The 142,775-nt window shown below is 47.5% G+C and overlaps 6 protein-coding genes, 1 long non-coding RNA gene and 2 pseudogenes across 8 annotated transcripts in view; 5 read left to right on the top strand and 4 right to left on the bottom strand.

Annotated features, from left to right (window-relative positions):
* The window catches only part of LOC149338920 (isoamyl acetate-hydrolyzing esterase 1 homolog), a 13,388-nt gene extending 4,209 nt beyond the window's left edge, over nt 1-9,179 (top strand). Inside the window, exons 3-6 of the mRNA XM_089550377.1 lie at nt 2,359-2,578; nt 5,995-6,082; nt 7,391-7,506; nt 8,881-9,179. Of these exons, the coding sequence (XP_089406503.1) occupies nt 2,359-2,578; nt 5,995-6,082; nt 7,391-7,506; nt 8,881-9,066 (610 nt within the window). The 3' untranslated portion in view covers nt 9,067-9,179. The remainder of the gene's footprint in view (nt 1-2,358; nt 2,579-5,994; nt 6,083-7,390; nt 7,507-8,880) is intronic.
* Nucleotides 9,180-28,025: 18,846 nt separating this feature from the next.
* LOC149338919 (isoamyl acetate-hydrolyzing esterase 1 homolog) lies at nt 28,026-43,317 on the bottom strand. The gene is made up of 6 exons (XM_089547815.1): nt 43,083-43,317; nt 37,724-37,779; nt 34,613-34,832; nt 31,113-31,200; nt 29,697-29,812; nt 28,026-28,324 (listed from the first exon to the last, which is right to left on the bottom strand). Exons 1-6 carry the CDS (start codon nt 43,209-43,211, stop codon nt 28,139-28,141), a joined length of 795 nt encoding a protein of 264 aa, XP_089403941.1. The 5' UTR covers nt 43,212-43,317; the 3' UTR covers nt 28,026-28,138.
* A 21,129-nt stretch (nt 43,318-64,446) lies between these two features.
* On the bottom strand, nt 64,447-65,167 carry LOC149338918 (uncharacterized). The gene is made up of 2 exons (XR_016283769.1): nt 64,966-65,167; nt 64,447-64,568 (listed from the first exon to the last, which is right to left on the bottom strand). It is a non-coding gene; the product is annotated as an uncharacterized LOC149338918 (long non-coding RNA).
* Nucleotides 65,168-72,234: 7,067 nt separating this feature from the next.
* On the top strand, nt 72,235-74,412 carry LOC149338917 (uncharacterized; annotated as a pseudogene).
* A 1,027-nt stretch (nt 74,413-75,439) lies between these two features.
* On the top strand, nt 75,440-81,537 carry LOC149338916 (uncharacterized). The gene has a single exon (XM_089547813.1). The coding sequence runs from the start codon at nt 75,772-75,774 to the stop codon at nt 77,542-77,544; it is 1,773 nt and encodes a 590-aa protein (XP_089403939.1). The 5' UTR covers nt 75,440-75,771; the 3' UTR covers nt 77,545-81,537.
* Nucleotides 81,538-86,307: 4,770 nt separating this feature from the next.
* Nucleotides 86,308-98,360, bottom strand: LOC149338915 (uncharacterized). The gene is made up of 5 exons (XM_089547812.1): nt 98,164-98,360; nt 93,164-93,243; nt 91,511-91,581; nt 90,060-90,320; nt 86,308-87,225 (listed from the first exon to the last, which is right to left on the bottom strand). Exons 1-5 carry the CDS (start codon nt 98,200-98,202, stop codon nt 87,074-87,076), a joined length of 603 nt encoding a protein of 200 aa, XP_089403938.1. The 5' UTR covers nt 98,203-98,360; the 3' UTR covers nt 86,308-87,073.
* Nucleotides 98,361-98,528: 168 nt separating this feature from the next.
* LOC149338914 (complex III assembly factor LYRM7) lies at nt 98,529-99,347 on the bottom strand. Its single transcript, XM_089547811.1, has one exon. The coding sequence runs from the start codon at nt 99,127-99,129 to the stop codon at nt 98,803-98,805; it is 327 nt and encodes a 108-aa protein (XP_089403937.1). The 5' UTR covers nt 99,130-99,347; the 3' UTR covers nt 98,529-98,802.
* Nucleotides 99,348-99,532: 185 nt separating this feature from the next.
* LOC149338912 (transmembrane protein 161B-like) lies at nt 99,533-132,352 on the top strand. 2 transcript variants are annotated; one of them, XM_089547810.1, is made up of 12 exons: nt 99,533-99,593; nt 99,723-99,807; nt 99,986-100,086; nt 100,316-100,414; nt 102,449-102,718; nt 107,900-108,054; nt 110,247-110,307; nt 113,065-113,208; nt 115,859-115,972; nt 117,143-117,317; nt 128,338-128,434; nt 131,552-132,352. In XM_089547810.1, the coding sequence occupies exons 2-12, from the start codon at nt 99,805-99,807 to the stop codon at nt 131,818-131,820; spliced, it is 1,488 nt and encodes a 495-aa protein (XP_089403936.1). In that variant the 5' UTR covers nt 99,533-99,593; nt 99,723-99,804; the 3' UTR covers nt 131,821-132,352. The 2 variants fall into 2 exon arrangements, with proteins under 2 accessions (XP_089403936.1, XP_089403935.1); XM_089547809.1 differs by having other exon boundaries at nt 99,546-99,807.
* On the top strand, nt 120,019-123,576 carry LOC149338913 (uncharacterized; annotated as a pseudogene).
* Nucleotides 132,353-142,775: the final 10,423 nt, after the last annotated feature.

Genomic DNA, 142,775 nt, shown 5'->3' with positions numbered 1-142,775 from the left:
AATGAACCAAAATATAAACACTTCGCAAACTTTCTTACAGTTAATTTTAAGCCATAAAGTGATTGCGCTGTCTCCTTAACACCACAAATTAACAAAAATACCTTCAGCTGCTTTCTTGCCTTCGATGAGTGTTGGCTTCGTTAATATGCATGGCTTAACGAGTCCCTCAATATCCTATCCTTGTCTACTGAGTACCTTAACAGAATCAGTGGTGGCTGAGTGGTTACGGCGCTCGGCTGCTGACCCGAAAGACGCGGGTTCGATTCCGGCCGAGACAGTCGCATTTATGTGGTGGCGAAATTCTAGAGGCTCGTCGTGTATTGTGCGATGTGAGTGCACGTTTAAGAGCCCTAGCTGGTCGCCCTCTAGAGCTCTCTATTATGGCGTCCCTCACACCCTGAGTTGCTTTGGGACGTTAAACTCAATAAACCAAGCCAATAAACAGCCTAACGAGGGCCTTTGTTCTGACAATCTTGACGTCATAGGTAGCATAGGAGGGTTCTCACGCAGCTGCCACCCCGTCCATTCGATCACGTTCCACATGACACAGGCAGCAATACCGAATATTCTGTTTCCGCAGTTCTGGGCGAGGATGGGGCTTCCGAGCATTCTGAAGGTACACGCAACATAAATACCCTCGAAAGTAGAAGATTGGACCAGCGCCGCTATAGCTCAGTTGGTAAAGCACTGCACACGACATATGGAGGTCGTAGGTTCAGATCGCACTGGCAGCATGTGTTTCTTTTTCTTCTACTTTGGAATTAATTATTTTCGGCCATTGTGATTACAGAAATCTTAATTGCTTTAAGGCGTGCTCGTGCTCTTAACATGCAGACCGCCCATTGTAGCACGTGTGTCTTGCGTACCAATATTTTGAGGATGCGAGAGTATAGAGAAGAGTTAAGTAAATTAATAATAAAATGCATATTCTTCACCCCTCGTTAAGTTGACAAGAAAGCGACTGAGTGAAGCCCTTCATTCATGTCGACCAACGTCCGGTTTTGCGAAGAATACAGATTCTGTCGGCTTAACAAAAGAGCTGTCGGAGTCTTTTCATATATCCAAGAATGGTATAAACGCGTCAGCCAGCACTGAGCCAGTGTTGGTAACAATCAGGTTGGGTCGTTTTAAAACTATGGCGCAACACAGGACAAGCACAGCATAGAAAAACAGGCTACACATGACAATTCTTGTGTCTATACCGTATTTCTCTGCTGTTCTTGCCTTGTGTAGAACTATATTTTTGAAATCAGGTCGCATCAGCCCAACCAGATTGCCCTATTATTTTGAGTTAGCTGCTAGCGATTGCACGCTGGTACAATTTTACTTTTTAATCGTAATCGCTTTGAGGGCTTGCTGAATTTTATTCCGATTTGTTCGCGGATGTCGCACGAGTCATGCAATCAGTTTATCCATATCCTTGTTTTATTCTGTACAGGTGCCGTCAAAGGTAAATGGAAGGCAATATTAACGAAAAATTTAATCATTGCCCGCTCAATTCATGCATCCTTGAATACATATGTGCAGACTAATTGTGATTGTAGGAATTGCACTGTGCACCAACAGATATGGTCCATTATGCTTTAGATTTAAAGAAATTAATTTTTTTTGACAATGTCGCCTTCCATTTACTTTTGACGGCGACTGTACATGTAGAAGCAATATGAATGGGAACACGCGAACACGTGGTCCCCGCGCCTCGAGAAGCGCTGTCGCTGATACCTGGCGAGATCGTACGGCACCAGGCGCATGCGCGGGAAGAGCAGCGACCGTGCTTACTGCGCATGCTCCTTGGCCGCCGATTCTCGTCGGCTATCGACGGCTGCGCTTCGCGATCTGTGGCCTCTACACGCTCATGCATTCCCTTTCACATTGTTTCCAACTGTACCAGTAACGCGCAGGCAGCACCGACGTGAAAGCGAGCAGCCAGTCTGCCCACAAGAAGGAAATGCGCTGTTACTTTTGGATCAAAGATGAAAGTGTGAGATGGACACTATTCGTTAGGAAGAAAACTATGTACTATAGGTTGCAGGGGGTTTTAGTTTTGAACTTGTGTAGCAGTTGGTTTAATGCTGATAATGTGTCCCCTTTCACAGTGGAGATGCCTGTACACCCAGCAAACAAAAACCTCTCAGAGACGTCTAGGTAGACGTCTAGCTAGACATCTCTGAGAGGTTTTTGGTTTGCTGGGCATTTGCCCGTCAGTTGCGAGATAGCACCGGTGTGTGTTTAGGGGTACGCGTTCGCTTCTTGGCCTCTTACCGGCTAATGTCCCAAGTGTAGTCCTTTTTAGCGCTGTAGGCGCTGTAGGAAGTTTCGGATTGTGAACTGCTGAGCGGGTCTTCGCTTAATGCGCAGGAAGTGCGACGTGGTGGTGCGCGGCTATGGCGGCTACAACACACGCATGTGCAAGCACGTGTTGCGCCGCGTGCTATCGCCCCGCGACGCCGAGCACGTGGCCGCCTTCGTCATCATGCTGGGCTCCAACGACGGCCTCGAGCCCGAGCACCGGGGCCGCACCCACGTGCCCCTTCTCGAGTACGAGGCCAACCTCGAGGAGATGGTGGACTACCTCAAGGTATCGCCACCATCATGGTTTACTAAACTCTTTAAGGACCCTTCAGAGGGTATTGCACAAGGAGGGATTATCACAGAAGCAACGGAACACTTGGTCAAAGATGACACAACAGGGAGCCGATTAAAGAAATGTGTCAACGATTAGAAGCCAACAATGCGAGGAATAGAATTACAGAAGAGTTGATAAAGTACTACAATAGTAGGAGTGTTACGCCAAATGTAGGGACATGGTTTCAGTGTTTAGGAGAATCCCCCAAGGTGGAGCAGATTTGTAATAAATGAGTAAGGACTTATTAGGATCCACCCAACCGCAGCCAAATTGCTACAAAGGAAAGCTATGCAGCTCCCACAGATACTTGTTGTTGAAGAAACATTCATCCTGGAACGGGATTCGAGCCTGCGGCCACCTCCTCAGCCGAGCAGTCGCTGTACGAAGTGAGCTAAGCAGGGCGGCTCACATAAGGTAAGGTGAGTGGCCGTCCTGATTAGCTCAATTGGCAGAGCGGCTGCCCCGCTGAGGCGGTGGTCCCTGGCTCGAACCCCGTGCCAGGATGAATGTTTCTTCAACAACAAGTATCTGTGCACCTCTCCGCTTTTCCTCTCATTAAAATTCCTTTCTCTGTGTCTAAGCTTCTGTGGAGGCTGTGTAGCTTTCCTTTGTAGCCATTTGGCTGCCTTAGGTGGATGCTGATGAGTCACTACTCCTTTAATGTAAATGCAGCGTAATATCCAAGGACACGCTATGAAGGCTGTGAGTTTGGCAGAACTTCAACTGAAAGCGCGCCCTGGCACGTAAAGGAACCACATCGCAGAGGAAAGTGGTTCGACTTATTATGCCTGCAATACCGTACGCTAATTTACAGTAAGTGGCAAGTGCATTTTTACCGGAGGATGCACGGAGGTGCACCCACCGAAGGTGCACCCTTTGGAGGGGGGGGGGGGGGGGGATTTTTCGCCTCTGTGGACCAGGTGTGCCTTGAGGACCACAGGATGCCAGGCATAGGTAATAGAACAGGAAACACTATTTTTACCGCTGTGCTAACTGCCGTTAACAAAAGCACACCTCATTTATCAAGTACTAACGAACTAAGTCCCCACACTCCACAAACAGTACCTGTTCGGATGTCGAGACACATCTCAAAGCCCAAACTGCCCCTCCTCACGGCTGCGGCGGCAGACACCTTATTGCACTAAAACGCTGCCCAACAGTTCCCATCTCTCCCCTGTCTCCCCTCCTCCAACCTGGCAAGGCTGGCACACCGTGAACACTGCGTCAGCACAGGACACCTCAACCACCCACATCTCATACCCCACGGTCGCCCCTAACAGTGCGATCCTTGAAATAAAGTTTCTTCCTCTCTCAGCGGTCAGTAGATTAATTATGCATTTCCAATGCATTTTTTAGAGCACAAATTTAGACAGGATGTAAGAAAGTGACATACGCAGGACAATCGCTGAACTTAAACTGATGGTTTACTGACGCCACCATTTATACCGGGTGTCCCAGCTAAATGTAACCAAACTTTTAGAAAAGGCGAAGTGTCTTAGTACAGTGAAACCAACTCAGGGTTGTTTTTAGTCGCGTGGCTTAGTCTTGAGTATTTTTTCGCTCTTCAAAGTTAATTAATTAGTTAAGTTTAATTAGCCAACTTTTTAATTGTTAACTTCAGGAAGAAAAGGTCAATGCAAAAGCTTTAGATCACCTTGAAAAACCGCTAGTAGTGCTGTTTCCGTCAAGTTACGATTTACGTAGCTTCATTTATTGGCCTTAAAAGAAAGTTGTCACGTGACCAGCCGCTCACTCACTTCTCTGCCCCAATGTGCACACGAAGTGTCATCGAGGAGAGGACTTTAGAAAAAATGGATTTTATTCTTTAAGGCGCATCTTGGCACGTTGAAGTGGCACAGTTGCCATGTGGAAGCTTTTTCTGATTATGCGGGTTATGGTTAAAGGCCGGTAAAAAAACTTCTTTACGTAAATATTACTTTGGTGCAAATGTCTCAGTAAGCTGTTTCTCAAAGCGATCTACAACTTTTCCATTGACACTTTGTTCATTAGGTCAATAATTAAAAAGTTCGTTAATTAAGCTTAACTAATTAATCAACCCTGAAGAACGAAAAAAATACTGCAGTCTAGGTCACGTGACTCTAAACAGCCCTCATTTGGTTTCAGACGGCTAGGACACACCGTGTTTTTTAAAAGCTTGGTTACATTTAGCTAGGACACCTGCTATATATACAGGGTGTTTCACCTAAGACTTTACACAGCTTTTAAAAACAGGCTTTTTGAGTTAGAAGAGTGCTGTTCTCAGCATAGCATTGTTAGCGGTGTAGTACATCAGAATACAGCAAAAACGTGCTAATTAGCAGGTTAGTTAACTAATAAGCAATAGCTAACTTTTTAACTATGACTGTTAGACTTACTAATTATTTAGAGGCGTGTAGCACGCCATACGTAATATCGATATCAGTTTTCATAATTTCGAAAACGCGGTTACCCTCGGTGCTGTGGCCCACTAAATTTTGGCTATTTCAACGAGTTACGTGCGCTGGAGAGGTTGCTTGTCCTGAAAGCTTCTCGAAAGCGCATTTATTTTGGTGTGATGTAGGCAAAATTTTTTGGGCCACAGCACCGAGTGTAACCGCGTTTTCGAAGTTCTAAATATTGATATGGATATTACTTGCGGTGGGCTACACGCCTCTGAATAAATGAAGAAGCTTATCAGTAGTAGTTAAAAAGTTAACTGTTCAGTTTTAGTAAACCAGCCTGCTAGTTAGCACCTCTTAGCTCTGTACTGATGTACAGCCCCGCTGACAGTATTATGTCGAAAAAAGCGCTCTTCTAACTCAAAAATGTTATATTAAGAAATTGTGTAAAGTCTTATTTGAAATGCCTCGTATTACGGTTGCAAGGAAGGCACTGTGAAAAAGGAGTTATTTATTTATAAATTAGACTGACACATGCTTAAAAACAACAAGGGTTTACTGACGCTTCGAGTGGGGAGGAAGGTTGGCTCCCAGTCGGAACGTCAGTAAACCATGTAATGTCTTTAAGCATGTGTCAGTGTACTTTATATATATAAATTAGGCTGACACATATAAACAAGACATCTGCCCATAACTTCGCTCACGATAATAATAACAATAAAAAAGAGCAAAACAACCTTTAGAAAACCAGCAGAGTCAGCTAGGCGAACATGCCTTGCTGCTCATTAGAAAACGGCGCTTTTTGGATTACAAAAATACCCAGTGCTAACACACCTTTCGCTACCCCTGTGCATTTCGGGAGCCTCTAAATTTTTCCTACTACTGTGCTGCTTGAAGCTGTGCAGTGCACGGGTCTGGTTATGGAGCAGAAAAGGAAGACGAACAGTAAAGGCAATGTAACAACCGCGTTGCATTCTCGTTTCCTTGCAGTCATGCGGCGTGCCCGAGAAGAAGGTGATCATTGCGGCTCCTCCGCCCGTGGACGAGGGTCGGTGGTCGCACCTGCGTGGACCCACCGGTAATCGCATTTACACATTTACGGCCTCTCTGCTTTCGAAAAGATAAGGGGTTTGCTGCGGCGTCACAGTGAACACTCGTGGGCCACAGGACTAGTGTCGGCTCAGTGATTCAATCGTTCGAGACCGCCAGAAATGGAGAAATTACGACTGCCCGTGGCGACATAAGTTGTTTATGTTCCGAGCAAAAGAAAAAAAAAGTGACAATGAAGTGCGTCAGTGATAATGGAAACCAGAAAAAAAAAGTCGCACAAAAGGCCCACCCGGCATCTTCAAGTATTAGGATGTTGTGACTGACGATGCTGAAAGGAATTTACTTCAAGAAATAATACTGAAGTGGCAAAGATTGCTGAGAAAACGACGCATGGCGTAGCGTTCGTGTGCAGACGCTGGGCAAATTCAATTCTACTCCTGCTTAATTAATCAGGTGTGGCCGGGATGAGGACTATGATTAAGTGAAATGCCTTGAGTCTTGCAGATATCATTAAAGAGGGCCCATTGGAAGTAGACGGTAGGATAGTTGGGCAGGACACCGGTGAATTCTACCAGGAGATGAAAGATCCGATTAAGAAGCGGCAAAGCATGAAAGCCTCTAGCTGAACAGACTGAATATAACTGGTCAAGCCAGGCCTGTTTAACAGATCGTCTGATTGATGTGCGTCCGTCGCTCTTATAAACTAAACGATTAGCTGTTTTCAATGCTTTTTTAATATTTATCATTCTATTTTTAGTTGATTTCGGGGATGTTGAGAGTTTTGATTTATGGCTAATAAATTTTACGGTTTGCACTGCTTGTTAACTGATCAGTGCGTTCAGTTCAATCAAGATTGTTACCAGGCCACAGTCCTAAATACTTACTGTGCGAAACTTCAGAGAGATTGTTAATCTTAAAAGAATATTGAAATATGACGAAAAGGCATACTTTATTAGTATGCAGTCAACGTTTACTCGCCATGTGAACTTAACGCGTTATGTTCTTTTCCATGCCGTGTCTCTCCAGACAAATGGTAGCTTCACTGCTTTTTCAAGTTTGATAGCTTTCGCTTTGAAGTTCTGAAGCAGGTTCTGCCTTTTGCATCACTCGTACCTGTACTTTTTCGTTAATTACTGCAGTCACATTTATCATTCTTTAAGACTGAAAACTACTGGTCAGAGGCCCTGGGACCTTCATAACAGCAGCAATGAAATTAACTTCAGGAGTCCTATATGCTACAGGCTGACGGACCGACAAACGCAAGTTTATTAATCCAGCTGTCGCGCTACGTGCTTCCTCGATCCCGGCTGAGTAGATGCTCTCTTCGCTCTGTTAGGGCTGCCCACTGTCGTCCTCAAGAGCATAGAGAAATACGCCCAAGCCTGTGTCAAGCTCGGCCAGAGACGTGGCATCGCCGTTGTCGACGCCTTCCACGGTCTGCAACAGAATGGGGTGAGCTTTACTTGTTCTCGCGCGCTGCCATAGCCGCCTGAACAACTTTGAATCATGTGGCAAGGTGTCACCTACATTACCAGAACACTGAGATAAACTTCTAGCGATTATTTGCAATTATCATCAGATACTCCACATCTCTGCATGCTGTTTATATTGGCGTTCCGTACATCACTTTTACGTCGTGTGTGAAAGGCAGTTGAGTGAAGAAGATAGTTGAAGCCAGATTTCATTGAACTGCTTTGACCGAGTAGCAGTAGTTTCGCAGTACGATGTCTCTTACTCGTTGTATGCGTTAACAGGAGGTTCCGGAAACGGCTCAGTAGAATGAAGCACATTGCAGTCCGGTTGCACATTGCACATTGCACATATAATGTTGCACATTGCAGTCCGGTCGGAGTGCTTCATTCTACTGAGCCGTTTGCGGAACCTCCTGTTAACGCATACAACGAGTAAGAGACATCCGGTCCGGAACAGTGCAATATTCTATTAGTTCCATCTTATTCAAATCTCTGTAAACTTAAGTGCGGTCACGCCTGCACTACTATGCCATAACGAGCCGTGGATAATGAGGGAATATATTTGGACGAAGCGAATTGTTCTGTAGTACTGATGTAGGCCTATAGTTGAACGTGGTTCAGGCAGGTGACACGCGTGGAACTGTGCGTTGTAAGTCGCGAGATAATCTCTGAAGATGACACGCAAGAAACCGAGCTTCGGTTTATTCATCACTTTTCGAATTACGATTACGCTTTAACCTACTGTGCACATAGTTCTATCCTGAGCGTTGAAATATTTGTAGTAGCAACCAATGGCTAAAGTAGTTTACTTAGAAATTCATCACATACTCTATTTAATAATAAATATTTTAACCGAATAATTCTGTGACACTTAACGAAAATGAATTCGGCTGCGCACGAATTCGGAATATCAATATATGCCCCGCTGTAATTCAGATGGCTGTAATTCAGCACTTGCATTCTGTTTTCTTTTGTAGTGGGTGGAGGGGGATATACGTCTTTTCTCACTTTAACTTCATACGCAAGCGTGGAAATGCTTGCATTGAGAAAGTGCGAATAAACTTTGTTTCTCCTCGCAGTGATCACTATACAGTTCCATGCCGTGCAATACTGCGTTGAGGCGCATGAAACTTACGCTCGTGCATTTCGCATGGGAAATTGGGCTGTTGCTTCAAATGCGTTGCAACTGAAGTGTAGCGCCAAGCTCCCAGTCAGGCAATCCTTCCGCCGGCTTTTGCCTCAACGCCATGAAAACATGCATTGTCAGTACTTCGAGTAGGTGAAATCTAGCGCAAATGCTCCTTGCACTGCGCTAGTGATTCTGACGTGGCTTCCCGCGCTCTCTGGTTTTCAGAACTGGAAGAGGCTCTTCTCGGACGGCGTCCACTTCTCGCGCGCCGGCTCTGAGAGGTTCGCTCAACTGCTGCTGCCCACGCTCAAAAGGGTGGTGGGCAATGTGCCGCGCATCTTCAAGGACTACCGTGACCTGGACCGCAACAACATCGGCAAGAGCATCTATGAGTGGAAGCCGAGCAGCTGACCTGGCCTATATACTTCGCAGGGGGACAAACCGCTTCAGTCCCGGGCAGGTCACTTGGATCGAGGACACCGGTTTGGCTAATGCGTAATAAACGGTGATGAGCACAAGCACAATTGGCCCACTGTGAATGATGCAAAGGAAATGTTGTTGTGGCCAGCGAATAAGGGAAGCCGACAACCGGCGTTATTTTGGAATAAAAAGTATGGGGAGGCTTAAGTCAACTTGAGCCTTCCCAGGTCCCTTAGGACTTGAAGAATTAGCCCGATCAGCTTACTGTCCGTTGCCTACAAGGTATTTGCTAAGATAATCGCTAATAGAGACAGGACAACAGACTTCAATCAACCAAATGATCAGGCAGGCTTTCGTAAACGATACTCGACAATGGACCATATTCACGCTATCAATCAGGTGATAGAAAAGTGCGCAGAATATAACCAGCCCCTATATATAGCCTTAACTGATTACGAGAAAGCATTTGACTCTATGGAAACCTCAGCTGTCATGCAGTCATTGCGGAATCAGGGCGTTGAAGAGTGTTATGAGAAAATATAGGAATATATCTATAAGGATTGCACAGCTACCATAGTCCTCCATAAAGTCAGCAATAAAATTCCAATAAGGAAAGGTGTCAGGCAGGCAGACACGATGTCGCCAATGTTATTCACCGCCTGTTTACAGGAGGCATTTCGAGGCCTGAAATGGGAACAGTTGGGGATGAGTGTTAATGGAGAATACCAAAGTAATCTGCGATTCGCTGATGACATTGCCTTGCTAAGTCACTCAGGACATAAACTGCGAAGAATGATCAATGAGTTCGATAGGCAGAGCAGAACGATGGGGCTGAAAATTAACATGCAGAAAACCAAAGTAATCAACAGTCTAGCAAGGGAACAGCAGCTCGCAATTGGTAGCGAGGGGCATTGAGGGAATATGTTTACCTAGGGCAGGTAGTGACCGTTGATCCGGATCATGAAAGGGAAATAACTAGATGAATACGAATGGGGTGGAGCACATATGGCATGTTCTCCCAGATCATGAATGGAAATGTACCAATATCCCTCAAGCGAACAATATACGAAAGCTGTATCTTACCAGTACTCAAGTATGGAGCAGAAACGTGGAGGTTAGCGAAAAGGGTTCAGCTTAAGTTAAGGACAATGCAGCGAGCTATGGAAAGAAAAATTATAGGTGTAGCGTTAAGAGGCCCGAAGCGGGCAGAGTGGATGAGAGAATAAACGCGGGTTAATCACATCCTAGTTGAAATCAAAAGAAAGAAATGGGCTTGCTTTGGCAGGTCATGTAATGCGAAGGCAGGATAATCGTTGGTCGCAGGATGTCACAAAATTCGGCGCATTCTTGAAGCAAAGAAAGAAAAACAGCGCCGCGCGGACGCGTCTCGCCGGCACGAGACGAACGGGAGAGGAGGAAACCCCCGCGGAGCGCCTAGCCTGTGTGCGTGTGCTCTCTCTCCCCTCCACCACCGCTCACCGACACGGCGTGCGCCGAGGGGATGAGTCATCCACGCCGATTTCTCTAGAACGTGCGAGTCGCTTCTACTCTTAACCGGGGGAAGAGGGGGAAGCCTTGCGAGCGCTAAGACATGTCCCCCTCCTCTGCACTCGGACGTCGGCTACGCGCCACGACGGCGCCACGCTAGAACACGCTGGAACCTTCGCGAAACGACTCCTGACTTTAACCAATGAGGACGCGCGGCCGGCGAGAGAAAGGAAGGGTAACTATACGGGAGATACTGCGTGTATGTGCGCGCCTACTTTGGCGCGTACAACAAACAGACGGGAGAGCGAGCCTATAAAAGAAGGACGTTGACCGCTGTCAAGTCAGTCCGGACCGCCGTTTAAGCTTCATCGAAGCGCGCCCGTTCGACTCCCGGGAAAACACCACTCGGCCAGCATCGGACCAACGAGGCAACGTTCGCCAGTCTGCGGGATGGCATCGTCATGGAACTCTGGTCGTCGGACTGCCGCAGTGCCCGGTGAACAAATTGTGTTTTGCTTGATTACCTCTCTCTCCTGTTTTAGTGCACTTTAGGTGTAATACTTCCTTTGAATTGTATTCTCTCTCGAGTTTAACTTTGCACGAGTTGCATTGTGTTGCTAATCACTTTGTCTTTGTACTAGTGTTTGTGAAACCCTCTGTATCGTCTCAATTGCTGTATAAACTTTGTTTTGTTTTGTGAACCTTTGGCTCCGACCCATTCTCTGGCTTGCGACCAGCGAAAGCTGGGCACCGAACGCCCAAAAACCTCTTGTCACTTGGTGGCTGGTCTCCGCTGAGCTTGCCACGCTGAGTCGAGGGCACCTCCTTCGAGTCCGAGACCGCTACCCCCCCCACGCTCTAAGGGCTTCCCACGTTAAAGTACGCGAAGTCTGGGTGACACAGGATAATCGCAGCGTAACGGAGTGGATTCCAAGAGAAGGCAAGCGTAGCAGGGGCGGTAAAGTCAGGTGGGCGGATGAGATTAAGAAGCTTGCGGGTATGCGGTGGCCGCAGCTTGCGAAGACAGGGTTAATTGGAGAGACATGTGAGAGGCCTTTGCCCTGCAGTGGGCGTAGTCAGGCTGATGATGATGATGAAGTTAACATAATAACGGAATGCGATTGCATTAGATTTCACATTTGTCTCTGCTTCTCTTGCAAATTCTATGTGTGTTTCAGTCAGTTTCTTTGCAATTGCCGTTCTATCAACCGCCATATTAGGACTGCTAGATGCAGTATCATGCATCCACTATGCTGTGTCGGTGCCAACAATCACGTATATCAAATTTTTTATTTCGGTTCTCTATATAGGTCGCTGTCTAGAAACAAGGTTGCTCGCAACCCGGTGGACAGGTGGTAAGGACGTCAGAAGGCGACGCGACCTCTCTCGACCAATCATTAAAAGTCATCTGCCAAGTTGCGCAGCTTGCTCGCCATCCGATGGCCAGGCTACCACCTGTAATGGTGGGCAGGTTGTGATAACGTAACAAGGTCACGTGACCTTTCTCAACCAATCAGCGAACTTCATCTGGAACACTGGCGGGGTTTTGGTGTGACGACAAATATAATGCGCTCGCATTAATAAGAAGCTTCTGCCAACGTGTACGAACGGAAGCGTGCAATAAATGCGCAGGAAAAAGCGCAACTTCTGATGGTTGAACGGGCTACCACTGGGAAACTACACGACTGTTAATGGGACTCGGACTGTATCCCGTGTACCACTGCGCAGTTTACCAGTAGCAGCGCATTAAACAAACAACGTATAACCAACTAGCCCCTGCTGCCATCTTAATTGCACAAGTTCTGAGGTCAAGAAAAGAACACGTTTGTTTCAAGATGAAGTCAACCTCTGCCGCTAATGAGTCCAGACACAGCATTTCCTTGCGTGTTTGTACAGATGATAGTAACGGCATTAAGATATGCAAGTACAGAATCTCCATTACCTAATTACAAGCATGTAGGAATACGTAGCGCCCTTGCAACCATCCATCCGAGTACTTGGAGTGTCAAAAAAACAAGTTGTTTAGGTAATTGTTGTTCGGCTAATTCAGCGAGGAGATGCACAAGGATGTAAGATTCGTTTGTTGCTGCGTTTATATACCAAACGCAAATAGCTTTTAGCTCTCTTCTCCTCCCCTCCTCGTTCGAATTCTCATTCTTCTTCCTTTGCTCCTTGGTTATTCTGGATGATGTCCCTTAAGCAGCCTCTAGCTGTAAAAACCACTGCAGCACTCGCTAAAGTAAGCACTGAATGTCATGAATGAGTGACTTGACAACACACACGCAGAAATGCAGATTTTGCGCACAGCCTGATTCACGTGCTTCTCAGCCAAAGCTTGCGAAACGCGGGAAACGTAGCCAAAATTGGAAACGGCATCCTCATCTTTGCTGTACCTGTGTATTGTAACGTTTCGCATAAAGAAACCCTCAGATTCTTCAAGGCCACTCTCGAAAATGTGGACTACAATGCGCCAATCGGGAGCGATTTCAACGTGGACGCGAAGAAACAAACAGATGGTGACCAACATCACGTCCGATGACCTTGTGTTGGATACAAATCGTACGCAACGAATACATCCCGCAGCATCCATACTTGCATGGCATTCAGCCGGCAGTGCAGTGCGAAAACATCTAGGAACATGACGATGCACTTCTGGAACCGCGGAAGCAGCCATCAGCACGCTAGACTAGAATAAGATGAAAGTGGCATCAGTAACATTCCGGTCGACTATTGCATGCACCACCCGCCGAGGGGGCTTAGTTGCTTTAGAGTTGGGCTACTGATCCCATGGTTGCGGGATCGAATCCCGACCGCGGCGGCTGCATTTCGGTGGAGGCGAAACGCAAAAACACCCGTATGCTGGGCGGCGCACATTCAAATAACTCCAGTGGGTCTAATATATTCGAGAGAACACTTAAGCTCCTTCTTGAAGACATGACGCGATAGCCTGAACGAGTGAATGAACTTTACTTTGATATGTGACCGGGAGTCCATACCTGCACAATGATGTAACGCTTAAGGGATGCCTTGCGATAGCAGATGCTGCCACTGGTGGGCCTTGTGCGACCCAAGTTGCTCTCTCTTAGCAACCTCTCGCGATTGACCATTGATTTATCTGCCACCCACCAGGGTGGTTAGTTTGCCCACAATGCGGTGGGCAGGTTGTGATGATCCGACAATGTCACGTGAAATAGGTAGCGCACCTAGGTGCTTCCCTGGAGGTGACTGCCTGGGCCACCCTACGCCGCCCTATTTTTCGCTCACAATGCTGACAACACCGGCACCGGAATTTCTGCGTAACGGGGTCTTTAACGCTATCACGTTAATAACATAGAGTCCTCCAGTACGTCCTACCTCATAATCAATGTCTATCTGAACGTAAACCCCACAATTTGCCTTTTCTCGCACCAGCAAGCACTCATAATCGCCGCATCTGTAAATGATCGGTAGCACTTTTTTTTTATTTACGAAGTCTCTTTGTATGTGCCTAGTGGGTTCGCCTTTGTCCAGCGATACTTCATACAAAGACAAATAAAGAGGCACTGAAAATAGGTGCTCTCAAGAGGTCGCGACAGCGTTGTGGGGAACTCCTGTTATCGCCTTTACGCAATAACGCGCCCATGCATGCCTGGACAATCAGGAGCGCTGAGTTGGTTGCGTCACTAAGTGGCACAAAGACCTTTCTCAGGACTCACTTGCACGCTGCGCTGTGAAGCGATAATTGTGGGAGCACTTTTCTTTTCTTTTTTTTTTTCAATCTTTAACGCCCTTGACCTAGGGAGCACCTCGGATATCGATGGTACGCCTACTGGTACGGCGCGTATCGATTACCCTTGTATCCGGGTGCTTGGAGACTCTCTGACGCAGGTGAGTGCAGTTTGCAACCCTCCTCCTCGCGCTTTTGATAAAGCGTGCATGTTTATTTTACGCGATAGCATTACGAGGTTCACGAAGGCGAAAAATGTCCTGCGGCGTTGGTGTCGGCGTCGGTGTGGGCGTCTTTGTGAAGCCTCCACCTTCCAGCCGTTGCAGGAGGTATTTAGTTCGATTTCCCTCTCTGCAACTGCCACCTGCCATCCGTGCCGCCTCCTCCTCTCTCCACTTGCACGGAAGCGGAGGGAAACGCAGGACGACGAATGACTCAGCAAAATTGATAATCACTCGTACAAACCTCCCGAACAAAGCCTCCCGAACAATTATCTGCGCAAGAATTAGGCTTGCGGAAGCTGTGCCTTTTCGCATTGCTCGAGACGAATAACCCTAGTCTCATAAGCGGCACATCTGCGCCACTGTGCCGGTAGTTATATGAGGACACGCGGCGACCTATGAATGTGACAGGTTTTACGTAGACGGAACTGAAATAGAATCAGAACTGGAACCGATAGACGAGTGAAAGAAGACTGCTATCTGATTTTCTCCAGATCAATCGAACTGATCGTCCTTAAGTTTTTCTTTGTTTCTTAAAATTCGTGACCACGATGGCTGTGCAAATACAAACTGTTATGTTGTCCAGTTTGAGTATAACCGTTACAGTCGCAACAGCGGCCGTAACGCAATTTTTTTTGCGCCGCCTTGAGTTACAAAAGAGAAGTTATTGGCGTCAACAAATCTGCGTTTATTAAATGTGTCACGAGAAATTATCAACAAGAGCATTTTTTTCTCAACGGGAAGTTGTTTACGAACGCAATTTATTCGCGTAGATTAAAAATCCACCATAACAATCAACACATCCGCAGATCCTTACTCGGGACGCTTGTAGTTTTCGCAATTGATTGTCAAAAACGCACCTCATTGGTTTTCTAAAACAGTATTAACTACTCGGTGCGAGCTCAGGACAAAACAAACTTTAGAGGCCAGATTTCGGTACGCATGGGGAGGTTAGGTCAGTATGTTCATAGGACTATTTGCAATATTCCCCTGTTGCCTCACAATTAAAATGACGACCAAGAAAACTGGACTTGATCGAGGGATCTACCGTTGACCTCCAAATAACCACGTCCTTATCCGTATCTGTCGCTGCATGATGGCTAGAGACTGACTGTACTGAAACGAAGCTTTGCAATAAAAGCATTGAGAACGCTTCTTCTGGCTGTCTTTAGATTTAATGGTACAATGCCTAATTGGCAAGCTCAGAGTTGGGCAGCACATATGTACTTGAGGATGTCTGCAACTGGATCGTGAAATTAGTTTTTGTTTTCGCTGATATTGGTTTTAGTAAACTTTTGACCGCGCGTGCACGCCCCAGTCCTGAGTAGAACGCAACAAACGAATAACGCTGGCATCATATATAGCTTTTTAAGTAGACGAGCGCACACACAGCATAGGCAGTTAGAAGCAGTTAAACACAGGATGCCAAGAGACTCGAAACTGGGCCAAGGTTATCATGCGGTTTGGTAGAAGTGACCCGCAATTAAATTCCGCAAGCATTGGCCAGCATTTATTTCACAGCATTAATTTCCTCGTCTTTCGACGTTTAGTACCATACGATACTTTTTGACCTCTTCTAGGGAGGTTTGGCATGGTTTAGATCAGAGGTGGTCAAACTGCGGCTCTTCGCGGGTACAAGTGTGGCTCGCGACTTTCTGGCATCTGTACCCCACTCTCATTTCTGCCTCTAAAGGCAGCTTCTCTTACGTTCTAGAAGAGAGGCACTAATATACCACTTTTTAAGCGCCCCCCTCATTCTCTTTTACTCTTTTATTGGTCCCCTAAAAAAAGGTAAAAAAACATAAAAGAAAGAGAGAGGATACCTGAACCAGCAATGCTTTGCCAGGCTTAACGCCAAATCAAAATAAATGAAAATGAACTAAATGTTCCAAAGAAGGAAAAAAAAATTTAAGCGGCCGAAGTTAACATTGAAGCGACTGATTGATTTGATTGAAAACATATTTATTTGCTGGATATTCTTAGAACATGTGGGTGGGCCGCCTAGTCCGGTAGTCCACTGGTTATTGCGGCTGCGCTGGCCCTCCCCACCAGCCAGTGCTGACGGTCAGGATCATCTCACTTTTTCGATCAGTGCTCTTTTCTATGGCGAAAGCCTTTAATGCCTCGTACTGTCGTGACCAAGACGTGTTAGCAAATGTGTCCGCTTTTCGGATGCATGCCTTATATGGGCATATGCCAATCAATAGCCAATCGATACTTCATCGGGTGCAATTGAAAGGCATCGGTACATGATATAAAGGGATTTCATGATTATATCATTGTACTTAATGACTAAATGACTGATTGGTAGTTAGTAGTAGTTAAGAAGTGAGACTGTGCACTGCGCCTGTACCTTAACTAACGCTAATTAATCCATGTACTAGTTAAGGTCACGTTAACTATCACTAACCAAACATTAACTAGTATCACGAAATTTGCAAGTCATGCTGAACTATCATTCACCATCATTAATTGGTCGAGTTGGGGAATCGAACCAGAGTCTCCGGAGTGCGAGACCAGCACGCTAACCACTCCGCCATGCCAGCTCGATGGTTTGGAATGAACAAAGGCGCGTCTAGCTAATACGGCGTCTTCGTTCACTGCCATCTTCCTCCCTTCTCTTACGGCGAGGTTCAGGTGTCATTCATTCATTCATTCATTCATTCATTCATTCATTCTTTCATTCATTCATTCATTCATTCATTCATTCATTCATTCATTCAGAATTTATTTCAGACAACGGAGAGGTTTCCCAGTGTGACGTGGCAAAAGGCATACATTGCCTGACGAGGCTACGCCATCCGGATGACAGGCGGCACCACGGGCTACAAAAATCAACAAAAGCATTACATGATAGAACACACATTCATTATTTTTACACAAGATATTAAGACATGCTTAGAAAACACTGGCTTTCGGCGGAAAAACAAACAGCGTACTTTAACCACACTTCTACCACAGCAACATTTACAAAACATACACCAGTGATAGGTATACGTTTAGTTTTCATCTTTAAGGTTCATTTATGAGCATTGCTTTAATTAACATTTTGTATTAAGCATGCTTTTAGATCTCGTTGTCGGCAGTGTGCTGACGTCACACCGAGACTGAGAGCCAACATCCGGGCACTGAATTCCACTCATCCGGGCACTGAAACGAGAGCATCCGGGTACCGTACGAGATTTAACGAGTCTCTCCAAGCCCTCCTACAGGACCGGCATACAAGCGCCGGTAGCTTCGCGCCGAACGGGCGGTGGCGTTCCTCCCTTCCTTTACGGTGCGGTTTGGGTGTCCACCGAGATGACGGAGAATTACTGCGGCATTTCCTTTCCTCAAAAAGCCTTGCGTTCAAAGGGCAAGGTATCGCGCCGAACAGGTGGTGGCGTTCCTCCCTTCCTGTACAGTGCTGTTCGGGTGCCCACCGAGATGACGAGAATTACTGCGTAATTTAATTTCATTTCCTCAAAAAGCGTAGCGTTCAAAGGGCAAGGCATCGCGCCGAACGGGTGGTGGCGTTCCGTGGACTGCCTGGCAGCGCTACAACACGCTGTCGCGTTCCACTCCTAAAGGCGAAGCTTAAGCGTCATTAATTAGCAGTTAGTATTTAATTAATCAGTAATTATTCACTAGTTAGTAATTTGTCATTACTTCGTCATCATTTATGTGTGACGTAATCCAGTGGTGACGTTACCAGTATCACATAGGCAAAGTGGTACAAATAACCGAGGAATGAAAACAACGATTGCAAAGATGAAAGGCAAACAGAAACCTGATACAGCTGACGAGGCAGAGCGGAAGAGATTCCCCAGACACTCACAGGAAACGATTGCGTCCACATGGACCAGTGCACAGTATGTGTGGTGCGGTGTGGGGTAGTGTGTTGAACACTAGACCCATTTCAAGATTTTCACTAGTACCATCTACAACCAATGTGTTATGCCAGTAAACATTTCATGCTTATACTCTACTCTCTGTTACGGGAGAGGCAGAGATTTTTTTATTGCGTAAGCAATACTACGCTAGGTTTTGAGCCGTCAGCGTGGCCCCGGCGGTAACCACGTTTGACCCTTAGACGACCCTCGTAGTGACGTCACACCGAGCGGAGGAAAAACTGGAGACCAGCTCGGCTCGTGGGCGAGGTGGTTACCGCCGGGGCCACGCTGACGGCTCAAAACCTAGCGTAGTATTGCTTACGCAATAAAAAAATCTCTGCCTCTCCCGTAACAGAGAGTAGAGTATAAGCATGAAATGTTTACTGGCATAACACATTGGTTGTAGATGGTACTAGTGAAAATCTTGAAATGGGTCTAGTGTTCAACACACTACCCCACACCGCACCACACATACTGTGCACTGGTCCATGTGGACGCAATCGTTTCCTGTGAGTGTCTGGGGAATCTCTTCCGCTCTGCCTCGTCAGCTGTATCAGGTTTCTGTTTGCCTTTCATCTTTGCAATCGTTGTTTTCATTCCTCGGTTATTTGTACCACTTTGCCTATGTGATACTGGTAACGTCACCACTGGATTACGTCACACATAAATGATGACGAAGTAATGACAAATTACTAACTAGTGAATAATTACTGATTAATTAAATACTAACTGCTAATTAATGACGCTTAAGCTTCGCCTTTAGGAGTGGAACGCGACAGCGTGTTGTAGCGCTGCCAGGCAGTCCACGGAACGCCACCACCCGTTCGGCGCGATGCCTTGCCCTTTGAACGCTACGCTTTTTGAGGAAATGAAATTAAATTACGCAGTAATTCTCGTCATCTCGGTGGGCACCCGAACAGCACTGTACAGGAAGGGAGGAACGCCACCACCTGTTCGGCGCGATACCTTGCCCTTTGAACGCAAGGCTTTTTGAGGAAAGGAAATGCCGCAGTAATTCTCTGTCATCTCGGTGGACACCCAAACCGCACCGTAAAGGAAGGGAGGAACGCCACCGCCCGTTCGGCGCGAAGCTACCGGCGCTTGTATGCCGGTCCTGTAGGAGGGCTTGGAGAGACTCGTTAAATCTCGTACGGTACCCGGATGCTCTCGTTTCAGTGCCCGGATGAGTGGAATTCAGTGCCCGGATGTTGGCTCTCAGTCTCGGTGTGACGTCAGCACCTGCCGACAACGAGAGCTAAAAGCATGCTTAATACAAAATGTTAATTAAAGCAATGCTCATAAATGAACCTTAAAGATGAAAACTAAACGTATACCTATCACTGGTGTATGTTTTGTAAATGTTGCTGTGGTAGAAGTGTGGTTAAAGTACGCTGTTTGTTTTTCCGCCGAAAGCCAGTGTTTTCTAAGCATGTCTTAATATCTTGTGTAAAAATAATGAATGTGTGTTCTATCATGTAATGCTTTTGTTGATTTTTGTAGCCCGTGGTGCCGCCTGTCATCCGGATGGCGTAGCCTCGTCAGGCAATGTATGCCTTTTGCCACGTCACACTGGGAAACCTCTCCGTTGTCTGAAATAAATTCTGAATGAATGAATGAATGAATGAATGAATGAATGAATGAATGAATGAATGAAAGAATGAATGAATGAATGAATGAATGAATGAATGAATGACACCTGAACCTCGCCGTAAGAGAAGGGAGGAAGATGGCAGTGAACGAAGACGCCGTATTAGCTAGACGCGCCTTTGTTCATTCCAAACCATCGAGCTGGCATGGCGGAGTGGTTAGCGTGCTGGTCTCGCACTCCGGAGACTCTGGTTCGATTCCCCAACTCGACCAATTAATGATGGTGAATGATAGTTAAGCATGACTTGCAAATTTCGTGATACTAGTTAATGTTTGGTTAGTGATAGTTAACGTGACCTTAACTAGTACATGGATTAATTAGCGTTAGTTAAGGTACAGGCGCAGTGCACAGTCTCACTTCTTAACTACTACTAACTACCAATCAGTCATTTAGTCATTAAGTACAATGATATAATCATGAAATCCCTTTATATCATGTACCGATGCCTTTCAATTGCACCCGATGAAGTATCGATTGGCTATTGATTGGCATATGCCCATATAAGGCATGCATCCGAAAAGCGGACACATTTGCTAACACGTCTTGGTCACGACAGTACGAGGCATTAAAGGCTTTCGCCATAGAAAAGAGCACTGATCGAAAAAGTGAGATGATCCTGACCGTCAGCACTGGCTGGTGGGGAGGGCCAGCGCAGCCGCAATAACCAGTGGACTACCGGACTAGGCGGCCCACCCACATGTTCTAAGAATATCCAGCAAATAAATATGTTTTCAATCAAATCAATCAGTCGCTTCAATGTTAACTTCGGCCGCTTAAATTTTTTTTTCCTTCTTTGGAACATTTAGTTCATTTTCATTTATTTTGATTTGGCGTTAAGCCTGGCAAAGCATTGCTGGTTCAGGTATCCTCTCTCTTTCTTTTATGTTTTTTTACCTTTTTTTTAGGGGACCAATAAAAGAGTAAAAGAGAATGAGGGGGGCGCTTAAAAAGTGGTATATTAGTGCCTCTCTTCTAGAACGTAAGAGAAGCTGCCTTTAGAGGCAGAAATGAGAGTGGGGTACAGATGCCAGAAAGTCGCGAGCCACACTTGTACCCGCGAAGAGCCGCAGTTTGACCACCTCTGATCTAAACCATGCCAAACCTCCCTAGAAGAGGTCAAAAAGTATCGTATGGTACTAAACGTCGAAAGACGAGGAAATTAATGCTGTGAAATAAATGCTGGCCAATGCTTGCGGAATTTAATTGCAGGTCACTTCTACCAAACCGCATGATAACCTTGGCCCAGTTTCGAGTCTCTTGGCATCCTGTGTTTAACTGCTTCTAACTGCCTATGCTGTGTGTGCGCTCGTCTACTTAAAAAGCTATATATGATGCCAGCGTTATTCGTTTGTTGCGTTCTACTCAGGACTGGGGCGTGCACGCGCGGTCAAAAGTTTACTAAAACCAATATCAGCGAAAACAAAAACTAATTTCACGATCCAGTTGCAGACATCCTCAAGTACATATGTGCTGCCCAACTCTGAGCTTGCCAATTAGGCATTGTACCATTAAATCTAAAGACAGCCAGAAGAAGCGTTCTCAATGCTTTTATTGCAAAGCTTCGTTTCAGTACAGTCAGTCTCTAGCCATCATGCAGCGACAGATACGGATAAGGACGTGGTTATTTGGAGGTCAACGGTAGATCCCTCGATCAAGTCCAGTTTTCTTGGACGTCATTTTAATTGTGAGGCAACAGGGGAATATTGCAAATAGTCCTATGAACATACTGACCTAACCTCCCCATGCGTACCGAAATCTGGCCTCTAAAGTTTGTTTTGTCCTGAGCTCGCACCGAGTAGTTAATACTGTTTTAGAAAACCAATGAGGTGCGTTTTTGACAATCAATTGCGAAAACTACAAGCGTCCCGAGTAAGGATCTGCGGATGTGTTGATTGTTATGGTGGATTTTTAATCTACGCGAATAAATTGCGTTCGTAAACAACTTCCCGTTGAGAAAAAAATGCTCTTGTTGATAATTTCTCGTGACACATTTAATAAACGCAGATTTGTTGACGCCAATAACTTCTCTTTTGTAACTCAAGGCGGCGCAAAAAAAATTGCGTTACGGCCGCTGTTGCGACTGTAACGGTTATACTCAAACTGGACAACATAACAGTTTGTATTTGCACAGCCATCGTGGTCACGAATTTTAAGAAACAAAGAAAAACTTAAGGACGATCAGTTCGATTGATCTGGAGAAAATCAGATAGCAGTCTTCTTTCACTCGTCTATCGGTTCCAGTTCTGATTCTATTTCAGTTCCGTCTACGTAAAACCTGTCACATTCATAGGTCGCCGCGTGTCCTCATATAACTACCGGCACAGTGGCGCAGATGTGCCGCTTATGAGACTAGGGTTATTCGTCTCGAGCAATGCGAAAAGGCACAGCTTCCGCAAGCCTAATTCTTGCGCAGATAATTGTTCGGGAGGCTTTGTTCGGGAGGTTTGTACGAGTGATTATCAATTTTGCTGAGTCATTCGTCGTCCTGCGTTTCCCTCCGCTTCCGTGCAAGTGGAGAGAGGAGGAGGCGGCACGGATGGCAGGTGGCAATTGCAGAGAGGGAAATCGAACTAAATACCTCCTGCAACGGCTGGAAGGTGGAGGCTTCACAAAGACGCCCACACCGACGCCGACACCAACGCCGCAGGACATTTTTCGCCTTCGTGAACCTCGTAATGCTATCGCGTAAAATAAACATGCACGCTTTATCAAAAGCGCGAGGAGGAGGGTTGCAAACTGCACTCACCTGCGTCAGAGAGTCTCCAAGCACCCGGATACAAGGGTAATCGATACGCGCCGTACCAGTAGGCGTACCATCGATATCCGAGGTGCTCCCTAGGTCAAGGGCGTTAAAGATTGAAAAAAAAAAGAAAAGAAAAGTGCTCCCACAATTATCGCTTCACAGCGCAGCGTGCAAGTGAGTCCTGAGAAAGGTCTTTGTGCCACTTAGTGACGCAACCAACTCAGCGCTCCTGATTGTCCAGGCATGCATGGGCGCGTTATTGCGTAAAGGCGATAACAGGAGTTCCCCACAACGCTGTCGCGACCTCTTGAGAGCACCTATTTTCAGTGCCTCTTTATTTGTCTTTGTATGAAGTATCGCTGGACAAAGGCGAACCCACTAGGCACATACAAAGAGACTTCGTAAATAAAAAAAAAGTGCTACCGATCATTTACAGATGCGGCGATTATGAGTGCTTGCTGGTGCGAGAAAAGGCAAATTGTGGGGTTTACGTTCAGATAGACATTGATTATGAGGTAGGACGTACTGGAGGACTCTATGTTATTAACGTGATAGCGTTAAAGACCCCGTTACGCAGAAATTCCGGTGCCGGTGTTGTCAGCATTGTGAGCGAAAAATAGGGCGGCGTAGGGTGGCCCAGGCAGTCACCTCCAGGGAAGCACCTAGGTGCGCTACCTATTTCACGTGACATTGTCGGATCATCACAACCTGCCCACCGCATTGTGGGCAAACTAACCACCCTGGTGGGTGGCAGATAAATCAATGGTCAATCGCGAGAGGTTGCTAAGAGAGAGCAACTTGGGTCGCACAAGGCCCACCAGTGGCAGCATCTGCTATCGCAAGGCATCCCTTAAGCGTTACACCATTGTGCAGGTATGGACTCCCGGTCACATATCAAAGTAAAGTTCATTCACTCGTTCAGGCTATCGCGTCATGTCTTCAAGAAGGAGCTTAAGTGTTCTCTCGAATATATTAGACCCACTGGAGTTATTTGAATGTGCGCCGCCCAGCATACGGGTGTTTTTGCGTTTCGCCTCCACCGAAATGCAGCCGCCGCGGTCGGGATTCGATCCCGCAACCATGGGATCAGTAGCCCAACTCTAAAGCAACTAAGCCCCCTCGGCGGGTGGTGCATGCAATAGTCGACCGGAATGTTACTGATGCCACTTTCATCTTATTCTAGTCTAGCGTGCTGATGGCTGCTTCCGCGGTTCCAGAAGTGCATCGTCATGTTCCTAGATGTTTTCGCACTGCACTGCCGGCTGAATGCCATGCAAGTATGGATGCTGCGGGATGTATTCGTTGCGTACGATTTGTATCCAACACAAGGTCATCGGACGTGATGTTGGTCACCATCTGTTTGTTTCTTCGCGTCCACGTTGAAATCGCTCCCGATTGGCGCATTGTAGTCCACATTTTCGAGAGTGGCCTTGAAGAATCTGAGGGTTTCTTTATGCGAAACGTTACAATACACAGGTACAGCAAAGATGAGGATGCCGTTTCCAATTTTGGCTACGTTTCCCGCGTTTCGCAAGCTTTGGCTGAGAAGCACGTGAATCAGGCTGTGCGCAAAATCTGCATTTCTGCGTGTGTGTTGTCAAGTCACTCATTCATGACATTCAGTGCTTACTTTAGCGAGTGCTGCAGTGGTTTTTACAGCTAGAGGCTGCTTAAGGGACATCATCCAGAATAACCAAGGAGCAAAGGAAGAAGAATGAGAATTCGAACGAGGAGGGGAGGAGAAGAGAGCTAAAAGCTATTTGCGTTTGGTATATAAACGCAGCAACAAACGAATCTTACATCCTTGTGCATCTCCTCGCTGAATTAGCCGAACAACAATTACCTAAACAACTTGTTTTTTTGACACTCCAAGTACTCGGATGGATGGTTGCAAGGGCGCTACGTATTCCTACATGCTTGTAATTAGGTAATGGAGATTCTGTACTTGCATATCTTAATGCCGTTACTATCATCTGTACAAACACGCAAGGAAATGCTGTGTCTGGACTCATTAGCGGCAGAGGTTGACTTCATCTTGAAACAAACGTGTTCTTTTCTTGACCTCAGAACTTGTGCAATTAAGATGGCAGCAGGGGCTAGTTGGTTATACGTTGTTTGTTTAATGCGCTGCTACTGGTAAACTGCGCAGCGGTACACGGGATACAGTCCGAGTCCCATTAACAGTCGTGTAGTTTCCCAGTGGTAGCCCGTTCAACCATCAGAAGTTGCGCTTTTTCCTGCGCATTTATTGCACGCTTCCGTTCGTACACGTTGGCAGAAGCTTCTTATTAATGCGAGCGCATTATATTTGTCGTCACACCAAAACCCCGCCAGTGTTCCAGATGAAGTTCGCTGATTGGTTGAGAAAGGTCACGTGACCTTGTTACGTTATCACAACCTGCCCACCATTACAGGTGGTAGCCTGGCCATCGGATGGCGAGCAAGCTGCGCAACTTGGCAGATGACTTTTAATGATTGGTCGAGAGAGGTCGCGTCGCCTTCTGACGTCCTTACCACCTGTCCACCGGGTTGCGAGCAACCTTGTTTCTAGACAGCGACCTATATAGAGAACCGAAATAAAAAATCTGATATACGTGATTGTTGGCACCGACACAGCATAGTGGATGCATGATACTGCATCTAGCAGTCCTAATATGGCGGTTGATAGAACGGCAATTGCAAAGAAACTGACTGAAACACACATAGAATTTGCAAGAGAAGCAGAGACAAATGTGAAATCTAATGCAATCGCATTCCGCTATTATGTTAACTTCATCATCATCATCAGCCTGACTACGCCCACTGCAGGGCAAAGGCCTCTCACATGTCTCTCCAATTAACCCTGTCTTCGCAAGCTGCGGCCACCGCATACCCGCAAGCTTCTTAATCTCATCCGCCCACCTGACTTTACCGCCCCTGCTACGCTTGCCTTCTCTTGGAATCCACTCCGTTACGCTGCGATTATCCTGTGTCACCCAGACTTCGCGTACTTTAACGTGGGAAGCCCTTAGAGCGTGGGGGGGGTAGCGGTCTCGGACTCGAAGGAGGTGCCCTCGACTCAGCGTGGCAAGCTCAGCGGAGACCAGCCACCAAGTGACAAGAGGTTTTTGGGCGTTCGGTGCCCAGCTTTCGCTGGTCGCAAGCCAGAGAATGGGTCGGAGCCAAAGGTTCACAAAACAAAACAAAGTTTATACAGCAATTGAGACGATACAGAGGGTTTCACAAACACTAGTACAAAGACAAAGTGATTAGCAACACAATGCAACTCGTGCAAAGTTAAACTCGAGAGAGAATACAATTCAAAGGAAGTATTACACCTAAAGTGCACTAAAACAGGAGAGAGAGGTAATCAAGCAAAACACAATTTGTTCACCGGGCACTGCGGCAGTCCGACGACCAGAGTTCCATGACGATGCCATCCCGCAGACTGGCGAACGTTGCCTCGTTGGTCCGATGCTGGCCGAGTGGTGTTTTCCCGGGAGTCGAACGGGCGCGCTTTGATGAAGCTTAAACGCTTCGATGAAGCTTAAACGGCGGTCCGGACTGACTTGACAGCGGTCAACGTCCTTCTTTTATAGGCTCGCTCTCCCGTCTGTTTGTTGTACGCGCCAAAGTAGGCGCGCACATACACGCAGTATCTCCCGTATAGTTACCCTTCCTTTCTCTCGCCGGCCGCGCGTCCTCATTGGTTAAAGTCAGGAGTCGTTTCGCGAAGGTTCCAGCGTGTTCTAGCGTGGCGCCGTCGTGGCGCGTAGCCGACGTCCGAGTGCAGAGGAGGGGGACATGTCTTAGCGCTCGCAAGGCTTCCCCCTCTTCCCCCGGTTAAGAGTAGAAGCGACTCGCACGTTCTAGAGAAATCGGCGTGGATGACTCATCCCCTCGGCGCACGCCGTGTCGGTGAGCGGTGGTGGAGGGGAGAGAGAGCACACGCACACAGGCTAGGCGCTCCGCGGGGGTTTCCTCCTCTCCCGTTCGTCTCGTGCCGGCGAGACGCGTCCGCGCGGCGCTGTTTTTCTTTCTTTGCTTCAAGAATGCGCCGAATTTTGTGACATCCTGCGACCAACGATTATCCTGCCTTCGCATTACATGACCTGCCAAAGCAAGCCCATTTCTTTCTTTTGATTTCAACTAGGATGTGATTAACCCGCGTTTATTCTCTCATCCACTCTGCCCGCTTCGGGCCTCTTAACGCTACACCTATAATTTTTCTTTCCATAGCTCGCTGCATTGTCCTTAACTTAAGCTGAACCCTTTTCGCTAACCTCCACGTTTCTGCTCCATACTTGAGTACTGGTAAGATACAGCTTTCGTATATTGTTCGCTTGAGGGATATTGGTACATTTCCATTCATGATCTGGGAGAACATGCCATATGTGCTCCACCCCATTCGTATTCATCTAGTTATTTCCCTTTCATGATCCGGATCAACGGTCACTACCTGCCCTAGGTAAACATATTCCCTCAATGCCCCTCGCTACCAATTGCGAGCTGCTGTTCCCTTGCTAGACTGTTGATTACTTTGGTTTTCTGCATGTTAATTTTCAGCCCCATCGTTCTGCTCTGCCTATCGAACTCATTGATCATTCTTCGCAGTTTATGTCCTGAGTGACTTAGCAAGACAATGTCATCAGCGAATCGCAGATTACTTTGGTATTCTCCATTAACACTCATCCCCAACTGTTCCCATTTCAGGCCTCGAAATGCCTCCTGTAAACAGGCGGTGAATAACATTGGCGACATCGTGTCTGCCTGCCTGACACCTTTCCTTATTGGAATTTTATTGCTGACTTTATGGAGGACTATGGTAGCTGTGCAATCCTTATAGATATATTCCTATATTTTCTCATAACACTCTTCAACGCCCTGATTCCGCAATGACTGCATGACAGCTGAGGTTTCCATAGAGTCAAATGCTTTCTCGTAATCAGTTAAGGCTATATATAGGGGCTGGTTATATTCTGCGCACTTTTCTATCACCTGATTGATAGCGTGAATATGGTCCATTGTCGAGTATCGTTTACGAAAGCCTGCCTGATCATTTGGTTGATTGAAGTCTGTTGTCCTGTCTCTATTAGCGATTATCTTAGCAAATACCTTGTAGGCAACGGACAGTAAGCTGATCGGGCTAATTCTTCAAGTCCTAAGGGACCTGGGAAGGCTCAAGTTGACTTAAGCCTCCCCATACTTTTTATTCCAAAATAACGCCGGTTGTCGGCTTCCCTTATTCGCTGGCCACAACAACATTTCCTTTGCATCATTCACAGTGGGCCAATTGTGCTTGTGCTCATCACCGTTTATTACGCATTAGCCAAACCGGTGTCCTCGATCCAAGTGACCTGCCCGGGACTGAAGCGGTTTGTCCCCCTGCGAAGTATATAGGCCAGGTCAGCTGCTCGGCTTCCACTCATAGATGCTCTTGCCGATGTTGTTGCGGTCCAGGTCACGGTAGTCCTTGAAGATGCGCGGCACATTGCCCACCACCCTTTTGAGCGTGGGCAGCAGCAGTTGAGCGAACCTCTCAGAGCCGGCGCGCGAGAAGTGGACGCCGTCCGAGAAGAGCCTCTTCCAGTTCTGAAAACCAGAGAGCGCGGGAAGCCACGTCAGAATCACTAGCGCAGTGCAAGCAGCATTTGCGCTAGATTTCACCTACTCGAAGTACTGACAATGCATGTTTTCATGGCGTTGAGGCAAAAGCCGGCGGAAGGATTGCCTGACTGGGAGCTTGGCGCTACACTTCAGTTGCAACGCATTTGAAGCAACAGCCCAATTTCCCATGCGAAATGCACGAGCGTAAGTTTCATGCGCCTCAACGCAGTATTGCACGGCATGGAACTGTATAGTGATCACTGCGAGGAGAAACAAAGTTTATTCGCACTTTCTCAATGCAAGCATTTCCACGCTTGCGTATGAAGTTAAAGTGAGAAAAGACGTATATCCCCCTCCACCCACTACAAAAGAAAACAGAATGCAAGTGCTGAATTACAGCCATCTGAATTACAGCGGGGCATATATTGATATTCCGAATTCGTGCGCAGCCGAATTCATTTTCGTTAAGTGTCACAGAATTATTCGGTTAAAATATTTATTATTAAATAGAGTATGTGATGAATTTCTAAGTAAACTACTTTAGCCATTGGTTGCTACTACAAATATTTCAACGCTCAGGATAGAACTATGTGCACAGTAGGTTAAAGCGTAATCGTAATTCGAAAAGTGATGAATAAACCGAAGCTCGGTTTCTTGCGTGTCATCTTCAGAGATTATCTCGCGACTTACAACGCACAGTTCCACGCGTGTCACCTGCCTGAACCACGTTCAACTATAGGCCTACATCAGTACTACAGAACAATTCGCTTCGTCCTAATATATTCCCTCATTATCCACGGCTCGTTATGGCATAGTAGTGCAGGCGTGACCGCACTTAAGTTTACAGATTTGAATAAGATGGAACTAATAGAATATTGCACTGTTCCGGACCGGATGTCTCTTACTCGTTGTATGCGTTAACAGGAGGTTCCGCAAACGGCTCAGTAGAATGAAGCACTCCGACCGGACTGCAATGTGCAACATTATATGTGCAATGTGCAATGTGCAACCGGACTGCAATGTGCTTCATTCTACTGAGCCGTTTCCGGAACCTCCTGTTAACGCATACAACGAGTAAGAGACATCGTACTGCGAAACTACTGCTACTCGGTCAAAGCAGTTCAATGAAATCTGGCTTCAACTATCTTCTTCACTCAACTGCCTTTCACACACGACGTAAAAGTGATGTACGGAACGCCAATATAAACAGCATGCAGAGATGTGGAGTATCTGATGATAATTGCAAATAATCGCTAGAAGTTTATCTCAGTGTTCTGGTAATGTAGGTGACACCTTGCCACATGATTCAAAGTTGTTCAGGCGGCTATGGCAGCGCGCGAGAACAAGTAAAGCTCACCCCATTCTGTTGCAGACCGTGGAAGGCGTCGACAACGGCGATGCCACGTCTCTGGCCGAGCTTGACACAGGCTTGGGCGTATTTCTCTATGCTCTTGAGGACGACAGTGGGCAGCCCTAACAGAGCGAAGAGAGCATCTACTCAGCCGGGATCGAGGAAGCACGTAGCGCGACAGCTGGATTAATAAACTTGCGTTTGTCGGTCCGTCAGCCTGTAGCATATAGGACTCCTGAAGTTAATTTCATTGCTGCTGTTATGAAGGTCCCAGGGCCTCTGACCAGTAGTTTTCAGTCTTAAAGAATGATAAATGTGACTGCAGTAATTAACGAAAAAGTACAGGTACGAGTGATGCAAAAGGCAGAACCTGCTTCAGAACTTCAAAGCGAAAGCTATCAAACTTGAAAAAGCAGTGAAGCTACCATTTGTCTGGAGAGACACGGCATGGAAAAGAACATAACGCGTTAAGTTCACATGGCGAGTAAACGTTGACTGCATACTAATAAAGTATGCCTTTTCGTCATATTTCAATATTCTTTTAAGATTAACAATCTCTCTGAAGTTTCGCACAGTAAGTATTTAGGACTGTGGCCTGGTAACAATCTTGATTGAACTGAACGCACTGATCAGTTAACAAGCAGTGCAAACCGTAAAATTTATTAGCCATAAATCAAAACTCTCAACATCCCCGAAATCAACTAAAAATAGAATGATAAATATTAAAAAAGCATTGAAAACAGCTAATCGTTTAGTTTATAAGAGCGACGGACGCACATCAATCAGACGATCTGTTAAACAGGCCTGGCTTGACCAGTTATATTCAGTCTGTTCAGCTAGAGGCTTTCATGCTTTGCCGCTTCTTAATCGGATCTTTCATCTCCTGGTAGAATTCACCGGTGTCCTGCCCAACTATCCTACCGTCTACTTCCAATGGGCCCTCTTTAATGATATCTGCAAGACTCAAGGCATTTCACTTAATCATAGTCCTCATCCCGGCCACACCTGATTAATTAAGCAGGAGTAGAATTGAATTTGCCCAGCGTCTGCACACGAACGCTACGCCATGCGTCGTTTTCTCAGCAATCTTTGCCACTTCAGTATTATTTCTTGAAGTAAATTCCTTTCAGCATCGTCAGTCACAACATCCTAATACTTGAAGATGCCGGGTGGGCCTTTTGTGCGACTTTTTTTTTCTGGTTTCCATTATCACTGACGCACTTCATTGTCACTTTTTTTTTCTTTTGCTCGGAACATAAACAACTTATGTCGCCACGGGCAGTCGTAATTTCTCCATTTCTGGCGGTCTCGAACGATTGAATCACTGAGCCGACACTAGTCCTGTGGCCCACGAGTGTTCACTGTGACGCCGCAGCAAACCCCTTATTTTTTCGAAAGCAGAGAGGCCGTAAATGCGATTACCGGTGGGTCCACGCAGGTGCGCCCACCGACCCTCGTCCACGGGCGGAGGAGCCGCAATGATCACCTTCTTCTCGGGCACGCCGCATGACTGCAAGGAAACGAGAATGCAACGCGGTTGCTACATTGCCTTTACTGTTCGTCTTGCTTTTCTGCTCCATAACCAGACCCGTGCACTGCACACTTTCAAGCAGCACAGTGGTGGGAAAAATTTAGAGGCTCCCGAAATGCACAGGGGTAGCGAAAGGTGTGTTAGCACTGGGTATTTTTGTAATCCAAAAAGCGCCGTTTTCTAATCAGCAGCAAGGCATGTTCGCCTAGCTGACTCTGCTGGTTTTCTAAAGGTTGTTTTGCTCTTTTTTATTGTTATTATTATCGTGAGCGAAGTTATGGGCAGATGTCTTGTTTATATGTGTCAGCCTAATTTATATATATAAAGTACACTGACACATGCTTGAAGACATTACATGGTTTACTGACGTTCCGACTGGGAGCCAGCCTTCCTCCCCGCTCGAAGCGTCAGTAAACCCTTGTTGTTTTTAAGCATGTGTCAGTCTACTTTATAAATAAATAACTCCTTTTTCACAGTGCCTTCCTTGCAACCGTAATACGAGGCATTTCAAATAAGACTTTACACAATTTCTTAATATAACATTTTTGAGTTAGAAGAGCGCTTTTTTCGACATAATACTGTCAGCGGGGCTGTACATCAGTACAGAGCTAAGAGGTGCTAACTAGCAGGCTGGTTTACTAAAACTGAACAGTTAACTTTTTAACTACTACTGAAAAGCTTCTTCATTATTCAGAGGCGTGTAGCCCACCGCAAGTAATATCCATATTAATATTTAGAACTTCGAAAACGCGGTTACACTCGGTGCTGTGGCCCAAAAAAATTTGCCTACATCACACCAAAATAAATGCGCTTTCGAGAAGCTTTCAGGACAAGCAACCTCTCCAGTGCACGTAACTCGTTGAAATAGTTAAAATTTGGTGGGCCACAGCACCGAGGGTAACCGCGTTTTCGAAATTATGAAAACTGATATCGATATTACGTATGGCGTGCTACACGCCTCTAAATAATTAGTAAGTCTAACAGTGATAGTTAAAAAGTTAGCTATTGCTTATTAGTTAAATAACCTGCTAATTAGCACGTTTTTGCTGTATTCTGATGTACTACACCGCTAACAATGCTATGCTGAGAACAGCACTCTTCTAACTCAAAAAGCCTGTTTTTAAAAGCTGTGTAAAATCTTAGGTGAAACACCCTGTATATATAGCAGGTGTCCTAGCTAAATGTAACCAAGCTTTTAAAAAACACGGTGTGTCCTAGCCGTCTGAAACCAAATGAGGGCTGTTTAGAGTCGCGTGACCTAGACTGCAGTATTTTTTTCGTTCTTCAGGGTTGATTAATTAGTTAAGCTTAATTAACTAACTTTTTAATTATTGACTTAATGAACAAAGTGTCAATGGAAAAGTTGTAGATCGCTTTGAGAAAGAGCTTACTGAGACATTTGCACCAAAGTAATATTTACGTAAAGTAGTTTTTTTACCGGCCTTTAACCATAACCCGCACAATAAGAAAAAGCTTCTACATGGCAACTGTGCCACTTCAACGTGCCAAGATGCGCCTTAAAGAATAAAATTCATTTTTTCTAAAGTCCTCTCCTCGATGACACTTCGTGTGAACATTGGGGCAGAGAAGTGAGTGAGCAGCTCGTCACGTGACAACTTTCTTTTAAGGCCAATAAATGAAGCTACGTAAATCGTAACTTGACGGAAACAGCACTACTAGCGGTTTTTCAAGGTGATCTAAAGCTTTTGCTTTGACTCTTTCTTCCTGAAGTTAACAATTAAAAAGTTGGCTAATTAAACTTAACTAATTAATTAACTTTGAAGTGCAAAAAAATACTCAAGACTAAGCCACGCGACTAAAAACAACCCTGAGTTGGTTTCACTGTACTAAGACACTTCGCCTTTTCTAAAAGTTTGGTTACATTTAGCTGAGACACCCGGTATAAATGGTGGCGTTAGTAAACCATCAGTTTAAGTTCAGCGATTGTCCTGCGTATGTCACTTTCTTACATCCTGTCTAAATTTGTGCTCTAAAAAATGCATTGGAAATGCATAATTAATCTACTGACTGCTGAGAGAGGAAGAAACTTTATTTTCAGGATCGCACTGTTAGGGGCGACCGTGGGGTATGAGATGTGGGTGGTTGAGGTGTCCTGTGCTGACGCAGTGTTCACGGTGTGCCAGCCTTGCCAGGTTGGAGGAGGGGAGACAGGGGAGAGATGCGAGCTTTTGGGGAGCGTTTAAGTGCAATAAGGTGTCTGCCGCCGCAGCCGTGAGGAGGGGCAGTTTGGGCTTTGAGATGTGTCTCGACATCCGAACAGGTACTGTTTGTGGAGTGTGGGGACTTAGTTCGTTAGTACTTGATAAATGAGGTGTGCTTTTGTTAACGGCAGTTAGCACAGTGGTAAAAATAGTGTTTCCTGTTCTATTACCTATGCCTGGCATCCTGTGGTCCTCAAGGGACACCTGGTCCACAGAGGCGAAAAATCCCCCCCCCCCCCGTCCAAAGGGTGCACCTTCGGTGGGTGCACCTCCGTGCATCCTCCGGTAAAAATGTACTTGCCACTTACTATGAATTAGCGTAAGGTATTGCAGGCATAATAAGTCGAACCACTTTCCTCTGCGATGTGGTTCCTTTACGTGCCAGGGCGCGCTTTCAGTTGAAGTTCTGCCAAACTCACAGCCTTCATGGCGTGTCCTTGGATATTACGCTGCATTTACATTAAGGGAGTAGTAACTCATTAGCATCCACCTAAGGTAGCCAAATGGCTACAAAGGAAAGCTACACAGCCTCCACAGAAGCTTAGACACAGAGAAAGGAATTTTAATGAGAGGAAAAGCGGAGAGGTGCACAGATACTTGTTGTTGAAGAAACATTCATCCTGGCACGGGGTTCGAGCCACGGACCACCGCCTCAGTGGGGCAGCCGCTCTGCCAATTGAGCTAATCAGGACGGCCACTCACCTTACCTTATGTGAGCCGCCCTGCTTAGCTCACTTCGTACAGCGACTGCTCGGCTGAGGAGGTGGCCGCAGGCTCGAATCTCGTTCCAGGATGAATGTTTCTTCAACAACAAGTATCTGTGGGAGCTGCATAGCTTTCCTTTGTAGCAATTTGGCTGCGGTTGGGTGGATCCTAATAAGTCCTTACTCATTTATTACAAATCTGCTCCACCTTGGGGGATTCTCCTAAACACTGAAACCATGTCCCTACATTTGGCGTAACACTCCTACTATTGTAGTACTTTATCAACTCTTCTGTAATTCTATTCCTCGCATTGTTCGCTTCTAATCGTTGACACATTTCTTTAATCGGCTCCCTGTTGTGTCAACTTTGACCAAGTGTTCCGTCGCTTCTGTGATAATCCCTCCTTGTGCAATACCCTCTGAAGGGTCCTTAAAGAGTTTAGTAAACCATGATGGTGGCGATACCTTGAGGTAGTCCACCATCTCCTCGAGGTTGGCCTCGTACTCGAGAAGGGGCACGTGGGTGCGGCCCCGGTGCTCGGGCTCGAGGCCGTCGTTGGAGCCCAGCATGATGACGAAGGCGGCCACGTGCTCGGCGTCGCGGGGCGATAGCACGCGGCGCAACACGTGCTTGCACATGCGTGTGTTGTAGCCGCCATAGCCGCGCACCACCACGTCGCACTTCCTGCGCATTAAGCGAAGACCCGCTCAGCAGTTCACAATCCGAAACTTCCTACAGCGCCTACAGCGCTAAAAAGGACTACACTTGGGACATTAGCCGGTAAGAGGCCAAGAAGCGAACGCGTACCCCTAAACACACACCGGTGCTATTTCGCAACGGACGGGCAAATGCCCAGCAAACCAAAAACCTCTCAGAGACGTCTAGCTAGACGTCTACCTAGACGTCTCTGAGAGGTTTTTGTTTGCTGGGTGTACAGGCATCTCCACTGTGAAAGGGGACACATTATCAGCATTAAACCAACTGCTACACAAGTTCAAAACTAAAACCCCCTTCAACCTAGTACATAGTTTTCTTCCTAACGAATAGTGTCCATCTGACGCTTTCATCTTTGATCCAAAAGTAACAGCGCATTTCCTTCTTGTGGGCAGACTGGCTGTTCGCTTTCACGTCGGTGCTGCCTGCGCGTTACAGTTGGAAACAATGTGAAAGGGAATGCATGAGCGTGTAGAGGCCACACATCGCGAAGCGCAGCCGTCGATAGCCGACGAGAATCGGCGGCCAAGGAGCATGCGCAGTAAGCACGGTCGCTGCTCTTCCCGCGCATGCGCCTGGTGCCGTACGATCTCGCCAGGTATCAGCGACAGCGCTTCTCGAGGCGCGGGGACCACGTGTTCGCGTGTTCCCTTTCATATTGCTTCTACATGTACAGTCGCCGTCAAAAGTAAATGGAAGGCGACATTGTCAAAAAAATTAATTTCTTTAAATCTAAAGCATAATGGACCATATTTGTTGCTGCCCAGTGCAATTCCTACAATCACAATTAGTCGGCACACATGTATTCAAGGATGCATTAATTGAGCGGGCAATGATTAAATTTTTCGTCAATATTGCCTTCCATTTACTTTTGACGGCACCTGTGCAGAATAAAACAAGGATATGGATAAACTGAATGCATGACTCGTGCGACATCCGCGAACAAATCGGAATAAATTTCAGCAAGCCCTCAAAGCGATTACGATTAAAAAGTAAAATTGTACCAGCGTGCAATCGCTAGCAGCTAACTCAAAATAATAGGGCAATCTGGTTGGGCTGATGCGACCTGATTTCAAAAATATAGTTCTACACAAGGCAAGAACAGCAGAGAAATACGGTATAGACACAAGAATTGTCATGTGTAGCCTGTTTTTCTATGCTGTGCTTGTCCTGTGTTGCGCCATAGTTTTAAAACGACCCAACCTGATTGTTACCAACACTGGCTCAGTGCTGGCTGACGCGTTTATGCCATTCTTGGATATATGAAAAGACTCCGACAGCTCTTTTGTTAAGCCGCCAGAATCTGTATTCTTGGCAAAACCGGACGTTGGTCGACATGAATGAAGGGCTTCACTCAGTCGCTTTCTTGTCAACTTAACGAGGGGCAAGAATATGCATTTTATTATTAATTTATTTAACTCTTCTCTATACTCTCGCATCCTCAAAATATTGGTACGCAAGACACACGTGCTGCAATGGGCGGTCTGCATGGTAAGAACACGAGCACGCCTTAAAGCAATTAAGATTTCTGTAATCACAATGGCCGAAAATTAATTAATTCCAAAGTAGAAGAAAAAGAAACACATGCTGCCAGTGCGATCTGAACCTACGACCTCCATATGTCGTGTGCAGTGCTTTACCAACTCAGCTATAGCGGCGCTGGTCCAATCTTCTACTTTCGAGGGTATTTATGTTGCGTGTACCTTTAGAATGCTCGGAAGCCCCATCCTCGCCCAGAACTGCGGAAACAGAATATTCGGTATTGCTGCCTGTGTCATGTGGAACGTGATCGAATGGACGGGGTGGCAGCTGCGTGAGAACCCTCCTATATGCTACCTATGGCGTCAAGATTGTCAGAACAAAGGCCCTCGTTAGGCTGTTTATTGGCTTGGTTTATTGAGTTTAACGTCCCAAAGCAACTCAGGGTGTGAGGGACGCCATAATAGAGAGCTCTAGAGGGCGACCAGCTAGGGCTCTTAAACGTGCACTGACATCGCACAATACACGACGAGCCTCTAGAATTTCGCCACCACATAAATGCGACTGTCTCGGCCGGGATCGAACCCGCGTCTTTCGGGTCAGCAGCCGAGCGCCGTAACCACTCAGCCACCACGGATTCTGTTAAGGTACTCAGTAGACAAGGATAGGATAATGAGGGACTCGTTAAGCCATGCATATTAACGAAGCCAACACTCATCGAAGGCAAGAAAGCAGCTGAAGGTATTTTTGTTAATTTGTGGTGCTAAGGAGACAGCGCAATCACTTTATGGCTTAAAATTAACTGTAAGAAAGTTTGCGAAGTGTTTATATATTGGTTCATTTCTGATTTGAACGTGAAACTTAGTCGGTACTCTAATGGTTGTGTATACTAATTAATCGACCGCTGTTATATGGCTTGACACTGTGTGGTGCATTATAAACACGATGACTATATTTTCCTCCAACTGATGAATGCATATTAAAAACTAAACGGCGCCGGGGTCCTCCGCACCAGAAGGCAGTAGTTCAAATGGGAATAAAAAAGCGACTTATAGAGCAAGAATTCAGTTCGCGTTGATAGCCGATGTCTAATTCGACCTACCGATCCGGTTATCGGAGCTATCTATATCGTCATATAGTTTGTATGATCTCCCCAGGATATATACGTAGGAAGAAAATTACGCCAAGGCGTGTAAAACTTTCTACGATGTTTATATTATGGTAGTTCTGTAATTACGGTGTAATTCGGTGGTAGCTCAGTACGGCTGTTGAGTAATCAATGCGCACTAGAATTTTCGCCATTGTGGACCCAGTTGAAGCGGTGGCCAGTTCAGCATTTTGCGACACACCAGAAAAGCAAAGCGTACAGCTTCGATACGTACCTTGAGAAGGCGTCAGCCACGATGGAACCCCAGTAGCCATCAGGAGAGAAGCTGTACTGCACGGGGTAATACGTGTACGCTTATATTCCAGTGCATAAGGTAGCTCACATAAAAAACCAGCTTTCATTGGGGAGGCGGCATTCTTGCTCTGGTGAAAACAAGCCTTTCTTCTACCCCAGTTGATATCAATTGCCATAGCGAAATACTGTGCATCAAATTTAATTTTCCCTCTTGCACCAACATTCTAATTGCATGCTATCGAGCCCCCGACACGGATCCTTCTTTCATTAGCGACCTTCACTCTGTTCTTGAGGACTTGCAGTCTCGATTCTCTCATGCCAACTTCATACTCTGCGGCGACTTCAATTTCCCAGACATCGATTGGGATAACTTGACTGCATCATCTCGTCCATCAAAATATTTCTTAGATCTGGTCCTTACGTTTAACCTTACCCAAACAGTGTGTACACCAACTCGAGGCTCAAACATACTAGACCTCGTCCTTGTATCCAATCCAGAATTAGTTCAATCGCTTTCGTGTACTAGTGGTCTAAGTGATCACTGTATCATAACTTTCAACCTGTCAATTGAAATTCCTATACGCCAACCGTCTGTTAAATACATCCGTGATTATTCTAAGGCCGATTTCCCAAGCATTAACTCCCACCTTGAAGAATTTCTTGATACGTTTCAAATTTCCATACATAGCAGATCTGTGAATAACAACTGGTGTCTTTTTAAAGAGAAAATGTTGTCGCTTATAGAAGCTTACGTCCCGCTCATCTGCATTCGAGGGGATGCCAACAAACCATGGTACTCAAATGCGCTGAGGAAGTTGTCGCGAAAGAAAAAACGCCTATTCCGTAACGCAAAGAAATCAGGATGCGCTAGAAAGTGGGACAAATACTTTGCAAGTCTGCACGAATACACGCAGTTATTACGAACTTCAAAACGAAAATTTTACTGTCACGACCTCATAGAGATAATGCGGGTAAACCCCAAGAAGTTTTGGGAACTTGCTCACGCCCAATAAAAACAGTTCGCACAATATTTCCCTGAAGGCACGAGACGGCTCCGATGTTCCAATTTCCGAACGCTCCGACGTCATGAATTCCTATTTCACGTCCGTATTTACCCAGGAGCCAACATCAAGCATTTTCGTGCCAAGTCTAAATTATGCACCTATGCCACCTGTTACCATCTCAGCAGAGGGAATTTTAAAACTCATAGATAATCTAAAGATATCCACTTCGCCTGGACCAGACAACCTCCCTGCTAAGATTTTTAAAGCAACTAAATATTTCACGAGCCAAATCTTGCAACTCATTTTTGCCCAGTCTCTTAACACTAGTGAGATTCCAGACGACTGGAAATTAAGCAAAGTTGTCCCAGTCTTCAAAGCTGCAGATCGCTCCGACCCCTCAAATTATCGACCAATTTCACTGACATGTATCTTTTGTAAACTTTTCGAACATATAATATACTCGCACATCGCATCTCACCTTGACCACAACCGTTTCTTCTTTCCCAATCAGCATGGTTTCAGGGCAGGTTTTTCGTGCGAAACTCAGCTGTTCGAACTTACAACTGATCTCCACTTAAATCTAGACTCTGCCTTCGAAACCGATATAATTTATTTAGATTTCGCCAAGGCATTCGATCGCGTCCCTCACCAGCGTCTCTTTTCCAAACTCTCAGCTCTGTCACTTGACCCGCTTGTCTTATCCTGCATCCACTGTTTCTTAACCGACCGCTTGCAATTCACCGTCATCGCCAGTCATGCATCTCAAACTACTAGAGTAATCTCCGGGGTTCCCCAAGGATCGGTTCTTGCTCCATTACTCTTTTAATCTTCATCAACGATTTGCCTTCTGGTATTTTATCATCTGTCCGTCTCTTTGCGGACGACTGCGTCATTTATCGCCGCATCAACAATAGCAGTGATCAGGAATTATTACAGGATGACCTAAGCCGAATTCAGAAGTGGTGTTCTGACTGGCTAATGCAGCTCAACGTTTCTAAATGTAAGTTCATGCACATCTCACGTAAACGTTCGATTCTTCATTTTTCGTACTCCCTGAAATCCATAGCGCTGTCTCAAACTAATTCATACCGGTACCTCGGCATCGAGATAACAACCAACCTAACCTGGGCTAATCACATCACGAAACTATGTGCTAGTGCCTCCAGATCACTCGGATTCATCAGGCGATCGCTTTCCATGTCCACCGCAGCCACCAGACAACTAGCATATGAAACGTACATCCGAACTAAACTAGAATACGCCTCAACAATATGGAATCCTCACCAAGATTCACTCGAAGCCATCCAGAATCGGGCAGCACGCTTCATCACCTCACAGTATAAATCTCAGCTCAGCATCACAGCGTTGAAATCATCTCTCGGCATCAAGTCATTAGCCTTTCGCAGGAAAACTTAAATTCTTTCTCTTTTTCATAAACTGTACTTTAACTTTCCAGCACTTCGAGAAAACCTTCTACGAGCTCCGCTACGATCATCGCGTCGTTTATTTAACTCCTTAAGCATACAGCGTTTGCACGGCTCCACCAATTATTTCAATAAATCTTTCCTTCCCAGTGCGATAGAAAGCTGGAATAACCTCCTCGAACACATTGTCATTGAGACTAACCCTTCCAGATTCAGACAGCTCCTAATCGACCATCTCAACGACAAATATTTTTTTCCTGCACCCTATGCCAGCTTCCAAGCCCTGCAAACTGACCAGCCTGTTCTACTTCCAAAGTTGCAATTTGTTTCGGTTTATATTTCTGCTACACTCTGTCATGACGCGATTATTTGAATTTACTTCTGTCTTTTTTTCGTCTTGTTCTACTTTTTTTTCTATTCTATATTTTATATTTTCTATATTTTTCTGTATTTCCATATTCCTTCTATATTTATATATTCATGTATGACTGTTGAACACCCCTGTACCACCTCCCCCCCTTATGTAATGTCCCTAACGGGACCCTTAAGGGTTAATAAATGATGATGATGATGATGATGATTAAGGATGGAAAACCCTCAGTACAAGAGCGCTCAGTACAAGAAACGCTCAGTACATGTTGCGTGCAAGAAACATGCTCGCCTTATGCGAGATTTTAATCGATTGTTGTTTAGAGAAGTATAATATTAGAAATATTAGAGCACAAGGTTTGTTTACTCAACATTTCAAGGAGCGATACTGATTTCATGATCTGAGCACAGTTGGAAAACGGTTCGCAAAGTTTTCTAGAAACACCTACAATAAACATCAAAAGCAAACACTGGAGCATTAGAGCTACTTTCGGGAACAAATACTGCAAATAAAACTGCAATGAAAATGTATTTACTTTAGAGCCGTTTCAGTATATTATGAGGTAAGCACCGCATCCTGTTCAAAAATTGATCAAGTCAAAATGCTGTCGATTGACTGCATTTTTTTTTTGTGGCAGCATCACTTTCTGGGGACAGCTAGTGCCACTTGTATTATAGCGTACTCCCGGCCACTGTGCTGAAATAAATGGACAAGAATAAGCACTCATTGAACTATTACAATGGTCGATAATGCGAATTTTCGGAGTAGTTAATGAGACGTTTTCATTTTACAGTATACTGAGGTCAAGAATTTGAGAGAGACATGCATATATGTATAGTTACACAGCGCTTCTTTTAGTTTTCCAAACATAGTCGTTCATAGACCAGCACTCCTCTCCTGTCCGCCGCTTCAAGCGCGGGGCGCCACTGTCGCTGAGCCTCATTTCGGACGGTGCGCTGCGCCTCCGCAGGGGGATCATGCCACATTCCTCCACTCTCGTCATACCCTCCTCCTTCCACGGTAACCATGGTAACCACCCTCCTGCGCTAGCTTTGCTGGTTAGGCCAATGGCCTATGCCCACAATGCCACCCAAACCAAAACACCCTTGACAGCTGCGGTGTAACTCTCGTTGATAACCTTCAATTCAGAGAGTATCTGCATCCCCGCGAAGATGCGTTCTACTGGTTAATTCTTGTAACTGGTTTGTGCGCAGCGACTATGCGTGCACACTTTTTCCTGGCGACCTATGGCCTGCGAGCGCCCCCAAAATATTCAAACCTCCTCAGCGTCCGCAAACAAGCACATCATTTTTACATTCTTTGGCGCATCACGCTTGGCGAACAAGCACGTCGAGTACCTCCAATCGAAAAGTATCAAGTGCGGCTGGCTTTATTGCGACACTGAGAGAAATTTCGCCAGCCGAAGTTATAATTCCTGTCTATAATTCTACAGTATTATCCCTTCTTCAGTACTGTAAATTTACCTGGAGCATGACGGCTACGATAGACTTGAAAAACTGTACTTATTTAAAAAAAAAGCTGTTCGGTATATTGCATATATGCCTTTCTTGAATCACTCGGTTCCCCTTATCGAGAAATATAACATTCTCCGACTGTTTTGTCCTTGTAACTGAAGTTACTGCTAATCTGTAAATATTTTATGAAAGCAAAACATTTTCTATTTTTAGCTCACCTACAAGGAAGCACGAGACAACGACTTAAGATGAAGAAGGAGAAATGACGTGCCTACATCCAGCACATCATACAATATGCAGTCCTTGAGATATACTATCCTCACAAAACTCAGTAGTTAGAACCAAATTTTGACCCAGCATACGAACCTAAAGACTCCATCAATCTCTTCTGTCGAAATTGTTATAGATTCCTTAAATTGTGTAGTGTCAGATGTTTCTTGTGCTCCAATTGTTGTACTTGTGTCTCTTACAGAAAATTAATTATTGCTTCATTTTCCTGTGCGCAAAATTGTACGTGTTGTCCAGAACAGTCTACACATTGTACCCGCTGTTTTTGTGAAGTAATATGTCTGAGGTATTACGAACCATGGTTGTCTTGCGCTGCTAAACTTGTCTATTTAAATTTCGCCCTTATTGATATTGTCGTTGTAATATCGCATCTACATAACTGTACTTATTTTTGGATACACTGAAGTACCGGTATGTAGGGGGCCAGGACCTTTGTCAAGCTGTCCTTATAGCTTTTAGTCCCGACTCCTAGCTTTTTGAATGGAAAGGAAATAAATATAAAACGAAATTATTATGCAGTTCTTCGTGTAAAGCTGTAATTCTTTTTCTTGTGATAAGCTTCTTGTTTAGGTAATAAGATACGTTTAAGCAGCGGACTACTTTTTCGTCGTGGAGGAATTCTGTGAGCAGAGGCTGAATGTGGGCGTAGCTTCACTGCAGACTTAAGTTGTATTCGACTATAGCGATGCCCTGCTTAGCTAGGCTCGTGAGACTTGAGTATACCGCATGAGCAGCAGCATTTTGCTTTCTCTCTTTCTCGCTGGAGGGCCCCTCTCACCTGAGTCAGGGAGTCGCCGAACAGGTAGATTCGCGGCCACACTATCTTCTCCGGGCCCGTGGCGTTGCCGGAGCCGTGGGCGACGCCCAGCGCCAAGCACGCGACGACGAGGCGTAAGCACCGCGACATGTTCTCACGCAGTCTCACGCGCTCCGATGCTGTACTGCGATTTGCGAGCTTCGTCTGCGTTTACCAAGGAACGACTTACAGCGCACGGAAATTGCGTCGGTCACGAGAAGCGACTCAAAAAGAATAGACAATGGCAAATCGTCTCAGAAAACAATGAGTGCTTGATAAAGCGATGGCAGCCGGATCGATAGCGGTGAAGAGTGGAGCCAGGTAGCCTTGTCTGTAAACACGGTGTGCAGCGAATGAAAGAGTTGATAGCTCGATTAAAGCCGTGTGATGCTCGGACTACTGCGATACGACTGCGTCTGAATTAATGACGTATTTCCTCATAGGGACAGAAAAAGATAATGCCTCTCATGAGACTCCGTTCACTGGGTTGAGCTAGCAAGTATAATGACAGTCTTTTAGGCGCTCTTTCATGACCGAGCCGCAGGTAAAAAAAATTGGTCGTATTCCCCCTTTAAAAATTCAGCCAGATGTGGAATGTCTAATTTGCTGATGTACGTTTACGATGTTTGCGCATCTAGTTTGCATCGTTCGAAGTTTAATTCAAAGCTCGACTGAAAAGTTTCGAAGGAAAAAGTCGCCAATTTCATAAGACAGAGCAAAAACGCAAAAAAAAAATCGCGATCGATTTGCGTATTTAGGCGCAATGCAAATTAGGTGCCCTAGCACTCTGTGGCTGTTGTCTTACATTCTTTATCGTTGTTGTATTTGTTATTCATGATGCTCCTACAAGATTAAAGCGGTTCATGAAGCGTATTCTGTATGTGTGTAGCACAGTAGTTTCTAGACATTTTTATTACATAGCGTAAATAACAAACATACACTGTGTGTATGTTTGTTATTTACGCTGTGTTCGCTCCTCGCCACACGGTATTCCGTCAAACTCTATGAAACCTTTATTACAATCGTCCTCTGCTTGCATACCAGTCACCGTTCCCGTTCTTCAGAAAGTCCGCCGTCGTCGGCGGTGCTGTGAGCGGAAAAGCGTGGCCCACCTGACCTTGTGACAACACAACCTGCCATGTGTCTGTGTGTAATATATATATATGGTTTGGTTGGTTTATGGGGTTTAACTTCTCAAAGCGACTCAGGCTATGAGAGACGCCGTAGTGAAGGGCTCCGGAAATTTCGACCACCTGGGGTTCTTTAACGTGCACTGACATCGCACAGCACATGGGCCTCTAGAATTTCTCCTCCAAAGAAATTCTGCCGCCGCGGCCGGGATCGAACCCGCGTCTTCCGGGTCAGCAGCCGAGCACCATAACCACTGAGCCACCGCGACGGCCCCTGTAACATATATATATATACATGGTCTGTTCTGAAAGTAGTAGGACTGATTTTTTTTAAATAAAATTTATTCAAGACAATATATATATATATATATATATATATATATATATATATATATATATATATATATATATATATATATATATATATATATATATATATATAGTAGTAGTAGTAGTAGGACTGATTTTTTTAATACAATTTATTCAAGACAATAGTACAAACGATTTGAATTTTTCGAAGTAGCGCCCTTCCGCATCTACACGCTGCTGCCAATGAGTTTTCCAGTTTTCGTACGCCTCCAGGGACGCCTGGACCGGAGTGCTGTTTAGCTCCCTTGTCACGGCCTGTTGAACCGCCTCTACCGATCCGTGATGTTTCATCTTGAGCGTCGATTTTATTCTCGGGAATAGAAAAAAGTCCGCCGGGGCCAAGTCGGGGCTGTAGGGGGCCTGAGGCAGCGTTGCCGCCTTGTGCTGGGCAAAAAATCAGGGTCCTCATTCACATGATGAAGAAGGTCCTGGCAGATCACTTCCGGTTGGCCTTATGCTCCTCTGACAACACTCCCGGCACCAACTTCGCGAACACTGTCCTCATGGCTAAGTTTTCTGACACGATCTCAAAAACTTGAGTTTGAGGAAAGCTCAAGTCATCAGCAATCATTCTGATACTCATCCTACAATCACTGTTCAGCAAATGTATCACTCGCTACACATTTTCGTTGCTCTTGCTGGTCGAAGGGCGTCCGGAGTGGTCGTCGTCTTCCAATCCAATCTTTCCTGTCCTTCTCGGAACCGCTTGTTCCACTCAAAAAACACCTGATCTACCCATGGCAGCGTCACCGTAGGCCTCCTTAATAATGTCGCGAGTCTCTTTGCCCGTTTTACCAAGATTTACACAAAATTTGATCGCGTATCGCTGATCCAGTAAACGCTCCATGATTCTGCGTGACGAGACTTTTCGACAGGGGTTCACAGTACAAGCGACCTGCTCTCTTCAACGGCCGACAGCCGACTGCCGATTTTCCCCAGCATTCCCAATATCGCCCTTCAACTATCCTGTACGCACAGACCGCCTCTTGTCCGCCCGTTCGCTCAGGAAAAAACCAGTCCTACTACTTTCAGAACAGACCCTGTATATATATCGTAGAGTGGTTTATTGACACGTTGAAGTGCTGGCGTGTGCTGAGTGCGTGGAGTGGTGTGTGTCAAGTGCGTGTGTTGAGCTCGGACACGCAGGCTTTGCTCAGCGCGCAGTTTTCGCACGGCGGGACGGCCGAAAACCTCCGCAAGAGTGCTCTTGAGAACGGCCCAGGTGGGAATGTCGGCCTCGTGGTTTCGGAACCACAGGTTCGCTACGTCGCTCAGGTAGAATATAACATTTGTCAGTTTGACGGTGTCATCCCAGTTGTTATGGCGGCTCACCCGTTCGTATGATTCCAGCCAATCTTCCACATCCTGGTCGCTGTGGCCGCTGAATACAGCGGGGTCGCGCTGCCGGACGGCACCGGAGCAGATGACTGGCTGCGGCGGAGGGGCGGGCTGTTGACTGGTCTTGGACATCGGGAGGGTGCGACTGCGAAGGTCCACGGTGATGGGGAACGGTGAACGCAGCAACCTCCACCAAATGTAGAGTGGTTTAATGACACGTTGAAGTGCTGGCGACGAAGACCCGGGCGCAAGTCGTCTAGGAACCAGCGAGGCGAGAGCCCGGCACAGAAGCGGCAGTTCTCCAGCACGAGCCTTCCACGGGCGGCGCTAGCGCTTCGACGTCGTTGGTGGCGGTGCTGAGTCATCTTCTTCATTCCAATATATATATATATATGTGTGTGTGTGTGTGTGTGTGTGTGTGTGTGTGTGTGTGTGTGTGTGTGTGTGTGTGTGTGTGTGTGTGTGTGTGTGTGTGTGTGTGTGTGTGTGTGTTGGTTATATGTATAGGTAGACTTATACATCCCCCCCGCACATAGTTCACTCACTAAACCCCAAGAGGTTGCGTGGAGGCAACTCCAAACGAACACGTTCCCCAAACCCGCGATATATGCCCGCATATACCCTGGGGTCTACTCCCCTTCCTGTCAACTATGTGGCCAACATGCCACTCTATCCCACATACTCTGGGCTTGCCCCCGGGACACTCCTCCTCGAGCCTTGGAGCTCTCAAATCCAGACCAGTGGGAGGCCGCATTGCTCAGTTCCGACTCGGACACACAGATCCGGGTTGTGACAAGAGCCCTAGAAGTCGCCGAACGCCACGGACTCATGGCCACTTGATGGGGCTGTAACCCCGCACCATCTGCAACTTTTGTCGGCGGAAATAAAGTTTATCCTCCCCCTCCTCCTTGTCACACAATTCCAAACTCGTGAGCTGTAACTCGGATGTCTAACAAGATATGTGAGACAGTTATTGCGTCATTTCCTTTCCTCAAAACCAATTTTTTTCATAACTTGGTCAATTCTTCGCCATTAGATGTGTTGGTCCTCTCATTTTCTTACTATATATTAACAATTTATCGCTCGCGATTTCATCTAAAATCCGAATGCATGCTCACAGCCATGTGTTATATGTCGTAATTTCATCTTCCCTTGATCATCTTCGCATTAATGAATCATCCGTCAGATTTTACGGATGGTGTTAAACATGGCGAATGAATAACTTCTGTAAGACTGTCGTTATGTCCTTCACTAATAAAACCCGCCCAACCTTTCTCAACCACGAATTTAATGACAGTTGCCTTCAACCCGTTTTTGTATATAAATGCTTTGGTCTCACTTTCACCGCTAACGTGACCTGGTCGAAACACATTGATTCCATTACGAGAAAAGCTCTACAAAAACTATGCTATTTGCGTTCCAGGCTGGATACTTTTCAGTGCGACTCTGATTTACTATGATATAAAAGAATTATCCGCCCTATACATGACTACGCTAGCTTAATCTGGAATCCTTAGAAGCAGAAAGAAATTTATCGATAGAGTTGAGGACGCCCGAAGGAAAGCAGTTTTTATCTGCCGCCGGTGTAATTGCCCCTTCTCTCCGTCGTCAGCCATATCTTCACTTAATCTAACATCTCTCTCTGAACAGCGGTATGTTAACTCTAAAATATTTCCAAAACATTACTCATTTGTCTTGTCACTTCTCCAATAACGAATATATCACCTTCCCTAATTTTTTTTTTGTAGTAGGAGACATCACGCTCTTAACATTACACCCTTTTATGCGCGTACAAACACTTTCAAACATAGTTTTCCAACAAATATATAATTTTGGAATTCATTATCAGGTACCGACCGTTTGTTGTCATTAAACGAATTTTTTTCTGTACTACATCATCGTCCCTAACTTTCGCTGCTGTATTTCTTTCTTCGTTTATGTATTCTTTGTAGTATTTTGCTCTATAAGGTATATCTTCCACGCTATAGCCCCACCGGTGCTGCAGTATGCGAAATAAATAAATTTCGACCACTTGGGGTGGCGGTGGTACTATTTTTTTTTTTTTTTTTACAGAGAGGTGATTGGGGTAGGACCCTATTGGCCCTTTTCCCTCACAATACTAGGTGAAGGGGCCCCATTGGCAAGCGACGCCGCCCGCGTCCGTTGACCCAAGGCCTTTCGGGCCTTGAGGTCTTGATAGCCGAGCAGGGCCGCCTCACAGTCCTCTCTGGTGGGGTTGGGGTTGAGGGGGATAGATTGGTTTGACTGACACGCCCAAACCACGTAGAAGGTGTCAGCCATCTACCCACAGAATTGGCATGCTCCATCAAAGGATGTATTGAAATGTTTAAGCACCGCCGGGCACAGTACAGTTTTTGTGAGAATTTTGATGATGAGGTGTTCGTAAGCGCGATCCAGTCCCTTACAAGAGGCCGGGGAGCGCCGGTGCTCCTCCTTGTAGTAATCGGTGATGTGTTTGCATGTAAGGGCCAGATTGTCTGATTGGGAATAGGCTTCCAAGGACAAGGAGATAGCCCGGGGAGAGAGTGCGCGGACGGCCTGATCGGCCTGCTCGTTTCCCCAGAGTCTCTGGTGACCGGAGGCCTGAATCAGATTACGTGCAGTCAGGGACCCCGGAACAGGGGGGGGGGGGAAGCCAGAGACCCCCCCCCCCCAAGATTTCTCATGAGGGGCCTCAGCACTCCCCCGCCAGAATTCCTGCCTTGTTTACATTTTTTTTTTGCTGTAACCTAACTTACGACCTCCGCGTTCCCATGACGTCCTACCCAGGCAGCACAACAACATTGGCCGAACGTCGCGCAAGTGTTGGCAAAACTTGGCACGAACATCGGTCCTACACTGGCATTTGGGCCGAGCGCTACCACTTCACACATTGGCCTTACTTTCATGCCAGTTTTGGGCCAACGCTCGGCCGATCAAGCGGCCAACGCAGTCCCGATGTTCGTTCTGCAGCATGGACCAGCAAAGGTCTCATACTGGCATCCAACTTTCAAACATTGGTAGCCAACTTTCAAACATTGGTAGCCAGCTTTCGAATAATGGTTTCCAGCTTTCGAATATTGGCATCCAGCTTTCGAATAATGGTTTCCAGCTTTCGAATAATGGCATCCAGCTTTCGAACGCTGGCACATGCAATTAACCCACTCGCCAATGACCGGCACTGTGGATAGATGTACATACATAACATTCTACCTAGCAAATATTCATAAATGAGGGTGTGAAAGAATTCCAGAAAAAAGACCCGTTTATTGCTTTGAGTTACAAGAATCACGCTTCTAGCGCACACAGGATGGTTTGCGCTACCACCAGCCACCCTGGAGAGTAAAGAAAAGGGGCCCAAGAGCATGGTGGCAGAGGCTGTGGGAAAACAATTTATTTTCAAGTTTGGTGAGTGCCGATCAGGTTGGACAAAGCATCTCGGCAAGCTGCTGCGGCACGGCTAAGGCATCCATAAAGCGCTCAACGGAGCTGTCCTCCAGTGAACTGATCAGTCATATCCGAAGTAATCGTTGCACTCCACTTGCAAGGGGGCTGCTGGACTGCATTCAAACAAATTCCTCGTCCAGTTCTTGCACGATGGCCTCGCGAAGTGCCAAGCCTGCAAAGAGATGCATGATGTCATGGTAAGTTGAATTATGGCCATCACAGAACAAAAACAAACATAACATAACAAACATAACAAAGATAACACCGAATTTTGTGAAACACAGTAATCGTGAAGACACTAGCAACATATTTTACAGGATAATTTTTAATTTATTCTTAAGAACCAGCCCCACATTAGTTGCACAAAGTGGAATTTAATTTACTAAACTTCCCTTACACCAAATGGTTTAATTTAGTTTAATGCGTCGTGTCGCACTCCCAGTAAATATATTCAATGCGAGATAAGGAAAGATAAAATAAGGAAGGATAAAATAAGGTTGTAGCGTCTCTTCCACATGGACGTCAAAACAACATTTTTGATTAGTTTTATTTAATGGCGTCAAAAATGCGGCTTGCGACTTTTGACGAAATACGCTGAACGCAAGGAACTCAGGGCACCTTTGTTTTACTTTAGTTGCTTCGCATGCATGCTATAGTTGGATTCGAAACTGCAACTTGAAAACCACACAAAAATACTAGTCTGATAGTCCAGAGTAATGCCCTTTTTCATTGCGAGAGAACTTGGGCAAAAGCTTTAACCAGTAATTGCGGATTTTCTATTGAGTCTGCAAGAGTAGAAGGCAAAAAGAAACACTACGGAAGTATTACACATATCCTTACCAACTAGTCTGCAGTGGAAAATTAATTAAGCGGTTCTGATTTCCGTCGTGCATAAGCGGTAAAGGACATATTCCCGAATGCATCCTATCTCAATTCATATGAGTTCAAACCCGCTGTTAGCCAAAGTAGTGAATCTTTAGTGAGTTCATCTCACCAAAGACGAAAAATTAAATTCTCACCATTCGGCCACAATTCCACTGCGCACGACGTCAAGCAAGCCATTTCGCAATGAGAGTGGGTACACAGAAGTCGTCCTCGTGCTTTTTGGCTCGCTCTCTTCTCCTGCCGAAAAAATAAAGGCGCATGTAGTCAAAGCAACATTTACTACAAAAACCACTTTAACTTCCAGACGTATATCAAGATAAAAGAGTTTTAGTACTTACAAAAGATCTTGCAGGCGGTACGAACAGCGTCGGAGCTCTCCTAATATATGAGTGTGGCTTTTCGCGTGCGCAGACTATGAACGGTGCTAGCTCGAGTGTGCATGCATTTTCGTCGCGTTGGTTTGCACGTGGTTGAGCTCCGCCGTGCAGTCAAGAATGTCTTATTGTGATGAGTCGCGCGGTTCCAAGACGAGCAGTGGAGACGATGGTGTGTTGGGGGGGGGGGGGGGGGGGGGGGGGGGTTGGCTGGAGGGGAGAGAGGAATTTTCCTTTACACAGGTTTTGCGGTTCCGAGAAAAGTCCTCGAGCTGAAAGGTGGAGACAGGGAGGTGGAGGAACAGCGAAGCGCGTAGCTGCGCGCGAGGGAAAACAGGTTTGAGAAAGTGACAACCAAAAAGAAAAAATAGCGCTTCGCGGGGTGGGGTGTTAGCCCGCTACCTGGAAAAGGGCACGGCCGGGAGAACAGGTGGGGAGATATTGGACTTGAAGACTTGAAAGAGATAGGGAAAGAGGCCAAAACACGTGAAAAGGGTTTGGAATTTTTGGAGAATGAGTCACATGGCCACAGGCAGTACAGAAAGGAATATCTACAAGAGAGAAGTGGATGGGAAACACGGAAGCGTCAAAGTATTGCTACAAAGCTGCAGCAAAAGCCTGAAAATTTTGAAGTGAAAAACTTGGAGCTTCAAGATGCATTTCGCCAAAACGACTTGAGACACTCGCGTATTTTGTGGGGCCGTATGATGTGGCTTCTGTTAGTTCAAGATAGCTTAAAATGTTACCAGATAATAACAAAAATATAAAGCAAACAAAATATCCAAGCAGAATGCGCGCTCTTTCATAGTTTCATGTACCGTACATGCGCCAAACAAGCTAGGTTAACATGCGTCTAACGCCAGTTGTCAGTCCATTTATTCAGTGGTCGTCGAAGAATCCTCAAATTGTTTGTTGGTGTGGAAGTTTCGCGCAAAAAAAGCAAAAACAAACAAAGGCATGTTGAATTGGGGTTCGCAACTACTTTCCACGGTTTTCATCAATAAAGGTCATGTTCGAAAGAAAAAAAAAACTTGCGAGTAAATATGCAAGGACGTGAGCAAGAGCTATATTGCCCCCAATGCAAATTACGCAACAGAAGAATAAAATGGTCAAAAACAACAATTTCCAACACAACGATTTGCAGAAAAGGAAGGAAATAGCAAATCAGAAAACACGGGAAAGGCGCAATCACAGGGCACGACGTAGGGAAGCGTAGGAATCGCTTAGCACGTGTCCGCGTGCGTTTATGAAGCACCCGCCTAATATTTCACGAGCGCAACGAATAATTCGAAATTACGAGGCGACTGCTTCGTTTCTGGACGTTGCCAAAACTGAGCACAATTTCGGTTTAGCGAATGCACTTGCGCTAATCTATTACGTTTGTATCGCGATCTCCCTGAAGCAGACACCAGCTGCGCACTGCGGCAGTGAATTCCTAGAGCGAATAAAAAAAAGTGATTTTTTTATTCCAAAAATTTAATCAAATGAAACTTATTTGATTTTTGTTGAAGGCACCTGTTCACAATTTTTGTTGAAGGCGTCTCGGGTGTAATCAGAACTTTAATTCTGATCAACAGGACTTCGATCGCAATTCTAAACGTATTATTGCTGCTCACTGCGCAACCAGAGTGCAGTTTTTCCAACGGAATCATGGGTAGCTTTGCTCACAAACTGCAAAAGTGTTCGGTTCAAATATAATAATAAATAAAACCAAATCTTTGAACTCGCATGTTTTAGCGCGTTCGAAAATTATGTACTGCCGATATGGTACTCGACAATAAAATTAATTTTGAACCCATTTTAATGGATGACACAATGTTTACCAACGTTTGCCAGTATACTTTGAACACTGGATAAGCGGTGGTAATCCTAGGCCAATATAGCCAGCTCCCGGAAATGGCATAGCCAATTCTGGCAAAGAGTGGAACAACACTGGCTAACATGACCCATGATAGCCATGATTCGATGATGGCACAGCCAGCAATGGCAAACAGTGGGGAAATCCTGGCTAACCTGGCCCATGATAGCCAGGATCTAATGAGGGCTCAGCCAATACTGGTAAAGCGACGGACAACCAGGGCCATTGTTGGATGTGCTAAGGAGTGGCACAACCAATATCGGATGCTCACTGGCAACTCTGGGCCTAGTTAGGGCCACGCTTTGCCAGTGGATTTCCAATATTGGCCCGCCGTCGTGTGCTACCTGGGTAGTAGGAAACTACACGTTGAAGACACCCCCCAGTATCTGGAACAGGTATGAATTAATGGGCTAGTCCTTAATTTGGTTTTCATAGAACGGCAATTTTAACAATAAAAACACTGTGGCGCACGTACCACGCAGAGCGTCACTTGCTCGCTAGTTTCACTCTGAGCTGAAATGCAGATAAGGTAGTAGAATGACCGAGCCAAGCATATCTCATGGCCTTCATGTAGAAAACCCTTTATTTTCAATCCATGTTTCCGGCACCAACTCTGTCTCTTCTTCAGGAGTGACTGTGATTCGCAGCATGTTGAGTCCCAATCACCGTCGTCTTTGCGAGTCGGATGCGTCATCGCTCAGCGTGGAGCACGAAAAGGGTCTTTGTCGTCGCGAAGTGGCTGGTGGGCTGTGCGGCTGTTCATTGTTGTTCGAGCTAGGGGTATGGAGGGGTGAAGGGAGGAAGTTGGCGCGACTGTGCGGGTTAGTCTAATTTGTTCAGCAGAAACTTCTACGAAAGTTTATTATGAGCAGAGTTCCTGTATGAGGTAGCCCACTCCTGCCGTCATGGAAGCAAAGCCCATTTCCTTGCATTTCCTGCCTAACCTCTACTGCGCTGCTACAGGAGGTTGACAGCGGTCCCCCCTCTCTCGGGACCATATTGAAGTCGAATGGCGATATTCCGGAAGTTACTCAGAAGGGGGAACCCGACTGCACAAAGAATGCGAGACTGTCATCTCGGAAGAGACTTTTTGGTTGGAACACAAGCCTTGCAGAAAGCTGACTTACAGATTTCCCCAAATGGTCTATTATTGTGCAGGAGTTGGTCGCGTCGAGAGAAAGTCGTGGAAAAGAACGTTCAGCGAACTCCTCTCTTATTAAAAAATTCAGTCGTCAGAATTGGCGGACGAGGATGCTTTGCGCACGCGCAAGACGTTGCTGAAAAAGTGGTCCATTCCAGTGGCTCTATACAAAGAAGCTCTTGGGAAGGGCCTTGGGAGTTGACCTTTAGGGAGCTTGGCGGAAGCTTGCACCACGATCAAGGAAGGCCGGCGCCGTTTGTCAACCTCCGGGGACAGTTCCAGGGTTTTTTTGGGCTTATTCGGGTATGTACCGCTCTATCTACGCTTACATTATTATTATAGTTGAGCATGCCCGCTTAGTCTTCCTCCTTTTGGAATAGAAAATTCGTTAGACATAAAGGTTTAAATTATAGAAATGTGCTCATGTTGTCGGTGAAGCTATGGTAGTCGTCTTATCTGTGGCAGTATGATGTGAGACGCTTTTATCACGCGCATCGTACTATCGCGACGCGACAGCCTGTTCTGAGATTCTAAGTCGAATCGGCATATTACGACTTTACGATGTGAAGTTGAAATAACAGAGCGTTGCTGCATGCTAGCATTTGTTTTGATGAATTTGGTTTCTATGCTTGAAGTAGAAAAAAATGGCAGCCTTTTCTCTGTCCCCGAGGCAGGCCTAAAGCATATAACGCTTTATAATTAAAAGAAGTTGCAGCCAGATGACTGACTATATATTCAGGTACGTATTTGTGTACGCGATGATGTCCGTTCTTTTTTTTTTTGCTTTTCCTGGCGGTCAGCGCTGCTGCACTATGAGTTTTCTGTAACCCTGGGTGTTCTCGTTTTGCTTGCCGAGCGTCCGCCTCATCGCATTGCAGTTATGTGAGCAGCGATTGAAAACTGACTGCATTTTTAATTGATTCCAGCCTTACACGTAATGTATGGCTCCCAAAAAAAAATAAAGTTTCTTCCCACAGGCTCCAAAGCGTACATGCCTAAGTGGAGAATCTCAAGGTAAAAAAATATCTTACAGTTCATAGTATTTCATCCCGACTTCCATTTGCGTCAATGCATCCGTTCAACCACTCTGTTTGCTTCTTCGCTTTTCCCGGTCGCTGCCAGATGGTGCTACTCCTGCAGAAATTAGTCCAGCCCGTCCCGGCAGCACGAACGCCGTTGATGTTCACCTATTCGGCGATGACTGTAGTCATCATTCCGAGCTGTCCCTACCATACGCAGACTGCTTCGCGGGCAAGTTTTTTCATTGTTTCCAACCAAAAGAAAAGTCGCCTATCTGCTATGCTAATGATAATGCCTTGTTATATATTGATTCGGGAAAATGTTGAGAAAACTTGATATTGCTTGTTTTAAAAGCAATTCACTGAAAATAGGAGAAGGAGCCCGTTGTGAAAAGCAAAATGTGACCATTTGTCTTTGATTTCATTTGTAGAAGTTCCAACACCGGGGCCTTCACGTCGAACAGCAGGAGGAACCAGCTTTGTTGAAACAAGCAATGTGAATTCGCCGATTGCTTTCACGAATTCAAGAAACAGATCGAGGGAGGACGAGTCAGCGCTGTACGAATGTCGGTCACTTCCAGCCGAAACCTACAGGTTCCCCAGAAACCAAGGCGGTAGATCGTGTCAACGTGATTGGTTCGTGCCATTTCCTCGGCATTTTTATGAAAGCAAGAGCGACGTAGTATTGTGTCACGTGTGCCGTCGACATTTCGATGAAGGAGGGGACAGTGCTGGAAGTATGGAACCAGCTTTTGTTAAGGTTGGTTTTAACAACTGGAAAAAAGCTATCGAGAAGTTCCAGTCACATATGAAACGAGCAAATTTCACTTGGCCTCCGTGAGCCGAAACTTGTCATGCCAGGCAGAGGCATTGCTGTCTTGCGTCTCCTTTCGCAGCAATACAACAAACAACGGGAGGAGGCCAAGGCAGCACTTCGTGTCATAGCTAGCTCTGTGCGCTACCTCTGCCGCGCAGGTCAAGCTCTTCGGGGACGAGGTAAATGTGATGGAAATTTGCTCGATTTGCTCGACGAGAGATCGGAGGATGTCCCGGTCCTTAAGACTTGGATGACTAAGAGAAATGGCGGGTGAGCGGTGCCATGCAGAATGAGCTTATAGAGATTATGGCCCATAGTGTGCAAGGAGAAATTGTAGAGGACGGGAAGTATAGTCCATTTTTTGGTACCATTGCTGATGGAACAACCGATCTAAATTGTGACAAGCAGTTCACCTTTTGCGTGCGGTGGGTGCAGAGCGATAATCTCGAAGTTCGGGAAGAGTATCTCGGTCTGTAAAACGCGCCTGACAGTAGATCTGAGACCCTGTACTCGGCCATCAAGGACATGATTTTGCGCCTCGGCCTAGACTTTCACTGTGTACGTGGCCACTGCTTTGATGGGGCGGCGAAAATGTCCGGTCGTTTTTCAGGTGTGCAAAAAACACTGAGTGACTCTGAGCCACGGTCATTGAATGTCCATTGCAGTAATCACTGTTTAGATCAGATCTAGTACTGCAAGAGGCTAGCAGGAGTTGCGACATAATTGGAGACGCTGTTAGCACTGTTAAGTGATGCGTCGTCGGCAAACCTTGTCATGGCTACGTGATCACAACGTCACCTGACCGGCGGGCTATAAAAGGAGCTGCCTGAATAAATCCTTCCTTCTTGTTGTGTCATTCCTGCGTGATGCTATATAACAGTGGCGACGAGATAGCGCGCCGGCGGTAGGCGAACTTACGTGCGCAAGAATGAGTGCCGGGCGGCCACCGGAATTCACGGATGCAGAAGGTACGTGGCCTACGCATCGTGTTCGGCTGGAGGCTTACTTCGAAGCCCATAGCATCGCGGAACCAACGAAGAAGCGAGCGCTGCTCATAGCTTCGCTCACAGACAGTGCGGTGCGAGTGGTGCAGGGGCGGTGTCATCCAAAACAAGTGAATGAGCTGAGTTACGAAGAAGTCGTCCAGCATTTGGAAGACCACTACGCTCAGCAAGTTAACGAGATCGCTGCAAGGTATGCTTTCTTCAGGCGCTCGCAAAAAGACGGGGAATCTGCCCAGGACTTCATTGCGGAAATTAGGCGGCTAGCGGAGAAGTGCATCTTCGGAACGTCACTGGAGCGCATGTTACGGGACAGAATTGTGTGCGGTGTGCAAGATGAAGACGTCCGGCGACATTTACTGACTCAACGGAAGCTTACACTACAACAGGCGGAAGACTTTGTTGTCTCGGCACAGAAAGCCTCCCAGAACGCCAAAAGCATGCACTCTTCAGAGCCAGGAGAGGTACATTTTGCCCGTCAAAAGAGCCGTTCATCGAAGCCGCGCCCAAGGCTGCAGAAGTGCGATACATGTGGAAGGTGTGGTGGCGAGTCGCACACCGAGGGGGAATGCAAACACCTTCACGCGTTGTGCTACCGGTGCGGCAAACGAGGACATCTGCGCCGAATGTGCCAGTCCAGCACAAGTTTCCTTCGGCACGCATCGCACCCGGGAGGCCAACGACGCCAGGGCTCCTACGCAATGGCAGCAGCAGGGGACACGAGCTCGGTCGACAGCGAAGCCCTGTACTCTATTGCAGCGGTTCTCCACCAAGAAGCCGCAAGCTTCGGCCAATTTACAAGGACATTAATTGGAATAACGTCCCTCTTACTATGCTGGTGGACACAGGATCACGCGTGAGTGTCATCTCCGTAATTACGTTTCGGAAGTACGAGGCCCTGTGGCCGCCGTTGCGCAAATCACAGCTTAAGCTATCCTGCCTCTTGGGCGAACTTCCAGTTGTCGGACAGCTCAGTATGACCGCTACATGCGACGGGAAAGGCATTCCGGGTACGGTCATAGTGGTCGACAGCGTCGGACCATCTTTGTGCGGCAGAGACACAATCAAGGCATTCAACGAGGCTGGGGTGGCAATGTTGTCGCGTGTGGTCGCGAGTGTGCAACCGGTCGAGATAAAAGCTGCCAGCACGGAACTGCAAGAGCTGCTCAACGAATATGCTGACGTGTTTGCTCCAGGACTCGGCGTATGCAAGGGACCACCGGTGACATTGCAGCTGAAAGAGAATGCGTGTCCAAAGTTTTTCAAGGCCCGTACGGTTCCCTACGCTTTGAGGGACAAGATGTCGGAAGCGCTGGACCAACTGGTTGCGCAAGATGTCCTGGCGCCTGTGAAAACCGCCGAATGGGCAACACCGGTGGTACCCATTTTAAAGGGCGATGGGTCTCTCCAAGTGTGCGGAGACTTTCGTATGACAGTGAATGCAGGCACAGTGATGGAACAGTACCCGTTGCCTCAAGTGAACGACATTTTTGCTGAGCTAAATGGCGGAGAAGTATTTACGACGTTGGACTTACGCCAAGCCTACAACCAGCTACCTTTAGACGCGGATGCCAAAAAGATAGCAGTGCTGAACACTCAGAAAGGCCTCTTCTGTTTCAACCGATTACCTTTTGGCATAAGTTCTGCTCCAGCTATATTCCAGAGGCGGATGGACGCGCTGCTGGGCGATATTCCAGGAGTTCAGGTGTACCTGGATGATATTATCATCGGTGAAAAAAAGGACGATGTATCAAGGCTGAAGAGGGTGCTGCAGCGCCTGCGGGAGTACGGTCTCCGGCTGCACAAGGATAAGTGCAAATTCCGGCAAGACGAAGTCACTTTTCTCGGCCATTGGATCGACGCTAAGGGTCTGCGACCAAAGGATGATAACATCAAGGCTGTTATCGAAGCCCCAGAACCTACTTCGGTGAGTGAGCTGAAAATTTTTCTCGGACTTGTAAATTATTACGGCAAGTTCTTGCCCAATCTGGCCACTGTGCTGGCTCCGCTGTGCGCCCTCCTAGCTAAAGGGGCCAAGTGGGAGTGGAACAAGGAACAAGAAAAGGCTGTTCAGAAAGTTAAGCAAGCAATGGTGGCTTCCAAGTTCCTTGCTCATTTCAATTCAATTCAGTTTATTTCGCATTTTTTACAACAGTACAAAAATGCGAGGGCAAGCAACAAAAAGCTGCTGATTAGCAGCTTGACGAAGGCTGCTGCCCCTATATTGCCAGATAAGTCCCAGAAGCCACTGCGGCTCGAGTGCGATGCGTCACCAGTAGGCATTGGGGCCGTTTTGTCCCACCGTGTGAACGGTGTTCACTACCCCTTCGGATTCCGGTCCAGGACACTCACACAGGCAGAGCGTAACTACTCTCAGTTAGAAAAGGAAGCACTGGCACTGGTGTTCGGCGTCCCACGGTTCAAGGACTACTTGTACGGACATCGGTTCGTGTTAGTAACCGACCACAAGCCTCTTACTGGTTTATTCAATCCAGGAAAAGCAATACCACCGATGGCGGCTGCGAGAACCCAGTGCTGGGCTTTGTTCCTTGGCAACTACAGCTACACATTGCAGTACCGCAAGGGCAGCGAGAATTCCAATGCAGACGCCCTCAGTCGCTTGCCATTGCCGGTTACGGAGCCGCGGGATGTCGCTGCCGACGAGTACGTTTTGTATGCCCAGTGTCTTGAGGAAGCGGTGGTCGGCGCCCGGGAGTTGAACAAATGACAAACCGAGACGCCACTCTTCAACAGGTCTAAAGGTAGATTGCCGACGGATGGCCACCGTATCTACCGCAGGATCTTGAGCATCTCCGGGCGTACTTCAACAGAAGAACAGAGCTAACCGTGAGCCACAATTTGGTGTACTGGGGACATCGCATTGTTCTACCTATGGCGGCGGCAAAGCGTTTGTTGTGGATGCTCCATGAGACGCACCCTGGTATGACGTCCATGAAAAGCACGGCGAGAACGCTGTTTTGGTACCCGGGTCTGGATTCTGACATAGAGCTACTGGTGAAATCATGCTCTATTTGTGCACAGGCCGCTGCGATGCCACCAGCACAGATACCTCTGTCGTGGCCAGCAACCGGGGAAAGATGGAGCAGACTACACGCAGATTTCGCAGGCCCAATGGACGGACATATGGTATTGGTTGTCGTAGACTCTGAAACAAAATAGATAGAAGCAATTCCAATGAAAATTGCAACATCGCAAACAACGGTCGACGCACTACGGTCAATATTTGCACGCTTCGTCCTTCCAAAAACCTTCGTTTCAGATAACGGTTTACAATTTGTAGGCGCCGTTTTTCGCGAGTTTCTGGCACGAAACAACGTAAAGCAACTCACAACAGCCCCTTATCACCCACAATCGAATGGTTTAGCCGAAAGAGCTGTGCGCACGCTCAAGGAAGGGCTAAAGAAAAACCCTGGAAAAGACCTGGAAATGCGTATAGCTCGGTTTTTGTTCCGATATCGCCGAACGCCTGTGAAGGATGGCAAGTCGCCCGCGGAACACTTACTCGGCTACCAGATAAAAACAAAGATGGACTGCATCACGTCCGGTGAGAAGTCGGCAGAAAGCCAGCCAAGAGTAGGTGCGACTAAATTGGATCTGGGAGAACCGGTCTGGATGCGCAATTTCGGAGCAAGTCGCAGGTGGATTCCAGGAGTAGTGCATGGTCAACAGGGCTCCAGGATGGTCTCCGTTGACTCGGTGCAAGGTCTTCAGCGGCGGCACTTGGACCAACTGAGATGTCTGACTGAATCAGAAGACAGAGCCCCTGGAGAAGTTAGCAAGCGGGAACTTGCGGACGACGCTCCGACCACGTCGCAAGATAGCCCAGAAGCATCCGGGACGGAAACTGGCCCGCCTGGTTTGCGAAGATCAACCAGACAGTGACGGCCACCTGTACGCCTTTCTCTTTAAGGGGGGAGAGATGATGCGTCGTCGGCAAACCTTGTCATGACCACGTGATCACAACGTCACCTGACCGGCGGGCTATAAAAGGAGCTGCCTGAATAAATCCTTCCTTCTTGTTGTGTCATTCCTGCGTGATGCTATATAACATTAAGGACGTTTCCAACGCAGTGCTGGGCTCCAAGAAGCGCAAAAGTGTTTGTTAACATAGTACTTCCTACAGGACACGAGTCAGCTGTGGTGGTGGTGGAAAACGTTTATTTGCTCTGTTTTACAATATATTTTTGTGGCTTCAAATGGAGTCTTCCATCTTATAATCAGGGTCGGTTCCCCTAGTCCAGGGCTCCGCTGAGGGTAGCTGCCCTACGTGCACGCCTAACTAGTCCTTGTTGGACTTTCAGGATGTCGCTGGATAGCATCCTCTCCCACTGTTCCGCACTCGGGTTTTCTATTATGAGTAGCTTGTCTATTTTCTGGCAAGCCCATGTGGTATTTTATAGGGCTGGTTTGTCTCCACACCACGGGCACTCGCTCTTGAACTGCGTGGGGTAGATTTTAATGAGCATGTTTAGGCACGGGAATGTTCCCTTTTGCAACTGTCGCCATGCTACTGCGTCTTCTCTATTGAGTTGTTTGTGTGGGGGCGGGTATTTTCGTCGGATCCTTCTGTAGTAGTTAAGGATGTCTGTATAGCTTTGGGCTACCGGCTCAGGTTCCTCAGCGGGATCGGGATTGTTGGATGCTCGGTTTGTTGCGTCCGCCTCCTGTTGCGTCCGCATCTGCCTCCTGATTTCCCGTAATGTCGGTATGTCCCGGCACCCAAACTATCGTGTGTTTGGCCTGGTTATTTTCGGTTTTGCCACTTGAGCGAAGAATGCGGAGCGTGCTGTGGCTGATTCTGCCGTTTAGGTAGCTGCGGCATGCAGCTTGTGAGTCGGTGAGTATGCTTAAGGACCTGTTGCATCGGTAGCCCTCCGCTGCCGCTAGAGCCACGGCCAAGAAGCGCAAATAACAGCACAAATCGAAAGACTAAAACTATCGGCAACGGGCAGAACACTCCTGAGCAGATACAGTGGTGAAGCTACGATAAAGGAGACACAAAGCACGGAGACGATACCAGACGAATACAGAAACACCATCAAAGTATCATCGATACCAAGGAATATGGACCCGAACCTACACATGGTGCGAAGAGAAGCAAGAGCAGAGTATGTACAAAGAGCACTGGCAACTAGAGTCATCTGTGGAGAGTGGATCAAGGCCAAATAACTTACTGCCGCTTTACCCGATGCGATGGACTGTTAGACTCAAGTCGATGCAAAGATTCGTTGACAATTACGCCAGAGTCCAAGAGACACTCAAGGAGCTCTTGCAGACACCAGGTTCAGTGACGGAAAGCAGCAAGGCTATTTTTAGAGGTTACGATCGGCTTTTGCAGAAATTTGAAACCTTGATAGGTATCCATATTTCCGTAGCCTTCTTTGGGTCTTGTGAAGAACTAGCAAGGTCTCTCCAGAGCTCAACATATTGCGCCGCAGGTGCAAAAAAGGCAGCAGAAGCTCTCTGCGAGGTGGTGGTGGCGAAAAACTTTAATCAAAGAGAGCTTTAGGGTCAAAAAACCCTGCTGCATGGTCGGTATCCTTAGTCAGGGACACCGCACGACGAGGCCCCGTCTCGCGCCCGCTTGACCAGAGCCCTTTGGGACTCCAGTGTGGAGCAGTTGAGGAGGGCAGTCTCCCATGCCTCTCGGGTGGGGGTGGGGGAGGGGGAAGGTGAGGATTCTGAGTGCATGCCCCCACCATGTGAAAGATATCGCAGATCTCTCCACAGTGCGGGCAGCGCCCATCTGTGTTCGGATCGAAATGTTTTGCTATGGCAGGACAGAGAAGAGTTCCTGTCTGCAGGCGCCGCAGAGTTCGCTCCTCCGCCTTACTCAGCCCCTTGGCAGATACTGGGTAGAGACGGTGGCTGTCGCAATAATGAATTAGGATTTCGCGGAACCGCAGAAGCGGTTTATGAGCTTCTGAGCCAGGAGAGGTAGGATGAGGAGCCCGGTGTGTGAGCGCTCGGGCGGCCGCATCAACGGCCTCATTGCCTCGTAAACACTGGTGGCCAGGAGCCCAGATCAATTTTTTGCGAGTCGGATCTGCGAGAGCGCGTCTTAGAATTTGCGAGGCAAGAGCTGATATTTCGCCTGCAAGATAATGTTCACAGGCCCGGCGACAGTCTGTGATAACCGTTTTCGATTTTGGATCGGCGGCAGCGAGAGCTATTGCGACTTCCTCCGCTTGTGTTGAATTTGGGGCCCGAAAAGATAGCCCATCGACATTCATTCCCCGGTGGACTACGGCAGCCGTGAAGAATCCCGCGGGCGACGGCCCTGTGATGCCCACGTAGTAGACGCCCTCTTTATATCCATATTGCCTCTCAAGCGTGCGAACCCGCGCTTGTCGTCTGCCTTCATTTGAAGCCATGTCCATGTTACGCGGGAGCGGAGCGACCCAGAGCATGTGGCGCCACAGCACCGGGATTTCTCCGTCCCCTCTGGTATGCATGTGTGTTGGATGTGTAAGCGGTTTAGCAGGCGGCGCCCAGGAACCGTCTGCGATAGCCGCGTATATTGGTTCACGAGGTGGACCTCCCGCAACTCCTGATAGGAGTTTACCACTCCCAACGCCTTCAGTTTGGCGTTGGAGGCAGCCACCGGGAGGTCCAGTGCTCGCTTTGTTGCCTTCCTGATGATGGCGTCAATGCGCTCGTCTTGTTTGGTGGTGAGTAGGTACGGCACGGCGTAGAGGATCCGGCTGGTCACGAAGGCATGGGCGAGACGTAGCGCGTCCCTGCCCCGCAGACCACCCCGCTTGTTGGAAACACGGTGGATCATGCGCCCTACCTGTTCACCTATGCTCTTGAGTTTCTCTGTAGTAGAGTCGGGCTTAAGTTTGTTATTGATGAACAGACCCAGGATCCGGAGCTCTGCCACTTCTCTGATGGCACCGCCCGACAGAGATATGTGTAGAGACGTGTTGTCCTTGTGGTTTGTCCTGACGTGTAGAAGCTCTGATTTGGCGGGAGCACATTGGAGACCACAGTCGGCAGCATATGCATCGACTATGGAGGCGGCCTGCTGAAGGCGGTCCTCCATCTCCCCAAGGCTCCCCTCGGTGGTCCAGATTGTAATATCGTCTGCGTGGAGTGCGTGTTTTATGCCCTCCACCTGAGCCAGTCGGCCGGGCAGGTGCATCATGGCGATGTTGAAAAGGAGCGGTGATAACACCGCCCCCTGTGGTGTACCTCGTGTACCCATAGAGTACGGGCCGTATTCCTCGTCCTCGATCCGGGGGAGTGCCTGACGAGCAGAGAGGAAGTCTCTGACATAGGCGAAGACCTTCGCCCCGCAGTTAGTGGTGTTCAAGTTAGAGAGTATGGTGGCATGTTTAACATTGTCAAACGCCCCCTTAAGATCGAGGGCGAGAATGGCCTTGTCGTTTTATTGCATGGCTATGTGTCGTATTATGTCCCTGTGTAGTTGCCCAGTAAACCATAAAACGTACCATAGACATCAGCAAGATATTTACGCTGGACATTAGACACCTCCATTAGACATCCATATTAGTACCGTTTACGAAAAATCTACGTACCTACAACATGAAAATTGGGGTCCAGTTCACGTTGTAGGTACGTACTGCAGACATCACGCTCTACATTTATCAGATATTTGTGAACATGTAAGTACGCCCAGTCTACGTAGCCTAGACGTCTATATAAAGAGAATATGACTATACATAGATCAATATCCAGGTGAAAATTTCTAACTGGTTCCAGTCCTACTGTTTTAAGAGACATTTCCAGACTGGAACCAGCTGCAATACGAGATGCAGCTGACACCTGTTACAATTCCAGATTGAACGGAGACCTGCTGCATCCCAGCCACAGACTTCCCTATGGAGTCGTCGGGACGTCCAAGCACTCCAGCTAGCTCAAATACAGTTGAGTAAGCGAGTACATGGCCATCATGGGAGCCCAAAACACTGCAGATGACTTCCTAGTGCGTCAGTATTTTATTGCGCTCGGCGCTTTCACTGAATCTTCTCGTTGAGCATAATCGTCAGGTTAACAGCTGCGGTGGCATCAATACTCTTCTGCCGAGCCCAATAGGCCAGGGTTACTGCAAAAGAAAGCATAATTGTTCACTTTTACAGGTGACAAGAGAATGACACAGCAACCACAACAAACAAACCCAGTAATTTACGCCACTTTTACCGACGCAAGTCTATGAAGCGTGAAAGGTTGCCCTTGCAGCACTAAAAGGCAGTCGTGCTGAGCGGAGTGTGCTTGCACACGCACTTCGGCACACCATCCGAACGCATGCCCACCTTTCGGTAGTAGAGGCCAGTTGCATACATCACCAGCCTTTGTTTCAATACACAGCGAGTTTGGCAAAACAGCCAAACGAGTGAGCGTAAAAATATAACGTGCCGATAAATGCGTTAGAATTTTTTCATTACGAACGCAAATATTGCATAAAATACACTTCAATGAGTAAACTGAGACTGAGTACGCACCAAGAAAGGTCACGATCCCAGCCGGTGAAAACGACTTGTAGTCCTAATTCGTACTGACGGGTCCACTTCGCCGAGTAGTAAAAGCAAGCAAACTGTCTTCCTTCAGCTCCATCAAGGAAAGAACGGTTGAACAATCTCGCCAGCAATAATAAGGGAATAATTAATTCTGTGTCGAGGTTCTTCAAACACAATGTTCCCACGGAACACGGTTGAAATCGCACACGCCCTGCGCTTTACCACTGCCGCCATGGCTGAACCTAGCCTCGTGCGGATGTGCGAAACTGTCACATATTTTGTATCGTCTCTTTTTTGTACTTAGTAGCAGGCTTGGTGTGGCATGAAAAATAAGTTAATTATTTTTAAATTGTAGCATATTACTTTTTTCACAGCTGCAATCGCCATGCGCAGTTTGCGCTATTATTGATAAAATACGATACGAACTACAACGCGATGGCGGCTTAGACAATTCACCGCACTTTCCCCGCCGCCGCCTGTCCGCAGCATAGAACAGGCATATGGGCATCGCATGTAGCATGAAGGCAAGATGACCAATTATCATTAGGGTAACGGGCTGGATTCAGAGAGAATGCAAGCACAGCAGAGAGGATCAGGGCAGGTGGGCAGATGAGGTTCGGAAGTTTGCTGGGATAAGGGGGCCGCCGCTGGCACAGGGTTAACTGGAGAAATTTTTGGCCTGCACTGGACATGATTACAGTGTTGACATGATGATAAAAAGCGGGACTCAAGAAGTTTATTCTCAAGAAATATGAGGTCACACATTCAGCAACACAAATGCCTAAGCTTTCCTCAGCTCAACATTCCAATAGTTATCATTGCTAGCGCGATTAGCAGATTTAGGACATTTTTGAAAAAAAAAAAACTCCCAAAAATTGAACTGAACCAATTCTTGTATTTTAAATAGTTGGATAAGTTGAATAAAACATGCTTAATCAGAAAAAATGGTTATTATATAGTCCTGGCTGCTAAATAACAAGTTTTTTAGTGTGTCCTCACTTTTCAGTGTGGTTGAGATAGCTTGCAGGCTGTAGCACAAGGTATAAATTGAATGTAAGAATAGTAATGAAATAACAATGCGAATCCTGACCAAAGTGACTGGCATTTCAAACCAACTGCGTACAGTTGAGTCAGAAACCTGATGCGTGTGCATTCAGAGTTGTCTTTACTACTTCCCGTATTTTTCTTCTTTCTAGGCAGGATAATGTTGCCGTGAAGCGAGCACGAAAAAACACAAAAACACAGGCAGCGCTGGTCATGCCTCCAATTTGTAGTCAACAGCGATTTCAAACTTTAAATGCAGTAAGGCAACACGAAATATCGAACGATTGAAAAATATGGAATTCTTAAATTATATATCTCGCTTGCATACCCAGGACGTGACAAGTAATATCTACGAGAAGTCTAGGTTAAGACATATATGATGTCGTGGGTACGTCTGCAGCTTTTTCACGAAAAAAGGTTGGTAGATAAGACGTCTGAGAGATTTTGGTTTGGTACATAGACGTTCAGACTTAATCTGGACATCTATGGGAGGTTTGTGGTTTGCTGGGTGGAGTAGGACATCCTGTGCAGACATGTGCGGGCGGAACCCGAACATAGTGTCTGCAAAGAGGCCCTTACCCTCCATGTATGGAGAGAGGCGATCCCGAACCATCGTCTCCATGAGCATTCCCACACACGAGGTTAATGAGATGGGTCTCAAGTTGTCCGTAGTCACGGCTTTACCTGCTTTGAGGATGAACGTTATGATGTTTTCCATTCGAGTGGGAGTGGACACCCATCCCAGATCTGATTTATGTATTGTAGCAAATGGAGGTATGCAGAGTCGGAGAGGTTCGCCAACAGTTTCACTGTTATGCGATCCCGACCCGGTGCCCCACCTCGGCTCATTTTCCCCAGGGCCGCCTTAAGGTCATGCAACTCAAAAGGGGCGTCTAAATCCTGATTTGGCTTGCCGGAGTGCGTGTACTCGGGCCCAACCGGGTCATTTGTGCGGCAGAGATATACCTGTTGCACAAAGTGTCCGCAAGTTGCGCCGTCGTACCTTGGTACCCGTGCAGAGCCCGCCGGAGCTGTTTTTGCGTCTCCCCTTTCGTTTGAGAAGGGTCGATGAGGCTGCGTAAGAGACGCCAAGTCCCCTTCGAGCTCATCTGACGCGCTGCCGAGTTGCAGCGTTCTATCCAATTGGTGTCTCTGAGCTGGGCGGCATATGCCGCAGCCTGCTCCGTAAGTTGTGCAATGCGAGCTCTAAGCTTGCGATTCGTCTTGTGTTTCTTCCATCGTTTTGTTAAGCTCCGGCGCGCCTCCCACAGATGCAGGAGGTGATTGTCCACTGCGCGGATCTCGTCGGTGGTGTGAAGTGTTTGCGTGTGTTGTTTCTGTATGTTGGTGACCTGTGTTGCCCACTCCGCATAGCCGTCGGAGAATAGTACGGGAGGGATGTCCTGAGTTCGAAATTGCTGCCAATTGGTTATTTTCGCCTGTCCCCATTTTTTACAGGCGGCCTTCGCCAAAAGCGTGATGCGGAGAAGGCAGTGGTCGCTGCCCAGGCTATCCCCCAGGTTCTCCCATGTGGCGTTTGTAGTGTTCCTAACCAGAGATAAGTCAGGACACGTGTCACGGGTGACCGAGTTGCCCACACGTGTGTGGCAAGACGGATCCGTGAGCAACGTAAGACGAAGGGTGGAGATGAGCTCCGCCAGCTTGCGTCCCCTGGCTTTCTCGAAGTGATAGCCCCAGTGCGATCTCCCAGTTGCGCTCTGAAACTTCGTTTGAGAAGCTGTGGTAGCATACGAGCACAGCAGCAGCGCGCCTAGGCTTGAAGGAACCTCGTATGTCAAGGCCGACAGAACCTCCTGCGAGGTATGAGACAAGGACAAGGAGAGAGAGAGAGACTCTTTAATGAAGAGCAGAGAATTTAGCCGGCGTTTAAAAATCGCTGGCATGCTACTCTGCGTAGGGAGGGGAATTTGGGAGATAAAGACAGAAGGAGAGCAGAGTGGAAGAGGTAAAAAAAAAAAACGAAGATAAAATGCGGCCATGAAATGGGTACTAAGGATGCAATGGCGAGTATTGATGTAACCTATGGAGTGATCGAGTGCATAGTCCGTCAAATGGGCTGGCGAAGTTCACTGCGTGAAGAATGCATGAAGGTGACGTGCAAGTGAATTTAAAGCTTATCGAGATGTCCAATGTCTTTTAAATATGTGAATAGAAAAGTCATTGCAAGTCTCTGTTGCCTAAGGCAGGCTAAGGGACCTAAAACTTTGTCCATTGTAAGGGGCACTGAGCAGAGCTTCTGCATGCAATGTTCATAGTACGCACGCTCGTTAGCATATGCAGGGCACTCAAGCAAGATATGCTCCACAGTTTCTATCGCGGCACAGTTGTCACAGTGCGGACTGTCCATTTGTCTAAAACGGTATCGTAAGCCGTTTGTATATGCAGCATTAAGACGAAGTCGATGATAAAGTGTTTCCAGATGTCGAGGAATTCTGGGTGAGAGTCTTGATCTAAGATGTGGGTCGATTGAGTGAAGAAATTGGTACTGATATGTCGGCAAACTCCAAAGCCGATACATTTCTTCGGAAGCAAAACTTTTGGCCACCTGGGACGCATCAGATTTCGTAAAAAAAGTTCTAATGTATCTCCGATGTTGATGGCCCTTACGGGCCGCTTCATCTGCTTTTTCATTAGCCTGAATGCCACAGTGAGCAGGTACCCACTGAAATGTTATGCAGTGGCCTGCGGCAATAGCTAAATGATGTAGATATCCGATGTCCAGGGAAACTGGCTGGTGATTCGTTTTCTTCAGCAGGTTGGCCAGGATCTGGAGAGATGCTTTCGAATCGGTGAAGATAACCCAACGGTCGGCGGTTCGGCGCAGGATGTAAGAAACAGCTTCCTTAATGCCGTGAAGCTCAGCTGTCGTAGAGGATGACCTCCGCTGCAGCCGGTAAGAAAGGGCATGGCCTGTTGAGGGCACATAAAGGCCACATGAAGAGGTTTCTTTAGTAGTTGAACCATCGGTGAAGATATGGGTGTGCTGCCTATATTCCTCCGTTAAGTAGGCGAGAGTAGTTTGCAGAAGCGCTGCCTGTGGCATGCGGCTCTTTGCATTCACACCTGGAACAAACTTCTTCACCTTTAGAGGAGAGAGTGTCCATGGAGGAAAGGCCAGAGGTAGTAGTTTCTGTGGCTGATTAATAGTAGGGATGGGCAGGAGCTGCACTGCCAGGCCAAAGCTAGAGTTGCTGTGAGTTAGGTGGACACGGTGCAGGAAGTGCTTCTTCCCTTGAAGAACATGGCGGAGATGGGTACGCATAGTTTCCTGGGCGGCAATCACCTCTAGTGGGAGACATCCTGCCTCCGCTACTGTTCCTGATGCAGAGGAACCCTTTGGGAGGCCAAGGCATATTCGCAGGCAGTTGTTCCGTGCGGCAACGAGAGACTTATTGCTTGATGTAGATAATCTTTGAAACACTGGTAGACAGTAGCGCAAGGTTCCTTCAACGTAGGCTTTTTCAAGCAGAAGCATTGATCGGCAGTTGCTACCCCACCTTGTTCCCGCCATGAACCTAAACACTTGCGATGCTGCAGTGATCCTCTCGCGGAGTTTTTTGATCTGAGGTGTCCATGACAGATTATAGCCGATTACAACACCCAGGAATCGCTGAGATCGTACATATGGTAGCGATCGTCCGCCTAGGAGCAGCGGATATCGGGTCATCGTTTTTCTTGTAAACGCCATTGCAACACTCTTTTCTGGCGAGAGACGAAGACCTTTGGAAGCCAGGTACATCGAAATGTGCAATAGCGCTCTCTGTAGACGTTGCTGGGTGATATAGCGCGAGCGTGATGCGGTCCAGATGCAGATATCATCAGCATAAATTGTTATACGGACCCCTTGCGGAAGGTTTCTTCTTATGTGTATAAGGGCAATATTGAACAGGAGAGGACTGAGCACCGCTCCCTGTGGTACGCCCCTCTCTACTGCGTGAAAGCGCGTTGGACCGTTTGGAGTGGTCATAAAAATTTGCCGTTCTTTCAAATAATGCCCAATCCATTTGTATAGCTTTCCTCCAAGGCTAAGACTGGCAAAGGCGGCGAGAATTGCATGATGAAAGACAGAGTCAAAGGCGGGCTTGATGTCTAGGAAAATGGCTGTCGGGATGTACCCAGCATGAAGGTACTCCTCAATTGATGAGACGAGGGAGATGATATTGTCAGTCGCAGACCTGTTTTGACGGAACCCGTTCATTTCTTGGCGGAACTCATTTCGGCTTTCTAGGAACCAAGTTATGCGTTTGCAGATCATGCGCTCCATGAGCTTACCTACGCAGCTCAGTAGGGCAATGGGCCGGAATGATGCGTAGCTTGTTGGCTGCTTACAGGGTTTCAAAACAGGCACAATTTTCGCCAGCTTCCATTCCGTGGGGACCTCACCAGTCATCCAGGAAGAATTGTAATACTCCAGGAGTCGAAGACGGGAGGTGTGGGGTAGCTTTGCAATGGCTTCATAAGTCACCTCATCATGACCCGGAGACGTGTGTCTATTTGTCTCCGCGATAGCTGTGGATAGTTCTTCCATTGTGAAAGGTAGGTCTAACGCTGGCACTGCCGCCTTTGGGATGCCTGATTGACCATTTGCGGAGAGTGTCGAATGCCCTGACCCTGCCGACAGTAGCCTGCAGTATTCTTCTGAGACTTCTTTTATAGATTTTTGTTCGTGAAGGGAGAGTGCAGCGAAGGGGTGGAGTTGTTGAGGCGGCGTGCGCATACCTCTAACTATCCGCCAAATATTGGTTACTGGTTGGCGCACATCCAGCGTAGAACAAAAGTCACGCCACTTTTGCCGACTGAGTTTATCCATATAGCGTCGAATGTGACGTTGTGCCCGTCGGCATGCACGTAGGTCATCGAGGCTTTTTGTGCGCAGAGCTTTCCTTTCAGCTCGCCTGCGTATAGCGCAGAGCCTTTGAAATGTGTCATCATTTGAAGGTAGGCTATCATTTTTAGTTGTAATTTGTGTACTCGCTCTCAGGCAATACGCCATTGTTGATGCTAATTCCTCATTGCGAGTTGCCGCAGTAATTCCTCTGCTTACAGCGCCCTTGTATGCGTACCAGTCTGTAGATTTTGTAAGGAATTTCTTTGGGTTCCTCTGCGCATGGAAAGCCGATATGAGGATTGGGTAATGGTCGCTTCCGCGTGTCTCCAAATCAGTGCACCAGCCAAAGTTGTGGGCGAATGAACTTGTGACAAATGTCACGTCAATGCTGCTGGTAGTCGTCGGGCCTCGGATGTAGGTGATGCAGCCATCATTTAATGGCTGAACTGAATGCTTGGAGAGAAGTTTTGCAAGCTTGGCACCTCGGGCACATGTATGTGAGCTGCCCCAAATTTCATTATGAGCATTGAAGTCTCCGCAAATAATATGCGGTGAGGGCGTCCTTGCTATCAAGTTATCAAGTCTCATAGCATCAAATGGCGTGCCTGGCTCAAGATATACTCCAATCAGAGTGTACTGTTGTCCGGCAATAACTGTGACAGCGCACACGTATTCATTGTCGCTGTGAGGCGGGACATCAACCGATGAGGCCGGGATATCCTTGCGAAAGCCTATCAGCAATCTGCTGACGTTATCTGGTCGTTGTGAATGATGGAAATAGTATCCGTGGAGTCGGAAAGTTTCCTCGACGCGTGATTCACAGATGACTATGAAGGGGAAGCGGTACGCTCGCACGAGCTGTCGGAAATCTGAGAGTTTAGAGCGTAGCCCGCGAGCGTTCCACTGGAAAATGGTGCATGTACGAAAGATGTTGTGGATTGTCAGCTGCGGCGAAGTTCTCGCTGTTGAAGCCATGACTACTGAAGTGTGGTATTACGCCCCTGCGGAGCGTAGGAGACCGACACCAACGGCTCCATTGCAAGGACAGCTTCTACTTCTGGGAGTCCTCCTGACGAGGGGTTTGCACGGATAAGAGCCTTGATGGCTGCAAACAGCATCGGAATGAGTAGGCTTGTGATATCTTGTTCAGAGTTTCCGGTTTGCTGCCTGTCGCTGATCTTCCTGTCATGTTGTGGCGCCTTAGGCTCAGAGCGAGCGACGCTGTTTGTCGGGTCTTGTGCAGTGCGCTGCAGCAGCTTTGATGAAGGAGAAGAACCAACGGACTTCCCACGCTTACAGGAGTATTTCGCTGCTGCCGACCGAATCATAAGTGAAACAAAAGAGCGTTTTGAGCAGCCGGCATGGAAAAGCTCGTAAAACTAGAAGACATCTTAACCAGCGCCGCTGGAGCTATAGACGGTATACAGCAGATGAACTAGAGGCGGCTTTGGGAATGCATACAGTTGATTTTGACTTGTGCAGACTCTCGGCGCAGTTTATGTTATTACCAACTCTTCTAAACGGTGATGATTCTACCACAACTCTGGGCATTTTGGAGATCCTGCAAAGGCAATCGAAAAACATGCGCGAGTTGATGGATCAGGTCGTGAGGTATGTTCAGCTTCTGTTTTCCATACCAGCGTCTGTCGCTTCTGGGGAACGCTCTTTTAGTGCTCTGCGCAGAATAAAAACGTATTTGCGCGAACCGAACGACTCAAAAGTGGTTACCGCATCTTTTGATTTTGCATATACACAAAGAAAGAACGGCGCTTCTAAGTATAGACGCCGTCATCAGGGAGTTTGTGAGCAGAACAGCAGAGGGAGCAGCAACCTTTGGTCTAGAACAGGGGTTCTCAAACTGGGTTCCGCGGAACACAGGGGTTCCGCGGGCTGTCTTCTTGTGTTCCGCGAGAACCCTCACCGGCCCTGACCCGGCAGCTGATATGAGACTGGCTCTGAGTGCAGCTGAGCCACGCTTTGACTTGCTCTCAAAAGGGAAGCAGTACCACTCATCACATTAGTATTTGTATTAATCGGTGCAATAAACATTTAACTTTTGCAACTCTCTCTTTGCAAAAATGCACTCGACAACATTGCTGGTAAGTGAAAGCAGGAGGGGGGGGGGGGGGGGGGGGGTGGGGGGGGGGGGGGGGGGGTTCCTTGGAACTTATTGAAGGCTTTTGGGGTTCCTCCAAGCAAAAAAGTTTGAGAACCCCTGGTCTAGAAAGAGCAGCACTGTCCGAAATGTCTGCTGCTTGCGTGCATTATTGCTAAGTGTATACATGTACTGTAGCGCGTTTGCTTGTATTGTGGCAATGTACTGTTGTTTTATGTTATGGTTTTGTTCATGTGTGAATGTCTAATTATGTAAATTTGTCAAACGTCAATAAATATGTGCGCGCTGAAAATTTATTTTGTAGTTTTTTCTTGTTAATGCTTGTATAACAATATGCACTATATATCTAACGATCAAAGAAACATTGCGTTTTTCACGCAGTTAATTATTCTCTCTGGAGCCAAACTTGGATTGTAATATCTGAAAAACCTAAGTATATAAACAAAAAAACAAGTAAAAATAAACTTGTTCGAGCCCCCCCCCCCCCCCCCCCCCCCCCCGAATATATACTTCCGACGTCCCTGCGTGGAGTTGGATATTCGCATCGACAGCTATATTGCAGTATCGCCAGGCAAGCGGGGGAGCCCAGCCCAGCTCACAGTTTCGACAGGCCCCTCCCGAGTCGGTGATGACGTGTTTCAACTTAGGATTAGTGAGAGCCAGAGCAATTGCAATCTCCTCCGCGTGTGTTGCGTTGTAGGCTTTGAAAGCGAGCCCGTTAACTGTGTTGTTTTGTGCACAACTGCGGCCGACCACTTGGGGATCTTTAACGTGCACTGAAGCACATATGGATGCCCTTTGAAAAAAAAATGGGTGTGGTTTATCTCTGGTTAAACCTGGTTGGTTGCGAAAGCTTAGCTGCTTCAGATTCTCGTCGTTTTCGCAAACGTTCTTCTCGTTGTTCCTCTGCTTGCTGGGCACGTTTTTCCCGCTTGGCTTCATTCCGCTTAGTATTCCCTGGTTTGCTTATCGTCATGGCTATGTTAGACATTAAAGACGAGACTTGTGGTGAAGGCGGTACGTTTTATTCCACTTTACTGACTGCTCGAAAGACGGCCCGGTGATCCGTAAAGTAACTGTGAAGTCCGCTTGAAACGCGCGCGTCGCACTGGAACATTCAGTCACTCTGATCACGTTGTCGGCCATGCGGCGAGCCTTCACGTCCTCGGAAGACGGCCCACCCAGCTGTGCCAAAGCGCGACGCTGCAACCGCTCCGCGTCCTGACGTCGCCTCTTGGCTAGGCGCTGTTCTCGCTCCTCAGGCGTTTCCGCTGCTCTCTTGGCCTTGCACCGATCGTTCTTCCTTTTCCCGACAGCTAGCTCCTGGGCCACAATCTCAGTGTCGGACGAGTGGAGCTTATCGTTTGCAAAGCCGCTCAACGGCTGCCTTCTCCATGGCAATGGCTTGGTTGGTTGCGACTGAGAGAAGGATGAAAAGGAAAAGTGCAGTGCGGGCCTGCCAACTGGCTCAAGCCAAGCCACCACCGCTGCCACGTGCAGACAGAAGAGAGTTGAAAGATAAGAGGAAAGAGAAAAAGAGAGGAAAGACGCGCGTCGCAGACAACCGCTTCTGAAGCGGACGCTGGCTGAAAAAACAGATAAGCGGCAGCGTGGGCGAGACCCCTCTCTTAATTCGGCTATGGTTTGCTGGTTGGTTGCGACTGAGAGAAGAATGAAAAGGAAAGTGGACGGGCCTGCCTACTGGCTCAGCCGAGCCACCCCCGCTGCCACGTGCAGATAGAAGACAGTTGAAAGATAAGATGAGAAATAATCCACACAGGTTTTGGAGCCATTTTCGTGGCCGTAAAACGGTGCAGTCCGGTCTCTCTGTAGAAGATAAGGCCAATACTGCTAATATGTACAACGATTTCTTCTTTTCAGTCTTTACTAAAGATAACGGCATCATCCCCGACTCCTGCAATTTGCCCCTGCTAAATATTGAACCTCTCAGAATTACCGATGACGGGATTTTCAATCTTCTGCTGAACCTAGATCCAAAAAAATCAACAGGTCCGTATGATATTCCAAATGAGTTTTTAAAAAGATATGCCGAATGGTGTAGCAAGTACCTTGGTATTATCTTTCGCAAGTCTATTTCATCATCAAGGCTGCCCAGAGACTGGAAAATGGCAAAGATCATACCTATTCATAAATCAGGGGACACTACCTCACCCTCAAACTATAGGCCAATCTCTCTTACAAGTACATCATGTAAAATTTTGGAACACATAATTTCGAAGCACATAACCTCATTCCTGGAGCGCAATAGTATATTGACACCCCATCAGCATGGATTCCGACGCGGGTTATCAACCGTTACTCAACTAACAGAGGTTGTACACGATCTAGCACTTAATATTAATAACTGTAGCCAGACAGACATAATATTGCTCGATTTTTCAAAGGCATTCGACTCTGTATCACACAATAAGTTGCTAGGGAAACTAAAAACTGTTATCGGGGAAGGCGACTTACTATCTTGGTTAGAAGATTTTTTGTCAAATCGGTCTCAGTTTGTGGTTTTTGAGTATGTTTCATCCAAAACAGTTCCAGTAACGTCGGGCGTTCCTCAGGGATCAGTCCTTGGTCCATTGTTATTTCTGCTCTTCATCAATGACATAACTAATGACATTGATTGTAACATTAAGCTCTTCGCAGATGACTGCATTCTTTACAAAACTATTAACAACCGCGAAGACCATCTGTCGTTAAACAGTTCTGTCGTTAAACAGGTGGGCTCGGTGGCTGTGCAACCGCACAGTCTAACCCTTTCGCCTTCATCATGCAGATTTTTCTGTTCATCGTTCGCGTGGCCATCCCCGCCCTGCTGTCTGCGCGCCCTGGAACCGCAGTGTTTTCCGCGCATGCCGATGCCAGCAACAACAACAGCCCCTGCTGCAACACCGCAGCCATCATCTCTCCATTTCCCGGACCGCCCCTCGGGCAGCACTGGACACTACCTTATCCCTGGCAAGCGGAACTGCGAGCGACATCAACAGCGGAAGCTATAAAGGAGCAACGCCCGTCCGCGCCACTCTGTGGGCTCGGTGGCTGTGCAACCGCACAGTCTAACCCTTTCGCCTTCATCATGCAGATTTTTCTGTTCATCGTTCGCGTGGCCATCCCCGCCCTGCTGTCTGCGCGCCCTGGAACCGCAGTGTTTTCCGCGCATGCCGATGCCAGCAACAACAACAGCCCCTGCTGCAACACCGCAGCCATCATCTCTCCATTTCCCGGACCGCCCCTCGGGCAGCACTGGACACTACCTTACCCCTGGCAAGCGGAACTGCGAGCGACATCAACAGCGGAAGCTATAAAGGAGCAACGCCCGTCCGCGCCACTCTGTGGGCTCGGTGGCTGTGCAACCGCACAGTCTAACCCTTTCGCCTTCATCATGCAGATTTTTCTGTTCATCGTTCGCGTGGCCATCCCCGCCCTGCTGTCTGCGCGCCCTGGAACCGCAGTGTTTTCCGCGCATGCCGATGCCAGCAACAACAACAGCCCCTGCTGCAACACCGCAGCCATCATCTCTCCATTTCCCGGACCGCCCCTCGGGCAGCACTGGACACTACCTTATCCCTGGCAAGCGGAACTGCGAGCGACATCAACAGCGGAAGCTATAAAGGAGCAACGCCCGTCCGCGCCACTCTGTGGGCTCGGTGGCTGTGCAACCGCACAGTCTAACCCTTTCGCCTTCATCATGCAGGTTGGTAACTTCTACAGTCTATTTGCTAAGAAAACTAGCAATTATCTCTTACTACAGCTACCGAGCCCACAGAGCTGTGTCTGTATTGGTGTTGAATGCGTTCAGGTTGTTCGATCCTTGTTACTTTTGGCTGGGGATATTGAAACAAACCCGGGACCTGATTTTGAAACCGTGCTTGCTGAGCTAAAGAAACTGTCTTCCGGGCAATCTACACTTCTCTCAGAAATACAAGACATGAAAAAACAACTTACGGCTACTGACACGGCAATCGCAGACTTAACAGCACGCATGTGTATCCTTGAGGCACAAAACCAACTTATCACTGAGCTGCAGTCGCGACTAGACTCGATGGAGACAGCGACAACAGAAATGTGTGCTCATATAAAAAACCTTGAGGCTCGTGTTGACGACGCTGAGAACCGGTCACGTCGAAACAATGTAATATTTTATGGTATCCCTGATAATGACCCCGCAGAAACTTACACACAATCTGAGGAAGCTGTAATCCATCTTTGTTCCACTACCTTAGATATAACAGTTGCTTCAAACGATATCGAGCGCGCCCATCGCCTCGGCCGTCATACAGCTGGAAAAACCCGACCAATAATCGCAAAATTTCACTCCCACAAAACTAAGCTGGAAATTCTGTCTAATGGAAAAAAATTCAAAGATACTGTATATAGCGCCGGTGAAGACTTCTCGCCTGCCGTTAGGAAGGCCCGAAAACAGCTTATCACCTTTGCAAAAACCAAATCTACAGCTTATAAACTGAGCTATAAAACCTTGTTTATCGGTCGCGCACGGTACGTTTATGACGAATCCTCGGAAACTGTTAAGGAAATATCGTAGCAGCCATCTAGAAAAAGCACCCCACAGCCTCACCCCACGCCCGCGTCCCGGCAGTCACCTCAGTCTACTCTTTCTTTTTCCGTGCTTTTCACTAATGTCCGCAGTTTCATTTCTAAGCGGGAAGAAATCTCGAGTCTTGTTCGTTCGTCCAATAGCAACATCTTCGTACTAACTGAAACGTGGCTGACTAGCGAAATTAACGACAATGAGGTCCTGGCAGACTTATCTAACTTTAAGCTTTTTCGTAAGGACCGTCAGGGGTCTCGTGGCGGAGGAGTGCTCATTGGTTTTTCTAATGATTTACCATTTTCAATCATTTCCATTTCGTCTGATCTAGAAATAATGTGGCTTTTCTGCCGTTGTCCTCCTCAGTCGGTTCTTCTCGGTGTTTGTTACAGGCCCCCGCATTGTACTCCGGACTTTTCAGAGAAACTTACTAACTTGCTGTGTGAACTTACTGCTAAATATCAAAAGTCGCATATACTTCTCTTTGGTGATTTTAATTTCCCGGATATTGACTGGAATACTAACACTGCTTCAGCATCAGGCACGGTGGAAGCCAAAAATTTCATAGAAGTGTGCCTGAACTTTGGCCTTACACAAGTTATCTTGGCGCCAACAAGAATAACACAAACGAGCGCTAACATATTAGACCTGCTACTCGTCAGTCATCCCGAAAGTGTTAAATCAGTCACGATTCTTCCTGGAATAAGCGATCACGAAGTAATTCATACCGATATAGCCTTAACTCCGCTTCGGAACCAAACTTTTAAAAAGACGATCCGTTTGTACGATAAGGGTGACTACGCAGAGATTAATCGTGAACTAGACGCTTTCTTTCAATCTTTCCGAACTAATTTTCATATTCGGTCTATCGAAGAAAATTGGACTATATTTAAGAAGAAAATTACTGAACTAACTGATCAGTTCATTCCTAAGTTCACCTTCCGAGAGAGTTCACAGAAACCATGGTTCACTAAAACGCTAAAACGTTTGGAGAATAGAAAGAAGCGTCTATTTCGCGCAGCCAATGCAAAAACTAACCAGGCGGTCTGGGACAAGTATTACGCAGCCGAAAAGGCATATAATTCATCTGCTCGGAACGCCAAACGTTCCTTTTTCAACAAAGACTTGCCCCGAATACTACACACTAATCCTCGAAAATTCTGGGACACCATCAACCCAAAACACAAAGGCGACATCAGTGTCACAAATGAAGCAGGAGACGTGCTTAGTCATGCAGAGTGTGCTCACATGTTCAATGTTGCATTTCAATCAGTGTTCACTAATGAATATGATGCCCCCTTTTCTGTGCCAAACACTTTTATTTATAATGTTATGTCACCTGTTGAATTTAACACATTGGGAATTCTGTCACTAATCGATAAAATGAAACTTTCATCTTCGGCCGGTTTCGATAATGTCAACGCCAAATTTCTTAAGAATACGAAACTCACCAGTGCCAGTTACTTATGTTTGCTATTCCAGCAGTCACTCTCTTCTGGCCAACTTCCTCGTGACTGGAAAAATGGGAAGGTCATTCCAGTCTTCAAATCCGGTAACACAAATTCTCCATTAAATTATCGCCCCATTTCTTTAACAAGCGTGCCTTGCAAGCTAATGGAACACGTCATATTCTCCCATGTCATTGCCTTCTTGGATTCGAACAATTTTTTTTCATCCTGCGCAGCACGGGTTCCGGAAAGGCTTTTCTTGCGACACTCAACTAGCCCTTTTTATTCATGACTTGCATGCCAACCTAGATCTTAACCTGCAAACTGACGCTATATTTCTTGATTTTAAAAAAGCCTTCGATAAAGTTCCCCACAAACGCCTGTTGTACAAGTTATCTAACCTTAATATCGATCCTAATGTTGTTGCATGGATTAAAGAATTCCTAACTAACCGCACTCAGTCCGTCTTTGTAAATGAACACACTTCCAGCTTCCTTCCTGTAACATCTGGCGTCCCTCAAGGTTCCGTACTAGGTCCCCTTTTGTTTTTAATATACATAAATGATTTGCCCTCGCATGTGTCTTGTAAAATTCGCATGTTTGCTGACGATTGTGTTATTTATGAAGCAGTTAATAACAATTCTGATCAATTATCTCTCCAAAACAACCTTAACAAGATTCGGGATTGGTGTAAAATTTGGCTAATGGAGCTTAACCCTCACAAATGCAACGTACTCTCTTTTCATCGCCGCCGTAACCCGCTCGTGCCCCTCTATCACATAGACTCCGTTCCCGTGCTGCCAGTAGAATCATACAAATATTTAGGCGTAACCTTGTGCGCTGACCTCTCCTGGAAAACGCATATAACTAACATCATTTCTTCAGCTAACAAATCCCTTGGTTTTCTAAAACGTCATCTACACGATGCGCCCATGCATGTTAGGTTATTAGCTTACGAAACACTTGTGAAATCGAAATTAGAATACGCATCACCCATTTGGCATCCACATCAAGCTTATCTAACCAACGCATTAGAAATTTTGCAAAACCGCGCAGTCAGATTTATTCATTCTTCATATCATTACAGCACGAGTGTTACATATCTGAAATCGCTTTCAGGCATACAGCCACTCGAGCTGCGCCGCCGCACAGCCAGTCTTTTATTATTTCACAAGTTCTTTTACAGCCATCTACGAACTGCACCCTACATGGTCCCTCCGGCACGCATATCTCACCGCACTCTCCATCAACTCCAGATCAGCCGTCCACGTGCACGCACAGTCACCTTCGCAGCTTCATTTTTTTCACGCACCGCCGCGGACTGGAATGGCCTTCCCGCTGACATTGCAACAATAACCTGTCCCGCGAACTTCGCACGCAGAGCTAACACCTTTTTGTCATCATCATAACGCATGATTACTTTGTCGCACCAAACGTTGTACCCACCCCTTATGTAATGCCCCTGAAAAGGGGTCTTTAAGGAAATAAAATTGATTGATTGATTGATTGAAAAAAAATAACAGAATGGTGTAACACGTGGCAAATGACAATAAACACCAAAAAATCCGTTTGTATGACAGTAACAAGAAATTCCCGTTTTGCTTTTCTTACTCTGTAAACGGCGTTCCATTAGCGAAAACTAAACACCATAAATATCTAGGTATTACGCTGTCTTCTGACCTGAGGTGGGACTCTCACATTGCTAACATCACGTCTACTGCTTTACGGAAACTTCTCTTTATCAGGAGACGCTTGCGGTCCGCACCAGTATCTTCTAAACTCCTGGCCTACAAAACCCTTGTAAGGCCAGTCTTAGAATACGCGAACACAGTCTGGTTCCCACAATCAATAACTAACATCACAAAACTTGAGGCTATACAACGCAAAGCCCTACGAATAATTCACAATAAATACAAGCGCACAGATTCCCCAACATTGCTTGCAGCTTCATCCGGTCTCCAAACATTATCCGCAAGAGCAAAACAAGCGCGCTTAAAATTTTTGTTTCAATTATTACACGAGCAGTACAGGATAGATGTGAAAAAATACGTGACGTACTCACAATCGCCACCTTCACGGCACAAACATACGAACACACTAACCGAGTATGTGTGCCATAATGACACGTTTAAGCATTCCTTTTTCCCTCTCTCCATTAGTGAATGGAATCGCTTGGATCGTAACATCACATGCACTCAATCCTTATCATCATTCGTGTCGCAGATAGAGCATTTGTCGTAATGCACAGTGGCGATGCAGCAACCGTGACTGCAAATCTAGGCAAGAAGACAACCCCTTCTAACTTGTCATGTATGCGATTTTGAGTGCATTTTGAAATTGTGCCTACCATTGTCGAAGATCTGTTCTGTATATCCTTTTGCTATGGCCAATTCACTTTTCCCTACCTTTGCTTCTATGCCATGTTTGCTGCCTTTGAATAATATGTTTATATTTGTTTTTTGCACTGTATACTAATTGCCCCTGCTATGGTCTTGCAATAAGACCAGCAGTATTGTAAAATAAAAAGGAGAGAGAGAAATAGACGCACGTCGCAACACCGCGTCCACCGAAGCGGACGCCGGCTATCCGCTACTGCATCACACTCCTCTTATACTCACACCGCAGCGCGTCCCCTCCCCTTGCGCATAAAGGCGCACCAGCTCTGACGTCACTTGGCTCCTCGCACATGCGCACAACTGGCGAGGCGAGCGGCGTCTGCTCCGCTGTCACGCAGCTGCGAGGCGCGCGGCACGGCACACCAGCTGCGTGCTCTGACGTCACTCCGCGCATGCGCACAACTGGCCTTCCAGACGCACGGCAAATTGGCGAAACTGGGTAGTGTAGCTCTCGCTACAGAAGAGGTACCATAGTGGAAGGCTTCCGAATAATTTCGACCGCACACACACGCATAAAAAAGGCAGGTGGCATGTTACGCTGCTAGCCAGCATTCGGTATCTTCCCGTGACAGCTACCTTCCAGGTGGCGTTTCGCTCTGCTACTTGGACATCTGGTTACGCCGACTATGACGCGCGAACGCACGCCTAAGAGCTGAACTCTAAAAGCTACTGACTAATTCCTTCTAAGTTTTGAAAAGCCACTCATTCCGAACAGGTCGCTGCATTTGATAGTTTAGTAACATATTATGAGGCTGTGAATAATACAGGTCTTTGAGTCGACCGAGAACGAGCAGACTGCAGAAAATCGAGAACCTGACTAGAATTTTTCACTAAAAACGGGTCATCTATATTAAGCAGATTGAGCTTACTTAGCAAATATAGTGACAACTGTCTTTTCCACGTGCCTTGTTCCGAAATAAGTTCCAAAAGGCTTATAAAGTATGTGGGTATTCACGCTGAAGAATGCAATAAGGAAGACTTTTTTTAATGGTGTCTTCGACTGGTCGCTCCCACGATCCGGTTCGGATTTGGCAAAGCGAGAGCCGCTCTAGCTCCGAGCGTATAGCGAGACCGGTCAAGCCGAATGGTCAGCAAGTTTTCAGAGCGAAAGCGCAGGAAGCAGAAAAAGGACATAACTTCCGTAACGGCGTACCCAGCGTAATGATTCGTCTTTTTTTCGACATTTCGCCTCACAGAGCCACACAGCAGGGATGTTTTAAATGCGTCTAATACCTGAAGCGCCTAAACTTGTTTGAACGGATGCGTAAAAACCGACGCCTTAGGCCTCGCCAGACCAGTCGTGGTGTGTCCTGGCTACCCTGACTTCGCATCCGTCTCCACAAAACGGCGGAAGTGGCTCTGTCACGTGACCACATCTCGGGACCGCTCAGACTTTTTTCTCGGAGCGCCTCAGAGCGCTCTGGGCTGGAGGCGGGTGCTCTGAGTCAGCCAAATGTAGTCAGAGCGCTTGATTTCGACCAGCCGAACGTGCGGCTGCATCTCAGAGCGATCTGAAACGACCAGTCGAAGACACCATAGGAGTCAGAAATGGTCCTTGAGAGCCCGCACTCCGAACAGCAAGGAGTAAACAAGGGAGTAAGCTGTCCTCTCGCGTACTCCCATTTCATGAATGGGAGTGCACTAGGAGTGCATTTTTACTCCCATATAGGTGTATTCTTGTTTAGTATGGACTGAGGTTAAGCTCGCCGCATAACTTTTTTACTACACACTTAACTTTACCTACCCAGTGCCTTCATGGCAAGCGAACAGAGACAGAGGGATCAATTTTAGCGCGGTACAGTTCTGATGACAAAGTCACAAAACCACCTTTAGCCGCGGAAGGCACCACGAGATTATGCTGCTCGACGAGGTTCCAGGACCGCTTGACAAAGCCTGGAGGGGGCTTGCATCAACCCACCTTTCTGAATTCATTAAAGCTTCAAAAGTTAAGAATACTTACATGCCGTGAATGCAAACGTGTGTCACCGTGGACTACTAGTTAAAGGGGCCATGACATGGTTGTTCTTCGTATTGCAGTTTTGCACTTCAGTAAATAACAGAAGAGACTGGTCCAATTTTCGAAATTTAGCTGCCCTGGACTCGCTGTATATTCCAGAAAACGTGATTGAACTTGAGACGGGGAAACTCCTCCCACCAGCAGCGACCGCCATATTGAATGCTCGAGTGACATCGCAAGCGCACGCATGGAGCAGTGTCGTCTATCGTTACTACAATGCGCACAACGAGGTCTCTTGTCCCCTATACTTTCAAGGGCGATCGAAGTAGCAGTCGTCCCTCATATGTGAGGGACTGGTGCCACAAAAGCGGTAACAGTTAGGGTCCGGTCACACTCCCTGCAGACTGATGCCGCACCACCAATCAGAGGCAGAGGATTCAGAACTGTCTACCCTCCCGTCACCGGAATAAACGGGGTCATTTGGTGGCACGCCGCCGGCCACGAACCTTGGCGTCCTTTGTTTTGCCGCCCACCACAGCACCCCTGTGCTGCGCGATGTCAGTGCACGTTAAAGATCTCCAGGTGGTCGAAATACATAGGACACCTCCACTACAGCACCTCTTTCTTCTTTCACAACCTTTATCCCTTCCTTACCCAGTATTCTGCATGTGAAAATATGGTACGCAGTTGCATTACTTTGTTTGCCAGCAACTGAAGCAAGTGGGAAATGGGACACATGTATCCCGCTGCTGCATAAAGGGTTAAACTTTGGCCCCATCATAACCAATGTCCATGCATTTTAAACTAGATTATTTGACAAGCAGCAGCTGTTGAAAGTCCTGGAGGCTTGTGCCGAGGCATCCCATGTTACACTTAAAGGGAGACTGAAGCACTTTTTCTGAAAATCGGGCTGGCAGCGGCATCCTATAGCTTTTCATGCTGTATGCTGGAATATCGCATCCAAATTAGGCAAAAACAAGCGCGAATTGCCTTTTTTAGCCGAAATATGCGGCCTGTGCCGCGGAGCACGCCGCGCGGCGCGCCGCCGCCCGTGGTTGGTCAAGAGAGGTCGTGACGTCACTTAATTGAGGACTGGAAAAGCTGCCGATGCGGATCCGGCGCTGCGTTGAGGGCAGATCGCAGCTTTCCGTGTCGTTGTAAAAGCGAATACGGCGACTAGTTTTTTTTACTGACAACCGAAGAAAAGGATACTACAGTTTGCTCATTCCACGTATCGCCTGAAACCAAAAAAGACAAGCAAAGAATTCTATGCCTAGCACAAGCATACGCCAGCGTCAAAGACGCGATGCAGACCATGCGTAAAAGGTGCCAGCACAACCTCAGCTCGGATTCTCGGAAAGGAAGGGGTGCGAACAATACTCAAGTCAATTACCACCACCGGACGCCTCCTGGCTCGCCCGGAAGAGCGTCATCCTAAAGAAAAGGCCCAAAGCACTGTGTACAAAAAATCCTGTTCTCAGTACCCGGCGTTGCAGGTTGGGGCAAGAAGTATTTCAAGGAAACGATGAAGGAGCACAAAGTTGGTGTCAAAATTAGCGAAGCGCAGTGGCCAAGCACTGCGAGGCATGTGACTACAAGGTAGTGACGCAATCATGGTGCGCTGGAAACCAAGCCAAATACGCGCACAAATACGCTTCACTCCTGGCGCGTTCAGCAGATGCCAGAAAATATTAATCGAAGCCTCGGAAACGTTCGCCCTTCCTAGATTTGCAGTTTAGGTTCAGTGAAGTAGTTGCCAACTATATGTGTGTTTAAAAGCCCAGCTAGCTGCAACTCGCCCACTGCCACTACTTGATGAAGAAACCGAGTAAGGTTGCGGTGTTTTTTTGCAAAAACTCGGTTGGCATTCATTTCTCTCATAAATTTGCATCCGAAATCAACGTCGAACGCTTTCATTTTAATTGCTTAGCTAGGATTAAACGAGATGCCGCATATGAAGAGCTTCGATGCTTGCTTGCTTTGCTTTATTGTGCTTTGCTCTGCTTGCTTGCTTGCTTGGATACGTCGAACCGAGTATAAAATCACTAACCGAGCCTTGCTGAGCACGTCTCAGGTGGTCTGGCCGCACCTAAGCTGAGGAGAGCGACACATGCTTAAGCCTCTATAAGGTTTCTTCAGGGGCTAAGTGAGCATGTTTCTACTTTTAAAAGAGGCGCTTCTTCGGAATGGTGACACGCCTCTTATGCGCGAGGAAATCGATGGAACTGTGTCATGGTTCAGCCGCGCCTTTTCGACAAAAATCTCCAGAGATCACACTAGGACAAGCTCTGCCTGTAGCCGCTCTTACGTAAGTGTTTCGAGCAGAGTAAGCTTGCTTTAGTCGGCTTGAATTCTTCGTCACAGCAGCGAGCGGTTGCGCTGCGAGCTTGTGATCTTGCGGAAAACAGTGGAAGACGACACAGTCGCGGCCGTAGTTGTTCGTGGACACGAACGCAGAGTAGTACCTGTTGAATCTGATTCTCAAGGTCGGCTGACACGCTTTGTACGTCACAACGCACGCAGTACGAGGAACAACGCATGCAGCACGAGAAACAACGCGCGCTGAAAGCGCGCTCGGGTGCTCCGAAGCATCCCCGGCTCCTCAACATGACGTCACGCTGGCCGACATGGACGAGGTTTCTCTCTCCGCTGTTCCCCTCTCCTGCGCTCGCGCGGGGCGCGGGAAATTTAAACATCGCGTTTTTAATTGGTGATTGCGCCACTATTTTAGCCAAAATCGAAAAAATAATTTCACAGACGTGATCAGCAATGACACTACTTCAAAACCCTAGAAGGTTAGCCGATTCGAAAACCACCTCAGTATCCCTTTAATACACATGCGTAGCTCATTCTCTTGACACAAGTTTTCTTTTCAGTGCAGTTCTCTCAAATGTTCATGTAAAATATTTCTTGCCCAATTTAGAACAAATGCACAAGCAGGAGTGATCAGTTTTCAGGGTTTAAAACATTTATTAAAAAGTGTATAAAAAGGAGGACAATATCTTTGTACAAGCAGCCCAATGAAATGAGCTGCACATGCATAAAACATCACAGCTGATTGTTCCAGGTCAAATATGAGTATGCCACTAGTTGTCAAGTGGCTCAAATAATTAAAAGGTAATGCATTTGGAACCAATACAGCTAATAAATAAAACTGGGCATCTCACAGAATAGCACACGCAACCCAAGTGATAAGCCCATGCAATGCAGCATTTTTCATGCCATGTCTGAAGAATTGTCTATCTTCCATTTATATAGAAATCATCACATTTAACTGTTTGGAGTGCCCACCAGCATATTTTTATCTTGTGCCCAATTTCATAATTACGCTAGATGCTAAACATTAAAAAGAAAAAACCTGCATGGCACTGCAAAACTTTGGAGACTATACTGGTTGCGACATTCTCACAAAAAGTGTTGAGAAATCCTTTCATATTACTCACTGGGCATCAACTTCGGTAAAAGTTTATACATACCATATACCCTCTTGTAAGGTCCGCACTTTTTATATTACTTTTTTTTTTAGCAATTACTCTAAAACAGGGGGTGAGGCCCATACAGTGATGTCCTTACACGAGGTTATACGGTGCATTAAAAAGTTGTCGCCCAGTTGCATTTTAAAAGTAAAGAGTATTTTAAAATATTTTAAAATACTCTAAAAAAAAAGTAAAAGTAGTAAAAAGTATTAAAAGTATTAAAAAGTAGTAAAAGTATTTTAAAATTTACATGCTGTGACACAATTTCAAAGAAATTCGTCTGGTGCCGTTCACTGCCTCCTGAATGTTGTTTTTAAAAACTTTTTCACACTTGACGGAGTGCGCGAACTCTTGTGGCCTTTCTTTGGCTTCGAGGGAGTCGTGCTGCCCGGTGTTCCCTGCAAGTGAAAGAAGCAAGGGCGTGGATTCAGTCGGGGCAAGGACACCAGAGTTGAAACCCTTATCTGTGCGTCCTCAGAGGCTGGGAAGTTTTTCAGTGAGTCAGCCCCAGATGCCTTGCAAGTGAAAAAGCTGTCCTGTCTGAGGGTGAAGTCACTACCTGACACGGTTGGCAGGTGCCAAAGTGGAGTGTGGGGAATCCCCTTTCCACTTCCAGAGGAGAGGGTGACGGGACAGGTTGTGGATGGAGAAGTAGAGAGGGAAAACCCCCTTTCCTTTTCATGTGCTAGCACTAAACGGGTCACTACTGAAAATGGAGTTGTGCCCTGGTGAAGGAGGAAAACCGGTTTTGTGCCAGCTGCCGCTTACACTGTTTAAAACTGTCATAACTGACGTAAGTGAACAGACCACACATACTGTGCTTGCACATCTACTATGCATATAGTTGAATAAAGTAAAGTATCAGAGTTTGGACCCATATGAAAGGCCATTGTTGGGTTAGTTGGTTCAATTAGAAAGGCGGTATACTAATTTTCAGCTCATTTACACGAAAGACATTCATTGCATATCGCATTTGCACTTGTCTCACCTTTATTTACGGTGACATGCTTTGGTTTTGATTGTAAGTCGACTTCCACTTTGGATTTTCAAATTTACAAAAATAGGTTGACCTACAACCGCGTAAGCCCAGCACATGGGCATACAGGCTACAACCAGGTTTCCTTCTACTCTATAATAGCAACCATACCCACCGTCGAATGAGTGCTGTGTATGGGAACCTACGTAATGTTCGCAGTTGGGAGGTGGGTACGGACTGTACGCACGAAAGATTGAGCCACATCGAGTGTGAAAGACTAGGAGCACAGTGGACGCCCACCGTCTGTATCGCATTCGCGAGCTCGCCGCGCGTGTATATGAATTGGTCTCGTGATGATCGTCACATTCGACACTCATTGTGGGCATTTCTGAATCAGCTGAAGACACTGAAGAACTCGCGTGCGCTTCTGCGTAAATTTAGTCCTAAAAAAATTCGGTCATTCAACATGACAACGTTTGGACACGGAAGTCGGGGGACAATCACCACAATGAAGCTGCAGTTTCGGAATGTTCGGCCTCACTCACCCATGGACCTGACGTAGCACCAAGCGGCTTCTGGGAATTCCCGAAGCTGAAGGGACATTTGAAGGGCATGCGCTTTGCATCCGACGAAGAGGCTGCCAATGCTGTGCCTAGATGGTAGTCAGCCTCACTGTTCCCTGACAGCAAGCAAGCAGTAGTGCATCGATAGCAGAAGTGCACCAGTGTTGGTGGGGACCATATCAAAAAAATGAACTATGTTTGCGAAAGAAATGACTTCTAGCTGTATTTTGACGGCAGCATCTCATTTTCATCAGTTAAAAAATATCTTACAGACGAAGAGGCAAAACATATATTAAACACCCCTCATATTACTCTAATGTAACTAGAGTTTTCCTCAAGATTTTTGTCCTTTAAAGTCTACCCTCATGCTATTTGAGAATACCCCGGTTTCACTGCCCTAAAGCAATGCCATGCTGTGGCCATTTTGAACCAATCGCAACTCTGTCTTGGTTTCAACAGTTTTGCGATGTTATGTTGGAAACACAAGTACCATGGAAGCCAAATGCGAATCCATCCGAAGTCAGAACATTGTTCTTTGCATTCACTGCGATACTGTGCCTGTTGCATCGCGGTGTCATGTTCTTTGCATGTGAAATCATTTGCGGTGCAGTTGTTTCTGTTGCTACTGCAGTCCACAAGGTGGCAGCACATGCTCAGTATGACGCTCGCTTTAAGGAAAGGAGCAGCAACAGCCGAAGGTGCCTTTTTAAATGCGAGACTGAACACAATTCCATGGGCCTCATCCTGTCCGTCAAGTTCAGCTAGAGGAAAAGGTAACAGACTGACTGATCTTGATGGCATTGAGGAACATGAGAAGATTTCAGGTACTGCCTCCTGCAATAGGTAGGACTTCCATGAATGCTCCTGGAGTCCTAGTAGAAAGCTTGGAAGTGAACTCCCTGGGCTCTAAACTTTTGACAAAGACTGTACCTCCTGGCTACTTCGTTTCCCGCCTGGTACGTTTTCCAGCGACAGCCGTTACGTGCCTGTTCCTGGGTTTCGGCAGCTGTGCTTCGTCAAGCCTAAATTACTCTGCCTGTACCCATCATCTCCTTTTCTCCTTAAAAGCGGAAACTAAGTGATTTGATTCAATCGGCGCAACCTGAGAGTGGCTGCCACGGGAACCATCTGGAGGGTGGTTGCTGCGGAAGGAGAGAAGGTATGGCTAGAGCGGAGGAATGCAGCACGGTCCATCTGCGGCGACTGCTGCAAAACGAGCTGCCCAAGGAGAGGGTCATCGGTGGCACTACCCGCTTAGAGCGGTGGACTGGAGTAGAGGGCTAGTGGAAAAACGGGTATGTGTGGAATGCCCTAAAGCTACAGAGACACGAAGCTGCTTTCATATTCTATACCTCTACGTACCTTAAAATATAAATACCTTAACAGCTGTCACTGAATCTCCTGTACACAGTGGTAACTGTCCTGTCAGTTTTTTTTTCTGCAGTCTCTTGAAAAATCTTACAGCTCACTTCTACTGTATAAATACCCAATGGGCACTGAAACTCCCTTGGATGTCCTGTGGACATCCTGTGGACATCTGAGGGATGGTCAAGGGAGGTTCAGTACCCACTGGGTAAAAAATACCGAGCACCGTGTCCCATGCGGCTACGCCATTTCAAAGGAGACGCTCCTGACATCCATCCATCCAGTGTGACTGTAGAGAGAATGACAACATGCCAGGAACAATGCATACCTTCCAGGTATCCCTGAAGGGCATCGAGCACGTCCTCCCCGCCGTCCACGATCTCAATCAGCTCCTTTATGTGGCACTGGTCGGCGGGGTCCAACTGGAGCAGTGGCGCCACCTCGCTCGTGGGGCTGCAGCTGGCAGCTCGCAGAGCCAGGGCCGAAAGGGCCAGCACGGCCGCCACTGCCAGGGTGGCCTCACTGCTGCGCCCACCCTTGGCACCATCTCGGTGCGTTAGAAAACGTGCCGGCAGGAACCCGTGCAGGTCTGAAGAGAACAGGGAAACCACTTTCAGTCTACACACCGAGAGCAGCTTAACCCTGTAACACCCCAACGCAGCGCAGAAGTGCAAACAACAGACGCGGGTTCGATGCCGGCCTTGGCGGCGGAATTTCTTTGGAGGAGAAATTCTAGAGGCCCGTGTACTATGCGATGTCAGTGCACGTTAAAGAATCCCAGGTGGTCGAAATTATTCCGGAGCCCTTCACTGCGGCTTCCCTCATAGCCTGAGTCGCTTTGGGACGTTAAACCCCATAAACCAAACCGACCAAACAACTCGTGTTTTATGCTTGCAGAACTACATGAATTGCCTTCATTTTTGCGGAAGCGGTCATCCACAACATATTTAGTAAAGAAAAGTCAAAGTTGATGATGATGGTGTGTTTTAATGGCGCGAGGGCACCTCAGGCCAAACAGCGCCCAGTACAAGGCAAACGGTCAACTCAGGTTATTAAGATGTTAAGAAACACAGGAGGCTTGCTAAAAGATAAATTTATGCAAAAGCTGAGCATAACGATAAAACAGCCTCGAATTTCCGCACTAATAATGCAGCTTCAGGAAGAGAAGTTTTGAATTTTGCACTCATTTTATCATGCGTCCCTAAATATTTATCCACAGTTATCCTCTCAGATAGAGACCATAAAAATTAGCTCTATTGCCCAATCTTTCACTCAATCAACCTCAGATTTTTTGCACTTTTACAATAGAGGAACCATAAGTGATGAAATCCTGGAAGCTCACAACTTCTCACTGACGGTTTGAATGCCTGGACATCCCAACAGGATTTAAGCAGGATGAGAGGGCAATCATGGGAGATGATCATGGGTGATTGTGCCAGTAGCCACCAGTCAATCAGCCAGTGATGTTATCGGTTACCTGAACTGAAAAACATAGGCACCACAATATTCCGCACAACACCACAAGTAGAATTCTGGGATGACCTCCTACGCAAGTTAAGCATTAAAAAACACAAGGCACTGCACGAACAGAAATAAAAGCTTGAGATGACACTTTTGCTCTGCCTGAAGGATATGGAGAGAGTTAGAAATGAGCTGTGTGAAAACCAATGATCAGGCAAGTCTTCCAAACACGCTTGAGCACTACCCAAGGCAGCCAGTGAAGCATTCCGCAAAAGTGTTTTGGAGCATGCTGCAGCTTTTGAACCATGCAGGACTTACCACAGAGGGTCTTCTCAATAACTGTGAATGTCTGGTTTGGGGCCACGTTCTCGGAGTTGACCGACGGGTCCCTGAATGGCAACAGGAAAGAGGCTCGAGTAAGCAACCCTCCAGACTGAAACAGCCACTCAATGGCCAATCCTAGAACCTCTTCAGTCAGCAGCAATGAGAGTTTACGCACCCATCTCCACGAATTTGAGAATGGCATTTGCCAAAACACCATACACACTCCAAAGCTATCCAAGAACTTAATATGTTAAGTGGCAGCAAACTTTGTGGGCTAGCTGGTATGCTTTCTCCCAACTACCAGTTCCGACAGCCCAGAGAATACCACCACAAAAGAGAATTGGCTTTTTTTGTTGCTTATGGGTTTAAAATGGTTTCTTCAGCGTTTGCACATCCACAGCAAATGAGCATCGAAATGGCAAACGCAACCATAAAACAGCAGCACAAACCAGTGGGGCAGGCACATCGAGAGGCACCAGAATGGAGAGTTGCCACTGGCACACCATGCAATTATGAACTCAAGAGAAGAAACCTGAAGTGCCACAAAGAGGCAAACAAGTACCACTGAATGAGTTCACAAATAGGTATGTAGCCGTGGCCTCATACAGAAAGCCCTTCCAGAAGGGGTGTGAGATTATTCAAAAGTTTCGAATAGTTGGTGAAATAGTGATGCAGTTTTCAATACTCGATTCAATCTGAATGTTTGGTATTCATCTCAAGCGAACAATATCTCTGGAATGTTTGCTTCATGTGGGGTAAGTTCCCTTGACTTCCATGGGACGACTCTCGCTGGCTGCAGCTGGCATAGCTAGCCCCACGTGGCATTCGCTAATAAAGCACGACAGCGCAAGCACGAAGGGGAACTAGCATGACACACATGGAGATGGGTGCTCCTTTCCAGCGTCTGAAGCAGGATGGTGTCTGGAATGCAGTGTATATACGGCTAGCTAGCATGGTGTCCATGGAGTCACCATCAAAAAGCAACAGCTGCGAAATGATGCAACCGCAGTTAAGAGCAGTAGTCGGAGGTCCCACAGATATGTCCCATACCCCACAAATACACTGACACCGCATGCAGGTCGACCACCCCAATTCACAATGGCCATCTTTGCACAAAACTTCCCAACCTCATCCTAATCTCGTCTTCCCAACCTCATCCTAATCTCGTCTTCCCAACCTCATCCTAATCTCGTCTTCCCAACCTCATCCTAATCTCGTCTTCCCAACCTCATCCTAATCTCGTCTTCCCAACCTCATCCTAATCTCGTCTTCCCAACCTCATCCTAATCTCGTCTTCCCAACCTCATCCTAATCTCGTCTTCCCAACCTCATCCTAATCTCGTCTTCCCAACCTCATCCTAATCTCTTCTTCCCAACCTCATCCTAATCTCTTCTTCCCAACCTCATCCTAATCTCATCTTCCCAACCTCATCCTAATCTCATCTCATCTAACTTCCCAATCTCATCTGCCTACCACCTAAATTTCAGGCACTACTGGGCTAGTCTGTTCATGCCATTCAAGGGCAAATAAGCTGAAGGAATGAACTTAATTACTACCCTTGAATGACATCGGCCGACTAGCCCAGAAAACCTTGTTTTTACCGAGGCTCATTAGGCAACAGTCAGGGCTAGCTGTGCACTACTCACAGGGACGAAAGCAGGCGAAGGAGCTGCAGGCCATCCTGCAAGTCGGAGACAGCCTGCACCTTGATCCGGTAGCAGGCCAGCTGCGGAGTGAAGAGGGAACAGGAAGGCTTCTTCAGGCGCCAAAGATCAACAAGCACTCGAAAAAATTTTGGACAGTCAGGCGGGCTTAGAGAGAACTTTTCAACCACTTGCTTAATTGCACTGAAACTGGAGGGGCTAGTTTATACTATCACGTCACTGCTGGGACCATCTCTTGCAAAATTAGTCAAAGCATAGCTAACCGCAAAAACGAGAGTACATGTGAGGAAAATCCTTCCTTGTCACTGTAACCGAGTGATTTCCAGATGTGCATCTCATATGTTCTCGACAGCTGCGGCCTTGTATCGCACGTAGCAATTCGGAGGAGGGGGCTTTCTTCATCTTTTTCTCTTCTTTTTCACGCTATAAATTCATATGTTCCCATGCTAAAGCTCTCAGTTGACTGTAGTAGCGCATGTCATCCTTGCAATATTAACTTGGAAGTAATATTTCACAGAGATGTGGTCACGTGGTGGGTTACACTGAAAATGGCAAAGTTTCGCCGTAAGATGTCGCATCAGCTTGTTTTACGAGATTTTCAATGCCCTGTTAAAATGATGGATATTTGTTCCTTCGATACTGCGGTGCTCAAATGATTCTTACAATAAAAGACAACCTTTTCATTTACACCACAATCTTAGGACACGCTCTGGTCAGTCCCTTTAACCTTTTCACAGCCTGCAGGCATGCTAGGACAAGGATTACAGTTAAAAAGCATTCAGATGGTTTTAACTACAATTTTCTGATGGCTTGGCACTTAGTTGGAGGCTTACAGTACAAGGAAGACTTAGTTTAAATACTACAAAAACAATGTTTAACTTCATCAGATTTCGCTCAATAGACGAGGTGGAATGAGATGCAATGATGTTCAATCCCATTTAATACACATCTCAAAAGACCAAAAGCTCAGTGCAAACAGCTGAACAAACTTATGGCATGTAAACATGACAAATTCTCTTTGCAACCATGTCTTGTGGAACAGGAACAGTGTTAAATGCTATGTATCAGCGTCAAATGAAACGTAAACACCACAACTAAACCTTAAGCACTAAAATAAGATCTCAACTGAGGGAGGCTGAATACTACAGCGTATTATTTTTAGTTTTATGACTGCTGTTTAAATTTATACCTTGCCTGTATTTCCTCTCCAGGCAGTATTTTCGTTTTCGTTTCAAACATATTGTACATACGACCAGTGCAAGTTTATGTACACAGGCTGACTTGCAGAAACAAGGATAGTTATATGCATCGCCAATGGTTTGGTTTATTGGGGTTTAACGTCCCAAAGCAACTCAGGCTATGAGGGACGCCGTAGTGAAGGGCTAAGGAAATTTCGACCACCTGGGGTTCTTTAACATGCTATGCTAAGTATAGGAGACAGCATTCTTTTCAGCTTCATCAGGCTAGCAGCACTGAGCAATATGTACAGTCTTTGTCAAAAGTAACCAGGCTGCATGGTTTGCTTCCAGCTTGTATAGTGGAGCCCTTGTGGCTTTCCTAAAGATCAAAAGTTGTTGGAAGGTAAGAAGAACCCCAGTCCTTACTTTTAACAACCATTTTAGCTTTAGAGAAGCTGTAAGGGCTCCACTGTACGAGCTAGAATCAAAACCATGCAGCCTGGTTACTTTTGACAAAGACTGTACGTCATTCCTTACATTCTGTCAAGCACATGAACGGGCTTGGTGCTGAGAGCATGATTAGACAACCCTCACAAAATTAGTATGCCTACAAGCCACATCAAAGGAATTTGCGGACTGCACTAAGCAGTTACACTCTACAGAGGCGGATGAGCAGAGCAACACACAGCCACACTTGCATGGCTCTCTCGTACCCACCCACAACAAAAATTAGGCTTACTGCCATGTCAGTCTATGAATAGAATTATCAGTCAACTATCCATGAGGATCCCGTAAAAACTTATTTAAATGTGAAGCAAAACGCAGCAGAAAGAAAAATACACTTAACGTTTGCATGCTGTGCTACTAAGCACAGAACCAGCCAATAAAATTTAGCTGATAAATATTTTCCAGTAGCCAACCTGCAATGATGCACGTAAAAGTAGACAAACGACCAGAATAGCCAATTTCGCGGAAAGCTCACCGCTTAAAAAAAGAAAGCAATCCTCCGCCCAGTGTGCAAGCGGGTACTGCTGGAAAAATTGTATTTGGAAAAATTTAACATTTCAGATGCGATCCAACGTTACACAGGTGCTTGAGAAGCGTATCAATCAGTCAAAAAAAGAAAAAAACTGATACTGAGAGTGATTTCCAGCGAGCATGGATGAAATCTACAAATAAAAGAAAATCTAAGCTCTTTTCAACAGCTGCGAAAATGTACGCAGTCTCCTTGGTAGAAAGCTCAGAGAACAGCTTCATGGTGGCCAGGCAGCTTCTTACTGAGCTGGTGGCAAACAATAGCATGAAAAATATGGTGGATAAAGAAGATAGGCAAGGAATGCTACAAACAGAAGTGCCTATAACTACACGGTTTTTAGTAGAACACATCAGTTAAAAACAGGTCAGAGAATACCTATTGAGGGACCACGTCGCAACCACCGGACTCAACGTACAACTGTTTCTGGCATGCATTGTATGTCACGACTCTTCCTGGCACCTCTGTGCCATCTCTCTGCAGAGACGTTTGCCTGCCACCATCGCCCGGTCCTTCCCATACTGTGAAGGCTGCACAACGGCTATAAAAACCTCTCACTCCCCTGTACTACATCTTGGGCCCCAGGTCACGGTCAGCAAGCCTTTGTGGTATGGCCGGTATTGTTTTTTGCCACCCGTGCATGCTTAGGCCTTCTGCCAAGAATGCAAGATTTCGGGTTGGAGTTAGTTTCGTATATGGGGGTTTAACGTCCCAAATTGACTAAGGCTATGAGGGATGCCATAGAGAAGGGCTCCGGACATTTCGACCACCTGGGGTTCTTTAATGTGCACTGGCATCGCACAGTACACAGGCCTCTAGAATTTCGCGTGCAGCGAAATTCGACCACTGCGGCTGCGATCGAAGTCGCGTCTTTTGGGTCAGCAGCCGAGTGCCATAACCACTGAAGCCTCGTTTACACGAACCTGACAACAGCAGGTCGAGTTGAGCAAGGCCAGCCCAACTCGACGGCTGCGTGTTTACAAGAATTGTATTTCAGAGAGTTGAGACCGGTTCAACTGAAGCAACACGATATGTCGAGCAGCGCAGCAGGAAAGGGCAGTGGCAGCCTCCAAGATTGCGACACTGCACCGCTGTCTCGCAGGCGTGACAGCGCGAGCGAAAAACGGGTTCTCATTTATCACCTCCCCTCTCGCTAACCGAACTCTTCGACTCGATGCTTTTAGAAGGGCGGGTCAAGCAAGTTAACCTACCCCCTGCAGGAGAGTTAACTCTACTGGCTCTGCGGCTTATTTTACTCGATCCGACAGCGTTTACACGAACCTGACAACTGGTTTTTTTACCCGACCAGCAAACTCGACTATCGAGTTTATGTAAACAGGCACAGAGCCATCATGGAAGTGGGGTGGAGTTAGTGTAGCTTGTTTAAAATCATGGGACCATTTTACAAAACCCCACTGTGGCACAGGCAGGGGCTTATTATTTTCCAATCTTTTTAGGTTGCCATAGCCTAACATAAGTTTATCGTTACGAAACTTTGGAGAAAATCTTGATAATGGAGCTTTGAGAAATATAGCTGGTATCCGAAGACGGCAGTTAATGCTCTTTTCCCCATGAATAAATCTGTTGGAAGTAACATCTGTTAATCTCGTCCTTTCAGTCCGGTCCCTGTTCCAAAAACAACTCTGCCGCCAGCAACAAGCTTTACTGAAACATCTCTTGCGTATCACGTTGTTAGCAATCTACAAGCGACGAACCCATGCATCGTGCCAGGGGATCACCAAAGTAACCCTACACGATGCGCCTCGATGTACACCGACCACAGGTTGGTCAACGAAACACTCATTCGGAATCTGCCATTGCCATGGGCGTCCAGGCTGGCTGTAGCGATTAACAGACTTCAAGGAAATATTTTTTTTTTTATTGCTGTTGAAAGTCCCAAAGCGACTCAGGCTATGAGGGTCGCCGTAGTGAAGAGCTCCGGATATTTCGGCCACCTGGGGTTCTTTAACGTGCGTTAACATCGCAGAGTGCATGGACTTCTAGACTTTCGCCTCCATCGAAATTCGACCGCCGCGGCCGGGATCGAACCCGCGTATTTCGGGTCAACAGCCGAGCCCCATAACCACTGAGCCACCGCGGCGGCTTTCAAGGAAGTTTAGCTAACACGCGGTATAGTGCATGGACATTAGACATATGTGACTGCTGAAGGAAGAGCCAGACAACCGCGCTGTCGACAGCGGGGTCAGTTTAGGATAGAAAGGTCCCGAGGTTGCGCACTGCACTGCCCCGAAACGGTTCCGGCAATGGCAGTGTCTTCCACACGCACTGAAACTCCGGAACACGAGCGCTCCATGTGCGCCCCGTCTTCACAAAGTGTAGCCGGTGGGGGGCGGAACCTCGAGTTCGCAAGCAGGGCACCAAGCTTACCGAATCACAGCGGGGAGCGGTACAACTCGTCGTTACAATATGTGACTGTCATTGCAAAAGCTTTCAGGTGTAGCCGTTATGCTCAACCTGCCCTTAGTTTTGTTTTGCCTTTGGTTTTATGGAGCCGCGAGGCTAGACACGGCACTGGAAAAAAAGCGAGCGGCCAGCATGAGCATGGCACGAGCTAATCTTTCTCTTTCCTCAGAGTCTAAATAGTGCCCGCGCTTACGTCCGAGTGTGCGGCCGTCGGTCATGCGGCGGATTATCTATGCATAAAACGAGCTAGGCCGTGAAATATGGACACATTCAAAAATGGCACGGCATCTCCGAACAAGGCAAGAAACATTGGTACGAGAAAAACGGTTGGCAAAGAAAGCACGCACCCATTGCACGATGGCTGCCTCCCTCTCTCGGTTGAGCATGGTGTGGTCAGCCGCCTCCGTCACGCTGACGAACCGCACCGACCCTCAACGTACCAAAACATTTGCAAGAACGGCAAGGTCAGGACGTCGGTTCGCAGCAGCCGTTCGCCGTTTTTTAAACACGCGCAGCACGCGCAGTGCGAGCACGAGGAGGGGGGAGGGGAAGGCGCGTGAAGCACCTGATTGGTTGGATATAGTTGTTGTCAATGGCGATGGGAATTTTTTAATTCTGCTGAGCAAGCCGAGTGCTTTAGCGGTGTTTCGGTTTCGGAAGTGTGTGTTATAGACACGAGAAAGAGAAAGACTGCGAGAAATAGCCACAAAAGTATAATGAACACGTGCAGTTTTATTAGGCAAATGAAAACAGTTCTTATAAACATTCAGTTGAACAAAAGAACTACGACACGATTAAAACTGCGGTGTTTAAGTCATGGTTAGGTAGGCTATCTAATGAGCTGCGGTTGCCTCTGCATTTGTAGACAATGAGATCGCGAACATACAGTTATTTCGCTATCTGACCGCTGATATCGTGGCCAGCATGGCAACGCTGCTGGTAAATACCAACGTACTGCGCATCCACCTGCAGAGGACGTCCTCAAGTCAACGCTGACTCTTCGTTTCGTTGGTATTGCAAGTGGCGTTGTCCTGCAGGTGATGCGGCTTCAGCTGCACCTCGTAGTTCCCTTTTTCATTCCTAACGGCCCTAATCACATCCGTCTGAAGGACTTTATCGACGTCTTTAGCCGTTTTCAGGAGCTCCTGGATTTTGCTCGAGTCGGTTTCGTTTAGGTTCTTGACGTACTCTTCTTTCACCCTGCTCCTCGCTGCCCGTATCGTATCTGGGTCGCCTTGAAAGACTTCCAGGATGACACGGTGGAGGCTTTTGTAGGAGTTCAGAACCAGCGACCTCGCGGAGCTGGTACTCATGTTGGATTGACGAAGATCGCAGGAGTGGTAGCTGTAAACGATTCCTCTGACCGTACAAGCACACGTAGACACAGCGTTCGCGCGTCGATGTCCACTGATGTGTTCAGCTACATGACAGAGGATAAAAAAACAGCGAAGATGTTACGTCCACAACACCACAATTTTGGTGCGACGTACCCGCGTGCGTCGGCTGCTAAATACTTGGCTATTTACTTGGCTATGTTCGGCTGGTGCGGTGTCGTCTCCGTGCCATATAAACTATGCTCTGTGCAGCTAAAATGCACCAACATTAAATTATTTTTCATTTTTAAAGTTGTTTTAAATTTAAAACTCATTAATATACAACACAAATATTTATATGTTGCTTTGTAATAAATTTTTTTTTAAAATAGTCGCAACAACAACCTCAAAAGCCGCGGTTGCGAATCGCTCTGAAGCGGTCTGCTGCTAAAAGAAGGTTGTAGGTGCGTTCTCAACTTTCACGCTTATTATTCGCCTTTTAATGCGTTTGCTGAAAGGTCCTTTTGCAGCAACGCAAATTTTAATCGCGTAAAGAGAGCGGTATAACATCCAGAGCGCACTGTTTCTCGCAGTTGAGCTGGAGATTCCCGTCGCAGCAAATGATCGGATAAAACGTGTGGTCAGCAGCGGCTTACCTAGGCTGCCAGGAGCACCATGGTAAGCGGTTGAATTGTTTCCAAACTGTGACTGCGTGCAGTTTTTACGAGGCAAAAGCGTGTCTGCATGCCCAAGTGCAATGGTGGGGATGCTTGACATCTTGAAAGTAGACGGCTCTTGTATCGCAATATGTGCCCATCTACTACGCACTACTAAAAAAAAAAAAAATTGTTTCCAGGCGCTTTTCGGCGTCCAGATTGTCATTACCATGATAATGGCCAGCGTTCTTCAGAAACTGTCCCCACAGTATTCGATATCCAGGTGGATAATCTGCAGAAGGTAAGCGGGGTATGTTTTTGCAGCCAGTTTCACTCGATCGAGAGGTCGAGCGGTGAATTTTCGTCTTCTTTCTTTAATTTTGTGTACAGGCCCTAGCATGCTGTCAGTCTGAGAGTAGTTCGAGACTAATCTCAGTCTTCACTAGATTGACTCTTTTACGAGGTCAGAGTGTCAACGTATACCTGTTAAGACCCACTCATACTTCATGCTGTTAATTACTCTCCTTCAGATTGATACGATATCTCCATCCGTCCGATGAAGAACTGAAGTCTCTTGCTGGAATCACGGGAAAGTCCTTCAAAGGAAAAGGCAAAAGGGAGAAATGGAGGTAAGCTCTCTCTCTCTCTCTGCTTTCAATGTGCGACAGCGTACGGCTGGGCATTCTAGCAGGGTTAATGACCTCTAAAAGACAACACCTTTATTTGCTGTCAGTGTTCTACGAAAAAAAAAAAAGACTATTAATATCGAGACATGGGAAGGCAAAAATGAGGGGCTCGTTATGACCAACAGTCACCGAAGCCAAGAAAAGCAGGGAAAGTTTCTATTTCTCTTTTAATTTGTGGTGTTGACAAATGAGAAATTAATAGTGTAATTATCTAATTGCTGAAAGGTAATTGATTAGAAAAATTATAGAGGCATTCCCCTGTGCTTTCCTTGGTTTCGGTGACTGTTGGCTTCTTTGAGTTGTATTATGTGGCATGCATATATCGGACAGGAATTGCATGTTGATGGCCCTGCAGTTCTGTTCACCAGAGCCTTCGTTTTCTTGGCTCTGAAACTGTCAGTCTTGTCTCAACATCCCCGAAGCTTTACTAGGCATAGTTGCAGGCCGACCTTGTTGAGCGCTGCACTTCCACTGCTCTGCTAGTAATGTCATTGTGCTGCAGCCTTTTGTGTCATAATTTCCAGCAGCATGCTTGTGAAAGTGTCTTCTTTTCTTATCTTGGGCGAGGAGGCTATCCTGCGAAAGCTTTCATCCGGGGTAGTTAACCAAGAGTGGCCGTCTGTGTAGCAGGATGCAAAGAGGACAGTGAAGACTTGAGAAAAACTAGAAAAGATGGCAAGAGTGCCCTTTTCACGCTCTTCCATGCATGCGAAATTCAAGAAACAGTGACACTGTTTCGGGGAGGTCATCCAGTAGTGCAGGTAGTTTGAAAGGACCCAGAACTAGCCTGGTGAAAATGGCGACTCGGCAGACTTTCAGCAGGGATACCCATTTTTGCTGGAAAAGCACTTTTCCAGCTGAGATGACATTTTGCAACTGGAAATGGAAGAGAATCCAGCTGAAGCTATTCATAGTCCTCTGCGCCTCGGAGTCCCTCTAGTGTACACATCTTCGTACCACTCACATCCTATGCCGTGTAATCAGAGTGCTGGTATTGTAGCTTAAAGTGCCATGATGTCAGCATTGAGTTCATGAGTGTGATGCCTGGGAACTTTGGGAATGCCCGGACAGTGCATTTCGAGAACATGTTAGTGTACGGCAAGCAACATGGTTTTACCATTCTCACTGCACACTAGGCATACTTCTTTTCACGACTGGCGATGGACATGGATCGAGCACCTTTACTGTTATAGCAGTATAGTGTCCTCCGGAGCACTGTCCGATGGTTTCGTTTGGTTTGATTTGTCGGGATTTAACATCCCAAAGCGGCTCAGACTATGAGAGATGCCACAGTGAAGGGCTGTGGAAATTTGAACAACCTGGGGTTCTTTAACATGCTCTGACATCACGCAGTATATGGGCCTCTGGAATTTCGCCTCCGATGGGTGCACCTCAGGACATCCACTGGAAGAAATGCATCTCCAAACTACCTGCGCAGCACAGGAACCAAAAAGTGATGGCGAAATCAGATTCAAAACGGCATTGAAAAGGCAGTCAGTATAAGAGTGAAATGTACAGCTAGATTTGTCACATCACATCATATGATTGCCTGTGCATTTTGCTAACCCATGCACAAATATCATGGTCAGTACCGCCGCGGTGACTCAGTGGTTATGGTGCTCGGCTGCTGACCCGAAAGACGCGGGTTCGATCCCGGCCGCAGCGGCTGGAATTTTTGGAGGAGAAATTCTAGAGGCCCATGTGCTGTGCGATGTCAGTGCACGTTAAAGAACCCCAGGTGGTCGAAATTTCCGGAGCCCTCCACTACGGCGTCTCTCATAGCCTGAGTCGCTTTGGGATGTTAAGCCCCATAAAACCAAACCAACCAGATATCATGGCAAGCACTGAAAAGGACAACAGTGCTTCGTTGTTTACGTGGTGTTTTCTTTTTTTTTTGTTACCATTGTTTATGTGCTGGTTACCTTCCACGGCGTTTGATAAGCAGCCGCCTTTATCTGTGTTCGGGAACCTCTGTAGGCATCGGAACGGTACCCTGGACCGTGACGGGAGGGACCACGAGGAGTTCCTGGTGCCCAAGAGCGTACCGGTGGTGTTGGAACCGGCGCCCATCACGGCGGGGGAGGCCCTTCAACTGCGCTTCTACGCCGACTACCAGTGGCTGTTGGACTTTGCGGTTCATGCGGTCGCCGTGTACGCCCTCACAGAGGTTTACACCCACTTCTTCCCAGGGCGCGAGGAGGTGAACCTCAGCCTCGTCTGGTGCCTCCTCTTGCTGGGCTTTGCCACGTATCTTTTGTCATGGCTCCGGGGAAGGTCTTCAAAAGCACCACTGGCCAAAGTGCAGAGGTGCTGGGAGGGTAACCGTGTAACTTTTTTTCACAATCACTTCTAAGAGCACATGCACTAAAGCTCGGTTGTATGGCAGTTCAATACGTAGAAAGCATTACATATTAGCTTATGCCCCTGTAAAGCGGGCAAGTAAAGTGCACTTACGGAGAGTGTCACTCGCTGTAAGCATACTTTGCCACATCTAAACGACGCAAGTGGAGTGTCACTCGCGGAAGAGTGCACTCCGCTAGGAGTGCGTTCACGGACCACACTTTGCTGGCCGAGTGCGTAGCCTCACCGGCAGCGACTTCAAAGGCAAAATATGTACAGTGCATAAAAAGTACTTACAACTTTATTTTACATGCTGTAACACTGTTTTTAGAAAAAATTTGTTCCTTATAGCTTTAAGCGAAGCAACAAAACAAAGGAACGAGATCAGATGCAATATCGCTGCCCACCGCCATCTTGTTTGTTGCCGAAATTCAGGATGATCTTGGGTGGTCTTGGCTTTTCTTCTATTTCTATTTTATTTTATCGTTAAAAACTGTTTAACCTCGTTTTATTTGCGCTATCACGTTCAGCAGTCAAATATTATGAGTCCTTTTTCTTTTCCATCGTCGTCTTCAGAAATTCCGCTCATTTTCTGACGCCATTCTTTTTTACTACGAATGCACTTCGCTTTCCAGTTTAGCACCGCGTAGCCCAAAGTGTCACTCGGAATGCCGAAGCGCACTCGCCGTAAGTGCACTTAACTTATGCGCTTGACAGGGGTACTAGAGTGCATAACTGGGCATAGTAAAGGAGTATGGACACCGAATATACAGTGGTGTATTTTCTTTGAACTGTGAACAGACAAGGGAACAGACAATGGACGATTTTGCTCGGGGTTGGTACCCGTCGGATTAGTACTTACTCACTAAAAATGCTCGGTAGCACATGGCAAAGCAGGGCCTATAATGAGACATTCCCAGAAACCAGAAGAGATGTGTAGTTTTTGCTTGTAAACCCATGACATCATCACAATTGGTGGAAGACCTTGGTTGGAGGGTCTCCTTTGAGGGTAGCTGCCCTGTTTTTATACATACAAAAAGAGCACACACAGGTGGCACGGATAGCACCCATATTTTCTGCTCCGTAGATTGCAGTTTTTTATTATTTTTAAAAATAAAGCAGTGTAAGAAACTCTTTTCCGAAAGAGTAGGAACTCGGCAATGGTAAAATTTGCATTCAAGGTTACCATGCATTGCAACAGGACACACTCAGTGCTTTTGAAAACCACACATCTCACCCTTTTATCCAATTTTGATTTGTTTCGTTATGAAATTATAAGCAGTGAAGGAGAGATGAAAGGAAGTATGACTGCTGCAATTTATTTAAATATTGTCACGAGATGCTGACAGTGCCATGAAAAAACAGAGAAGCAGGTTAGCATGGCACTGCATTGAAACTAACTCTTTATTGGGCTGACTTGCACCCATGAAGAAACCGAACAGCTCGGCAGCGGCAGTAGCAGCAAACGTGCTCGACTGCCATAGAAGAAGAACCTTCGAGATAAGGTGCTCAAGCAACTACGACAATCCAGAAGATTGTCGTAGTTGCTTGAGCACCTTATCTCGAAGGTTCTCCTGAGTAGTGGCACATGGCTGCAGTCATTTGTGATAACACTGGTCGCATCTCGCCTAGCAAACTCTCATGCAGACAGTTTTGAACAGGAACAAGTGATACAAAAATTTCTTGGCATTACTCCCCTCTCTCAAAAAAGCATCAGCCGCATGTTTTACCAAAAAGTAAGGTCAACAAGAACATGGACAATGCAAAATAAACAGGGAGCGCCAACACATAGCGCCCATTAGCATGCATGATGGGGGTTCAGGCGCACTTCATAATAGCGACTTCACTAACAACTTCATAGTCAAGTTCCCCAATTCTGCAAACAGTTTTCTACGGGCCCAAGTAGCCGTGCAAAAGTTTTTCACTGAGTACACGGGTTTGAATCTATGTCCACACTCATACACGGTCACCTGGCTTGTATTCCACGTGTTGATGGCAGAATACGTGTCAGGTGCATCAACCTCAAGTGAGAAAACGCAGTTAGTTCATTGTGATTTATACATATGAAGTGCCATGGGGAAGGTGTGCCCAAGGTGTGTCAAAAGATGACTTATACCACCTGTCTGCTCTGGCTAGGCGAGACCAGCACTGCTCTTAACTACTGCCGGCAAAGTAACCCCACCCAGCCATTATGAAGGAATTTTTGCGGAAGACATGCCAGGGAGCTTAGGCGACCCAGACCGGAAATCTTATACTTCGCCTGGTGGCAGGTCAAATGGTGCGCTACTGGAAAAAGGTCCGTTCTCTAATCCCCCCCCCCCTTTTTTGCTTAATGGCTTGAGAGGGGTTAATTCTTTTGTGGTTCGGCCCCCAGGTTTAACCGCATGTTCACAGAAAGTTCTCTGCTCTACTTTTTGTAGATGGAAAAAGTAATACCTTCGTGGCGCGGTGCAGTTTACACTCTTGGATGGGGAATTGTACTTGGAATTGTACTAAGTGCTGCCACCTGTCGGTGTAAAAAGTTCAAATTTGAGTTGCCTTGGACCTGGTGAGCCCTGTTAACTGTTGCCACTGCGTGGCCCTTGACAGAGTTGTTTGATCTCACTTTGGAAGTGGAATATTTGACACATGACGGGAGGGAAAGGAAAGAGGGAGAGATTTTCATTTTTACTTGCCCTGAGTTGCTCGGAGAGTGCTGGTGGCTGTCATAGTTGGGGGAAAGAAGCCACACTGCCCAGAAAAATTACAAATTCAGCCGCAGTTACTGAACTGAGTGCTGCAATAATCGTCTCATCATCATCATCATCAGCCTGACTACACCCACTGCAGGGCAAAGGCCTCTCCCATGTCTCTCCAATTAACCCTGTCCTTTGTCAGTTGCCGCCACTGTATCCCCGCAAACTTCTTAATCTCATCCGCCCACCTAACTTTCTGCCGTCCCCTGCTACGTTTGCTTTCTCTTGGAATCCACTCCGTTACCCTTAAGGACCAGCGGTTATCTTGCCTTCGCATTACATGCCTTGCCCAACACCACTTCTTCCTCTTGATTTCAACTAGGATGTCATTAACTCGCGTTTGTTCCCTCACCCACTCCGCCCTCTTCCGATCTCTTAGCGTTACACCTATCATTTTTCTTTCCACAGCTCGCTGCGTTTAACTTAAGCTGAACCCTCTTTGTTAGCCTCCACATTTCTGCCCCATAGGTGAGTACCAGTAAAATACAGCTGTTGTACACTTTTCTCTTGAGGGATATTGGTAAACTGCCATTCATGATCTGAGAGAACCTGCCATGTGCGCTCCACCCCATTCATTCTTCTAGTTATTTCCCTCTCGTGATCGGGATCAGCTGTCACTACCTGCCCTAAGTAGACATATTCTCTCACTACTTCCAGCAAACACGCGTTAATGGTATCCTAGTTGAAATAAAGAGGAAGAAGTGGGCTTGGGCAGGGCATGTAATGCGAAGGCAAGATAACCGCTGGTCCTTAAAGGGCCCCTGCCCACCCTCGGGAAACAAACACTCTCTACCTCTCTTTGAGCGAGCCTCCTCTCCTTCCGTTCCCTCCTCGAAATTTTTCTCTCCTGCTCCTCGTCGAGTAGGCTCGTCAAGGCAAAATCACCCCTTCCTTCTCCGATGTAAGCCGGAGTCGTGGTGTCTGTGGAGTGCGTCACAGGGCTACGTCATGGCCCCGCCTTCGATAGAATTCTTTTCTTTGTTTTTGCTGCTGGGTCTGTTCGAGGGGAGGGGGGGGGCGCTGCGTGCGCGCACACTGAACGATCGAGAGGCGCGATCGGCTCGACCACCTAGACTTGTTAGTGAGCGCATCCTTTCATACATCTGTTTGTCATTCCCAGTTAGCGAGCCACCTTTTCATTTTTTTTTTTAGGCCTCCCCACCGCTTCACGAGCGGAGGGGTGGAAGTCGGTTCTGTTCGAAACACACGGGGAAGTGCGGGGTTGCCGTTTGCTTTTCTTCATGTGTGTTTGTGTTCTGTGTATTTGTGTCTTTTCTCCGCTCCGAAGCCCATGTCGTTCATTGGAGTCAAGGCGTACGCAAGATGCATGAAGGATAAGCGGTGTCTGTGCGGAGCGGTCAAGTGGGCGAGCGAGGGAAAGGCTCTGCTGCACTAGTAATTAAAACCTTGTTTTGGGGGGGCTTGCATAGAAGAAAAAAAACTGAGAAGGGAGCGCGCACGCAGAGCGTCTCGTGACGTGATCACGGCGGGGGGGCGAACCAACTCCCTCAGTTTTACTATTTTTTACTTTTTATGACTAGGGTTCAAGACTGTCGCCGCACGCTCCCTCCGCAGTTTTTTTTTTTTTTGTTCCTTCATGCGGGTTTGTAGGCATGAGCCAGAACAGAAGGCGCTGCGGAAAGCGTTGTGCAGACGACGCGACGCCAAGGCTACGCCCAACCTTCTCCCGTCAGTCAGAACGATGCACCAATGGAGTGCCTTCAGCGAAAGTAACCCCCCCTGACGTCAACGGGGTTCAGAGTAGTGGGCCGGGCCCGTTTTTGTTGAAGGAAAGAACGAGCGGGCTTTGATTTGAATTTTCGCAGCTTTTCGGGGCGCGCATAGCTCTAGTATTTTGCAGAGGTTATCTTCGATGCCTCATCTATGCAGTGGGTTTGTTTTTCAAATATGTCCGGACCCTGGTAAGTGGCCCTTTAAGGCTAACGGAGTGGATTCCAAGAGAAGGCAAGCGTAGCAGAGGGGCGGCAGAAAGTTAGGTGGGCGGATGAGTTTAAGAAGTTTGCGGGAATATGGTGGCCGCGGCTGGCGAAGGACAGGATAAATTGGGGAGACATGGGAGAGGCCTTTGCCCTGCAGTGGGCGTAGTCAGGCTGATGATGATGACTTCCAGCACTGCACCACCAATCATCTAGCTGTTGCTTAGTCCTGCCATTGCATAATCCAGTGGGAGGGCAGGTGTGGCAAGCTTGGAAAAACAATCTCTGATCCACTACAAATGTGCCATGCATAGAAAGAACCCAGTTGATGAGAGCTTGGTGGATTATTAGGGCTGTCATCAAGTTTGGGTCTGCTCGGAACAAAGCGTGTGCTGGAGTCCTTGACTTGCGCCCAGCAAGGTGCTCTTCTCGCTTACCGCCCTCTACTTCCGCGGTGAGGAGCCGGTCGGAGAGCGCTCGCTCTGCCTCGTCTCGGGCTTCACCTTCTTTGTCTTCGCCATGGTGGTGCTCATCGCCGACGAGGAATTCCTCGAGTTTGGTCTCCGCGAGGGTGAGTGAGCGATGCAAACCCTTTTCAACTCCCCGGGGAAATTTTCTGCTCACAGAACAAACTGGCCACCTTGGGGAGCGAATGTGTCAACACCAGAGCAAATTGTGCTGCCAGACTTAGCAGAAATCTGGAGTGGCGGCATTAAGATGGCGGCTTGCAGAATGAATGCTCAGTGAGTTAGGCACAACCTGGCATGTAGTTATGTCCAGACGGCGTAGAACCTCACTGTTACAGTAGATGACCGGCTGTTATGGTTTTCATGGGACCGCAGAGAAAAAAATAAATATAGCAGCCGGGAAACGCATGTAAAAAAAATGCAGATCTTTTCTTTCTCTATACTTCTAGCAAAAGCAACATGTTTCTCTGGAATTTGTGACAGGTTCTCACAATTATCTCGCATGTGCGTAACGTCCGAAATGAGGAGCTGCTATGTGGGAGGGAAGGCACACGGAGCAGGCGAAATTCAGGCAGGCTACACTATCCTTGTCTAATGGAACCTAGAAATTGCGACTAGAAAAACGTAGATTACAGTGGCATGCCGTTACGCGCACACGCTCTACAGCTGGGCTGTCAAAACACTGGCACAGGTGAAAAACTATTGTGAGGTGAATATTTGCGATGCACCATGCGGAAACTCTTTGTCACATTGTGATGTAACAGTCCAGTTTATATTACATGGGTTTCTGTGAGAGCTAGGGTGAGACTGGCTCGCGAAAGCGCAGCGCACCCAGGAGCGTAACAGTGGAGTTCTACTGTATAATGCAGTTTTTTCCTTGTATACTTCTATATAGAATCGACTCCTGGTGATTCAAGCTCAAAGTAAACTGAAATTTGTTCGAGTTATGTGGAGTTTGATGGTGGTGGGGTCAAAGCCTGTATTTAAGTAGACCGCCAGTTCAAGTTAAGTGGGTTCGAATTAACAAGAGTCTACTGTAGCTGTAGCCTGCTCAGTGAGAAGCTATTCATATCTGTGTACCTTTTTGTAGCGACAATCTAGAGTGCAGACAGCGCAAAAAAGTTGGGGACATAGGAAGAACACAAAGACTAGCACCGCCTTGTCGAAAGTCAGCGCTCGACTTTGTGTTCTTCCTATGTCCCCGTCTTTTTTGCGCTGTCTGCACTCATGGATTACCAACTCGCCCAAGCATCTGTTTTAGGCAATCTAGAGCAGCATTTCTACCCAAATTGAGTGTTTTTCTGCTGCAAAACTGATAAAGCTCATTCTGTAAGCTCATGGTACAAAATTTTTGTCACCTAGTAATGTGGTTCCAGGCAGTGCTCTGCCTTGCCATTGAGTCTCCCCACTTTTCAGGAAAGGATGGTAGCATGTAGCACTGGACTTTGTGTTCTTCCCTGTCTTTCATTTCTTTCTTTATTTTGCTTTAGTCGCCGTTTGTAACGCTGTAATGAAAGCAAAATTTCATGCATGTGGGCATGTATACGATATTGGAGTGCATTAAGTTCTGGACCAGCGAGAAGCCGCAACTTAATTTTTCTTCGCACACCCTGAAACAGTTGGAAGCCTTGCGATTACATCCACTGGTGCACATTTTATGTAGATGAATAAAAAATAATCTTTATTGTTTGAAGGGGCAGGTGCTGAAATACCAGAGCTGGTCGGGCATTACTTTTCTATTTCACTTTTTGCTCTTTCACTTATTTCTCTCATCTAGTAGACTTCCGTTACAGTTACGAATGCCTCACAAACCGATATTAATCTAACCGAAGTTCTAGTTTGGCCTGCATAAGCTGGCTTGTATAAGGGGGCACTGGCCCTATCTTTTTAAAGCCTGAGAACAAACCTCACATTCTGGCCTCACATAGATAAATAAGTTGACCTGTTTAAAGGAACACATTGACAAGGGAAGCATATTTCATGTGCGACTTTCTTCTGTGACTAAGTGTGCGGATGTTTGTATTAACATTTGTTGCTTTCAGCTCACTTGTATGGAAGTGGCTGTGTTATTAATGTGGCTTCACAAAATGAGCCTGTTGCTGAATTTCCTCTGAAAACAATGTATAACTTTTGGCAGTTTAAAAACACAGGTAATGGAACCTAACTGCATCTTAATAGCTTAGCCGCAGTTTGGAAAATCTGTGCGTCGCATCCACTTTGTATGCATTATGTTTTGCAAGAACAGAAGCAGTTTTTTGAGATTTTAAAGCTGGATTTGATTTTTTTTTCTCGACAGCATACCAAAGCTTCAATGAGAGTTCACATCAGTTTCTACAAACGCAAGGGCTGAGTTCAAGGTAAGGCTTTTTTCTTTTTTTTTCTCAGAGCTAAACTAGACTTTGTGAATTTGTTGTCTTGTTTGTAGAACTTGATAGACACTAATTCTTTTGAGCACATGATTTTCATTGAGGTGTTGATCACCTTCCAGTTTGAGTACATCATTGTTGTTAGTGGTACAGTAGTTATTATTATTGTTATGTGGCATACAGTACATGACAATTCTCCCCTCATGCCAAGCAGACTCTTGTGGCACTATGGTGACCTGTCTCTGTCACTAGAAGCTGACAAAGGTATGATTCCTGAGTACTTGGATGTGTGCTTTTTGTTCCCCTGAGGTTGATACATGCTTCTTTACTAAAGCTCATGTTCTCAATCTGGGGCTAATTTGTGCATTGAATGACCAATAGCTAATTGAGAACATTTTATGCCTGTTTTTGGATGGTTCTTTGAGGTAAAGTAGGGGAAACAAGAGGCCAATTATTGTGGTACAGTCGAACCCGGATATATCGAATTCGAAGGGGATCGGAAAATAGTTCGATATAGCGAAAATTCGATATACAGATATAGGCTAAAACTGCACTCCCGATCATAACAAATTGTGGCTTACCGTTTGGAACAGCCGCGAATCACATAGTATGGGCGCGCAATGGGCGCGCAAAATCACTAATTTTGGGCTGCTTTTTCCCCTGGGAAACGAAGTTCAAAACACTGGCCTCGATCTTCTCGAGACTGTCCAGGTGCGAGAGCACAGTGCCTTCCATTTCGCCGCAACAGCGCCGAATCAGGCTAACGCTGACGCCAGTTCAGTGGCTGCGCACGGACGCGTTTCTTCGACAAGACAGTTGCCCTCGTCGTCGCTGGAGTCGGCGTCTTGAACGCCAGCTACCGCTTGAACTTCGCTGTCAGCGTCAACAGTCACTTCGGATGGAACGGCGCCGAGAAAATTGGACAAGTCGAGAAACGCGTCGTCCAAGCACTCATCGTCATCTAAATCTTCCGGACATTCATCTCCGGCCACTTCAAGGCCTGCCTTGCCAGAACAGTTGGCTACTGGGGCCTGCTTCACGTCGCGCGTTGAAACACAGGCACACACACAAAAAAAAAACACGCGAGGCGCAGATGGAGCGATAAGAGCGAAGCCTATGCGAGCGGCAGTCAACCCGGCTGCGAAGGAACGACAGAGGGAAAAGAAAGAGCAGGGAGAAAGATCGACGCTCTGGGCTTCGTTTTTTTTTTTTTTTTCTGAGCTCTCTTTTTTCCTCAGACCCACGATGTGCCCACGAGCGACCGTTTTCTCTCCCTCTCTTTCCCCAAGAAGCGTGGTCGCCGCGCGTCTCCATGCGGCGCTCTCTCTTCGCTGATCTCCAATGACCTTGACGGAGCACACGCCGGCGGTACAGGAGGAGAGGAGGAGCGGGAAAGCTCGCGCCCGTGGGGCGCAAAAACGGGAAAAAAAAAAAAAAAAAGGGGGCCCTGCGTCTGCTGACTGCGGAAATGTTCTCCGCTGAGGCGGCTGAGGACCGGACAGGAATGTCTTTGGGGAAAGCGCACCTTCCAGCGGCGCGGCGCGGCGCGGCGTTCGATATATCCAATGTCCGGCGAAAATGGAATTCGATATACAACGCAACTGTCCTATACTTTTACATAGTATTTTCAAGGGGGTAATCTGTGTGTTCGATATAGCCAATAATTCGAAATATGCGGGTTCGATATATCCGGGTTCGACTGTATTCTAAGAACTTGTGTTGTTATGAAAAAATTACCGACAACTATGGTACTCCCTAACACAAAATTTGGTTCAGATTGATTTTGCAGTGATATACTGGGGTAGAAAACTTGAATGAAGCTTAAGCTACCCTTAAAAGCTTATGGGCTTGTGCTTTGTGGCACAAGCCGTCTGAAGTGTTGCACTGAACGAACGTTCCTCAGTGGTGTACAGGTGTGGTGCAACTCTCACCCAGTTGCTGTATACTTTCCCACGTTAGTTGCTCTCTGCGAGAAAGTGTTGCAGTGTGCGTGTCTCATTGCTTCAAGGAGGAATGCTGAAGCTACAAAGGGCTGACTCAAGTTGCGACTAGCAGTTTTGTGGTAGACCTTATGGTGATTCGAACATAATCAGCCACGCACCTGTGTGAGAATTAAGGGGCCCACAATCTTTGCACAAGGAATCATCTTGGGCCAGGCAGTGTGTTGTTTTTCACAAAGTCTCCAATGTGTGCCACCTTAAAGGCAGAGGTGGAGGGGGTACCTGCCTGCTACCGCGTCCACTACACTCGCCTGTGCAGTGGTTGTTGCGGTGCACGTGTTTAGCATGACAGCTATCTGCAAATGTGTTTAGGAAGTCAATATGCAACAGCTGGTGCAAACTGAGCGCAATCCCTCCGCCTGCTCCTGCTATACCCTCATCCTCCACTTTCCACCTTACGCTTCTGCCTTTCTCTCTTCCACCGCTACCCCTTGCTCTGCTCTTTCATTCTCGCCCTCTCATCATTATTGCCCTATTTACTCGCTGCTTTCAGTTCATTTCAAAGAGTTTTGCTTATTCTACCCCCTCCCCCCCCTTTCTGGGTGTCTCAGTTATTGGTCAGAATACGGTAATGACATAATAGTGGATTAGTGGCACGTACTCTGCCCCTGCTTGTAATACTTATACTACTCATACTACAAGTACTACTGTGATAATAGTGCTGTAGCCTTGCAGAACATACTTGAAGATGCAGCTGTCATTTTCTCTTTTTAAATGAATTGTCTTTCTTCATGCGTGCTTTTCCCAGTGGGCCCGCATCGCAGCTGATGTTCAAGTTCTGCCTGGCCGTCTGGTGCGGACTGGTGGGGGCCTTCTTCACGTTCCCCGGCCTCCGCTACGCCCGCATGCACTGGGACTCCTTCAAGTACTGCGAGGGTCAGCACCTGCTCAGGTGTGTGTAGCTCCGTCCCCGGGGTCACTTGAGTTGAGTTTTGAGTGGACTGTGACCGCACAGAGTCACTTTCTAGGCCTGTAATCTTCAGCGCATGACAGTTTATGAAACTGCAGTTGGATCTCCATAGTTTAAACTGGAAGGATACCACAATTTTGTTCCAGCTATAGGGAGTTTGAGTAAAGGTAGTCCATTTGAAACAGGGTGCTATGCATAGTGTTGCATGGGTAACAGCATCAGATTTTCCAGTGTGCACGAGTAAAAAAAAAAAAAAAAGGCCGCCCCCGTCCGGAAGACGAAGTAACGAGCGTTAGCTGGCAGGTGGTTGTTTCTACAATGCTATTGTAGATGGCGCTACAAGTCTCAATGCAAGATGTGGTGTTTTCTAGTTGCTGCCACAGATGGCGCTGTGATCTCAGGGTGGTAGCAGACCCCTCGAAATCTTGAAACATGATGAGTTAGAGCTAATGCTCTTAAAAAAACCCTCAAGACAGTTTGACAGGGCTCAGATGATATCTGTGATGTCAGGGAAGGGGAACACAAATGTACTGGAAGATAAAAACAAAACTTAAAGGTGCACTGAAGAGAAATCTGAACTCGTCTTTTTGCCGCGGGAACTCAATCTGCACGTTCCGAGCATTCTGAGAAACTGCGACTTATTGCCCTGTGTGGCTGATTTTCCTAATTAAATCGAATTAACGTCCGGCTCCCGTCTTTTTTTTTTTTAATTCTCCCTCGTACGGTGGGCGGAGTCGACCAACGCGTGGAGTGCCTTTCACCCAGTCCCGTGGCAGCTTGCCGCTCTGCCATCGGCGGAGTAATATGTAGTAGTCCGTAAAAGCAAATAGTCCGCGCGTATTTTTATTTTTGCGGGCTTATTTTGCGGCTATATTATCTGTGAATGAAACTATTTATTCACGGAAACCTAAAAAAGAAAATAAAGCGAAAGCAAAGCCTCCACGGAGCTGGCTGCAAGGCACTCCACGCCTTGGTCGACTCCGCCCACCGTACGAGGGAGAATTAAAAAAGAAAGGCGGGAGCCGGACGTTAATTCGATTTAATTGGGAAAATCAGCCACACAGGGCAATAAATCGCAGTTTCTAAGAATGCTCGGAACGTGTAGATTGAGTTTCCGCAGCAAAAAGACTAGTTCAGATTCCTCTTCAGTGCACTTTTAATAAAGGCCCAGCAGGGTTGTCGTGTGTCTCTCCCTTATCTCGCTCCTTTTGCAGTGTAGCTGTTTCCAACTGCACAAGCAAGCACACCATGTGCCTTTCTGTCCGCTGTGAGCAATGTGCACAGGAGCGATATCTGGCCATCTGTATGCCGCGATTACACACTGCAGTGCTGCCTGAGTTGAAAATGTTGCCCGGCAGTTTCGAAGCCGTAAGTCAACAAACGGATGCACTTTGCGCATACGCAGCTTTTAGTCCATGGGAGGCAACGCGCTACGCGTGAGGCCCACACGATGTCCAGATCTGGTCACGTTAGATGCCCTGCTTTTTCCGTACCAGCAAGAAAGCTTCCCCCCAAGAAAATGCGATTCCACAAGACAGCTACTATGCAGAGTTCGTCTTAAAGGGAGTCTTTTGTATTTGATTCATATTTAAACTTTCAAATATTCACACATCTCTAGAAGGAGAGAAAACGCTTGGTGGCCAAAGAAAAAGGGATGTTGATTGAACTGGTTGCTGGAGCCCTCAATTCAGGGCCCCAGTAGCCTTGGCCAATGAGCGCACCAGTTGGATGAGTTCTCGTTGGCTCTCCTAGGTGACGCTGGTCAGTCCTCCCCACTGCTCAGGCGACATGTCTGGTGTCTGTAAATGTTGTGCTTTAGTGTGGCACCCTCATGATAATTGAAATAGTATCGGACTAGTGCTGCATCAAGGGCAAGCGTTTTGGTATTGGGGGGTTTCGTTTTTGTGGTATCTTGAAAGGTTTGGAAAAGGTTTGGAAAAGCCAAGCGTAGGCTTCCTCTGAGGTGAGGCACCTGTGTGGTCGTGGATAAATCCAGTGATTGGGCTGCTGGGTCTCAAGGCATTCGTTCTGAATAGGGGGGGGGGGGGGGGGGGATGGATAGGCTCGGTTGCTAAGATGGTGAGCTAGAGCACTAACCCTCTCGTTCCTCTGAAGCCTGAGGCATTTATTTATGCATCTAGCTGGATATCTGTAGAGTACGTCCTTGCTGGCCAAATGTGTCAATGCGATAGCATTTAGGTTGTCGTCATGCAGTTTCCGGTTCCTCCATAGCGAAATTCCCTGATTGGTCGAGATGGGTCATGTGACCTTGTGACATCATCACAACCTGCCCTGGTGGCCCATCCCAACTGGTGTAGAGAGATGTCGTGTGACTTTGTGACGTCATGAAAACCTGCCCACCATGGCATGTGTCAACCTGCCACCAGATTGTGGGCAGCATGCCCGCCGTGGCAGGTGGACCCCCCAAAATTTAGAAGTTGGCCCACCCCAAAAAGTTCCAAACGACACTGGAAATCTTGGAAGTAGGCCCACTGGAGAAAATGGACTAAGCACTCATTGTCGACACCATGGCAGGCAACCTAGGCTGTTAAGGATGGGGCTAAGAAGGCCCCGAATTTTTGCTGTGTATGCAAGTGTGTCTCCAAGTGTGTGTTGCTCCTTATTGTTGCAGGCTGCTGCTGCACCTGAGCTTTGTGTCGCCCCTGTTCGTGGTGCTGCTGTGGGTGAAGCCCCTGGCTCGCGAGTACTTCACCCAGAGGTCCTTCCCGGGCATGAGGGGAAACCTGTGAGTGCCTGCCACACGGTACTACTACACCTCTGCTGTGGTTCGCCATGCCCTTCGGAGCCCATTTGTCAAACACACAGTTCATTAGGTACCGGAGCAAAAGGATTGCACAGTTGTTGTGGTTATGAAAAGTACTGGCAACTTGTGTTAGTTCTCGCGATGCTTTTATTGCACATAAACTTGTCTCTTTTGCGGGCGAGCACTCTGCATTAGTTGTGATGGCTCCCAAAGTCGGACTTTTCTGCATGCTGTGTATGTGTGCGTATGTCTTGTGCACGTCATCAATTGGCACCATCACCCCAACCCTCAGTGGTCACATCCCGAGTTGTCACACATGCTGTCCATCTCTGAGGAGACACTCCTCTCTACGATGCATAGCAAGGGGGGACAAAGGGGGGGGGTGTATTCCAGCATCTATTTAGGTAAGGATCCTGATTCTTTGCTGTGAAAGAGAAATCTGCCATTCTTGCGTGTCTGATCTGATGGAGAAAGTTATCGGCAGGAGGCAGGGCAAGGACAGGTTGATCAGCTCAGAGTGGAGACAATAAGCAGAGCAACTCTGTTCACTGCTTGAAAAGATGAATCCGAGCGCATCCATCGAGAAGCACATGAGAGGGCTTTTAATTTTAGAAGGCTCCCCCGAAGGATAGCTTTTGTTTATAGTTTAAAGATGGTGCTTTAAGTTATGCCAGTGCGTGTGGATGTCACAACAGTTGTCAACCGCCTCTCAGACCTCCTTAGGAAAGCAGAAACAGTCAGTTCTCTATTGCAAACCAGGTTATGGAATGCACTCACGAAACAGATAGCGGGATTAGGGTTAAGCGGGTGGATTAGAGCATTTGCTAATTTTAGTAGAGCATGCAGAATGCAGTGATTAAAAAAGAAAAAAAAAAGGCAGTGGTTTAGCTCTGGTTAGATATGGTTGTGTTGTGAAAGGAACGGCTGCCTAGCTACGCTTAGGATTCGCTTGTGGTTAGGCATTTAGGCGTTTTGGCTGAGCTCTAGCGAAGTGTAGCGGCAGTAGCTGCTGCGGTTGCTAGGCGACGGCTCAAGGTCATTCGTAGAGTCACCGCCACGGCGAAAGTGCGGCCACGCTGAAGAAGCGAAGCGGTGGGTGTAGTGTTGCTTTCGCAACAAAAAGTTCGCTCTCTTCGCCCTGGGTGGTCGCAGGATGAGCGGAGAGGCGTTTGAGACGAGCCGCATTGTGCTGGTGCTGGCCGTGGTGGTGGTGCGGCTGTGCTTAATGCCCCGCTACCTGCAGTCCTACCTCAACCTGGCCCCCGAGAGGATGGCCGACATGCGCAGGGAGGCCGGGAACATCAGCAACGTTGATCTGCAGCGGAGGGTGAGGAATAGTTAGCTGTGTTCTTACTCTTCGAGTCTGCATAGTGGCAGCTCAGCATAGGGCTCACTTCCCGACTTATACCTGGTGCACCCTGTCAGCCACTTTCCTAGACCAAACAGCTGAAGTGTGTATACTGTATATTGATGTGTATTAGTATTAACATGCAGAAAACCAAAGTAATATTCAACAGTCCAGCTAGAGAACAGCAGTTCGCAGTTGATGGCGAGGTGCTGGAAGTAGTAAGAGAATGTGTCTACTTAGGGCAGGTAGTGACCGCAGATCCGGATCATGAGAGGGAAGTAACTAGAAGAATAAGAATGGGGTGGAGCGCATATGGCAGGTTCTCTCAGATCATGAATGGCAGTTTACCAATATCCCTCAAGAGAAAAGTGTACAACGACTGTATCTTGCCGGTACTCACCTATGGGGCAGAAACGTGGAGGCTAACAAAGAGGGTTCAGCTTAAGCTAAGGACAACGCAGCGAGCTATGAAAAGGAAAATGATAGGTGTAAAGTTAAGAGATCAGAAGCGGGTGGATTGGGTGAGGGAACATAGGCGGGTTAATGGTATCCTAGTCGAAATCAAGAAGAAGAAATGGGCTTGGGCAGGGCATGTAATGCGAAGGCAAGATAACCGCTGGTCCTCAAGGGTAACGGAGTGGATTCCAAGAGAAGGCAAACGTAGCAGGGGGCGGCAGAAAGTTAGGTGGGCGGGTGAGATTAAGAAGTTTGCAGGAATACGGTGGCTGCAACTAACGAAAGACAGGGTTAATTGGAGAGACATGGGGGAGGTCATTGCCCTGCAGTGCGCATAGTCAGGCTGTTGATGATGATGATGAGTATATTGTGTATTGCTGTATATGAGATGAGTGATTTTCGACAAAAACGACGATCTAATGCTGAATTCCAATGGCAGATCGAGACCGCTCCGTCGGATCGCGTACGGAGCGCGTCGGAGCGCGTAGATTTGCCACCTCCCAGTTTGCGATTGGAATGCCAGTGATCCCTCGGGAGCGCGACGCCAGCGCCGCAGCGGCGACCGCAGAAACTAGGCGCGCCGCCGGAGCGGACGCCCTGCTAGCTTCGTGTTCGAGTGCGACAGGAGTTGCGCGAGGCGCGGTCTCCGCGTTGACAGACGCCGTCTCGGCGAAACAAAAAGGAAGTAGTACGAAGGCCGTAATGTAAAACCAAAACCAAAGCGTATGTACAGGATGGTCCACTCTCCGTGAACACGCGAGTATGCGGCCGCGGTCTTCGGAGAGCCGGTGAGCCTGTCCCTACCGTTCACGAAAGAAGTGGCGGACTACGCGCAGTCAAGTTGCTCGCTGCTCGATTTTCCAGCCTTGCGACTGCGAGACGCAAGCCGCTGAATCAATCAGCGAGACAGTCGAGCTTTCGGCAACGACGCCGCCCGCGGACACGCCGAGCGACGAACTGCGCTGCCCCCCCGGCCAACGTTTCTCCCTGGCTGCCGTAGTCGTCGCTAAGCCTAACTGTTTTTCATCGATGCCGCAGCTGAGGGCGCTTCGGAATTGGCCAGCGCTGTAGTAAAGGTGCTGCTCGCGTCACCGTTTTACTGTGTTCCTCGTCTCATAATAAAATAAAGACATGATCGATTTCTGCGACGCCTCCAACAGCGGAGCTAGCAGACAGCAGGCCAGCCGCACTGGGCATCAGGAAGAAATTTGCTTGTAACGCAGTTATCACTTCTACCAGCAACTCGGTATTGGCCAACGATCCTCAAAAATGATTCATTTTTTACATTCCTCTACTCCAGGGCTTGTTATGAACGCGAACAAAGAATATTAGCGCATTTTTCTGACGCCGGCGGCAGGCATATACAGGCCGGCAGCTTCACACTCGCTGTCCGTTTCAGACGAATCTTCACTGCTGGGCTCTGAGCTTTCAGTGCCCGAGTCGGAACTGTCACTTCCATGAAGCAAAATTAGTGCCGCACGGCTCGAAGCAAGATCATTGCCGTCCACTGTTGACTGGAAAGGGCCCGTCTGTCCCGGCTCGCCACGTAGCGACGACAGGAACGAATTGCTGCCGGTCGCGACAGGAAGCAGACGCGGCGGAAAAGAAAACGTCACGCGAGGTTCCGGTCAAATCCACCGATTTCGGCAGATCAAGAATCGCTGCTCCACGGAGCGATCCGGGATTTACGCCTGATCCCGATCTGCCATTGGAACATACAACTCGCGCTCCCGTTTTACCATTGGAATACGACTGATCCAAACCGAGCAGAAAAACTTGATCCCGATCTGCCATTGGAATTCACCATGAGATTGGACGGACCGCTCTATATACGCAGAGCTGACCTATTTGCGGAGTCTAGGGTAGTTTCGGCCTACTGCGAGAAGTGCGCTCATCCTGTCAGTACGTGTTCTCAGCTGGATAAATATAATTGTTAATTCGTGGGAAATGAGTTTCACTGGCAAAAACTTCAAATGCGTGCCGTTTACTACTTGGCTTGCTCGTGCTGGCAGTCATATGCCCGGGCGAACAGCAGACAGTGTGAAAGCAAACTTCTTGTGATCTCCAGAACATGCGTCACGCAGAAATCTGAAACTACTGGACCATTTGGAATGTTGGGAAGTGTGCTAAGCAATGGTGGAGAGCGGGACCTTTTCTGTGATGAAAGCTCAGGATGGCACAAAAGGGCGCTGTGTGTGTCTAAGAGGAGTACCATGAGTGTGGAGTAGACAACTTGGCCAGCCGCCTCCATCGCCGCTATTTCTGTGGAACCTCATCATGACGCAGTATTTGGCGTGGTTATTGAAGGGGATAATTTGTAAATCTTGCTGCTGTAGCGATCATAAGTTTCACTCAATGCATTTGGCCATGCTGGCTCACACCTAATGGTCATAGTTCTCTAGAACAGTGATTGGTGGTCACGAAAGAACGAGTGCGCACTGGAAGACCACTATGGGAAGCGTAGTAAAGATATCAAATGATGGTGAGCTGCTGGGCAATAGCATGGAATTTTTTGAGCACGTTGTAAGAATCTGATTTCTCGTATTTTAATGTATACTATCATTGTAATAATCACCCAGTTAGGTCTTCAGAATATCCTGTTTTGCAGACAGAGAACTGTGCTAAATCTGTTTGTGTAATTTATATTCTTTGCATGCATGCTGACAGAGCTATGCTGAGAGCATGTGAAGGAAGGAACTAAACCAAGGTTGTTGGACATTTTTTGATAAAGGTGATAACTTGGCGCATGGCAAATTGCGTTTAAACATACAGTGAAACCCCGTTAATACGTAGTTGGCAGGGACGCAGGAAAAGTATACACTATCCAGTCGTACAGCTTAACCAACTGGTACAAATTTACCATTATTCATAATCCGAAAGAAAAATTCAGGCATAATAAATTTCCCACAAGTACACGTACGTACGTGCACTATATTTGTTTGCTGTCGACCAGAAGTCGTCATATTTAGTTGCCGTCGCGGCGGCCATGTGGTGGCAACAGCAGTCTCAAAATCAGTGAGACTGGGGACAAGCTTTTCCATGAGGCCCATCTCGGCGAACGCCGTCATAACCTCCAATTTTTGAGGAGCTTCCACCGTAGGAGGGCTGAAATCTTATGTTGCTAAATCGTCGCCGCTGGCCTCATTCTCAGTGCACTCTTCGCCTTGGGTTGGCGCAACAGCGGCAAGAATCTCGCTGTTGACCTCACAGAACATTTCAAAGTCGACAGCGTCTGCACCACCCTGTCGCTCCCAACACCTCTGTTAGTAGGGCGTCAGTCATCGGCGGGATCGCTTGCGCGCTATCAGAATTCAGAATTCATTTGTCAGTAGCGCGTCGTCCTTTCTTTCTGTCTGTTTTTTTGTGTTGTGCTAACTTTTATCATATCCTGTCAGACTAGCAAATTTAATGTCCATCTCATCGAGTGACATTGGCTCCTAATGTCATTAATCGGCTGCTACACGGGAGCATTTAATTTCGTTAGGTTTGAATGTCATTCGCCATCGAATGAGTTTGGGGAACTCATTCGCAATTGATCGCGAACCGGATGCCTACTCTGGACACCAGATATGCAGCAGAAACAAGCGACGTGAAAAAATAATGACCGCACTGCCAAAGTTATAAATTATATTTTGTAAGGATAAAGAAGAAGATGCGTCGGATGATTGGAAAAGACGAAGACGAGGTGACAGTGTTCTCGAGAGTTTTTGCCAGCGCAACGCTTGTGTGTCTTTTGCCGACCTGATCCGAGACTGCTGCCGTTGCCGTTCCCGTCGCCCCAGGACCTCGTAACAAACCCCCCGTTACATTTGGTGGAGGAGCCGGGTAAAAAACATCGGCCCTGGAGCTCCGTAGTCGTGCTCTCCCGACGCGCAAGATGCCTGAGGACGTCCAACACCAGGCCGTACAAGTGGGCCAGGCTGTCATCTGTGCCGGCTCCCTTCGTCAACGGGACCCGGCCATTTTCAGCGGGACTGACGAGAACGATGTTGAAGATTGGCTCACATCGTACGAGCGGGTGAGCGTATACAACAAATGGGACGATGTGACGAAGCTAAACAACGTCATCTTTTATCTCGCCGGTGTGGCTAACCTCTGGTATCGCAACCATGAGGCAGATATTCAAACCTGGTCCACCTTTAAGACTAAATTTGCAGACGTATTTGGTCGACCGGCTGTCAGGCAACTCCGAGCCGAACAGCGATTGCGTGAATGATCTCAGCAGGCTAGTGAAAGCTTCACTAGCTACATTGAAGATGTCGTCGACTTGTGCAAGCGGGTCAACGCTCGTATGTCGGAAGCCGACAAGATCCAACACATCTTGAAGGGCATCGATGACGACGCTTTTCAGATGCTTCTAGCGCGCGACTTGCGTACCGTTGCTGAAGTCGTCACGCTGTGTCAAAGCTTTGAGCAGTTGCGCAAGCAGAGGATTCTGACACGCCAGCGGCCACAGCAGGTTGAGTCGCTCGCTGGGCTCACACCTGCTCCTGACCCCTCGCTGCTACAGCAGATTAAAGACTTCGTGCGGGAAGAAGTGGCGCGTCAACTTTCCTTTCTGCCGAGCGCTCACGACCGACCATCATATCTGACTCCAGCGCTCCGACATACAATTCAAGAGCAAGTTGCTGAGACTCTTCCACCGGCTCATCCGTCACCACCTGTCACGGTTCCGCTGACATACGCTGACGTTGTCGCCAGACCACAACCTGTGGCGGCTCCGCTCACATATGCCGAAGCCGTCGCGAGACCGCCTCCTGTCTCGGCTCCAGTGACGTATGCCGATGTCGTCGCAAGACCGCAGCCGCCAATCTATAGTGCGCCTCCGGCGCATTTGCGACGGCCAGTGGCTTACCGTCGACCTACTCCAAGGGTCAGCGATTCCTGGCGCACAACGGACAATCGGCCGATTTGCTTCTTTTGTGGTCTCCCAGGTCATGTAGCTCGGCATTGCCGCCGTCGTCTCCCGGACGCGGAAATTCCTCCCCAAGCTCCTGGGTACTGGCCCCCACCGAGTTAGTACTCTGTGCCAGCTGCGCCGCCGCAAAGTCGTACTTTCTCGCCGGACCGTTCTACCCTCTCCAGCCGCCGGCCCTCTTCTCCACGACGCCGGTCTATCTCGCCTATGCGACGTCGCCCCACTGCTAACCAGGAGGAAAACTAGGCGCCGCAGTTCCTGAGGCGAGAACTGCGTCCACAACGAACTTCGAAAGGCCTCATCCGTCAGCCGCTAACCTCATTGAAATTTCCGTCGACGGCGTTTCTGTCATGGCGCTTGTCGACACTGGTGCTGCCGTTTCCGTCATGGACGCAAAGCTGTGTAGTTCTTTAAGAAAAGTAAGGACGCCAATTGCTGGACTCTCACTGCGCACTGCCAGCGCTCAGAACATCCAGCCGTCAGCAGCGTGTACCGCTCGCGTTGTAATCCAGGGGACCATCTATGCCGTCGAATTCGTCGTACTGCCCTGCTGTTCTCATGCTGTTATCCTGGCCTGGGATTTCCTATCGCGCCATGCTGCTATCATCGATTGTGCTCGAGCCGAGGTCGAGTTCTCTCACCTGCCCGAAGCTGTCTTGGAGGCTGCCCCTCCTGGTGCCTGTGTTAAGGCCCTCGTTGCCGAAGACATTGACCTGCCTCCCTGCTCTTCAGTCCTCGTACCCCTCTCTTGCGGCCCTCTTCGCGACGACACTGTCCTCTTCACTCCGTCCCCTATCTTTCTGCACCGCAAGTGTCTGCCTCTGCCATACGCCGTACTGACTATATCCGCTGGCCTATCCGTACTGTTCGTGTCTAACCCATTCTCGTTCCCCAACGCCTTGCGCCTAGGTGAATGTCTCGGCACGGTACAACCATTCGCGTCTCTGCTCATCCGCGAAGAGATAGACGACGCGCCGCACCTCTCCATAGCCGCACTCAGCCCACCTACTGCTGCGCACGATCCCTCCTCAACCGAAGCATTCCTTCGCTCCATCGACGACAACCTACCAGCGCCGCAAAGGGCACAGCTTCTCACTTTTCTTAATCAGTTTCGCTCGTCATTTGACTCACATCAAAGTTCCTTGGGCCAAACTTCCACTGTCACCCATGCCATCAACACAGGTGACCACGCACCGCTGCGACAACGTCCCTATCGTGTGTCTGTCGCCGAGCGCCAAGTTATTGAAGACCAAGTCGACAAGATGCTCCAGAGCGGCGTCATTCAGCCCTCAAGCAGCCCATGGGCGTCGCCTGTGGTGCTCGTCAAAAAGAAGGATGGCTCCATACGCTTCTGTGTAGATTACCGCCGCCTTAATAAGATTGCGCGCAAAGATGTCTATCCCCTGCCGCGCATAGACGACGCTCTGGACTCTTTGCAAGGGGCCGAACTCTTTTCCTCCCTCGATTTGCGTTCCGGGTACTGGCAAGTTCCTATGAAAGAAGCCGATCGCCCCAAAACCGCCTTTGTGACACCGGATGGCTTGTATGAATTTACGGTGATGCCCTTCGGGCTTTGTAACGCCCCCGCGACTTTTGAGAGGATGATGGACACCATTTTGCGCGGACTTAAGTGGAAGACATGCCTTTGCTACCTCGACGACATTGTGGTCTTTTCCCCGGACTTTGACACCCACCTCTCCCGTTTGAAGCACGTCTTGACCTGCCTCTCTGACGCCGGCCTGCAGCTGAACTTAAAAAAATGCCGTTTTGCCGCCCGTCAATTAACCATCTTAGGTCATGTTGTCTCTAAGCAGGGCGTCAGTCCCGACCCAGCGAAACTTCGTGCTGTGGTTGACTTTCCCAAACCTACCTCCATCAAAGACCTGCGCAGCTTCCTGGGTTTGTGCTCGTATTTCCGCCGGTTTATTCGCAACTTTGCGTCCATTGCTGCGCCTTTGACTCAACTGCTGTCTGGAAGTGCGAATTTATCACTGTGGTCTCCAGCGTGCGACGACGCATACAACACCTTGCGCCGTCTCCTCACGGCGCCGCCCATTCTGCGCCATTTCGACTCGGCCGCTCCTACCGAAGTGCACACGGACGCCAGCGGTGTTGGCCTCGGCGCTGTCCTCGCCCAACGAAAACCTGGCTTTGACGAATACGTCGTTGCTTATGCTAGCCGCACACTCACGCCAGCAGAACGCAACTACTCCGTAACTGAAAAAGAGTGTTTGGCTATTGTATGGGCCCTCGCGAAGTTTCGACCGTACATCTATGGGCGCCCTTTTGACGTTGTGACCGACCACCATGCGCTCTGTTGGCTTTGCAACCTGAAAGACCCCTCCGGCCACCTCGCTAGGTGGGCCCTTCGCTTGCAAGAATATGATATCCGCGTCGTGTATCGCACCGGCCGCAAGCACCAAGACGCTGATGCACTGTCACGCTGCCCCCTTCCAGCCGAGATCGCCAGCCTTTCCACCTCCGACGCTTCTCTGCCCTTGCTTCGCCTCAGCGACATGCCTTCAGCGCAACGCATGGATCCATGGATCGCTTCCCTTCTTGACTTTCTCGCCAACCCGACGGCTGCTTCACCGTCACGTGCGCTCCGCCACCAAGCTGCCCATTTTGCGATTCGTGACACCCTACTTTATCGCCGTAACTACAACTCCGAAGGTCGCAAGTGGCTGCTCGTTATTCCATGTCACTTACGCTCGGAGATATGCGCATACTTCCATGCTGCCCCCCACAGCGGTCACGCGGGCATTTTCCAGACCTACACCCGTATACGGCTGCGCTACTACTGGCGCGGAATGTACACCTTTATCATGAAGTACGTCCGCTCATGCATTCCCTGCCAACGTCGCAAGACACCTCCCCATCGTTCTGCTGCTGAGCTGCAGCCGTTACCATGCCCTCCACGCCCATTCGACCGCGTTGGCATTGATTTATACGGTCCGCTTCCGTACACTGCAGCCGGCAACCGTTGGGCTATAGTAGCGGTGGATCACCTTACACGATATGCCGAAACTGCTGCCCTTCCGGCTGCCACAGCGATGGACGTCGCCTCCTTCATTTTGCACCGATTCATCCTTCGCCACGGTGCACCTCGTGAACTGCTCAGTGACCGAGGCCGCGTGTTCTTATCTGAGGTGGTGAAGGCGCTTCTCAAAGAGTGCAACACGATTCACCGAACTACCACCGCCTATCATCCGCAGACCAATGGCCTCACTGAACGATTTCACCGCACACTCGGAGACATGCTCTCCAAGTACGTCGCTTCTGACCACACTAATTGGGATCTCGTCCTTCCGTACGTTACTTATGCGTACAATACCGCTACGCAGTCTACCACCGGATTCTCTCCTTTCTTCCTACTTTACGGCCGCCAACCCTCTGCTACTATCGACACAATTCTCCCTTACCGCCCTGATGAATCCGAATATCGGCCTGTTTCCGAAGCCGCGCAACACGCTGAAGCCTGCCGCCAAATTGCCCGGTCACTCACGACTGACACCCAGCATCGCCAGCGCTCCCGCCTCGACCACGACCAAACCTCGCCGACCTACACTTCTGGCGCACTTGTGTGGCTATGGATCCCTTCAGGAACTCCCGGTCTCTCCTCAAAATTTCTTGCGAAGTACCATGGTCCCTACCGTGTGCTGGAGCGCACCTCTCCGGTTAATTATATCGTGGAACCCCTTACGCCGTCTGCTGATCTCCGCCGCCGAGGACGGGAGACCGTTCATGTCCAGCGCCTCAAGCCCTACTACGACCCCGCCGTCTTGCAATCATCCTAAGTCGCCAGGATGGCTCCTCTTGTCCCCGGGGCGATTGTAAGGATAAAGAAGAAGATGCGTCGGATGATTGGAAAAGACGAAGACGAGGTGACAGTGTTCTCGAGAGTTTTTGCCAGCGCAACGCTTGTGTGTCTTTTGCCGACCTGATCCGAGACTGCTGCCGTTGCCGTTCCCGTCGCCCCAGTACCTCGTAACAAACCCCCCGTTACAATTTATTTAGTTCTGCTACAAAAATGTTAATTTTGGTGTGAACCTGTTCACACTAGAGGATCTGGTGGATAGCTGTTACTCTCGGTCTCAGCAGCAGCCAACGACAGCAGCGAGCGTGAAGCAGGGCCTTTCATGCGACCATCGTTCATTTTGGGTTGCGTGTTTCTTGTCGGTTGGCGTTCCATGTTCGTGTAGATTGGAAGTACTTAAAGATGTAGCTGAGCAGTTCATCTTTTGGAAGTCATTTCCACGCTTCTGTGCGCGTCGCCGTGTCAGCCATTTTGTCTGTTTACAGAATGGCCGGAAATAATATTTCAAGCTTATGATATTGCACAGAAATGTTCTCACCTACTCTTGAAACACTACACAACAATTTCAAACATCTTCATGCACGCTGATGTCTTTCAATTGTACTATTACTTTTTCACTGATCGCCACTGCCATCATTTTCGAATGACATTATTTTTACCGTGTAGCACCGAAAGAGACCGAATGGCATTCGACAGTTCGAATGCCATTGTCCAAATGACAGCTTGCTCTTGCATTTGGACTGTATCATGCATGGATGGAAGTTAATGAAGACAACGATTTCCAAAGTGCAGCATAAGAGTAGAGCACAGCACAGCAAAGCACAGCAGTTTAACATGCATGAAGAAAGGGTGCAGCGATGGCAGAGTCTAACAGCAAACACCATCCTTGCACTTTCCAGACTTGGCCATCGCTGATGCCTTTCTCCCGGCATGTTAAATGCCAGTTTTTTGTGCCGTGCTTTGGAAATCAGCATCTTCATGCACTTCCATTTGTGCGCGATACAGTCTAAATGCAAGAGCACGATGCCACTTGGACGTGCAAGCCCATGATCGAACACATGTTCGGCTTGAAGCCTATGCTTGATGGCGATCGATCAAATGCTTGATCAAACTTGGCATCTCATTTGAACATTTGGACAGTATGATTTGGTTCATGGGGGTTTAATGTGCCAAAGCAACTTAGGCTCTGAGGGTCACCGTAGTGAAGGGTCTGGAAATTTCAATCTCCTGGGGTTCTTTAACGTGCACTGACATCAGACAGTACACGGTGTCCAGAATTTCGCCTCCATCAAAATTCGACCGCCGCGGCCGGGATCGAACCCAAGTCTTTCTGGTTAGCAGCCAAGCGTCACAACCACTGAGCCACTGCGGCGGCAAATTGGAGAATATCCCAGATGATTTCGAAGAATTGGAAACCATGACAAGCAGCCTTCCTCCACTGATGTTCAACTGCCAGGCCTCTTCCGCACTGTGGCAGTAGTGTGCACGGCTACGCACAGAGGGCTCCACAGATCTTTGGCACACTCGCTAGTTTGCGTGGCTGTACAAAGAGGGCGCCATGAGTCAGTGCACTCACGAAATTGGAGCAGACTTGCTACCTCATTCCTCTCAGCATCGATCGCATTGATCGTCCGTGAATTTTGCAAGCACTCACGGGTCACCTGGAATAGTTTAAACTAACAGAGGAGCTGATAGTAGTTGGGTGCTTTGTCTTGGACTTTAACGGAATGTGTCTAAAGTGCGAATATCTAAATTCTGCTTTTTTTGTGCTGAGCTTTGTTTTCTATCACCCCTGTGGCCTGTCTCAGGTGGTTCGGGTCTTCTACTACCTGTGTGTGGTGGCCCTGCAGTACATCACGCCCCTGCTTGCCTGCGCATTCACAGCTCTGCTGCTGAAAACCCTCGGTGAGTGAGGCAGTCGCGTGAGTTGCTTCCAGTGTGCTCCAGGTGGAACTAAAACTGCTACGCTGTCACATCGTCATTGCAAGCCTGCATGTAAAATAAATAACTTCGTTACAGTTTTACTGCTAGGCCTCAAGGTTTCTTTTTTTTTTCCCTCTGCATATCCCTTTCAGGCGCCGTTTTTTGTTTTCACTGAAATCAATTGTTTTTTCACCTAAGTAGTATATTCTGGCCTCAAGAAAGGGTATTTGTTAGTTTTCGAACGTGAAAGACCAGGAGGTAAGTTCTTACAACGCTGTGGAGAATTCTGTACAAAGTGTCAGATTTGTTGGAAATAGCAACATCGAAATGTCCTCGTGTGTCAGGTAAAGACCCTAGGGATTGTGGAATCGCTTTATGTTTGGAAGGTTCACGTTGCACTCGAAATTGAGCGAAAACAATCGATGTTTTCACTCGTGGCAAAATCTGTCTGCACAAAAACGACGGACAAAGTGCTACCTAGCTCACTCTTACGGGAAATATTATTTACTGCATTCGCTACATGGTACAAAAAAGCAGCTTATTTGCATCAAGAAGGGTACTCAATTTGACTGGAATAATGAAATAAATCACTGTTAAGTACTCCAGTTTCTCAGAAAAAGCTGTATGTTTGCCGCTTGCACAATTGTGTGCAAAGTGCCTGAAAGGGATATAAACATGAGCGCATAAATTTCACCTTGTTCATATCCCATTGTGGTAATTCCAGAGCACCCTGTGAGGCAGCATCTAAGTACTGTACTCACCCAAATGTGTAACGTGAGGGCCAAGTTTGCGGGTGCGAAGCATGAGAAAATAAAACACTTGAAAATGTAACACAAAGGTCGCTTTTGTGGAAGTGAAGCAGGATTAAAGAAAAAAAGCCCATGAGTGAAACATAAGAAGTTCATGAAGTAAATTACGTACTTTAGAAATGATTTTCATGTGCGGGTCATCACTAGAATGCAAGGCTGCCATCAAAACACATCAGTTGCGATTACCTTTATGACTTGAAGGTTTTACGTGCCTCTTCTTTTTTCACGAGAGCCGTGCAAGAGGTCCTTAGATAAGCCTGATTAAAAGCTAGTCACCCGTTGCGTAAGCATTGTGTCAGCTGTGTGCTTTAGAGGCTGATAGATACTGGCACTGAGAAGGCAGCAAGAGCACCTTTTCACGCACAATAGCGTTGCTAAGCTGTCCATGTACTCAATGTGGATTTTCTTTTCTTTAAATTTATACAGTGCTGCATTTCAAGACGAATCCACAGAAAGGCATGACAGGCTGACTCCAACCATGTTTATTGACACAAGTCTTTCTGTGTATGTTTTTTATGAATGTGGATAGCTACCATTAACCTGCAACATTGGTAGCAGTGCAGACTTTGAGGGCGTCCGTGAACTTGAATGAAACGAAATAAAGGCTTTAACGTCCTGCATGTTCTGTAATGCTTTCCTTAAGGTGAAGTGTTGGATTTGTGCTTGACGTGCGGATGCGCTGTCTTCAGTGATGAGTTTGGCACTGTATGTACCGCTGCCTTGATATAATGTTCCATACCAGTCACCTTGGTTGAAAGTTAGGTGCTCGGAACTTCTGTTGGTCGACCTATACAACATTTCAACTTTTTTTTTTGCCCATTTGCCCTAGTTGGGGGCTGACCTGTACGATGCTTGAACCAGTACAACTAAGTATTGTATAGTGTACATTTGTCTCTGTGTAGTATTGAGTTATAACACAAGTGTTGACTTTTTACTTCCACTTTCGGTAAAAAAAAACTTGCATTGCATACGAGTTAACATGGTAGTTTTAAGTTGGTGCTCTTTGTGTCGTATTTGTGAATTTTGTGGTGTCTGTGGCTTTCACGCCACACATCACTTTATTCGATAGCATCAAAGCCTTCGGTGATGAGTTCAGGAGGTTCACTGCACTCTATCATACTGTGATTAATCTAGCTTCTTCATCTGTCACAGTGCAAGTGAAACACTGAGTCCTTTGCTCTTCAGCGGTACACTGCTATGTTTTTTCAGGAGAGGAGCATGTACTCCGAGGCTCCGGAGTTAAAACTCTGTCCATTGGCTTATGAGCTTTTTATTGGGCGATCAGCTAGCTGAACGTTGCAGTAGACTCTGTTTAATGAACTTGAAGGGACCAGAAAATCTGTTTGTCTTGTCAGAAATTTGAAGTGGCCCTAAAGAAGTTACGTGAGCATGACAGCTTTGTCTATAGTATGCACTACATTAAAACTTGTCTTGCATTAAAACATCTTCTCACTTCGGAAAATTACTCTTTATTAACTTATTCACATTGCCTTATTACCCCGCCACGGTGGCTCAGTGGTTACGTCGCTCGGCTACTGACCCAAACGACGCGGGTTCGATCCCGGCTGCGGCGGCCGAATTTCGATGAAGGCGAAATTCTAAAGGCCCGTGTACTGTGCGATGCCAGTGCACGTTAAAGAGCCCCAGGTGGTCGAAATTTCCGGAGCCCTTCACTACGGCGTCCCTCATAGCCTAAGTTGCTTTGGGACGTTAAACCCCAATAAACCTAAACCATCATTACCTTATTAATTTGCAGTGCTTCACAATTATCGACAATGTTGTTAATTCTTTATTTTGATAAGGAATGTAAAGATACATTCCCCCTTATCCTTTCTTGGGTTTCACAGACTCTTTTTATTTATTTTATTTATTTATTCAAATACCTCACGGGCTCCGACTGAAGTATTATGTGAGGGGGGTTACATAACTGGGGTGGGAAAAAGAAGCAAGTAGAACATGGTTATTTGAACATCATTATATAAATAACAAGCAACCAACCAGAAAATGGAACTAAATTGAAAAACTAAATTGAAAAACACTACAGAACACACTTCAGAAAAAAACACACTTCAGAGCAAAATGCTACTTATTTTTTCTTTGAAACTAACATAATCTGAGATGTGAACAATGTTGTCAGGAAGACTATTCCAATAAATGATTGCATGGGGCAGGGCTGATGAGTTGAATGCATGTTGGCTTCCTTTTTATGTGTTACTTGCAGCCCTGCCTGTTGCACCTTCGTTTCTGATTCTACATCATTCTGCTCTCCTTTTGACTGTCTCCTGTGTAGGCGGCCACAGCTGGGGGGCTTACCTGTGGTCCGGCCCCAACACGACGCCCATCCCACGGGGTGTCCCGACGAAGGGGAGTCCGCCCTCCCCCGAGTCCATCCTGGCAACCAGCCAGCAGTTGTCGCTCACCCTCGCCGGACTGCGGGCCGTCTTCACCCCCGTGTTGTTCCGCGGCCTCCTCAGCTTCATGACCTGGTGGCTGTGCGCCACCTCCTTCGCCACCAGCGTCGTCGGACTGGTCTACCACTCCTACACCTCCACCTCCTAGGCACCGAGGCCCAGTAGAGTAGTTATTCCCAGTGTTGTGATACGACCGTTAGTGGGACCGAGACATTCTCTGGAAGCCGGCCTTGTGAACGTTCACAGCAGTCCCTCGTTTGACGACCAACGCGCCGCATGCGACTCGGGTCGGGCAGTTTGTTGATGTGGTAGTTTCTTGCCTCGGTGATTGTGGTACACTGCCCAGTCTGGAAATACATGGCATTGGAGGCTTGGCATTGCCTTCGAAGAAAAGGCAAACGTAGCAGGGGACGGCAGAAAGTTAGGTGGGCGGATGAGATTAAGAAGTTTGCAGGGATACAGTGGCCGCAACTGGCAAAGGACTGGGTTAATTGGAGAGACATGGGAGAGGCCTTTGCCCTGTAGTGGGTGTAGTCAGGCTGATGATGATGATGATGATGAAGGCGGCAGATGACCAGTGCTGCTATAACTTTTGATAGGAAGAAGGGAAGGTAAGTGCCCAAAAAGGACGATCATGAGAGAAGAGACAGGACGGGATGAACGCAATCCCGTCCTGTCTCTTCTCTCGTGATTGTCCTTTTTGCACACACTTACCTTCCCTTCGTCATGAACCAGCTCGCCCAACAACGTATCCTGCTGTTGATAGGAAAAGAGATTGGCTAGTTTGGAAAGCGAAACATCGCATTGCTTAGCTTTTACGTTCACAGTGGATTGTGGGTAAACACAAATCACTGTCACGTCCTGTGTAGTCACGTGCCCTCGAGTAGGACTCGCAGAGAGAGAGGATATTGAACAGGGAGCACAACTTGCAAGATTTTGGAATTTGTGCCAGAGTCTGTTAAATTGCCGCTCTTCACACCATTTATGTCCCATCATTGATGAACACTTTTCTGTGCACGGCAGGTCACTGCAATAGCTATGTGAGAGAGCTTCTCCGGGTTTGGCAACGCTGTCCTATGGCATAGACTGGCACTATCGGTAGTCCCTGAATTGGTAGTTTTTTAGAATCTGCAATTTCGTGCTCGGCAGTTCACGTGGGCATTGCTCTCGCGAGCCTGGAACGTGGGAAGTGAGGAGAAAGTGTAAGTAGAACGTTGTTATGGGCTAGTTGGTTCATTGCAGAAAAGATTAGTACTGCACGAATGGGACAGGACAGGAGAACGAGGAACACAGGCGACAACACAGGTGCAGACTTCCAACTGTTTATTCGAGACCGAAAGGCAAACGCTATATAGGGGGTGAACCTACGCGCGTATCCATCACTGTCATTCACCCGAGGCCTGATTAAAATCTAGACCACATTGTGAAAATTTGCGTTGCAGAAAGGCCGATAAACCAGAGAGCATTCAGTCAGGATGTCCCGAGAAACTCCTTGTCAAGAAAACGATTAGAAACTAGTAACGAACCTAACAATCAGCCAGAGTGAAGAGCATGAGAAATACTCGAAGTGACAATCCAGTTGTCCCTAAAGACAACAAGAGTAAAAAAAAAGTATGAAAACGCGATAAAAACATGGTGTGACATATGGAAAAACCAGCATGAGAGCATGGAAACAACAAACAACAAGAGTAAAGGTGAAGATTAAAACCAGGTAAAAGAATAGGGTATGGAAAAACAACCATGACATGGAAGGCTACGAAGAACAAGTGTAAAGGTGAACATGAGACCAGGTAAAGCTACATTTCCGGCCTTGAAGTACATCTTAGGGACACAGGTGAAACAATTATAGGTGGCCTTCTAAAAACGTGATTCCGCTCAGTGAAAGTGAAATAGACAGAGTGCTGACACATTCTTCACCATTTTTTACAATGTGAAAAGCTTCGACGACATAAACAAGCGTTTCCTTTTCGGTCTCGAATAAACAGTTGGAAGTCTGTGCCTGTGTTGTCGTCTGTGTTCCTCGTTCTCCTGTCCTGTCCCTTTCGTGCAGTACTAATCCTTTCCAGAAAGTGGAACTGTGGCTGTGGAATGATGGGAATGCATTGCAGCTAGCATAGTATTGGGCTCCAGCCGTGAAACTTTTTTGTTGTTGTTTTAGTTTAGTTGGATCTTTTGTCTTCACTCTTTCGGATCTCCTGTCCAGGTTAAGTGTCACACTCACTCTTTCTGACTGGGGGTGAAAAGCTGCAGCCCCCCCCCACCTTCCTCCCATTAACTTTCATTGTGCTCTGTGTTCAGTTTCATATAGTTAGATATTCACCCAATTCTTCCATTAGGTCTCAATGCCATCATGTATGTAGTCAGAAACATGAAACAATGGCTGCATATCGTTGCAGCGATGTGGATCTAACTGTGCTTAGGTGAGCAGTCATAGGCCACTAGTCCTTCCTTCTGCAGTGTTTTGTAGTGGATCTCTTAGTGGAACCCTGGAAGCGCTTTAAGCGTAAACTGTTTCCCGGACAAGTTTGCAGTGCTGGATTTTTAAAAATGTTCTCCGTACTTTGTAAACCGTGCTTTCCAAATGCTCGGACCGGGTGAACATTCGACTCTGCATCATGCAGTGGATGCTTCCTCCTCTGAAGTTCTGTGCCACACATGTCGCGGCATTCTTTCTTACTACATATTGTGAAGCGTGTACTATAGTTCATTCTTAAGGTGGAATTTTCGAAATGGCAGATGTGTTCTGGTGCTCTCGAAGTGCAAACCTTTGTTTGTGCAGGGTAGCTCATGCAACGAGCTGTCAATTAGTGAAAGAAGCAAACATACAAATGCACTGTGACCTTTTGTAGGGTGTTTGAAAATGCACTGTTCTTACATAAAGCAGATTTATCGCAAATGATTATTTGAAATGTGTCTGTTCTGCTCAATTGCATCACAAACTTTATGTTTAAGCACGAATGCACTTGGAAACACTGATTACTCACACATGAAGTGTGGCATCATTGCATAATCACTTGCAAGAACCACAAACACTGTAAGCTTGTCGGAAGTGAACACAGCAATGAGCTAAAGTGTTGTGTGTTCTGGTCCATTTCATTCCATTTGCGTGATATAATGCATCCTAGTGTGACAGGCAGTACTTAGTCAGCATTCAGGAGCCTCGTTTTTTGTTACTTTCATGCACACAATAAAAGACTACTGCAAAAAACTACTTAGCAGCCATTGAAAGGTGATGGTTAAATGCATACCAATACAGCAAGTGTTACTAGTTAAATACCAAAGGTGTTCTCCTTCTATAAGACTGGACCACTTTCTTGTATGTTTGGTAAAAAGAGTATTTGAATGCCACTGATTTGATACTGCTATCGCTTTCCTTTCAGAGGTATAATTTGGTCAAGGCTGTTTTAGGGTGTGAACCGCCATTGTCGTGCAGCTGGAAAATGTAAACTATGCAATGAGACCGTCAGTGTAGCATTTGGGTGTTTGGTGTGTTGCTGACTACATACCCTTTTATCCACGATGGTGCCAATCACGCACACACAATCATACACCAGAGCTGTTGCCTGTTTCTTGCTGACTTTGTTACTGTGAAATGTGCCTTGAAGAATCTAACGAGCATAGACAGAGTGCTGCATAACGAGATTGTAATGGCTGTAACTTGCAAGTGTACCATTGCCCCCAGATAAACTAATCTGCCACATCCATATTCCTTCTTCTCTGAGAACACCGCGATGTCAGTGCACATTAAGGAACCCCAGGTGGTCGAAATTTCCGAAGCCCTTCACTACGGCGTCCCTCATAGCCTGAGTTGCTTCGGGACGTTAAACCCCAATAAACCAAACCTTATTGAAGGAGGGTTTGGGGTTGTGGCTCCACAGAACCGCGGTGAAGACGACGCCCGTTCCCACCACCAGGACAGGTATGCCGCGGAGCGAAGGAGTTCATTGGTGGTGATGAAGACTGAGTTTATTTACATTTTTACAAGCATGAAGATCAAAAGTGCGCGATTCGACCGCGTTAGTTGTCGTGTTTTTAGCGCACGTCCTTCCCTAAATTCCCTAGGTTGAGGATGCCCTCGCCGGGGTGGGAGTGGTCTGAAACTTTCAGTTGTGCGCACAAACTCGTACCCCTGCACTTATGGACATGCCCCCATCACTTGTTGAGCCTGGGGAAGAGGAGGATGCCGTCGAGCTAACATTGACTGCGGTAGGCGAAGTTCTCTGGCCAGCTGACGATTCCCACGTGCTGCTGACACCTGACACACAAGGTTAGAACGCGAGGTCGGGAAAAGCGCAGAAAGTGGTCCTTTTTGTCCTTGGAAATGTTCGCAATAGTTGGGGAAGATGAAGTTGGGGAAGTTGGGTTCTCGGCACGCTGAAGAGCCACAGGCCCTTTGTTCCCCGCCATGGTCGCAGCGATTGGGGAAGATAGCGTCCGCTTGCTTGATGTCTCTGCACGTGAGCCGACACTGGAGATTGGGCGCTGTTGTTTCCTAACTTCAGCCCGTCGTTCTTTTGGGTTCCTCACTAAGATGCAGCAAAGTGCATTGCACTCTCCTGGTGGCCTATTATGGCAGGCCTCGAAGCAATCGTCGTCGAGTGGACAGGAGGTGCTTCTAAGCGAGACCAGCTCACGGCGTTCTTAACAAACTACACCAATGTTGAAAGCCCGCTGTGCGAGCTCCTCGATAAGACTTGAACATTAGGCAGTGCCCTTTGCAAGTATGGATGTTTAGTACGGGATGCTATTAAACTGAATGTGAAGACCATTTTTAGGAAGCAAGTGCAAGTATGTCGATCATAGCTTTGAAGCAAATAAATTCAGGGGCACTTTGGCTGTCTAAAGTGCGTATAGGTGAAAGCGTTTTCCGCACCACTTTGCCTATGGGGCACCGGTGACGTTACTTACTACTGGATGACGTGACACGTAATTGATGACGAAATAATGACAAATTACTAATTAGTGACTAATTACTGATTAATGACTATATACTAATTAATGGCGCTTAAGCTTCGCCTTTAGGAGTGGAACGCGACAGCGTGTTGTAGCGCTGCCAGGCAGCCCACGGAACACCACCACCCGTTCGGCGCGATGCCTTGCCCACGGCCGCTCGATCGAGCGGCCGTGCCTTGCCCTTTGAACGCGACGCTTTTTGAGGAAAGGAAATTACGCAGTAATTCTCTGTCATCTCGATGTACTGAACCGTACAGAAAGGGAGGAACGCCACCACGCGTTCGGCGCGATGCCTTGCCCTTGAACGCAACTCTTTTTAAGGAAAGGAAATGGCACAGTAATTCTCTGTCATCTCGGTGGACACCCGAACCGCACTGTACAGGAAGGGAGGAGCGCCACCACCCGTTCGGCGCGATGCCTTGCCCTTTGAACGCAACGCTTTTTGAGGAAAGGAAATTCTCTGTCATCTCGGTGGACACCCGAACCGCACCGTACAGGAAGGGGGAAGTGGGAGGAAAGAAGAAAGAGAAAGAGGGGCCGAAATGAAACTAAACTGCTTCGAATATCTCGGTGGACACCCGTGAAAATTCAGGGGCACTTTGGCTCTCTAAAGCGCTGCAAGGGGAAAGCGTTTCCTGGCGCACTGTTTGTTTTATTCACGTTTTTATTTTTCATAATTTGTTTTTTTTTTAACTTTTGCTCCTTTCCGTATTTTTATTGTTTTATTTTTATTTTCAAATCTTAATTTTATTTTGTTGTTATTTTTGTTTATTTCCTTATTTTTATTTTCCTTTTCCTGATTTTATTCCTTTTATTTTATTTATGAAAGCCATGCATTCACTAGACGCGCCTTTATACATGCTCGAACCTAGAGCCTTCGTGGCGGAGTGGTAGCGTCTCCGCTTCAAATGCCAAAGCCCTGGTGCGAGCCCTCGGCGCAGTTTTTTTTAAGCAGTGACGCCGAAAGGCGTACAAATCTGCGGACGCGTCTGTCGACACGGCTGCCGACGCGTCTGCTAACGACAGTATGAGGCATTAAAGGCTTTCGCCTTAAGAGACCGAGACCGTTACCCTACGCTCTAAGGGTGTCTGGGAGTGCACATATAAGTGCGCGAAAAGTTGACGTCCGCGACCGCGACAGGACGTTTGGTGCTTTGTAAGTTAGAACGGAGAAAGAGTCGGAAGGAGTTTACGAAGCGGTCGTAAATGAATGTGTAACAGCAGAGCAATATTATGAGGTGACGCACTGAAGCGGTTAGTGAGGTTCATCGAGTGAAGGTATACTTTGCCTTGAAGAATTCGGTGACTAAGGCTATGAGAGACGCCGTAGTGGAGGGCTCCGGAAATTTCGACTACCTGGGGTTCTTTAACGTGCACTGACATCACGCAATACACGGGCCTCTAGAATTTCTCCTCCAAAAAAATTCAACGGCCGCGGCCGGGATCAAACCCGCGTCTTTCGGGTCAGCAGCCGAGCACCATAACCACTGAGCCACCGTGGCGGCAGACTTGTAGAGTTACGGCGTAAGCCTTACATGCCTCATGAAAACGCGCGTCTGCGTGTGTGTCAGACTTGTAGAGTTACGGTGTAAGCCTTACTTGCCTCATGAAAACGCATGTGTGCGTGTGTGTGTGTACGAGCGTGCGGGCGTGCGCGAACGTTAACGCTCAATGGTACCCATAAAAGATGGCATCATCATGCAACCTGGCAGATGGTGGTTAAATTAATGATTTTTCGCGAAAAGTTGCACGGGACAACGTGGATCGCACAAACTGCACGTCCGATGGCAGAACCTGCCATCCCAGGAGAGTGGCTCAGCGCTTAACCACTACACCACTGTACGCCACTGTGCCGGCTGCGTGGCATCGGGTTACATCACGGGTGCAAGGCGACTGTGTTCACAAAGAGAGCGGGCGGGCGCATTCTCTCACGCAAGCAGTCTCATGTGTATGGCAGACTTTTTTAGAGGCTTTATTGCCATGTTATAGATATTGCCTTTAGTGTGTTCATAGTCTGAAGAACGTCTATAGATAAAAGGCCGCTAAAAGTGTGGCGTAAATCTATAGATTGTCTACAAACTTTCTATATGAATTGTGGTGCCTATACGCTAGTCTATGGGATTTTAAGGCGAAAGCCTTTAATGCCTCGTCGTTGTGGACAGAAGGTTTTCAACAGAGGTGGCACGCTTTTCGGTTGGTCGAAATGGTTAAGACATCAGAGTGCGCGGATTCGAAGTAATGACGTCACCCACGGATGTCTACGCCCCCTTTTGAAGCACACGACAACTAATAAAACAGTTGTCTTCCGCTTCGACAGGGGGTTAAGGCGTGCGTGGGTGACCACATTACATACATCATTACTGCGAACAGAGTCATGGATACAACCGAACTCATCGAAGCAGAGAGAGAGTCGTGCTAAAGAAGCAGCCAAAGTCGGCAGTCTAGTGTGTAGTTGTGATGTGTTGTCAAAGTGTGTAGTAAAATAAATCACTAGTACAGCACAAACAGTCTCGCAGTCAATGCCAAACAGTGCGCCAGGAAAGGCTTTCGCCTTGCAGCACTTTAGAGAGCCAAAGTGCCCCATGAATTTTTTTATGCATATTTTACAGACTTTATTGACAAATTTCAAAGAGTCTATAAACTGTGTAAAGAAATTTTTGTAAGTGTGCGTATGTGGCTGGGCGCAGAAGTAACACAGCTTTAAGAAAGCGAGAGCTGGCAGCGTGCTGCGGGCCGGCTCTGGAAACATTTCCTCTATCTTGGTGCTACAATTGCACTCTTGAAGCCCGAAGAAGATTGCTCTTTCCTCGCTGGCTGATGTAGACCGAAAATCGGGGCTCTAAATTTGAATATACTTCTCGGAGCCAGACTTGATAGCAGTGATGTTCCACAGTATACACAAAGAGATTAGAGTGCGCAAAGTACGATAGTGTCAGAGACATTCGCCTAAGTGGACTCCAGGAGAACTTGGCAACGAAAATGATGTAGAAGAGAATGAAAGAGAAGGAAGAAATTCACTGCAATACACGTCGTCTGTTCTTCGTACTTTACCCTGAACGGTTTCTTTATATCGAAGTGAGAAGACTCAATACGCGATGCGAAAGGGAGGGAGCTGAAGCGCGTTGTGCACACGTCATTATAGAATAGTTGCGAGTGACAGCCCCTTCTAATGGAAGCTGCGGTTGTCTGCAGACAGCGGGGCGCACTCTCGTGACATTAAACTTGGTCGAGGCCAGAGCGATTATTTCCTGAAGATTTGCTCAGCACAGCGATGTAAAAGGAACGGAGTGAATTTTTTGCTCGATTTCAAAAGGAAGTATCGGCCCTGCATAGTAATGATTCTAGCAGAGTCCCTTTATATGAGGTATTTGTTTCAGCCAAAGCGGTTCATGATGACAGAAATATAAATTTAATGTCTGCACCGTATTTCTGAATAAATATTCATTACGTTTTCAAGCTGCCTCCCTAAAGTGACACGCAACTCAGCTCGCAGAAACAGGTGTTTTGTGGTGTTTCGTAAGAAATCTCTAGTATTTTATGCGAAGCATACTAAAATAGCCCAACCCAGCTCCTCGAGCGCGGCGGTGTCGTTACCATTGACCTTTCGTGACCTCCATGTCATACCACGTGATGCGTGACGTCACAGCAGATTAAAAAAATTGCTGAGGCTCAGCTTGGCTAAGCCTGGGGAATGCGAAGCATATTAGTGGCTAGGCTTAGTAATACATGGCTTTTCTTGGTTGAATACTTGGTCATTTTAATACAACCACTAGAAGCCTTCGTCGTGGGGGAAGACAACGGCATGGCTACAGCGGAACGCCGACTAACCCCGAGACGCGCGTTGGGTGAGCGCCTGGATTGCCACGGAAGCCGCGTCTGCCTGCCCGGTGGAGCGAGCGTTTCACCTACACCGAGTGTGAACGCGCGTTCGAAATGCGAGGGAATGCGCGGGTGTGACGGCTAGGGGTCCCACGGCGACGGCGCGAGGTGGAGGCCGGCTCTCTCATCCGATGTCACGTGGTGTGACGTCACGGTGTCACGTGGCGTGACGGCTAGGGGTCCCACGGCGACGGCGCGAGGTGGAGGCCGGCTCTCTCATCCGATGTCACGGTGTCACGTGGTGTCACGGCTAGGGGTCCCACGGCGACGGCGTGAGTGGTAGCTCTAGCAATATGCTTCGCATAAAACGGGGGCCCAACTCGCGCCGGCGCGCGAGGCGTCGTGACCAAGGATGACCACGTGGTGCGTGACGTCACAGCAGATGAGAAACGGGGGCCCAGCTCGCGCCGTCGCGCGAGGCGTCGCGACCAAGGAGGACCACGTGACGCGTGACGTAACGACATAGGAGAAACGGGGCCCCAGCTCGCGCCGTCGCGCGAGGCGTCGCGACCAATGTGTTTCCTGCTTCTGCCGCTAGGTGCGCTGTAGTGAACACGTGATGCTGGAGCGGCGGTATACAAGGGGGTGCGCCTGCCTCTGCTAGGCGTACACGGGATAGAGATGCCTCCTGGAGACAGGGCTGCTCGTTGGAATTAGAAGCAAAAGTTGCGGCGTGCTACAGAGACTGATGAAGAGCGTGAAGAACGTCTAGCCAAGCGGCGTGCTCGATATGCAACTCGGCGACAATATGCTTCGCATCTGACTAGGCTTAACCTAAGCTAAGCCTCAGCCATTTTTTTGAAGGCTAGCTCGATCACTTGTAATATCACCATTTGTACTCGCGTGTTTTCGAGTGAAACATTTACTTTTTATTTTAAACTTCACCGACGCCCTTGGCCTGGCTCTTTTACATACCAAAATAGGCCGAAATCACAAATGCAATTAGAGGGCAAAACGTGTTAAATGTTCTTAATCCGACACGCGCTATGCTTCGCTGCATGAGCTAGGATAAGGACGCCAGAGATCAAGCCAGTAGTCGGTGCACACGCGCTCATGATCCAAATGAGACATTAAAGTGTTTATGTCGTTAGGTTTGACGCGCCGCGGTGGCTCAGTGGTTAAGCGCTCGTCTACCGAGCCGGAATGCCCGGGGCCCGGTTTGGAAAACGTACGACCGCGGCGGCCGCGTTTCAACGGAGGCGGAACGCAAAAGGCGCCCGTATGCTGTGCGATGTCAGTGCACGTTAAACATCCCCAGGTGGTCGAAATTATTCCGGAGGTTCAGGAGTCCACCGATACATGCGAGACAGATACTGCACCATTTCCTTTCCTCAAAAACCAATTTACCAAAAACAATTTTAGTTACGTAAAGGTGGTGAAAAATTAGGAGGACGCTTAAGCTTCGCCTTAAGAGTGGACGCGATAACGCCTTCTCCTCCCTTTTCCCCTTCTCGTTCCTTTTCTTTCGCACTTCTCACCTAAACTCAATTTGTAGTCTTAGTTCGTCGTCACATCGTTCTCGACAAACCCGATGCCACGAACGCCAGCATAGCTTCCGCGCCGAACGAACGGGCAGCAAGCCGCAAGCTTCCTGGTGAACGCGCCTTGGATGTGCGCTGCGTTGTTCACCGCCTGATTCCAGCGTCCGCGCACGGCCCCCACTGCGCCTGAACGAGACAAGCGGTAGGCGCTGCCGTCGCGCGCTGTTTGTGAGGAGCGTGGTGTACATTGCGAAGAGGAAATTTTAGTGGGATGATGATGATGAAAAGCCTTTATTTAATAAAAGAGGTGAGGCTTTCTTAAAGAGCCCCGCAATGGGTGGAGTCCCTATTCCGGGACCCCATTGGTCGAAGCCGCCAGCTTAGCCCTCTTGACCAAAGCCTTTTGGGCCTGAAGGTCCGAGCAGCCAAGCAGGGCCGCCTCCCATTCCTCTCTGGTAGGGTTGGGGTGGGGGGAGAGAGCTGAGCTGCGCTGGCAAGCCCAAACCACGTGGTAGGTGTCAGCCACCTCGCCACAGTGTTTGCACCTGCCAGTGAATGCGGGATCGAAGTGTTTTAATACTGCCGGGCACAGCATTGTATTAGTAGAATAGTCTAAGTAGAACGCGTTCGTTTGCTTTCCCCAGTCCCTTTGCAGGGGCTGGGTACACGCGGTGCCTATCCTTATAATAAGATGTTATATCTTTGAACGAGAGTAAAGAGCCACCTTCAGGTTTCAGGTGCTCAGGAGCCAATGGGAGCGCCCGGTGAATGAGTGCTCGGGCCGCCGCGT

This window comes from Amblyomma mixtum, chromosome 6 (genome assembly GCF_055824585.1).
Source record: "Amblyomma mixtum isolate Tamu chromosome 6, ASM5582458v1, whole genome shotgun sequence".
Taxonomy (NCBI): Eukaryota; Metazoa; Arthropoda; class Arachnida; order Ixodida; family Ixodidae; genus Amblyomma; species Amblyomma mixtum.
The sequence above is the reverse complement of the archived record's forward strand: the minus strand, read 5'-3'. Positions and strand labels throughout refer to the sequence as shown.

What these genes read in the sequence shown, in the direction of transcription:
- LOC149338916 (XM_089547813.1), top strand. Translation starts at nt 75,772, where the DNA reads ATGCAGATTTTTCTGTTCATCGTTCGCGTGGCCATCCCCGCCCTGCTG.
- LOC149338912 (XM_089547810.1), top strand. An exon ending in CCGGGCATGAGGGGAAACCT is followed by an intron (nt 115,973 to 117,142) that starts GTGAGTGCCTGC and finishes GGGTGGTCGCAG; the next exon opens with GATGAGCGGAGAGGCGTTTG. An exon ending in ACGTTGATCTGCAGCGGAGG is followed by an intron (nt 117,318 to 128,337) that starts GTGAGGAATAGT and finishes GGCCTGTCTCAG; the next exon opens with GTGGTTCGGGTCTTCTACTA.
- LOC149338919 (XM_089547815.1), bottom strand. Translation starts at nt 43,211, where the DNA reads ATGTCGCGGTGCTTACGCCTCGTCGTCGCGTGCTTGGCGCTGGGCGTC. An exon ending in AGATGGTGGACTACCTCAAG is followed by an intron (nt 31,201 to 34,612) that starts GTATCGCCACCA and finishes GTTTCCTTGCAG; the next exon opens with TCATGCGGCGTGCCCGAGAA. An exon ending in ACGGTCTGCAACAGAATGGG is followed by an intron (nt 28,325 to 29,696) that starts GTGAGCTTTACT and finishes TCTGGTTTTCAG; the next exon opens with AACTGGAAGAGGCTCTTCTC.
- LOC149338914 (XM_089547811.1), bottom strand. Translation starts at nt 99,129, where the DNA reads ATGAGTACCAGCTCCGCGAGGTCGCTGGTTCTGAACTCCTACAAAAGC.
- LOC149338915 (XM_089547812.1), bottom strand. Translation starts at nt 98,202, where the DNA reads ATGCTCAACCGAGAGAGGGAGGCAGCCATCGTGCAATGG. An exon ending in CTTCGCCTGCTTTCGTCCCT is followed by an intron (nt 91,582 to 93,163) that starts GTGAGTAGTGCA and finishes GTTGCCATTCAG; the next exon opens with GGACCCGTCGGTCAACTCCG. An exon ending in CCTTCAGGGATACCTGGAAG is followed by an intron (nt 87,226 to 90,059) that starts GTATGCATTGTT and finishes TTTCACTTGCAG; the next exon opens with GGAACACCGGGCAGCACGAC.